General features: G+C 38.6%; 11 protein-coding genes across 15 annotated transcripts in view; 5 read left to right on the top strand and 6 right to left on the bottom strand.

Moving 5' to 3' along the window:
- Nucleotides 1-7,979, top strand: part of LOC135469353 (cytosolic purine 5'-nucleotidase-like) — a 25,839-nt gene extending 17,860 nt beyond the window's left edge. The window contains exons 14-18 of one of the 3 annotated variants that reach the window (XR_010444315.1): nt 190-412; nt 1,174-1,234; nt 1,645-1,702; nt 2,595-3,953; nt 5,331-5,359. Coding sequence is in view for 1 of the 3 variants with exons in the window: in XM_064747982.1 (XP_064604052.1) it covers nt 190-412; nt 1,174-1,234; nt 1,645-1,702; nt 3,835-3,953; nt 5,331-5,588 (719 nt within the window). In the remaining 2 variants the exon portion in view is untranslated. Of the gene's footprint in view, nt 1-189; nt 413-1,173; nt 1,235-1,644; nt 1,703-2,594; nt 3,954-5,330 lie in introns of those variants that run through there. The other 2 variants (XR_010444316.1, XM_064747982.1) reach the window with 2 other exon arrangements.
- A 2,916-nt stretch (nt 7,980-10,895) lies between these two features.
- On the top strand, nt 10,896-15,528 carry LOC135468603 (myotrophin-like). The gene is given in 5 exon segments (XM_064746945.1): nt 10,896-11,062; nt 13,548-13,664; nt 13,854-13,937; nt 14,476-14,517; nt 14,519-15,528. Coding segments are annotated over 5 exon segments (360 nt in total). The 5' UTR covers nt 10,896-10,990; the 3' UTR covers nt 14,564-15,528.
- A 3,539-nt stretch (nt 15,529-19,067) lies between these two features.
- On the bottom strand, nt 19,068-23,705 carry LOC135468510 (small ribosomal subunit protein uS9). The gene is made up of 6 exons (XM_064746798.1): nt 23,666-23,705; nt 23,524-23,572; nt 21,342-21,443; nt 20,657-20,753; nt 20,082-20,129; nt 19,068-19,260 (listed from the first exon to the last, which is right to left on the bottom strand). Exons 1-6 carry the CDS (start codon nt 23,683-23,685, stop codon nt 19,115-19,117), a joined length of 462 nt encoding a protein of 153 aa, XP_064602868.1. The 5' UTR covers nt 23,686-23,705; the 3' UTR covers nt 19,068-19,114.
- Nucleotides 23,706-30,474: 6,769 nt separating this feature from the next.
- Nucleotides 30,475-48,314, top strand: LOC135467887 (thymidylate synthase-like). Its single transcript, XM_064745799.1, has 8 exons — nt 30,475-30,751; nt 32,833-32,960; nt 35,079-35,255; nt 35,806-35,976; nt 36,302-36,402; nt 37,827-37,901; nt 43,253-43,324; nt 44,183-48,314. The coding sequence occupies exons 1-8, from the start codon at nt 30,699-30,701 to the stop codon at nt 44,318-44,320; spliced, it is 915 nt and encodes a 304-aa protein (XP_064601869.1). The 5' UTR covers nt 30,475-30,698; the 3' UTR covers nt 44,321-48,314.
- A 3,872-nt stretch (nt 48,315-52,186) lies between these two features.
- LOC135468590 (protein ILRUN-like) lies at nt 52,187-58,757 on the bottom strand. 2 transcript variants are annotated; one of them, XM_064746930.1, is made up of 5 exons: nt 58,485-58,757; nt 55,853-56,007; nt 54,964-55,161; nt 54,443-54,591; nt 52,187-52,369 (listed from the first exon to the last, which is right to left on the bottom strand). In XM_064746930.1, exons 1-5 carry the CDS (start codon nt 58,637-58,639, stop codon nt 52,298-52,300), a joined length of 729 nt encoding a protein of 242 aa, XP_064603000.1. In that variant the 5' UTR covers nt 58,640-58,757; the 3' UTR covers nt 52,187-52,297. The 2 variants fall into 2 exon arrangements, with proteins under 2 accessions (XP_064603000.1, XP_064602998.1); XM_064746928.1 differs by having other exon boundaries at nt 54,350-54,591.
- A 2,065-nt stretch (nt 58,758-60,822) lies between these two features.
- On the bottom strand, nt 60,823-72,089 carry LOC135467410 (adenosine deaminase 2-like). The gene is given in 11 exon segments (XM_064745184.1): nt 60,823-62,793; nt 63,584-63,786; nt 65,238-65,395; nt 67,560-67,746; nt 67,749-67,764; nt 68,850-68,980; nt 69,732-69,784; nt 69,787-69,941; nt 70,314-70,380; nt 71,258-71,404; nt 71,811-72,089. Coding segments are annotated over 11 exon segments (1,467 nt in total). The 5' UTR covers nt 72,019-72,089; the 3' UTR covers nt 60,823-62,651.
- Nucleotides 72,090-72,518: 429 nt separating this feature from the next.
- LOC135466412 (transmembrane protein 263-B-like) lies at nt 72,519-80,956 on the top strand. The gene is made up of 3 exons (XM_064743865.1): nt 72,519-72,777; nt 73,276-73,375; nt 75,027-80,956. The coding sequence occupies exons 1-3, from the start codon at nt 72,736-72,738 to the stop codon at nt 75,206-75,208; spliced, it is 324 nt and encodes a 107-aa protein (XP_064599935.1). The 5' UTR covers nt 72,519-72,735; the 3' UTR covers nt 75,209-80,956.
- Nucleotides 80,957-82,938: 1,982 nt separating this feature from the next.
- On the bottom strand, nt 82,939-85,473 carry LOC135469177 (uncharacterized). Its single transcript, XM_064747717.1, has 3 exons — nt 85,325-85,473; nt 84,334-84,385; nt 82,939-83,474 (listed from the first exon to the last, which is right to left on the bottom strand). The coding sequence occupies exons 1-3, from the start codon at nt 85,363-85,365 to the stop codon at nt 83,112-83,114; spliced, it is 456 nt and encodes a 151-aa protein (XP_064603787.1). The 5' UTR covers nt 85,366-85,473; the 3' UTR covers nt 82,939-83,111.
- A 3,089-nt stretch (nt 85,474-88,562) lies between these two features.
- LOC135469184 (uncharacterized) lies at nt 88,563-93,560 on the bottom strand. 2 transcript variants are annotated; one of them, XM_064747728.1, is made up of 4 exons: nt 93,505-93,560; nt 92,035-92,201; nt 90,289-90,678; nt 88,563-88,998 (listed from the first exon to the last, which is right to left on the bottom strand). In XM_064747728.1, exons 3-4 carry the CDS (start codon nt 90,658-90,660, stop codon nt 88,636-88,638), a joined length of 735 nt encoding a protein of 244 aa, XP_064603798.1. In that variant the 5' UTR covers nt 90,661-90,678; nt 92,035-92,201; nt 93,505-93,560; the 3' UTR covers nt 88,563-88,635. The 2 variants fall into 2 exon arrangements, with proteins under 2 accessions (XP_064603798.1, XP_064603797.1); XM_064747727.1 differs by having other exon boundaries at nt 90,286-90,678.
- A 214-nt stretch (nt 93,561-93,774) lies between these two features.
- On the top strand, nt 93,775-103,075 carry LOC135468795 (pyridoxal 5'-phosphate synthase subunit SNZERR-like). The gene is made up of 9 exons (XM_064747218.1): nt 93,775-94,039; nt 96,986-97,038; nt 97,568-97,630; nt 98,017-98,117; nt 98,352-98,432; nt 99,692-99,812; nt 100,347-100,493; nt 101,181-101,363; nt 102,049-103,075. Exons 2-9 carry the CDS (start codon nt 97,017-97,019, stop codon nt 102,336-102,338), a joined length of 1,008 nt encoding a protein of 335 aa, XP_064603288.1. The 5' UTR covers nt 93,775-94,039; nt 96,986-97,016; the 3' UTR covers nt 102,339-103,075.
- Nucleotides 103,076-105,089: 2,014 nt separating this feature from the next.
- On the bottom strand, nt 105,090-121,437 carry LOC135468007 (synembryn-A-like). The gene is made up of 14 exons (XM_064746002.1): nt 121,363-121,437; nt 119,833-120,061; nt 117,194-117,263; nt 116,526-116,601; nt 115,929-115,981; nt 115,308-115,488; nt 114,113-114,208; nt 113,440-113,610; nt 113,037-113,135; nt 112,403-112,467; nt 112,082-112,164; nt 111,527-111,674; nt 110,228-110,347; nt 105,090-109,772 (listed from the first exon to the last, which is right to left on the bottom strand). The coding sequence occupies exons 1-14, from the start codon at nt 121,435-121,437 to the stop codon at nt 109,640-109,642; spliced, it is 1,599 nt and encodes a 532-aa protein (XP_064602072.1). The 3' UTR covers nt 105,090-109,639.
- Nucleotides 121,438-121,896: the final 459 nt, after the last annotated feature.

Here is a 121,896-nt window from a genome sequence, read left to right on the forward strand (position 1 = left end):
TTTGTAAACACTCTTATATGCCCTTCTCTGTTTAGATACATGTATAGTGGTCTCCAGTGAACCACAAGATATCCGTTATAGATTTACAGTACTTTAATATATTTACTGACATATACTATGCGTAGTTGCTGTTGCTTTTTAAATACATTGATAATTTTTAATCCATTACCTATTTATCTCGTCATTTAGGGTCCTGTGATGTCCTGTCAGCCATGATGGGTGCTAAGGGTAGAGACGTCCTGTATATTGGAGATCACATATTTGGAGACATCCTCAAGTCCAAGAAGGAAAGGGGCTGGAGAACATTCCTGGTTATCCCAGAATTATCCCAAGAACTCATGGTCTGGACCAATAAAAAGGCTCTCTTTAGCAGGCTAGAAGCACTGCATTGCTCACTGGGAAATATTTACAAGTAAGTTTGCACGTATTTATATTCTCCTTTTAACAGAGCTGGTGGTTGTTGTATAGTTTAAACGTACATTTGTCATTCATTTGCTAAGATACAATAGGTAAGGGTTAAATACTGGCCTTGTATAGGGAATTTGTAGATTCCCAGACTCTCACTACTTGTGGGACCTTGGTAAAAGTGAGCAGTCAGCGGTGCTGAATGTATTGATTTGTGCAATCTGACATTAGTTGAAGATGAGGTGTCTTCCACATTAATGGTGTACATATCTGCACATCACACTTGGGAAAGTTTGTCAGTAATTTTCTGAAGTTCGTTGATGTACCGATCAGTTTCCTTGGTTATACCCATCTATTTTGTAAGGTGAAAGACTGATTTCGTAAATATATGTGCAGTGTTTACCCACAAAGGTGATAAAAATGAAGCTGATAATAGAGCTGCATGACTGGATGCTATCTATTGAGGAAAATTTGATGATAATTAACTACAAGACAATTAATACTTTTCTGTCCCTTCTCAGTTCTTCAAACTGAATATTGCCACAATCAAAATGCTCTTGGGTACAGCAAACAGTGATGGTGATGTTGAAATCTTTTGTAAGTCCACAAGCATTAGTGTGTCCATTTCAAATCGTTTCTTAGAATTTTTTATAACTGCAATTCCACACTGTGAGCCTGGTGCTTAATATGTTCATAGTAGAATATATTTTGTGTATTGGTTTTGATTCTGTTGTGATTTTAAGCAAATACTGGTTTTCTGTCTTGTAGGAACTTAGACAGCACTGTTGTAGAGAAACCAGACATCAGTAAAGTCAAGACTTCAATACAGGTGGGTCTTCTTGTTACATATTCAGCTATATATAGATGATTGTCACACTATGTAGTAATTTACCTGAATGTGGATGTGTAAAGCTATTACTTCAACTCTCTTGTAACGTAAGAGTAAAGAACATCTATTATTGTTCTGTACTATAAGTGAAAAATTCGAGAGAACACAAATCAAATAAATAAATGCATATATAAATAAATATATTTAACTTTTGTATTTTACCTGAAAATTTGGCCAAAGAAGTAAATTGAAATTTTCATTTTTCAGTAGGATACGATTATCTGACATCCTACCTTCTTTACAAATGTCAAAATAAATTTGTAAATTTTAAGTAAAATACATTATACTGACAGAGATAATTTTAGATGGAACTGTATTTATATATGTATATGAATTGTTTTTCTCATTAGGAAGCCATCTATGAGCTGGACATGTCGTATGGGAAACTGGGTAGTCTCTTCAGGACAGGTTAGTACTATTCATCACTGACTACATTACTTTACAATTTGAATTATATTATAAAACTTAAGGAAAGTATTTCATAAAATTGTTAAGCCAAAATAAGAACTTACTGCATCTTATTCACTATCTCTGTTCTTTAATTTTTTTTGTTGCCACATTTTACAATATTGTAATGATGCTGGGTAGCTTGTTAGAAAGCGAATGTTTGTCATATTTTTTTTGTCTTAGTTTGTATGAATCTACATCTGGTCAAACGGTGATAAATGGTTACTGAATTAGATCCTCAGTATATTATCTCTTTACATCTCCTCTGTACATGTATGTCAATACTTTGTTGTCTTTTCATTTAGTTGATGTAATTTTATGAAAATTTAGTAGAAAACATTTTGCACTGTTTAAAGGAATTCTTACTTAAAATACTTTCAAAATCTAGTGCAAATTGAAGTTTAAGTAGGATGGAATTAATGTAAATTTATTATATGTTACTTTTTATTTGTATGCAGAGTGAAAGATAAATTTATCAGAAAATAAATTAATATTTGTGTTGATTTGTTTACACGAATAAACCAAGGTTAACTATAAAACAAGGCACTACATGTGTTGCAGATTTATAGTTACTGTTTTAAAGTGTCTCCAATTGTGAATTTGGGTTATTTTACATTAAGTTAACCTGGTTAATAAAATATAGATGCACGGTAATTACCTTAATTTGCCAGTTGAAAATCATCAATAGCAGTGAGTTTAATCTGTAGCATCAGTGTAAAGTTTTACTTTTTATCTGATTTTGCAACTGTTTTTTTTATCAGATTGCAGAAACTACCAATAAATGTGGTAATTTTGTTCTGTGGTAGTTGGATGTGTTCTTTAGAAACTTGTCCAATGTACATGTAATTGTCAGACCTCACCATAATGGCTTAAGGCTGTTCGACCTGTCAGGGTTGTCATGACGACAAGCACCGCCCTGGTTTGGCCGTCAGTGGTGCTGCCGTCCTATTGGCTGAGAGAGATCTCATGATAGCCAGTCAGCTTCAGGTATTCTTCTACAACTCCATCTACCCTCTGTCTCCTTTGTGTGCTACTTTTTTTGTCGTTTATAAATGAGAGGAAAAATTTTTGAATGAAAGTCTGATTTTCAGCCCTATGTCAAGAAGTAACCTTGAAATGTACATGTAGTGACAGAAATTAGACACATTAAATGCTTAATCCACTTGATCATTAGTTGGTTGGGAGGGATTTTTGGGCAAACTACATACACATTTGACATGAGATTCAAATGATGATTATAAGGGCTGCATTTATACAACTTCATACATTTTTTGTGCTAATTACCCCACCTCACATGTTTAGTGCTGAATCAGAGGTTGACCGTACTTATGAAAATATAAAAACAATGTGTGGTCCAGAGTTAAATGGGGCTGCAGGTCATGTGAAGTGCTTTGAGGGAATGGTTAAAACACATTTTGGTTTTAAACAGAAGTGATCTTAATAGCAGAGGCCTTTTATCACAAAATGTCTTTAAGACGTTTAGCAGATCAGATTCAAACTAAACATTGCATGTCATCTTATATGGTTAGCGTCTTCTGCATGGGACTGGAATTTTTTTTGAGAGAACTGTTGATATCAGAGCTAAATTTTTTACCTGGACCTGTCTGTAACAGCAATTCTCAAAAACTGTACAAATGTGCTTTTTCTTTCTTCCTTTTTTGACTGAGTTAAATCACAAGACTAGTCTACTTAACTTATAGGTTGGCTTTTGTTGATTGGGAAAGACGTCTCCTTTCTACCAGTAATCTTCAGTTCTTTTTTTTTTCTTGTTTCTTGTGTTCCTGTTTTTTTAAGTAGTGTTGAGGATGTTTTGTATGATCAAGCCCTGCTGCTTGCATCTAATAGCACAGACCTGTGGCCCCTCACAATTGTTTCTCCCAGCATGCATCAGTGTTAACAGGAGACAGAACTTAACATGATTTCTGGATGTGCATTTGGGGTGTGTTTTAAGTCTTTACAGGGGCTGAGTTAATATTTCCTAACATTTGCATGCTGGCAAGTTAAATTTCTAAGGTCATTGAAAATTATTGATTTTTTTATATTTTTTTTTTTGCAAGCAAAGTCTTTAAATTTTTTGTTTAACTATTTTTCAGGATCTCGACAGACATTCTTTGCTTCTCAAGTGAGCCGTTATGCAGACATCTATTCGGGGACATTCCTTAACTTGTTACACTATCCTTTGAGCTACATGTTCAGGGCACCTGCTATGCTGGTGAGTGGTAAATAATGTTGTGGAATGCAATTGGTACTTTTGGCATGTGCAAATTGACTTTTGTAACAGCAAGTTTGATTGACATATTACTATTAAAATTAAGTTTCAAACCATATATTCCATACATTTATCATCACTTCTTGCCCAGTACATGTAACTTAGAAACTTCCTGACATAAGGCTGTAACCAGCTAAATCAGTGTATGGATTGGAACACGCAACCTCATTGGTTTCAAATCCCAACAGAGTCACCCTTTTATAGTTGATGTTGCAGCTTATAATTATAACAGGGCAACTATGTTGAGTCTTGAGTTATTGACCTTTGAGAGTTTCCCTTTGTTCTAGTTGTTAAAAGTGCAGGCTACTATCCCAACAGTTTACATACAGCTTTGTGGTCATATGATGTTTGTGCCATGCATGTTTAGGCTGTGAGCTATTTGTATTATCTACACATATATTGAGCGTGACCAGGGCACATACTGAGCAGCGAACCTTGCACAGCCAGAGCGCAAATAGAGTTCTGACAAAGCCGGCCAGACCGCGTGAAATGCGCACCCGATTTGCCATTGGGCGTGGGCTGTACTGTATGTCCATTTAGTTGTATTCGTGAGGGTTGGGATGGGTGTGGTTGCATGGGTAACAGCCAAAGTTACATATACTACTGTTAACACTGGGCTTGCATCAGATCATCTCATCTCATCTCCTAAGTTTACTGTTTCCATGATTTCAGAATGCACAGAATGCATACCAAGGGTGTTTCAGAATTATTCTTCACGTTAGAAGAATTGCATTTGTGAATGGGAGAGTCACAGACTTTGCAATCATAATACCTCCATGGTTGGCACTGGGTGAACCATGTACCAGTACCATATGTGGGAAGGTCTGGCAGCAACCTGCGGATGGTTGTGGGTTTCCTCTGGGCTCTGCTCGGTTTCCTTCCACCATAATGCTGGCTGCCGTAGTACAAGTGAAATAGTACAGCATAATAACACCAATCAAATAAATAAAATAAAATAAATGTACCAGTGGACTGTTTAAAGCATTTTGTCTGGTGTCTTCCAGTTGGCATCTCAGTGAGCCAGTGCTGCTTTTTATAACATATGGGACCTTTCTTAGATCATGTCTTAGATCATGGAGTGATGTAGACATTCATTAAATCTTGACTTCCTTCTCCAGCAGTACCTTGGAAGGTCTGGCAGCAACCTGTGGTTGGTCGTTGGCTACCGAGAGCTTTGTCTCATTTCCTCACGTTGTTTGTCGTGGTATGAAATCTTCTTGAGTACACCAATCAAAAAAAAAAAAACATATGATGGCTGTGATGTTCAGTCGGATACTGTAATTTATGGGTGCCTGAAAACATCCCCATTGACTGTTGTAGTTGCCTCACGAAGCCAGTGTGGACCGTACAGAGCAGTGGGACAGTGAGGAGGGTGCGGAGGGTGGGGAGTCCGGCCAGCGGATGGAGGTGAAGCGGGATTCCAGCTCCACAGAATCCTCGGTCCCACTTTGGGGGGGCCTTTCGTGCGACCCCAGTCATCAGCTACAGGACAACTTTGATGACTCAGACGAGGCTGATTCTGCCGATGCTGAACAGGAAGTCAGCATAGGACCAGGCAATGGCGACCTCTGTGTGTAACCGTGAAAATACGCTATGTTGCTGTGTAACATATGCTGTGTACATGTTGCCACGGATACAAGGGCTGGATGTGTAACTGTGACACTGAGTACTTGTACCTGCTGTTATAAAAGAAACAACTATTGTATTAGCCATGGATAGAAGTCAGATGTATTGTCCATGGTAAAATGGTGAGTAACCATAGCAACATGGGCTGGAGTCATAGTCTTGGAAAGAAAATTTGAAGAGGAGTTTGACATGTCGCCATAGTGGACTTAATGTTGAACTGCTGAGGCCCATTTGAGTGCCAATTTGAAAGCAGATTGTTTAAATGTATGTTAGGTTGAGATGTCTAAACATTTTTTGGGGGGGGGATGGGTATATCTCACACTCAAATGAAACATGTTCGTTTTGTTTTGTTTTTTTCTTTGCATACTGCTGCTTGTGTCATATGTAAACATTACTGATGCTGTATTAGATTATGGACTGATAAGAAGTTTAACTTATGTGTATTTCATGTTGATGAAACCTTTTTTCCACTCTTTGGTGTATTTTTAACATGGTAAAGGAATGAATAAGTGCCTAAAATAGTCTTTTTAACATTTTTATGCTTTAAAGTAAATTCTTAAAATGTCCTTGTAAATATTGTTAGACATATTCTATAGTCATTGTTTTGCATATATGACAGCATTTTAGAGGATTTTGTCTGCAATGTTTGGGGTATTTGTTACAAGATTTGACAACTTTTAAGTATATATAACAGTAGTCATCATGAATATAGGTAATAATACATGCTGCTACTATGTATTTTATGTAAGTAAATTATATGTGTATACCGAAGAGTAGCCACCTGTCTCGTTATCATAGCAGGGCAGAGAACTTAACATACTGTGTTATATTCATTTCAAGAAATTGTACATTGCATTATTTTATCATCTTTGATCCTTTATCATAGAAGACACAAAGACACCTAAACAGCACAGCTTTTGTTCTTTCTAGTGAAAAAAGACAGACAGACTTTGATCCCACCAGCTTGCCTGTAGCTTGATCAACATAAGACTTAAAGCTAGATTCCTTCCTCCATGGTGAAGCAGATCGAAATTCCCACTCACTTAATGAATGCAGCTTTTTGAAGAGGTTGTCATCTGGGAACCTGCATTGTTTTCTATGTACATGTAGGTTCAGTGTCTTTATGTTTCAGTGGATGGGTAGAGTGAACAAATGCCGTGTAGACTAAAACCATTACTCTGTAGGGTATCCAGATTGCCTCTGTTCCGTTTACCACATTGTGGTAAGCTTTTCCAGTAAGGTTGTCACCATGTAGTACCATTCAATACAAACACGTATATATAAAGCCACCACATATCATTTTGCATAGAGAATCACTTACATTTCAACTAGATGCATTTTCTAACATAGACAAGTCGCACACATTTCCTGCTGTGTCCGTATAGAAAAAAAACCCTGGAAAATATCCCATTCGGTAAGCTAAGAGAGATGTTTTAATCACTCATGATTTCTACATTGTATATACTCACAGTTGGTAAATATGTCTTTAAGTAACTTCAGTCCCCTGTGTATGTTCGTGTAAAAATGATTTTACGTGCACAATGGTGACTGTGCACATTATTGATAACTCCGGCTTGTTTGTTTTTTAAATGTAATATATATATGTATGTGAGGAAGAAGTTTATGTCAGTCTTAATAGTAGAATGTAGGTAAATTTTATATGGATGAAAAAAGTTTAATACCTATTACACTGTTACATTAGGAAAGCTCTGGTGCTAATATCTTGTATGGATTTATGCTTGCACACGACTATAGGTAATGTGATTTATTATGTCTTTTAGTGTTGACATGAACCGATGTGTGTGAGAAATCAAAACCCGTGATGAGCAAATCCTTTTCATTGAAACATTCTCACTTCTGTGAAACATAGTTCATTTCTTCACTTACCGTATGGTATATGGCTACATGTGTAGGCACCCAGATGACTTAAAATGGTAAAACGCTTACCATAGTTCCTACCAGTAATACAATATGTGTAAAATATGTCTAGTAAATTATATCGTGAAACCTATGCAATTATATGTACCCTTTTTCTTTTTTTATTACTTTTTTTTAAGAAACTGTTCCTATCAGATCAAATGTCTGCATTTATCTTTGTTTTGAAATTTTTCTCCATGGTTGTGTAATACATGTTTGTCCAAGCAAAAAGTTAACATGTGGCAAATTTTTGTTTTCATTTTTGTTTGTTCAGTGATTTTTTTTTTAAGTTTATTTTTGGTTGATTTTTTGACTTTCTGGCTATTATTGATGAAGGTGTCTTCTGTTTTGTATAAATGGTAATTTGGTTATCTTGGTGATCAGTTTATAGTTTATTATGCGCAGGTAACACACATTTTGCCTACAAGTTACAAATATTTGTTATATATATATATATATATATATATTGATGTGTATATGGCCTGTCAGGTGTCTCCCAAGGGAAAACTCGCATTTGTTCTTATTATTGGGAATTTGTGACATAGTAACTTTAAAAGCTATAGAAAGTAGTGATGCCAACAGTGCAATGACACGCCAACCTGTTGCATTTCAATAAGTCTGTTGGCTTGCTTCTTTATGTATTTGCTTTTTAGTTACATTTGCCCTGCTTCTTTATGTATTTGCCTTTTAGTTACATTTCAAGCACCAAACTTTTTTCTAGAGCTTTATAGATGTATATGTAGTTTGAAAAAGTAGTGGTATTCATACAAACATCATGATCTTGTTATATGTGAAATATACTAATATTACGTTGTTCGCATGGCATGCCCCGAACTATGGAAACATCCACTTCACGATCAGTAAGTCTATGTATACCATATAGATAGATTTTATACCTCTTGTGGTGTGTCTTCTTGGTGCACAGTGTGCTAAATTATTACTAGTTTGCTTCATGGGAATAATATGTTTTGGTGCAACGTTTAAGTAACTGTTATTTACAAATGGAATTCACATACTTTTGCTGGCTATTCTCAGAAATATCATCCCAGCTAGTAGATGAGTGGTTGGTCCTTAATATAGGCTACCGTATATGGAAGTATACATATCTATTAAAGTAGGTCTCTATACGTTTTGGTGCAGAATGTTTCAGGATGAAGTTTGTCCATAACCACATGATTTCTGGTGTATGTACCATTTATAGCCTGGCTCATATTCATGTCCTCCATATAAGAAGTCACTCCCTTCTGTTTCAACTTTTTTTTCCACCAAAGAGAAATATGCAATACTTTTTCAAATGTTTCTGCGTTACTTAAAAATGCTCACAAAGGTAGATTGCCTTGGCATTTGTGTCTATTTAGTGTATGTTAAGGGGTAGATTCATGTCTAAAGTCAATTTTAAACAAACATGCATGTAACCAATATAATAATTTAGTTTACCTTGTTTACAAGTTCTTTAAATATTGAGGGATCTTTCACAACTATGTGTATGTATATAATTTAATTAAATTATTACACCAAACTCCTGAAGCTTGAGTTACTGATGGTTTTATTATAATTTATCACATGACTGATGCATGTTGACCAGTGATATGGCGAGAAAAAGCTGCATTCTCTCAGTATTATGGATGAGAGTGGCAACATATACAAAGATTATCAAAGGGGATTGTGCCCAATTAACTTTTTAGGCATTTGATTGGGCTAGTACACTATTTGTACTGTTCAGGCATTGTTCAATGGATCCCACACATCACATTGCTTAGTCTGTTAAGCAATGCGGTATCAGCAGATTTTCCTCTCACAAAAGGTGGTGCTAGTGTGAATTAGGACCTGCACATTACAAGTCTTGCCCCATACAAAACACATTGCATTCTGCGGTTTCATCTGTGACTTATTTGGTGTACCCATCATGATGTCGTGCTGTTGACGCTGTAGTGGAATGTCCAGCATCACCTAAATGACGTAATAGATGTCCCACTTCAGACTTCTGCCAGTATACCATTGTGGCACTGTGACTTCATAGGCAAATTGGCAGTTTGCAAAGGTTTACAAACTCGGAAGTTTGTCTGCTCTGCTGGAAAAAAATACGTATTCCAGAAGGCCAAGTTAAGAGCACGTGGCCTCGGACCCCCATTAATTTTCCATACGCGACAATGTTAACGTCTAGCGCTGTAGCTCAGTCCCAAACATTCCGTGGCCAATAAGCTTTGGTGCATACCTGGCCCAGCCTGTGAGAAAGAAGCCATAAAAATCTTGACATAGGTTGACCGTCAAAATCTGGACCTTTCCATGCCGGCAGCTGGGAAGCGTGCCTAGCAACGCCAAGGGGACGTCACTCGCAGCCTCATCACTACCTCACACCTTGTGTCCTCTCACCCAGAATTTCAAACTTTCATCAATAAAGCTCATACCTCATCAAAGTTTAGACAGTTTCCAGCATTTTAATACCAAGCATGCACCTGTGCACCAAAAATGGACGCCTGGGAGCAAAAAAAGACTTTATACCCTACAATTCACAGAACTGCAATCGTCCCTACCGAAAAACGGAAGTTGTAATGGGGGTCTGTGTCCATGTCAAATGACAGTACAGAATAGTCTCCTTTGAGCTACACCTCTCACAGACTATAATCTCTTACGATTACATGTATACCGCATAATCATGGTATACAGTAACTATTATACATTATATTGCAGAAACAAAACAGTTTCAGCAGTTTATGATTAAAAGAATTTATTTTTAGTTCAAATTGCTGATATAGCTTTCGGCTTAAGTTTTGAATTTTTGTCCCAATGCATGCTTGCAAGGTGAAGCATACCTGTATCACTTAACTGACATCTACAGGCCTACATTGGACGCAGAAATGGACAGGGATTAAGGACATCCATGTCGTGCAGCAGACAACCACAGTATGTTGTGGACAGCACACTGATAACCAAGGAGTGCTAGCGAAGTCAATGCCTGAACATAGGGCTATAAAAATTTTTCTATATACATATGTGAACATACTGTAACTAAGTGTAAATGTAGTGAAGGGTCGTGGATGTCAAATTAGCTTAATTTGTCCCACTGACCCACAAAACGACAAACTGTTAGACTTGCTTCGCGGTAGCTTAGGTATCTTGCTTTGAAAAACATAATTTATTGAAACCATACATCCCTTGATTAAGATGAGTCACTGAAAGCGGCGCGGAAACCGACCGAATGGTGCTGCTTACACGAGAGTGCGATATCAAATGATGCTTAGTACGTCGATGTCAGAACTTATTTCATTGGCTCCCCACAAGAAAACATCCAATCACCATGTGCGTTCTTCAGCTAATGCAGACCGAAGAAACACCCACACTCTACTTCCGGTAAAATTGCTGGATCGCTGGCTTGTGAAAAAAAATATTTTGTACACATTATTATTGTGGATAACGAATACACACAGCTCACAAACATGGGGGATTCTTTTGTTTGGAGTTTGAAAAACGGTGAACTGGAACAAGTACGCAAAATCGTGGAGGCTAAGGTAAAGCTCATTTTGTGAAATGTGGAGTGTGTTGTTGTTGTCAGGGAAAATGTGACACATGTAGGTGACTTGGCATAGTATATGGTAGTAGTAATACTGCACGAGTGGGAGAATAATTTGATAAATTGCGCATATACATATAGTGTCATGTCCTACATTGGTTGAATGTCAGTATTCGACCTATGTCCATCTAGATGGACAATGAATGTTAGAATTTTAAAATAGCACATTGAGTCAGATTATCCAGATGGACTAGACTAGCTACCCCATCCCTTGTCCGAGATTGGTTCTGGTGTTACGTTTCGCAAGACTTTTGTTCTACCAAGGATGGCTCCGAACCAACATCAGAGCGCACTCCATTTAAACACCTGATGTAATTGCCATGGTAGTTTGTCATGTCATTTGGGAGGAAAAATTACCCATCAAACATGCCTCTGCAACCTGAAGTTTTCAAACACATATGTTCCTTATATTTTCATCTGCCAATTATCGCAAGCACAACATCGATGCATTATTTACATGGCCATTCGGGTCCGAGATTCCTTTGTGATACTCAGAGCACACTGCTGTACTAACAGCCTTGACATGTTTGACAAAAGCTGACAACTGCATCAGTTTTTTTCGGACCAGCTTAACAAAATTTTGCCAAACCAAACGTCAAAGCAATCTCGGACTACCCCATCGGCAGAGCTCGCAGCATACACATTACTGCATAAAAGTCAGATGATTGTGAATAGTTGAGATAACAGCAATGCTTCAACAGCTCCACCTAAGCCTTTGGAGTTAAAGTCAACAACAACATAACACAACTAAGGTGCATACTGTTACAACTCATCAAGCTAACAACCCAATATTCCGGAAGTCGTTCGAACTTACCTGATACGTCTGTCAGCAACCTGCGGATGGTTGTGGGTTTCCCCCGGGCTGTGCCCAGTTTCCACCTACCATAATGCTGGCCGCCGTCGTATAAGTGAAATATTCTTGAGTAAAACATCAATCAAATAAATCAATTAAATAACTTACCTGATACAACACAGACCACCAACTAGCCAAGTTTAAACATGGCCAATAATGTAACGTAAACACAGCAATGCAGTGGTCCAGTGCCATTAACGATCAATGATGGTTCAGCTCTTACTTCCACACTGGCCCATATCCATCCTTTCCATGGCTCTCTTTACAGTCTCCTGTTGTTGCTTCCACCCAGAATAGCCTGCAGTGGTAACATTCCAGAGCCATGGCATCTTCACACAACATGCTACAGGACTTTTGCATTCCTCAGTCCCTCGGCTCCCTATCACCAAGCCTGTCCACCACTGTTACCTGGCTGTAAACTGAAATGTTACCAAATTTTCCATGTGAAATTTAAACATCTCAAAATTGCATAAACTCTGATTGGATAACAACATAGACATTACAAATTAGAAAATTACTTGAAAGATAGAGACAAAAGTTCAAGAGACAGGGGTTTACGCAAGATCTGTAGCACCTTACCAGTGGTGACGTTTTCAGTGGAAGAAGCAATAGGAGACTGTAGACATGTTAGAGAGGCATGGAACAGTTAAGTATGGGCTGGTGCAAAGTTAAGCATTTACCGTTATGTGCTGTCAGTGGCAACTAAACCGTGGTGATGAAGTGGTATGTGATAATGCCATGAGCCATGTTTAAACTTGACTAGCTAGATTTAGCCAGAAGTTGAAATCAGGCCTTCTCTTTTGCAGTTTTCACCCATTTTCTCCATCTGTCCTGTGTTGATTTTGTCAGAATAGGGTGTCCCAAAGACACTGTGACACCCTCTGGGCTACAACTATGTGTCAGACTTGATTGAAGCAGTGGTGCCACTGTATGGTAGCAACAGTGGTGAATGGAACAAAGTCATTGAATGCTTCCTGCTTTAGTTGCATTGAGTGCATGACTAAAGTGGATGCAAGGTGTGAGCTGAGAATTTCATACATCATGGCAAATACCCTTATTCTTCAACCATTTCTGCCCATGTGAAAAAATATTTTGATACATTCTGAGTGAACTATGGGCTATACAGAAATAGTTCGCATAGTTTTATGAAGCTTGCAATTTACAGTAATACCAACTGATCACTAAAGCATCATTTTCATAGTATGTTGTATGCATAAATCGTACTGAATAAATTGCTTTGTTGAAAAGGTTGAAGATTTACAATATACATTTATATCAGTCAATCAAATCTTTATTGAAAAGTTCTAATTCAGAACATTTACACTCAGCTAGCAGTGGTGGATAAAAAGTGAAGTAAAATAGTGTGTGAATACTTGTGCAGTGGACATGTAGGACACACAGGGTGTGGGTACAAATTGCAAACCCAGCCATGGACAGGAAATTTGTAGAATTGCCCTGCTCTCATTTGCTGGGCCTTGGTGGTTATAACGGTTGTGCGCGACGCTTTGCGCTCTCTAAATTGAATGCCTCCTAGGTAAATTTTGTGTTGTCAAAAAATGTACTGTTGTAGGGACCAGAGGTCATCAAGAAGGAAATAGAAAATGGAAGGATGGCACTTCACTTTGCTGCTGACTATGGACAGACAGATGTGATGGAATATTTAATATCAAAAGGTGCTGATGTTAATGTGAGTATACTGCATGTATGTATCCCACTTTTCCAGCCATGTACTGGATAAAATCTTAATCAAGTTTTAATTAATAAAAATTATAACTATGCATAACATATTTTTTTTACAAGAATCCAGGAATTCAATTCTGAAAAATATTCGCTTAATCAAAGTTCAGAAATAATTGATCCATTGTTTCTTTTCCAGCAACAAGATAAGCATGGCATTAGCCCGTTGCTGGCTGCAATATGGGAAGGTCACACAAGTTGTGTTAAATTGCTCTTGGAAAAGGTGAAGTGTTGTTATCCTGTATTTTTTCTTCTATAATCCCTTTATCCAGTTTGGCACTGGGATATGTCATTTTGTTATGTCAAGTATATACACCAGTAAGGATTACATATTAGAGTTCAGTTCTGTAGATATTGTACATTATGGTCTGTTTTCAACAATGCGGCAGTTCTGTGTTGCTGTTGTATCTGGTCATGTAGGGTGAAAACCATCGTTAAAAGAACTCTTAGAGTGGAATTTTGCTGAAACTTGCTGAAAGTTATTAAAAATGATTCCAGTGAAACTTCATCCATGGGCAGATTTCCTGTATATCATAACAGAAGTTGATTGAAATCTGCCAGATGGGTGCACTTACCCAAGGTGATAGGTTGTGATTATATTTAAAATGATGTAGTGCAGTCACTATATCAGTCATCTTAAACCTGTTTAAATGTTGTGTGACCACTGTCTGGAACAACTCCTAATGTAAATGATAGGCCTGGCATGTTTGCTGTATTTGTGTGCATCACGCTCATTCACATCACTGCCTTCTTGTTTAAAGGGTGCCAAGAAAGACGGCAAGTCTCCAGATGGAAGCCGCTTATATAGAATGTGCTGAAACACAGGACATTAAGGACTTGCTCAAGTAACGTGTTTGAACAATGTTTTGATGGGGCACAGGAATAAACAAGGCCTTGTATGAGTGGGAGCTTAAGATGTCTAGTGGAAGAGGCCTGGAGTTCACATTGGATCACTGTATATCTTGCATCGCTGTGGTCACATCCCAGTATAATCAAGCTCAAGCATGGACTCCTCTATGTTTTTTTTCTTTCTTTCTCTTTAACTTTACGTTAATGTTTTACACATCTTTTGCATGACCACCATGTCTTGTAAGTTGTTCCGAACCTTTGTAATCAAGTCATGTTCTTGAACAAGAATCATTTTTTATTTTAGTATGTCTAATTTGGTGGCAGTTGCTAATGCTACTTGTGTTTTTAATGTACTCAAAGTTATGAATTTTGGGTCTGCTGATAATTACTTACATGCATAACCAGTTTCTGCCATGGTTTATAACAATTTTTTATAGTTTTTTATTTTTGTTCATATATGTTCTGTGGTATGACCAGAATATAACAGGGAACAAGAAAGAAATGTGAACTGTAGATGAGTAGTCAAAAAACTTAAATCAAAGTTTTGCTGTTTCATGTTCTGGGTGATGTCAGCAGCTATTGCTGAAGGTATATTCTGTCCATATTAAAACAGTTAAATGCTTTTCCTTTATGTAATCAAATGTATCAATACCATATCCTCTATATACCAAGCATTCATTTAAAATATTTGTGGTCTCAATGAGAAAATTCATTCAAAAGCCACTTTCACAAATTCATTTTTACATAAATTTTTTGTCCAGGTTAAAATGGTACAAAGCAAAACAACTTCTGAGGAAAGCTATGAAAATGGATTTGACAAGTTTCATGAAAGTTGGCCGAAAAGTACATGTATGTATAAATTAATATTATTACAGCACATGTTTAAGATGTATTTAATATACAAGGACCATGGCTCTGAAAGAGAACCATCAACCGTTGTGGGGTTTTTTTCTTGTGGAAGATATGATGTTTGTTATTTATAGTATGCCAGTACCCTAAATTAAACCCCACCATTTGCCAGCAGTTATTTCAGATTATTAACTTTCCATTAGCACAAGCCAAGAGCTTTCACAAAGTTTGTATGTCACCATGAATAAGTGCTAAATTAAGATATGAAAGATATTTGTGAAAGATATGAAAAGCTATGTATTCTAAATAGATACATAACAATCAGTGATCACAGTGCTGTGCACACAAATAACTTATCAGTGCTGTATTGGGAATACCCTGTATAATTTTAAAGATGAACCGAATTAATATTTATTTTAATAGCTTCCAATAGCAATCAGTGTTTCCAACTTACATATTTCTCTTATTATACATGCATTATATTAAAAGACATCTCACAACATATGCCTCTGCAGATGCAAGGCCCATGTGTCTTAACAGCAACTAGTCAGTATCAATGCTGATACAGTAGTAGTCATTGTGAACAAGGTTTCATTTGGAAAAACTCAGGCTTCGAGACATGTGCCTTCTTTGCTCTACTTTGTTGATGCGTATCCAGAAACTGTTCAGTGGTCAAATTATTTATTTGCCAGGGCAAGGCAAATAAATAATCTTAACTTTGTGTAGAAATTGTAATACAGTTCATAAAATCACTTTTCAAAGCAGTGAAACAAATAAACAATGTAATGATTGTGGTTTATCATTATAGTCTGCCTTCTATTGAGCCTGGCCTGTTGGTCAGATGCGCTTTGATGACAGTGTATATGGGGAAAGTGTTGATTATCTTACCATTGTATCTACAGTATATAAATTTAAATAAATGACACGCTTTTATATCAAATATTTTGAATTATCTCTTGATCTGGAGTCTCAACCAGTGAAAAAAGGAAGGAAGCCTCCTGTGTTACCTCGTGAACTGCAGTCTTCCGTTCCTATTACTTGTAAGCAGGAGACAAAGGTTCATGGCTGAGTCGTTGAGTTTCAGATTAAGGAGCAGGCCTGTGGCTTAGTGGTTAAGTTTCCTGCCTTTTAATCGCTAGGGCACATAAGGTGCAAGTTCAAACCTAGCAGGGACAGGAAATCGGATGTAGGAAAGTTCATTAGTAACTACGTGGCAAAGGTTTACAAGGGAATTGCAGGAACTACAAGGGAATTACAAGGAACTTCAGTTTTCTCCCACCATAGAACTGACCACTGTCATGTAAGTGAAAAATTCCGGAGTGTGGCATTTGGTCTACTGTCAAGTGTATTGTAATAGGATGAGACCATCTGGGCATGGCATTCTTTAGTATGCACTGTTTTGCTCAGTTTTGCAAATTTTGATGTGGGGTGGTACATGTATATAGAATATAAGAATGTAATTGAAAAAATATTATATGAATAAAAATAAACGAATCTTCTGAAATATGTTCTTGGGTGGGTTTGGATGTCAAAATATTGTAAGAATGACGCTGTCTTAGTGTTCCAGCACCATAGCGGTCAACGTCAGAATTAGCAATGGTCTGGTTTCAAGGAGAACACCATTTTGGTGTGACCCGAAAGACATTCTGGGTAACGTTCTGATTGGTTTTTATTTAGTTGGTTGTTTTACGCCATAACTCGAGAATATTTTACCTTATATTACGATGGCCAGTATTATTTTGAGTGGAAGTCCCAAGAAACATGTGACCATCCACACGTTGCTGGAAGGCCTTCTCTCGTACAACAGAAGAGGCAGCCCGCATGAGCTGGATTTGAAGTCACAGCGTATGCATTGGTGAGAGGTTTTCTAGGCCATTGTGATGCACTACCATGCTTACCACGATAAGTTTTAAAGCCATAAACAAATTCATCACCTACAGGATATTGATCGGCTGTAAATTCGGAGGGAGGGGGCCCGAGGGTTGCCTGAAGTGGATAACGTGCCATCTGAGCGCAATAAACTAGAAACCTCTTACCGGTGCGGTCGTTGCGAGTTCCAGTCCAGCTCGTGCTAGTTTCCTCTGCTGCCCGTATGTGAGAAGGTCTTCTAGCAAATTACGGATGGTCAAGGTTTTTCCTTCCACCATACAGCTGGCCACCATGGTATGAGTGAAAACATTCTTGAGTACGGTGGAAAGCACCAATCAAATATAGAATTAAGGTGGATAAAACTGGAGTGAACAGCATAATCATTCATCAGGGGTATCCTGTAAAGGCCCACCATAAAGCCTTTCTGTGGAATGTAGGTTTAGCGTAAAAAAAACAGCATGTTAAAGGTGGTGCTCCATTGCTTAATGTACTTGTACAATGGGGATCTGTCAAAAGCCAGTCAGCAGGACCATGCAAAATTTTATGACCTCAAAAAGGTAACAGTATGAGGTTACAATAGAAATTGATACATTAAAACGGTGTGGACGTTGTGCTACAATCCACTCTTTACATAACAATGGCTCAAGGTCCTACTTCACACCAGGGCAACCTCATTGGATTGAAAAATATGCCACCTCCCCATTTTTCATCCCGCAGCACTGCACTTCCTTGAATTCTCAGTTTTCAAGAATCGAATGAATGCTTGAAGAGAAAATCAAACCAGACAAAAATTCCTTCCATCAGTAAAATAAACCAGGCTACTTAAGGTTTTTGCATTCTTTAACCACAAACTAATCCATGACGGCAAATGTCTGTTGTAAGATCACTACACTAGTGCGAACAACTGCACATTGAAAATGATGGTACCATGTTCAAATCTAACTCTTGCTTATCCAGCAAGGTGTCTTTAATGGTTATCATCACTGTGTCAGTTAAATACAAGATCATAGGCTGGGCTGGTGCTAAATATTTCTTAAATGTGGGTTCTTCCTTCCTTGCTCTATGATTTATTTATTTGACTTGGTGTTTTACGCCCTACTCGAGAATATTTCACTTATATTTCGAGAAAGCAACAGTGGTCAGCATCACAGTGGGTGGAAACCCCATGACCATCTGCAGGTTTCTGACAGACCTTCCCACGTACGACCTTGGTCTATGAGATTATTGTTCAAATCCAGCTGTCACTTGATCAACAAGATGTCCTTGCATAAATTAAGTACAAGATCACAGTTTCAGCTGTTATTGTTACATAGGGACCAACCTGATGGTCAGGTTCAAATCCAGATATCGCGTGTTCCACAACATGCTGAGCTTCCCTCTTAACATAGATCTGAATTACACATGGAGCATTCCTGTGCACAGCCCAAAACACTGCTTGCTGAAAAACTAATTTTCTCCTGATTTTGTAAATATCCATAGTATCCCTTCACTGTGACACCAACTGCCAATTTTACTTGAAGTTTTCACTCTATGTTCTGATAACTAACCTACATGTAAATAGTGCATTTGGTGTAAGATATCCATGCACTGATGTGCACTGATGTGCACTGATGTACCCATAGTTTCACAGTACTCAGTCCCACGTCTTTTTTTTTTTAACTGGACACAGCATACATTGTGCTTCGTGGATTGATACAGATTTGAACAAATCACATTTTCCAACTGCTATCAATTTTAAAAGTGGCAGAAACAAATCACTCTAGCAACAAGACATAACAACCAGACCTTCTCTTCACTGTGGCATCCCAGATTTATTACCAAATAAAGTACAAATTAACGGTAAGATTTCTGGTAGCGTGCGCGGGCACCTGGTCCACCAAATTTCTTAGGCTCGCAGCGTCTGGGGTCTGCCACAAGCAGGGAACGGTCGTACTGTATCAAAATGTCCTTGATTTCCTTCTTAGACGCCTCATCCACATCTGCACAAACAGAAAAGAAGCCAAAGTCAAGAAAAAAGTTCCTTACAGGATATCGAAAGTTGAGCACAAGATTCAAACAAACTCCAATATGCTGATGCAAGTATTGCTCACACCCAAATCCATGATATAATGTTCAAGTGAAAGTAACTCCACATTTCTGGGCATTATTAAAGCATTTTTTTCATGATCTCAGCTCAACACACCACAAGTTTTGAGCTCCATATCACGTCAAGGGGTCATTATTTATTTATTTATTTGATTGGTGTTTTACGCCGTACTGAAGAATATTTCAATTATACGACCGCGGCCGGAATTATGGTGGGAGGAAACCGGGCAGAGCCCGGGGGAAACCCACGACCATCCACAGGTTGCTGGAGGACCTTCCCACTGACGTATCATGCCGAAAACACCAGACATGACAACTCATCATCACTGAAACTTATACTGATATTGAAACAGTCCAGTTTCCTTGCTCTAACCTCTCACTACTGAGCCACATGCTAAGCAGCAACAAGTCTTTGTTTTTATCTTTTAAAGTCTTTGGTATGACCCAAACCGGGATTGATTTGCCTAATTTGTTTCTTACTACATGTACAGTAACACTTGTTCCCAGTCTATGGGATAGGTTTTACTGGTAAGTAACACATTAGTACTTGGGGCAGCCACTATATCCAACTTCAGAGTAACTGTATATACACAAACAGCATGTATACATAAACATACATGTGTAAGATTAAACATGTAGGGTTTCATTCCTGACTTCAGGAACAAATAAGACATCAACGATGTTATAAAGACAGATTCAAATATTCTAGACTCACATTTCTGGTAATAGGCAACGAGAGCTTTGGAGATGGACTGTCTGATGGCTGGAAAACAAATGAGAAAAGTTTAGTGCATGTCTCACATCTCCGTGAACAGCATGCAGTGTACTACATTAAAACCAAGAATGACAAAGAACGACGAAACAGAATATTTTTTTATCTTCTAGAATTCTTCATTTTTCAGTTTATGGCACAGATTTCTAAGTGAAGCATTGTGTAAAGTGTAAGATTGATTCAGGTTGTGTCAGACTTGTAAAAAGGCTAAAAAAGCAAAGGTTTTTCAATGACCAATGCTTATCTAAGAATCATGTCATCAAGAAAGAAAGGAATTCATGTTAACATTGTTCATTAATTGGAAGTTAGACATCTGATTATACTGGCTTCAAGCTGTGCCTTATCACAGGAGGAAGTACAACTGATTTCATACTGGAGCAGAAAATATTCCAAAATACATCAGAACACATTTGGAATTGGAAAAAATGATTCTGGATCAATGCTACCCAGCCAAACTTTCAGCCTTTATATCTTTATAGGTGACAACAAAACTGGCAAAGATTATCCAGGTCGTTTACCATAAATCTGAGCCACATGTCCTCCTCCCTTCACACGGACCCTGATATCCACTCCAGCAAACCGTTCCTTCCCCAACAACAACAATGGTTCCTGAAGCTGAAATACATATCATGGGATGAACCATCAATTTGTTTTTAATACTGACATTTACATTGTAATATAAGAATTCACCATTTCATACAGCTATAAACTTAAAACATGAAATGTACAGCTTTCAGATTGCACCGATCTGTCATTCAAGAGGTTTCTGCTAAGACACGGATGAAACAGCTTGGATTTTGAAAACTACTAATCAACATATAATTGTGAGGAGTGCTAAGTAATGCATGTACATCATACTTAACTTGCTTTCAGCTTTCAGGACAATGCAGTGGTTTCTTTCATTTACATTTCATAAAAAGTAACAATCAAGTTTCATAAAATGTAACAATTTTGAGTGATTCAATAGCCAGATTTATGAGCCAGGACCACTAAAAATCAAAGGGAGACAAGTCTAGTGTTTTCTGAACAAATCTTTGAATTTAATACAATCCATACAAAGAATGACTGCTCAACTTTCTCACATGCAACGTCCTTCAGTTTTGCATACCATGCTGGCAGGAGAAAAAGAGGTTTTCAACAAACTCAGCACTACGCTGCCACAGCAGCACCATTAATGGTTTAATGAAGAACAAGAGAAATTACCTTTGCTCGCAAAATCTGGGGTTCCAGAAGATCCAGGGGTCTGCCATTGACTTTGATCAGTCCATTTCCTCTCTTACAATGGGCAACAGCCGTGGCTGTTTTCTGGAACATTGAAAAAAAAAAAAAAAAGACCTTGTCGAATAGATCTACCTTTCACAAATACAATTAACATGCAAAAAGTATAAATTCGTCAGGCATGCTTGACACACTCACTCACCACACAGGCTATAAAATGATTTAAAAAAAACGAAACTATGTCTTGAATCTTCACAGGACGTTTGAATGACATTCTTCTCTTAGGAGGAATCCATCTGATGTCATGAAGATTAGTTTAACTATTTACTGACAGCCAAAATTTAAACAATATTATCCATGAAACTGAATTGGTAGTGAAACAAACTTATCAGTCCAACTAGCTCTTTCAGACTCTTAAAAATGCATGACTTATGTTGACAGTTGTGGACACCGATGTATTTTCGGGAAGTTTTAAGAGTGAACACCTGACAAATTTGGAGGCGTTTACACCTAGCCCAAAGCTAGTCTAACAAATCAAATCAATGTCAGCCATGTTTGGAATTTTAACATCTAATAGGGCAATGGGCCACAGAAATTTTATCCCCGCTAACATTCTCTTTACAGCCCCTGTAATTTCAAACAAGGCAGATGTTGGTTCAACTTAAAAATTGAGAAGTTTTAAAAACCAGGATCACTGTTGAAAGATAGTTTACCGATGATGGCTTGGACATATTTACATTTAAGTGTTAAAAGGAATCGGTGTGTAACAAACATAAGGTAAGGTTCAATCATTTTTTTTTTTTTTGGCGAAACTGTCCTTGTGGATATAGGTCATATAGAGGCTGTGCATTACGTAAGAAAGTCCACCTTAGGTTTGGGCTATTTCACATTGTAATTCTCGTAACTGCGTTGCTCGAAATGAGAATTCCCTGAAAGTCTGACCTGCTTCTGGGTTTGGAATGTTACTGAGTTTTGGCGTAGAAATCCTCCACAAAACTATTTTATTTCCATTGTTGTCCGCACACAGAACTTCAGTATTCTTAATTCCACTTAGAAGGCATAAAAAGAACTCATATTTTTAGTGCTGGTAAGTTTTGGCGCTGTGAGCACAGACCTCATTGAGATCGGCTTCATCAATGCGTGGCAATTTGTTTAAGAGGCTGTGATAGACTCAGTGTTACCATAAATGGAAGTTGTCAGGACTAGGGTTACATTTATGTGTTGATTCCACATGCATTCTGACGTCACCTTTTTTTTCCACGGACACCTGTTTTACTGATTCTTCATTGGTTAAAATTAAATGGGGAGATGTTCAATTTGCATACAAAGAGAAACAGCGTAAATAATGTGTTTACTATTCTAGTTATCTGTTACCTGTCTATATCATTTACATGACATTGCTTTGCGATTTATACTTTTCTGAAAGGATTTATATAACTTGTGAAATGCTCTGGAATCACACTTCCATCAGACAGCATGTAGAGTCCGTAGCCGGTTGCTTATACCACTACACCACTTGACACCACTTGTGGTTTTTACATGCCTTTTAGACAGTTGAACATGGTCAAGGTTGAATGCGTATGTGCATGTGTCACATGCTTTTGTCATGTGAACTACACCTGGAAAAGGTCCCCACCATATCTGGCCAACCTCATTCAGCGAAGCATGAAGTAATGATGTAAAAAGTTACAGATAAATATAACCCTAGTCTTTAGCCAACAGCCCAATGAATGTCAGAATTTTGAAATGTCGCAGGAGTCCATCTAGATGGACTAAAAAGCCAGCAGTCAACCCTGCAGGAAATGGACACTCAAAGCAAGGAATTTTTAAGCTGGGATTGCAGAAACGTGGTAGAGTGACATCAGTTTCATTAAAGAATCCGCTTTCCAGAATGAATCTGTCAGAAGCGGTTCAAAACTTCGATGACTAACAAAGGTATCAACCATGTCTTTACACTTGCCCTGTGTGATTAGCCGCAACTAGGTCGTTTAAATACACATTGACATTACCACGGCAAAAGCACGGCCAATATTTATAAGATGCCATCCTCCACTTCTTTGAGTAGTTAACGGCATAGATAGCGTGTACTTGATACATCGCCATGTGTACATGTTGTTGTTGTAATATGACCAACCATGTGGGCTGTTCGAAGAGAACAAGTGTATACCTTTCGTCCATAGACTTGAACGGACTGTAATGGGCCTTTACCAGGGGCACTGCGGAATAAACAAAAAGCAAAATGAAATGAGGGGCTCAACAATACATAGTTTAATGGTAATCTTTATGTTTTTATTCGGCAACCAACTCACACTTTGGCAGTCTCCGCCATGTTGAATTGAAAAGGAAGGCGAACGGGGTGACCTTTGCGAAATTCACGGTGGTCTCAGCCAATCATCATCGTTCTTATGAAAACGCACTGTGTTCTTCACTCGCCGCTGTTCATTGGTTGGAGATGTTTCCGTGCCTGCACTTGCACATTAATGTCACCAGTGTAAACAAATCCACGTGCTGCATAGCGTTTATTACGATTGAGCAGTCAGTGTTTGAATATAAGTGCTGGAGCATATACTCATTCAGTACAACAAATCGAAGTTGATGTACAAATATTGTAATCTCCTACGGCTTAATTATCTGCGTGACTTTTTATGTATGCCTGTATTCTGTGTAGAACAAATAAACAGCAATAGCTTTGTAGAAATTCCATCTTCGTTAAATATAAAAAATAATATATACGTATAACCTTATGCTTTTATATCTCTCCGTTTATGCTAAAAGTGACTATATACATATATGCAAAGAGTCTGATTCGATAAAATGAAGACAGACATTTGGATCTTTTTACTAAAGGTAATGTCGAAATGTTTCCAACAAATTAGACAGCACGTGTGTATTGCGGCGTCACATCCAGTGAACAGGTGTCTGCTCAAGAACGTTTTCTGAATATCTACACTACGGGACATTAATTAAGGGCACTACTAAAGACACAAAAGGAGGAAAGGCAATTGATGTCCATCGTAAACCATAATTTACTGGACCCACTGACCTAACATAATACAACATGTATAATAGACCAGTGAGGTATAGTATGCTAGCTTGAATTCATTTCCCACTAACCTGAAAACCAATACTATAAAACATCTCCCTGTATAATATTTGATGTACATGTAGCTTCTTATCTTAAAAAAAAAGGACTAGAATTATATGTATTCAGCCTGGCTGGCATCCAATCTAAGTTCCCTCTAGATCGGATTACTTTTATAAAATATAAAAATTGTCAAAACAGAAATTGCCATGTGTTTATTTTGGTTTTCTCGAATTCAACAAACTGAGGCAAATATGTAGTGAACTCTTTATTGATGTTTTAGGTTGCCACAATATATAGCTGCAACACTGTCGATGTGGCGTTATGTGATATAATCGAGTCATCCCTTCACGCTGAAAAGCTGTACCACACATGGCAACTGACATATAATGTAACTAGAAGACGATTATACTTGTGATAATATGGTTTTCTAAACCTCATCTCAAGGAAATCAGTTTTGAAAAGCTTTGAATTTTTTATTTATATTCATAAAAATATGGAATAAAAAGAAGAATGGTTTACAAGTTATATAGTGATATTTCATATGCTAAACCTGATAACTATCCAATACAGACAAGGGCGGATTGTGTGACTTCCTCTGGAATTGAAGTGTGCCATGATCGGGGTGTACACTACAGAAGAGTTTTCCTCACTCTCAAACTATGCGAGATCTTGGTGATCGATGATCCTCGTCTAGCGTTCTTGAAAGACCATTTGCCTTCCACAAATGATATGGTATACATATATCTGTATCTTACACATGGAAATGTTTGTCGGTAACTTCACAGGTTGGTCAGTAACTTGTTAAAGGTCAGTGGTGTCCCTCCAGGCACTCGGTTTAATCCTCCACGTGTGATCTTGCATGAATGTCGTTGGGGAGACCACTTGCCTTTGACCAGCTATATGATATTAATGTCACGCGCCAATAATTCGCCAGTAACAAAAAGTTGGTCCTGATCTCCTTTCTTCTCCACACATATTTACACTACAGTCGATATAACACTAGTGAAAAATTCATGACACGTGGTGATATACGCATGCATGTTTCAAGGTTAAAGGCAAAGAAAACACTAAAATAAAGTATTTATCTGATGAAACAAAGGAACATACAAAAAAAAACATTCAACACTGTCCAGGAAAATACTCTGATTATTTTTTTACAATTTTTCCATGTTCATCTGTCTAAACTGACATACAACAAAATACATGCATTTAAAAGAAAGGATTCTATTGTGGTCTGTTGGCACCCAGAGGGTATTTGTGATATCGCAGCAATATTTTTGGGTTGAAATAGGTCGTTTCAATGTCCATTTGTTGAATGCATTCATAGCTTGAAACGAAGATGCACTTTAAGTGATGAAAAGCAGCAATCTATGTGTGTTAAGTGGCAAAAAGCTGAAGTGACATCACTGGTCCCAATATGGTCAGAAAAGGCCACAGCTGAATCCAAAATTTGAAATCCATTTTACTAGGTCGAAAAATATTCTAAAAAACAATATCAAGCTATTTTCCCGGGCACTATTTAATGGTCTTTCATCTGACATGAATTTCATGTTAGTGTGTTCTTTGCCTTTAACCTTTCAAGTGGTCTATTTAAAAGTGCGCGTCTGCACTGCATGCATGGTGGATCTACTAGTCATGACTTAGGCATGTTGCAGTATAATTGTGTTATGATCCTGCATGGCCTTTAGGTAGAACATATTTCGTGGATATATCTAGAATGTAGATATACCGTGGATACCTGTATATTTTAATGGACGCTTTAATTAACACCCTTGTTATTCCCCGTATAGTAATATATAGGCCTAACGGCAGGAGTGAAAAATACCGGTTTTTCAGTTCATTAGTGCAATCAATATTTAGTGGAATCACAGACAATTCTATTTTAATTTGAGGTTTCTCGGCATTGGGTGTTTGAGTGACATTTCTCCGTGGAGTTACCATGCGATTTTACATTTGGGAGGCTTTAAAATAACCACAGATGACAGAATCGTCCGAACCCTATTTATACCTAATATGTATAAATAAGGTAGTCAACTCCAATGCTTGAGACAGAAGTGTCAACTTTACATAACTGGACATAAAGCACGGAAAAATAGTCCAATCTCAACCAAACAACGTTTACTCGAAAGCTGACACATTAAGCTTTACATTGGTGTGTGAATAGGCAAACAAGCATGCTTTCACTTGGCTACACGAAGCCGGAAACCCGTAAGTTCGTAGGTTTTTGGTTTAGTCGAACCAATCCGGTAACACGAGAAGACCGTCAGGCGACATGCGCTCCTCTCACAGCGGTTATGACCCACATAACCGCTGCGAGGGGAGCGTACAGACGACATTTTCTGGCTTGATTTCTCAGCGATGAAAGCCGCTGGAGCCATCATATTTAGATTCCATCCACCATATGAAATGTTATTTTAATAAAACATTTTGAAATACCTTGATTGGTCAAAGAGAATGTAGCATTCTCTGTTTTTTTTTACTCCATAATCGCACAGCTGTCAGTTCAACTTGCCTCCATTTAAAGTGATTTGAAATTTTAACCATATTCTAAGATCGCTTGGTGATCCCGTGGCACGGTGATTGAAGTGATGAACTATCGCATGCTACCGTGGCCCATATACGAGATTATCCGTTTACCTTAACTTTTGTAGCTTTTTCTTAGGTTTCCTCTTGGGTGAAAACCATTTCACTTTAACGGTTTTCAAGTGGGTGAAAACTTTCACCCAAGCAGAAACGTTTTCACCCAGGTCATTAACATTTTCGCTGAAATTATTTGTATGATGTATGCTTGTTATATGTTTTCCCTGTGATTTCCCCCCATCCTGTAGGTGATGGCATCTGCATTTACTCAAGCGAGCAATGTCCAGCATAGATTACGAAGCCAATAGCACAGCAGGAATATGCATGGGGGAGGGTATAATATTCCTATAGTTCTGCTTTTACATTTCTGTCCAGCTTCAACTAAGTTTCTGTGAGTTAGGTGGCCTACGAACCCTTCCAAATCTACGTGTACCTGTAACCGGAGTGCGGTTTACCGGTCCTTTTCGTTTCACAGAGGGAACAACGCTGGCTTGCTTGTGACTATGATCTTTATTTCTTTCCTCTGATTTTACATTTGGACTGGGCTCATTCGTATGTGTGACAGTCGTACGCAAACCTGGAAAAATAACAGATACAAGCATAGAACGATGACAAGCAAATAAGCGACAGCTTAACTCAAACCGACCGCGTTTGGCGAGGCCTCAGCAATGTCATGGAAACTGTCGTACCCAAACCGCGCCTTGTACGTAGGGGCCTACAGATGTAGTTAAACCTTCCCTTCTCTCATAAAAACAGTGTTCAAATGGTTCAACTAATGGAAGGATCGTAGTCACTATAGTGCAAAGAAAAGCAAATAAGTAAAAAAAAAAAAAAAAAAGTTTTACACATCTAATACAAATGCATAAGAATTGTGAGCACGTACGTCAGCAATATGAAATAGCCTCTAACCCAGAAAGCTAAACACTGTCTATAAAGGACCATGCAATTTGTGCTAACTCGGTAGCGCCTTACCCTGTCACGTACCGGTTTAAGGCCATTAGGGTTTTTTCCACGAAAATAAAAACACGTGGAAATCTCACCATCGTGGAAACAGTACATACTGAGCGATATATTGAGCAGAAAAGTAAAAAATGAGAAAATCAGACCCGTGGAGCGCGTACTGTGAGGAGTGATACCCCTGACCAATCAACGCCACTCGCGCCCTTTTTCACACTTGCCGAGGACGGTGTGGATTCCACCAGACTGTAAGTTCAATGAAATGTCCTATGTTTTTACCTGTTTGCGATTTTATTTAACATTTTAAAACATCGTAAAATAATCAGACACGCAGATGCCTTCATAAAGTTTGGGTAATACCAAGGAAAATGTATACAAAGTTACAAACTCATCGTGTGAAAGCTCCATTAAAAAAAGGAAAACATTCTCGATCCCGCCAAATAAATCATGGCTTTCGGTCAGTGATGACAAGATGGCTCTTTGTCGCATGTATTGATTACGCCCTGCATCTTGAGTCATGGCATCCACAGGAAATTCTAGCAAAAGTGTTCTGGTGACATGAAAACTTGAAGTAAACACCTACATTTTTCATGTACCGGTAGTCGTCCATAGCCGATTAACTTATTCATAGTTTAGAGCACCCCGATTCCTCGCAAGGAACAGGGAGTGACAAATAACATAGAGCTAAATGGGCGAAATGTTGATTTTTGTCCATTGCTAAAGTTTAAAGTACTACAGAACATTGAAACTTGCACATTGCATATCTTGATTACTTTTCCAGGAAGAATTTCTTACCTGAAAGCTATATTTCTCATTTTTTATGCTAAAATCTCCTTTAGTGCCTTTCTCACCTGGGTTAAATTCGCATTGTTTTCACCTCCAGCACTCTAGTCTTGTGACCAAGGAGTGTGTTGATGATTGGTTCAGAGCAGCTATAACATCATTGCAAAACTATGAATAGCTAGTTGTCTTACTGTACCTTAATGTGCCTCCCCAGAGTAATAGGGCGAGTCAGCACTTCAGGAGTCCCGCAAACACGTGGACAAGACAGGGTGGGAGCTTTTACAGAACATGCTAGACTGAATACTCATCTCGCATGGCGGGGTTTGCCCGTGCCACGGTGCTGTTGGCAGCTGCCGTAAAATCACATTTTAGTAGCAATGGTTTGTGAAAGCCCCCACCCTATCTTGTCTCCAACTGCGTGAGCTCTGGAGATTCCTAAAAGGCCGAATATAGTCCTACATATTAATTGACGCTAACTTTCTCCTCGATGCCTGAGTGAGGCTGTAACTTGAATCCAAGTGTGTAACTGAAGTCCAGTGTTCTCATGTCAGCTGATGACTGTTCTATGGAATACTGTTTGTTTACTGAAAACAGTCGTTCATCTGGGCAATTACTTGTGTGTCTAAAAACAGATGGCCACAGTCCCCAATGATTTTCCATTTACTTACATGTTAATGTTTAACCTCACAGCACTGTCCTTAAATCTGCAAGCCCCGAAAGGTCAGGGCCTGATAATACTCGGGTCCTGAGACAACTCCAGTCAAATTCCTGATATGGGTTGACTGATAAAACTGACAAACAGCTGACAGACAGGCAGGCAGGGAGGCAGGCAAGCAGGCGAATGTTTGCAGTCTTAGTAGGCAAGCAAGCAATTCTGGAGATGCAGGTGGTAACATGAAAGAAGAAATGAATTGTGACAGGCCTTGGTTGAATCATAAAATGTTGGAGACTTTAAGCCATGTCTATATGTTTATATTTAGGCCACACCAATTTTAATTGTTGTTTTACGGGCGGAGTAAATCTTTTCTCAATGTCGGAGGAGGATATGAAAATAAAAGATGAAAATCATCTAATTGGTGGAAAATGTCTATCTCGACAATTTTTCATGTTGAAGACATATTTTCATGATCCGAAAGCCTTGAAAAACAGGAAAATCATAAAAAATCAAGATCGGACAAAATGAAAATAAAACAGTGGATTCCATTTTCATCCATTTCTTTATTTTTTAATGTCAGCTAGCCCATAAAACATAAAATAAAATTGGTGTCGCCTAATAAGACATTGCAAATAATCTGTCCCTTACATTATATACAAGCGAATGGGGTCTCCGTGGTTAGCGCGCTAGCGCAGCATAATGACACAGGAGCCTCTCACCAATGCATTTGCTGTGAGTTCAAGTCCAGCTCATGCTGGCTTCCTCTCCAGCTGTACGTGGGAAGGTCTGCCAGTAACCTGCAGATGGTCGTGGGTTTCCCCCGAGCTCTACCGGGTTTCCACCCACCATAATGCTGGCCGCCGTCATATAAGTGAAATATTCTTGAGTATGGCGTAAAACACCGGTCAAATAAATAAATAAATATATTCAAGCGCCTCTGTGGCTGAGGGACTTAACCCACCAACACGGTGCAGTAACCAAGGAGCCTCTCACCAATGCAGTCACAATGAGTTCAAGTCCAGCTCATGCTGGCTTCCTCTCCGGCCGTACATGGGAAGGTCTTGCAGTAGCGTGCACATGGTTGTGGATTTCCTCCCACCATAATGCTGGCGGCTGTCGTAAAAGGGAAATGTTCTTGAGTGAAAGACTTAAATAAAATAAATATATTTTGCACAAGTCACTATTTTATGTCTTTAAAATTTTGTAGGCTTAGCACCACTTACACCATCATCTGCCATCATCATCCTTCATCATCCATCATACCAGTACCGACACAGAAACCATGTCTCAGAATGGACATCAAGGAAGTGGGGACCAGAATGTTGATAACCCAAGGTATATATGTCTGTGAAGATCTAAACATATGTTACTTTCAGGAGGCCATCTTCCAAAAAATGCATGTTCTCTGTAACCCTACCATTTTTCGCTACTTATAGACGAAATAGGACCCTCCTCAAATATTTTTATTGAGCTTTTCTCTAGAAAACCTGACTTTAAATGAATTTTTATTGAAAAAGTTAAACAATACACCAACCAATAATTTTGTAGATACAGTAGGGTTACATGAAAGAAACTTTTTTAAGGATGGCCCAAGAAGTGCTACATGTACCTTAATATTTTCCAGGTGTGCAATACTTAGGTCAGTTTTGTTCTTTTATGGTTGTGCTCTTCACTTCAGGGTTCGCTTGGGGTTTAACATTGTACTTAACAGTTTTTCAGTCATATGATGACGAAGGAGTCCTTAGAGTGCATGTACATGTAATGTGCCTCCTTGTTGCTGTACGGATTTCCACCGCTCTTTTATCAAATGCTGCTTCACTGAGACGACTTACCAAAGACAAGTAAGCCGCCCCGCCTCAGCCATAATACTGATACGAGTCAACCACTCGTTGCACTATCCCCTTAATGCTGAACGCCAAGCCAACTTTCTACCACTTGCTTTTTTAAAGTCTTAGATGTGACCCGACCCGGGATTGACCCTGGATCTACCGCTCCCGAAGCGGACACTCCATCAGCTGTTCTATCTGGGCCGATACTACTCTTCACTTGAAATGTTCTAACTATATTAGTGTTTGTCTAGTATCAAGAAAAGCCTTGGTTAATTACATGTGCCAGAAAATGTTGAAAGGCGAATTGCTATGTCCAATCCTTAAATTGATTGTAAGAGGGGAGGAACAAAAGCCCACGCGGATGTACATGCAAGCCCCTCGGCCAGTATTAAGAGTATATGATAAATTACATACAAATTACATGTTTGTTTGACAAAACTTGAAACATTCTGCCTGAAATGACATTTCAGATTACATCACATAATCATGTTTGCAATCAATAGGACCCCTTCTTACTCATTCAAACTCCATGTCTTCTAACCGTATTTTGACAAGATCGATAAGCAGCTATATATCTTTCATGGATATACAGATACAGGATGCTCAACCTTCATTCCCAGTTTATCTGAAAACTAAAGAAGTCTGTAAGCCTATAAACATCTGCTGTTTTGCTCCTTGTGTTAGACTTTATTTCCTTTCTTAAAAACACAAATAGTTAATACTATATAAGTCGATTTTTTCTATCCCGCAAATATAATTTACATGCTATAGCATAACACCTCTGAAGTGAATGGTTGATTCCAAATACTTTTAGTAGTGATGGTTTTAACAAAAAGAAGCAAAATGTGCCTGTCTCGATCTTTCAGAGTGTAATGCTCAAAAACCTGTAGCCAGTTGAATATTTATTTTTCAATATTTTCTAATCTCTAAGTTTTTAATTTACACAATTACTATATAATGGTCCTGATTTAACATTAAGATCACTTATTCGTTTTCTTTATACATCCATTTAGGGTATATAAAATAGAAGAAAAAAAGATACATAGTAACCAATAAAAATAAATTTTTCTTTAGTCTTCTTAAGAGTATTTAAAAATAATAATTTTCCTATGAACTATATAATTTGATTTCTAAATTCTAAAATGTGCACACATTAATTTGCCATAAATTATACCGTACAAAATTCACTTAGCCCTCTGTGGATTGGAACCAATGTTAAGAGTGGTAAGTACTACATGTATTGATTTTTTATTTATTGATTGATTTGATTTGTGTTTTACGTCATGCTCAAGAATATTTCACTTACACAACAGCAGCCAGCATTACGGTGGGATGAAGCCTGGGGAAAACCCACAACCATGTCTGCATGTTGCTGGAAGACCACTACATGTATTGAGCGCAAGCTCTTGTGTATATGTACGTGTAAAGTGCAGTAACACGAGCGGCATGTTCCATTGTTGATAGCTGCATGTATGATAAATATCGTACATTACAAAAGTTTTCTGTGAAAAAGAAGACTTGATTCTATAATCCTTGTTATTTATACTTATATATAATATAATCCCTAAACCTGTTTTACATCCACAGACATGATGAATATAATTATTTGACTGCCATACAGCAAATCTTAGACCATGGACACCGGAAATCAAACCGCACTGGAACAGACACATTATCCTTGTTTGGGGTACACATGCGGTACAACCTCAGAAACAGTGAGTATCCTAGAACAGTGGCATGAGGGACAAAAACTGGGAAATCAACATACATTCTGGCTCACAGCCTGTCTGCCTCACTTTTCAACCCAACCCTATAAAAAAAAAAATACACCACAATGAATGTTTAATGCTTTCTTCACTGTTTTGAATCGATGTTAAAATATATCTTTTAATTTGTTCAAACAGATTATAACACACTGATTTTGTTTGTGAAATATTTCAATCTTGAGGGAAGAAGCGAGTGTCAGTATTGACAATTGGTGTCTGAAATTTTGTAATTTGCTTTCAAATGGAGTGAAAACATGCTCATGTATTAATTCCTCCAAATTTCGAATTTACCTAGGTTTTATCATAAAACTGAATAGGAATTCCCTTTTGTGATTTTGCGGATGCCCCAAGCTCTGTGATAAGATGAGCTCCCTCTTAGCACAGAAATTTGTACTTCTGTACTTCTGTTTGTATTTAATTGGCATTAAGAACCCTCTCCGGACGGCAGGGCCCGAGGACCCTGGCCTATAATTGACTGTGTTAGTTGTTCTGCTTTGTAGGACCCCACGACTTTCCCACCCAACTGCCTGTACGGGCCTGATTAATCTGGTCAATATATAATTGTGCTGAAATGTGCAGTGTGTTTCATCACAGCCTTGAGGATGGATATTTTTGTCTTTAAAGCATGCTCAAACGCATGCATGACTACATAGGATCCAGGAGTTTCTGGGGCCTTGGTGGCTGCATCAGCTTATAAATGCTGTTGTAGTAGACCCCTTTGTGTAAAACATCGGCTTATAGGTGCTGTTGTAATTGACCCCTTGGTGTAAAACATCAGCTTATAGATGCTATTACAATAGACCCCTTGGTGTAAAGCATCAGCTTATAGATACTGTTGTAACAGACTTCATGGTATAAAACATCAGCTTATAGATGCTATTGTAATAGACCCCGTGGTGTAAAACATCAGCGTATATATGCTATTGTAATAGACCCCGTGGTGTAAAACATCAGCATATAGATGATATTACTGTAATCGCCCCTTGGGGTAAAACGCAAACTGATAGATACTGTTGTAATAGCCACCACCCCATCTCCAATATAAGTCACCATCTGATAAATACCTTAGTACCTTAGCCCTTCCCCAGCCCCCCAAATGTAAGTCACTATCTGATAGGCACTGTTATATTAGCCCTCTGTCCACAAATGTAAGTAGGGGCCTCAGTGGCTCAGTCGGTTAGCGCGCTAGCGCAGCGTAATGACCCAGGAGTCTCTCACCAATGCGGTCGCTGTGAGTTCAAGTCCAGCTCATGCTGTCTTCCTCTCCGGCGGTAAGTGGGAAGGTCTGCCAGCAACCTGCGGATGGTCGTGGGTTTCCCCCGGGCTGTGCCCGGTTTCCACCCACCATAATGCTGGCCGCCGTCGTATAAGTGAAATATTCTTGAGTACGGCGTAAAACACCAATCAATCAAATCAAAACAAATGTAAGTCACCATCTGATAGATACTGTTGTAATAGCCCTCTTCCCCCTAATGTTAGTCACCATCTGTTACTGTTGTAGTACCCCCCCCCCCCCCCCCCCCAACACACACTTCAAAGCAAGTCACCATCTGATAGATACTGATGTATTAACCCTCTTCCCCCGTCGTGTTAATCACCCTCTGATATCAGCCTGTTGTAATAGCCCTCTTCCCCCTAATGTTAGTCACCATCTGTTACTGTTGTAGTACCGCCAAACACACACTTCAAAGCAAGTCACCATCTGATAGATACTGATGTATTAACCCTCTTCCCCCGTCGTGTTAATCACCCTCTGATATCAGCCTGTTGTAATAGCCCTTTTCCCCACTAGTGTAAGTCACCATTGGATAGATAATTAGTTGAGTTGTGAAAATCTTTGTCTGTCTTTGGGTACTGGCATGTGAGCAGAAATTTTGTGAAGCAAGGTTGTTTCCATGGATTGGGTTTCCATGGACTGGTACTCAAACCTTATTCATACTAGTTGAAGAAACCAAGCAACTGAAAGTGGGAAATAGTTCAGTTGTCCAGGTTAAGGTTGGATAGAAAACTTTTTTTTCCAGCCGCCTCACATTTCCATCTTTTCAAAATAATGTTCTTACCACATAGGTTTCCCGTTGCTGACCACAAAACGGGTGTTTTGGAAAGCTGTGGCTGAGGAGTTACTGTGGTTCATCCAAGGATGTACTGACTCCAGAAAGCTGAATGAGAAGGGGGTGAAGATCTGGGACGCCAATGGTGCCAAGGAGTTTCTGGCAAAACGAGGCTTGGGTCATAGAGAAGAAGGTAAGCAAAGTGTTACCAAAAAAATCTGTAACTTTATATATAAAGTCTAAAACTGAAAGTGAAAGAGAGAAAGATTTTGTTTGTGAGTTTGTCTGAAGTTTTATGATTTCATCTGGGATGAAATTGTGAACTTTTAAAAATTACAACCATTTTAGCCTTGGTCGGTTTACTTAGTTTTACCTTTTCTTCTAGCTTTTTACATGGAAGTGAAACTTAGATTACAGTTTTCCCACCTTAATTTTTATGTTATGAGTAGTGATAACTTTGCTGGGGATTTGCTGACATCTTGGCATCACAAAATATAACTTTTTCAGTCTAGGTAGAGAAATGCCCTCAACATATGCTTAAAACAACACTAGGGGAAGATGTGTAAAGGCTGAATAAATAGGGTTTTCTGTGAAAAGATGAAATTTTATGTTGGCTCAAAAAAATATGATATCTTTATGAAAAATAAACTGTGTACTTGGAAGTGTAGGTACCTAATAGAAAACATGTTTTGATTGTATCCCCCATCAAACTTGATTAAAGATGTTTCTGTTGTGATTGCCAGGTGACCTTGGCCCAGTGTACGGTTTCCAGTGGCGCCATTTTGGAGCCGAGTACAAAGATTTCAACACAGATTACACAGGACAAGGTGTGGACCAGTTACAGGACGTTATCAATAAGATCAAAAATGACCCAGATGACCGACGGATTATCATGAGCGCTTGGAATCCAGTTGGTGAGAAACAAATTTTTGTAATTTGGTAATATTTCTGAAAGAGTATTTCTAATCTGTGGATTTCTGCTGTTTATTGTACAGGGCATTGGGAACCCAGGAACCAAAGTGCTTAATGGAAAATATCTGAAGCGGCACTTCTACCCTGGCTCGTCTACCATTGTTCAGTCTTCGAGATACACTTATAATATGACAGTTGTGGTATGTACGGTGGTACCCCACTACGAGGCCAGGTTTAGAACCTTTGCCATGTTGGCGGTTATTGCAAGGTTTGAGTTTACATTCTAATACTTTGTGAGTAAGCAAACTTTTGTCATTTGTTCTCCAGATTTACCCAAAATGGCCCTACCTCCTTGTCACAGTTTCTGCCAATTCTATGTTGTGAACGGAGAGTTGTCATGTCAGATGTACCAGCGCTCAGGCGACATGGTGAGAAATAACAATGTTCTGAAGTCATTTATGTGTGTCCATGATTGTGAAAAAGGACGCAAGGGAAGAATAACTTTGTGACCAGTTTATGACGTTATCTTTACTTAATCTGCATGTGAAGACATACATAGACACGACGTATTAGGACCCAAATCAGCTCTGGGCTGCTGTTCTCATTGTTTGTGGGACGTAGGTGACAATTAGCAGATTACGATGGAAGATTGCTTTCATTTCTTATCGCACTGCCTTGCATCTTAACTTTGTTGAATGAAAACAATGATTTGGAGCATTATTTGTTGTATTGGGTACAGCCCTCAATTTTGGCGATATTTGACGTTGTCCGCAGTTCAACCATGACCCTAGGTTCAGGTTGCCCCTAAAGACTTTTGGTTGTCCTCCTTGCTACCCTTGCTATTCAGATAATTACATACGTGACACGATTAAAGATATCTAACGCTTTTCCGTTTGTATTCCTGACGCCTTGTTCCACAGGAGTTGTTCCTGGTCTAACATCAGTCTCGAATCCTTTTCCGCCTCCGCTGCTCTCTGGTGTGATCACTTTTCTGGTGCATCTTAAAACTTTCTATTCTGAGGGAGGAGCAGCCATTAACGAAGTTTCGATCTACACGTGAATAATGCATTGCAAAACATTAAATTTCTCTCTATGTCATACCGAAGCCAAGACTTAAACATTGTGAGTTTCTTTGTTTCTTGCTGCTAATTTTTCGACATCAGTCTTTTGTTTCTTTTTTGCCGGCTCTTCGACGTTATTGAGATATCGCCACATGTTCTGTGGAATTCGTGTTGGGTAGGATGACGATAAGTTGTGTCGGAATTCGTTCGAATCTTGAGATGCCATCAAAACTCCCAGTTTTGTGCGCGTAGCAGATGCGCAAAGGAGGCAAAGCTGTTTCGTTAGGTTCTTACGGAAGTGGTAATTAATTTTGCAGATTGTTTTTCAAAGGAAGGGCTTGAAAGACATACAAAACTTGATAGCACGTAAACACAGCTCTCATCGGCTCTGTGACCAATCGGTTGAGTCAGCTGGCCACATGCACAGCTGGCTTAGAGGCTTACACATGTGTCACCGCCTCCGTATAATAGGCTCGTGGGCCATTTAGATGCCATTTAGATTTAGTCATGTAAATTGCACGCAAGCTTCCTCTTAAATTCGCCAGGCTTTGGATAATTACCAGTCAAAGGTGCGGCAATGGATTTTGGGGGTTGCCTATCGAACTATCAAGTGTGGTGGTTTTGGTTGCCCGATGGATTTTTAGGTCGTCACGGACGACCTTAGAAATTGAGGGCTGGGGTATCTTCATAATTTTTTGTACATTGGGTACATGTAGATTTGGCATGGAGAATGAACTGTCGTAATCTTTTGAATACTCTCATGTTTGACTGTTTATTGATTTTGTTTGCAGGGGCTTGGAGTGCCTTTTAACATTGCCAGCTATTCGCTACTCACTTACATGATAGCCAAGGTAACTGGTTTGAAGGTGAGTGGCAAGCAGTTGTAATTTTCGCACTTTTCATTAACCTAAAAAATGCTTACGTTACTCATTGTGACAAGATTATTTTCAGTAAGATGTTGTCAGATCATTAAGATCAAACTAAGGAGACATAAGCTTTCTTATATGCTGTTTATTCATTCATTTATCTTGCCCTCAGTCAGATGACTTTGTAGTGAATTTGGGGTTCAGTGTCTCCTGTAGTGGGGATGCCCATGTGTGCGTTGTCCACTGTAGTGGGGATGAACACGCGTGCAATATCCACTGTAGTGGGGATGACCATGTGTACGCAGATCACTGTAGTGGGGGTGACCATGTGTACATAGACCGCTGTAGTGGGGATGCCCATGTGTATGTAGGCCACTGCAATGGCGATGCCCATGTGTATGTGGACCACTGTAGTGGGGGTGACCATGTGTACGTAGACCACTGTAGTGGGGATGCCCATGTGTACGTAGACCACTGTAGTGGGGATGAACACGTGTGCAGTATCCACTGTAGTGGGGGTGACCATGTGTACATAGACCACTGTAGTGGAGGTGACCATGTGTACGCAGACCACTGTAGTGGGGATGACCATGTGTACGTAGACCACTGTAGTGGGGATGACCATGTGCACGTAGACCACTGTAGTGGGGATGACCATGTGTACGTAGACCACTGTAGTGGGGATGCCCATGTGTACGCAGACCACTGTAGTGGGGATGACCATGTGTACATAGACCGCTGTAGTGGTGATGACCATGTGTACATAGACCGCTGTAGTGGGGATGCCCATGTGTATGTAAACCACTGTAGTGGGAATGCCCATGTGTGCAATATCCACTGTAGTGGGAATGCCCATGTGTACATAGACCGCTGTAGTGGGGATGACCATGTGTACATAGACCACTGTAGTGGTGATGACCATGTGTACGTAGACCGCTGTAGTTGGAATGCCCATGTGTGCAATGTCCACTGTAGCGGGGATGCTCATGTGTGCAATATACACTGTAGTGGGGATGACCATGTGTATGTAGACCACTGTAGTGGGGATGACCATGTGTATGTAGACCATTGTAGTGGGGATGACCATGTGTGCATAGACCACTGTAGTGGTGATGACCATGTGTACGCAGACCACTGTAGTGGGGATACCCATGTGTATGTAGACCACTGTAGGGGGATGACCATGTGTACATAGACCACTGTAGTGGTGATGACCATGTGTACATAGACCGCTGTAGTGGGGATGCCCATGTGTGTGTAGACCACTGTAGTGGTGATGACCATGTGTACGCAGACCACTGTAGTGGGGATACCCATGTGTATGTAGACCACTGTAGTGGGGATACCCATGTGTATGTAGACCACTGTAGCAGGGATGACCATGTGTATGTAGACCACTGTAGTGGTGATGACCATGTGTACGCAGAGCACTGTAGTGGGAATGCCCATGTGTGCAATATCCACTGTAGTGGGGATACCCATGTGTATGTAGACCACTGTAGTGGGGATACCCATGTGTATGTAGACCACTGTAGTGGGGATGCCCATGTGTATGTAGACCACTGTAGTGGGGATGCCCATGTGTACGTAGACCACTGTAGTGGTGATGACCATGTGTACGCAGACCACTGTAGTGGGGATACCCATGTGTACGTAGACCACTGTAGTGGGGATACCCATGTGTACGTAGACCACGGTAGTGGGGATGACCATGTGTATGTAGACCACTGTAGTGTGGATGCCCATGTGTATGTAGACCACTGTAGTAGGAATTCCCATGTGTGCAATATCCACTGTAGTGGTGATGACCATGTGTATGTAGACCAATGTATTGGGGATGCCCATGTGTATGTAGACCGCTGTAGTGGGGATGGCCATGTGTACGTAGACCACTGTAGTGGGGATGACCATGTGTACATAGACCACTGTAGTGGTGATGACCATGTGTACGCAGACCACTGTAGTGGGGATACCCATGTGTATGTAGACCACTGTAGTGGTGATGACCATGTGTACATAGACCCCTGTATTGGTGATGGCCATGTGTATGTAGACCACTGTAGTGTGGATGCCCATGTGTATGTAGACCACTGTAGTGGTGATGACCATGTGTATGTAGACCACTGTAGTGGGGATACCCATGTGTATGTAGACCACTGTAGTGGGGATGACCATGTGTATGTAGACCACTGTAGTGGGGATGACCATGTGTACATAGACCACTGTAGTGGTGATGACCATGTGTACGAAGACCACTGTAGTGGGGATACCCATGTGTACGTAGACCACTGTCGTGGGGATGAGCATGTGTATGTAGACTACTGTAGTGGGGATGCTCATGTGTAAGTAGACCACTGTAGTGGGGATGCCCCTGTGTATGTAGACCACTGTAGTGGGGGTGATCATGCGTGCAATATCCACTGTAGTGGTGATGACCATGTGTACGCAGACCACTGTAGTGTGCAGACATGATTTTTTTCCGCTTTTTCTTTGTTCAGTTTCGATTAATTTACCTGTTTTCCATTTTTTTTCTGTGTAGTAACATTTTGTTCCGATTTATTTCCTCAAAATAAAGTCGAAGATTCTGTCAATTTGCCGATGCATGGCTACCGAAATCTGGCATTGCCGGAGGTTATAATGTTATCTGAATGGAGTCTATTGTCCAGTCAGATCGTGTGTTTCATTAAGCCGAACTGTTTCAACCAATCGGGAACAAGATACCATTATTCGAAGGCAGAAGCAGAGCCAGCCCGGTCAAAAATGGCGGCAACGTCTCGGAGTATCGTGGATCGATCAGATAAAGATTTTGATGCGCGTACAGTGGACAAGGGGTTGAAAAACATCTGGAGGTGGGATTGGCTTGAACGGAAGGTCGAAGGGGAACACGTGGGAAAATTCATGAGGAAGATAACATCCGCCGGTTTGGCTTTCTGCGAGTTGTGCCACAAAGATGTGCATTATGGGGGTAGCGGATGGAAGGCGCTAGCACAGTTGTATTCTGTGCCATAACATGCCAATCTAAACATTTGACTGAAAATGCTGAAAATGACCTGTACACTGCTAACAATGTCTGAACCAGAAAAAATCTGTTACATGTATTAAATTTTGGCTTTGGTACAAAAATGCATTCTTCTCTCTGTCCAGAAGATTAGAGTTCTGTGGGGACAAAGCAGATGGGAAAATCTGTAAGTCAGAAAACAGTGTTGGTTTTCTTCATATTTTACAGGATTCTAGTTTGATTTTAATAGCCAAAAACGTCCCAGAATCCATTTTCAGCCACGCAGATTTTTCTAGCTTCCGGGGCCTAGGCGGCCCCTGGACCCCGGCCTTTTTGGGCTATGATAGTAAATTTCAGCTATTTTCTTGGTTCACCACAATCATGTCTGAGTGTGGATGACCATGTGTACATAGACCACTGTAGTGGGGATGACCATGTGTACGTAGACCATTGTAGTGGGGATGACCATGTGTACATAGACCGCTGTAGTGGGGATGACCATGTGTACATAGACCGCTGTAGTGGGGATGACCATGTGTATGTAGACCACTGTAGTGGGGATGCCCATGTGTATGTAGACCACTGTAGTGGGAATGCCCATGTGTGCAATATCCACTGTAGTGGGGATGCCCATGTGTATGTAGACCACTGTAGTGGGAATGCCCATGTGTGCAATATCCACTGTAGTGGGGATGACCTTGTGTACGCAGACCACTGTAGTGGGAATGCCCATGTGTATGTAGACCATTGTAGTGGGGATGCCCATGTGTACATAGACCGCTGTAGTGGGGATGACCATGTGTACATAGACCGCTGTAGTGGGGATGACCATGTGTGTGTAGACCACTGTAGTGGGAATGCCCATGTGTGCAATATTCACTGTAGTGGGGATGACCATGTGTACGTAGACCACTGTAGTGGGAATGCCCATGTGTGCAATATCCACTGTAGTGGGAATGCCCATGTGTACATAGACCACTGTAGTGGTGATGACCATGTGTACGTAGACCGCTGTAGTGGGAATGCCCATGTGTACATAGACCGCTGTAGTGGGGATGACCATGTGTACATAGACCACTGTAGTGGGGAAGACCATGTGTACATAGATCGCTGTAGTGGGGATGACCATGTGTACGCAGACCACTGTAGTGGGGATGACCATGTGTACATAGACTGCTGTAGTGGGGATGACCATGTGTACATAGACCGCTGTAGTGGGGATGCCCATGTGTATGTAGACCACAGTAGTGGGAATGCCCATGTGTGCAATATCCACTGTAGTGGGAATGCCCATGTGTATGTAGACCACTGTTGTGGGAATGCCCATGTGTGCAATATCCACTGTAGTGGGGATGACCATGTGTACGTAGACCACTGTAGTGGGGATGCCCATGTGTATGTAGACCACTGTAGTGGGGATGACCATGTGTACATAGACCGCTGTAGTGGGGATGACCATGTGTACATAGATCGCTGTAGTGGGGATGACCATGTGTATGTAGACCACTGTAGTGGGGATGCCCATGTGTATGTAGACCACTGTAGTGGGAATGCCCATGTGGGCAATATCCACTGTAGTGGGGATGACCATGTGTACATAAACCACTGTAGTGGTGATGCCCATGTGTATGTAGACCACTGTAGTGGGGATGACCATGTGTACATAGACCACTGTAGTGGGGATGACCATGTGTACATAGACCACTGTAGTGGGGATGACCATGTGTACATAGACCACTGTAGTGAGGATGCCAATGTGTAGGTAGACCACTGTAGTGGGGATGACCATGTGTACATAGACCGCTGTAGTGGGGATGACCATGCGTACGCAGACCACTGTAGTGGGGATGACCATGTGTACATAGGCCGCTGTAGTGGGGATGACCATGTGTACATAGACCGCTGTAGTGTGGATGAACATGTGTACGCAGACCACTGTAGTGGGGATGACCATGTGTACGTAGACCAATGTAGTGTGGATGACCATGTGTATGTAGACCACTGTAGTGGGGATGCTCATGTGTATGTAGACCACTGTAGTGGGAATGCCCATGAGTGCAATATCCACTGTAGTGGTGATGACCATGTGTAAATAGACCACTGTAGTGTGGGTGACCATGTGTACATAGAACACTGTAGTGGTGATGACCATGTGTACATAGACCGCTGTAGTGGGGAATGACCATGTGCACGCAGACCACTGTAGTGGGGATGCCCATGTGTATGTCGACCACTGTAGTGGGGATGCCCATGTGTGCAATATCCACTGTAGTGGAGATGCCCATGCGTATTTAATCCTCAGCATTGAATTTGAGGATGCCTATGTGTAGAGTTGTGTTTATCTTGTTTACAGCCCGGTGACTTTGTACACTGTATTGGGGATGCTCATGTATATGTGAACCATATCAAGCCTCTTAAAGTACAGGTAAGTGGACCTAAGAATTCCAGATCATTTATTGTTTATGTGAAGTAGGTCGCAAAAATGGGAAAATGCTGTAGAATATGTCAACATCTTCAATACTGTTTTCAAAAGATCGATGGATGAATATATGAGGCAAAAACTCACAGCTCTGTATTTCGGTTCATCATTTTGATTCATTTCTGTGTCACTATTGTGTACACTTTGGCTTTTCTTGTCCCAGAAAAAGGGACTTTTGATCCCAGCAGTTGGAGGATATACATGTACCAGTTTACAGCAGTTATGATCCTAGACACAAATTGTGAAGCAACATAGTAGAGATAGTTAATTATATAGTATACAAGAAGACAGATTTCTTCTCTCTGTAATTACTCCAGATGTTCATCTGTAAATGTTTATACCCCGTGCAACAAAGTCCTGGTCAGGGAGAGGGATGACTGGAATCACCCTGTTGTTCATCCACATGATTTCTTCCAAAGTACTGCACTGATTTCTGTGAAAATGTGCATACATTTTCCCCTTGGCCTGAATTTCTAAATGTTTTACATGTATTTTCCACCCTGACCATCAGTTTTCCCAAAATGATCACGTCAGCCTTTAATTTGCAAATTATTCAGCCTATGAACATTTTCATAAACTGATCTTTTGCTTAAAATGTGTTCCAACTATTAGGGGCCTATACAATGCCGTGAGACATGAAAGTAGACCAGAATTAGAACATCAGAAGCCTTTGAAACATTGCATTTGAATTGGTGGGATTGGGAGGTGTGGGTTATTTCTGACATTCACATTTGCGTTAAATTTGGTTAAAAAAAAATTTATGTTTGCATACTTTGCAATGTTTTATGTAAAATATTGTTCCAGCTGAAGAGGACACCACGGCCGTTCCCAACGCTCACTATCACCAGGGATGTCCAGAACATTGATGACTTTACCATGGAAGACTTCAAACTAGAAGGATACAACCCCCATCCCAAGATACCAATGGATATGGCCGTGTGATGTCATTCAAAATGAATGTTTTTGATGACCAATAATTATGCATATATCTCACAACTGCTGGAATCTTATGTTATCGCAACCTGCCTGTTATGAAAGGGTGGTAGAACATACATGAATAGGATCTCTGAAACAAAGATAATGTTTGTAAGCCAAATGAAGAAAATTATGGCAACAAAAATTTTCCACTTTAGGGTATTTGTTACACCTGTTATTTACCCCTCGATTTTATGCATGTTTTCCGTCTATGTTCGGATTTCTTTGGAAATTTCTTACGTTATTTTTGATTTTGCTTGGAGTACAAAGAACACCCTGAAATGCGAACTGTGGTCGCCATAGTGACGAACCCAAACGCATTTAACTGATCAGTTAGTGCCGTTTTGATTTTCTTATTTCAAGCAAACAAGGCATTCATTCATACATATTTTCCCTACATTCATACACGGTTTGTTGTGCCAGTTTTAGTTTTTCCAAAAAGAGAGGGATGGTTTCAGCCGTCAGCTTCTTCAAATTTCCACGTGGTGTTTCAACAAGAATGGACATGGACAGGGAAGCGATCCAACTTTTCCCCAAATGATGAGATAGAAATGCTCTGAGCTGTCACTGTTAGACTTCTCTATTATTCAAACAGTCGTATACTTTTGGCTGAAACAGGTATACTGAGTGACATGTCTTCCATGGCTTGTAAATTTACATAAAGTGATCACTATTCACTTATACTGCTGCACATGGTTTGATGTCAGCTGGCTGTTAGCTGTGTGGCGATTTTGCTAGAGACAGTATATTATTTCATATAATTGCATGGGAGGTTAGGGGTTAATTTTCTGCCTTGTCCATAACGTAGACACAGGTTTTACCGGTAGAATGTAAATTTTTATGGGTTAGACATATCCTTAAATTAAATTAGAATTTTTGTGGAATATTTTGAAATATATATATATTTTTTGTAACATATGGAGACAGGATATTTTGTGGACTCATGAGAGCAAGTTGTTTTTGGCGCCTTAATATAACTTTTGAAGGACACAGTTTCCGTGGACCCCTGTCCCTTCCAACGTAAGAATTTTAACACTTGATGACTTAATTAGAACACCATATTTCACGTATAATACACTGACATGTTGAAGGAGTTTCTCTCCAAGCTTGGTGATCAGATATTGTTTGACTAGGTTGCAAACAACAGTTTTTTTTTTTTTAGCGACCTTAAGTTTGGCGAAACATCCGCCATTGTTAATATTTTGAAGTGACAAATTCGAGTATAGTTTCCATTACTTTTGGACATATTCTTGCTGTAACAAACCACGTACGGCATCTTTCCAGTTAAAACAACATTAGTACTCACTGACTGTGGCATGATTTTGGCATAAAACGTCCTTTGTACCAAGTTTAAGACACAATCATTTTTTTTTTTTTTGTGGTTGTTGTTGTTGCTTCGCCGCGCACGATCGTCGTTCACGGTGAACTGCCGCTAGACGAGGTTGTCTACTTTACGACATCCTTTAGTGTTAAACTCATATTGAAGAGTTTCAAAAGGGGCATTAACTTGTATTTGCGAAAGTAAATAGTTTCACTCCACAGGCTCATCTTCTTTCTACCTACAAGTTATTGTTCATCTTTCCATTATTAAGAGAAAAAAAATGTGCCATGACATTAGATACGCATGTACATGTATAGTATTTCTATACACAGATGTTGTTACTTTGGTATTAGCCAATCAGTGCTCTGAGTACCATCCTTGGTACTCATGAATATTTATGAGCGTAGACTGTAAATACTGGGAAAATTCCCACTTTTAGTCACAGATGATCTCGGACCACCATCGTGTTAACATCTAAATTTCCACCTAGTTAGCTTTCTAAGGCAGGTATTTTACATGTATATAAGCAGTGTAAAGTGGTAGCTAGATAAGTTGTCAGCACTGAAGTGGGATTTCAGCTTTAGAGCATACCTGGAGACAGTGGGACTGCTAGACCCAAATTGTGACACGTGTTCCCAGGCTGTGGGACTGACTTTCCCAGGCTGTGAGACTGATATTCCCAACCATGATTGAGACAGTATATCTTAATAGTTTGTAACTGGGATTTTCTGGACCAAAATTTTATAATTCCCAAGTATGAGCTGAAACATTTATACTGGGAGAATTTGTGCCTAAGTGCCCCTGAGCAATAGTGGGACTGGGATTCCCAGTTTCGGCACAGTGAGACACTGAGTCCCAGAATTTGAAACTTGTTTTCCCAAGTTATTACTGGACCAATTCTGGAACTGTTACTCCCAGAGAAGACCTGAAAGTATTATTTACGGATAATGTCCCCACACATGGCTGACATATTGTCTATATGACACCAGTAGGACATACCACTATCACAGCAGTACTAGGTTTAATACCTCCCTGAGATATCCCTAACACAGTTATCTGAACCATCTGAAGTACAGATGTTGTGCTTGTACACAGTACTGGCACTTTTACCTATATATATATATCAACATACTCCTGTCACTCTATTTTAATAAAACTGTTGCTGCTGTTTGTTGAACCTTAAAAATCGGACTTTTCTTGGTTATTCGAAGTTCAGAGCTAACTAGTGGTTTTCCCAAACATACTACTGAATGACACGGACTGACCGAGCTGACATTCAAAAGAATCCATAGTAGCGAACGTCTCCAGCAGTATACAGATATTGTTCCAGAGTTCGACACTGGGTGCTTCACGCTACCAATATTGTGCTTTCCCCTGTAGTAAATGGTGTGATTTGGAACTGGGATATCTGTATCGTTAAGAAGATATATATATAACAACAAATCGCTACAGCTGTAAATACATGTATATATACTGTAGGCAAGGTGATAAGTGCTCAGACACTACATTACTTTGCTGGGCCGGCTTAGTGTTCCCAGACCCCAACCCAAACCCACACCTCCTACCCCAAACCCCATCCTATTTGGTCTGTCCCCCCACAGAGTTCTTTCTAACAGTGGTCATCACTGACGCCACCCGGGGCAAGTTACTTAACTGCCAGACTGACCGCTGAGGCCTTAAGAAAACTGAACTTTAAAGCCATTTTTACCTCCCAGTATGATTTATTTATTTATTTGATTGGTGTTTTACGCCGTACTCAAGAATATTTCACTTATACGACGGCGGCCAGCATTATGGTGGGTGGAAACCGGGCACAGCCCAGGGGAAACCCATGACCATCCGCAGGTTGCTGGCAGACCTTCCCACTTACGGCCGGAGAGGACCTCCCAATATGAAGGCAGAAATTTTTTTATGTACTCGGTGGTACTCATCTTATTACACATCCTAAGCACGTTACACATTAGGCAATTCCACAAGGTTACATGAAATATATGTCAGATACATGTTTATCCGTTAACGCTTCATAGCTCAGTATTTTTATATACACTGTTGTGACACCAAATGATTTCGTTAGGTAGTGAGATTCATATATAGCATTTCATAACCTGCAGTTTTTACATTTACCCGCCTAGGCGTTACATTGAACTATGTTGTACTCAAGGTAATGCGATAGGACAGAAACATTGGTTAACTTTGTGACATGTTTTGTTATACTCATTACAAGTATCCTCTCTTCTTACAGGATAGCAAACATGTTTTGCTATACTTATTACAAGTATCCTCTCTTCTTACAGGATAACTGAGAAGACAACGCCTTATTTATAAAGAATGCTGCATTTTTAACCCAGATTACAATCTCATTTGATTTCAGACTTCATAAGTACATATTTAACCTATTTAGTATAAAACTGGATATTTCAGTTTTATCTTGGTTGAATCACCATCTTGGATTATGTGAGTATTTTGTTTTAAAATATGGCCTCCTGTTGTGAATTTATAGCATTGAAAAGTAATGAAGCTGAAATATGGCAGCATACCAATGCACGTGTATATATATGCCAAGAAACAGTGCTTTTTACTTGTGGAAAAAAATGTCCAATGGCCTAATGTCTCCACTGCAGATACCCAACTCTGTGCAAAACCCACAAATCCAATAAACATAAGAAAAAAAAGTTATTTTAAAAAATGAATTTGCATTATTTGGTTTGTTTTTCGTACTTCCCTTAAAATAAAACCTCCTCGCATAAAGCATTGCCCTCACGCCATGCCAGCAGGAGGTGAATTGAATGCCACTGAACAATCTCCATGGTCAAAGGCTGGGCAACTTCTGCGAAAAGCTATATGACAGTGTTGCCAGCCAAGGCCCAGCAGTGAATCCACAAAGCCTGTTCTGACTTGAATTAAAATTAGAAATATGAGTTTAGAGGTCATTTGGGCTAAGGAAATAAAAATGTTTACCACCGCGAAAAATGTAATCATAAGACAAATGTGTCAAAATTTCAAATTTCTTTACCAAAAGTTAACTTTTGTGACAAGGTTTGATTGAAGTTGGAAATGACTTTTTCACAGCTATAAGCAAGAACGTTTTGCGATTGAGTACTAATTTGTCACATATAGATACAGGAATCAACTAGATGTTTACAACTCATCTGTTCGTCTGTCAAAAATCAGTTTTCAAGAGGGTTCATAATATTGAATTGAAACTTGGTTTGTAGCTTCTACCTAATAAGTTTCAGATAAAGTTTGAGTTTCAGGCCATTTCATCCAATTTCAACAAATTAATAGCTATTTTTGTCCTTTGGACTTTCACAGTTGTCCAGACTTCTGTTAAACAGAGTTGGTTATTCAGAACTGAATCTTGATAATGGGACAAGTTACAGACCAAGTTGGAGTTTCGGCCATTTGTATATTTGCAACAAAATTATGGTCATTTTGGTCCTGTTATGACATAGCCTAACTGGTAGCTACATTTCCATCTGCCTTCATTTAAACTTGGAGGAGTATCTGAACCAAACCATTCCCTCCATACTCCAGAATTTCTCGCATATATGAAGGTGGCTGATATATGATGGAGTGGAAGAAGGGATTGCACTTGGTGGATACCAGCAACTTTTGGCTAGTTCTACTGGTGCAATTTCCCTGTGTAGCATAGGTCACGTGGGACGGATGGGAGGAAGACAAGTGGTTTCCACCTAACTTCATGCATGCACCATCGCTCACTTACTCCCAGCAAGGCCCTTGAAAACAATGCAAGCTTTGAATCCTGAGTTCTCTGTCCGAGCATGGTTTTGAACCCACATTTCATGTGACCTAGCCATTGGAAGGCAACCCACTTGACCACCATCTGCTCTTCACTTTACTTCAACAAAGTTACAAACCGTGGTGTCTTAGAGAATAAACCTGCAGACAGAAATGTACAAAGTACAATTCATACCTTTATATGCATGTCCCTTTATTCACATTTGTAGAATTGCAATGCATGATGTCTATTTTCATAATTACAGATATACAGATCAGATTATTCTGAAAACAAATTGTTTAATAAGTTTAATCAAAGTAAATGACAAATGAATAAATTTCTGTTTAGTGACATCAAATCCAAAAATTCATTGTGAACTTTCTTAAAGAGTTACACTTCTTGAAAAATATTTTCCTTCTACTACAATTTTGTTAAACAATTCAAATGCCCTTTCTATAGCAGCAGCTTTGTGTTTTCATCTGAATGTAAATAAGATAACAAAGTAAGAAGTACTCTTATTACAAGATCTAATCATCGTCTCCTATAAATGGTGCTGCGGACAAATTGTAAAAATTCCCCAATATCGAGCTCAGGCACAGTACTATCGTACATAGCCCTTCATTTCGCTCTTCTTTAACATGAAGATCAATTTATAATCACAATGACTTAGCTGTCATGATAACAGTTCCACTAGCAACTAGTTCTTGTTGAGTGGTGAACAAATATTTAAAATGACACTGGACAACATATCACTCAAAATTATCATTTATCCGATAACTGGCATTATCATCCATACATTCTCATGACTTATGAACACCATGCAGCCATGTGCGAATCATAAAACAACCTTACAACCACATGGTTAATCTGAGATCGTAAAATATAGAAACAAAACAATGAACCTATGTTGAAGTTGCATAGATAATTTGTGGTCAATAATACATCCACCTACACACGATACCTTGTGATGAGTAAATCAGTGAGCCTTTTTGATTGAATACTCCATAAACCTGATGTTTATTCATGACACAGATGTTTGAGATAAATTACTGATAACAGCAGGCAGATACACATGCATAATGAACATTATGGGTAATACAGTTGCCTAAAAGCTTCAAATGGATTGTTTAGTACACCACAGCAGTCGGATATGATAGTACACCAATAATGAGGTCAGGACCTAGCAATAGTAGTACACACATAATGAGGTCAGAACCTAGCAACAGTACATGAATAATGATCTCTGGATCTAGAAATAGTACACCAATAATGAGGTCAGGGCCTAACAACAGTACACCAATAATGAGGTCAGGACCTAGCCATAGTACACCAATAATGAGGTCAGGACCTAACAACAGGACACCAATAATGAGGCCAGAGACCTAGCCATTGTACACAAATAATGACATCAGGACCTAGCCATAGTTCACCAATAATGAGGTCTGGACCTGGTCAGAGAACATCAATAATGAGGATGTCAGACTTAGTGCTTTTAAATTAAAAAACACTAAATTATATAAGGCTTGAATTTGAAACATGATCAAGAGAAATACATGTATTGGTAAAAATGAAACAGCAAATGCTCATAAGAGTAGATAAGTCTCTTTTCTTTTCAAACCTATACTATGAACCAATAATGTCACTTTATACTATGAACCACCTTCATAAGCTTCTTAAAAATCTTTAATTTGTTACTAACATACAAAAGTTTTAGACCAATTGCTGAGATAAATACTCATCAATTCATGGATTCAGTTCAGTCTCACAATTGTACGTACATGCTATGTACACTTCCATAGTCAACCTTTACAGTTTAATACAAACATCTGATGCCCTTCAATGGCTGAATAAATGTTTAATAAACCTGGCCTCTAGCTGCCACCAACTCAATCAGATTGTCTTATTCTAAAAGAAGTCCACTCCACGTCAAGGTGTTACAGAATCAGAACAAGTCTGGTTTTTGCGAAATAAATGAACATTTACAGCAATAATTAGAAGTGAATTCAAAAACAAAGACAACATTCTTTAAATGAAAATCAACAATCAAAGATGCCTGTTTGGCAAAGTAAAAAACAAATACAATGTACACTAGTCTAAGAATTTCATTTAAATATTCTCTACAATTAAGCCACAGTTTGTATGAAATAATCTCAAAATAGTCTTACAGGATCAAAGCAAAGCAAAATCTGATTAAAGCAAAAACCTTGATTATACATAAGCCTGGTTATGTAAAAGTCTCTCTTTTTTTTTTTTCTATCGTGCAAAAATTTTGGCTTTATACGCTCACCAACAAGCCTTATGTGCAGGGTATATGTAATAAAATTAAAACATATATCCATGCTTTCAAGTCATCTGGAATGTTGATGTAATAAAATGCCTTACATTTTTGCAAAATTTCACAGTGTTATATATATGCCTATGTATATAAAAAGTAGCGTTCAACTCTGTCAAAAGTATATATACAATATTTTATGACGAAATTTTTTAGGGAAAACAAAATCAATGACCAAAACCAAATTTAATACCATGATAAATTTCTGTGCACTTTTATGTCAAATTCCTTCCCAGACAGAATCAAATGTTTAGTACGTTACAATCCAATAACATTTTGCATATAAAATCATTTAATTCTAAAAACAAACTAAAATAAATAGCCATCACAAAAAAGCAGCTTCTGGAGTCCAGTAATTTAAAACAAGTACATGTTCACATGTAAAAGAATATACATGTCTTTAAAATATATATATATATATATGTGTGTGTGTGTGTGTGTGTGTATGAATCAATGTTGATGGTTAGGAGATGAAGAGATGAGCAGTTACCTGCCCCTGTCATACTTATAATACAGTCACTCATCCACACTGGTGTGATCGCAGGGAGTATGCTAGGACATCTCGCTCTCTTCAGACTGATCTGTCATCTCTGTACACGGATCGTACTCTATCACCTGAGGACCCTGAGGACAGAGAAGAGGCAAACATCCTAACTTTAGCCAAAGGCTTCACAACAGGGAAGAAAGAATCTGACAGTAATTTCATAATACATGGGCCATTTTATGTCATCTCAGGCAGAAATGAAAATGATTTGATTAATTATTATTTATTTGTTTGGTGTTTAAGGTCGTACTCAAGAATATTTCACTTATCCAACGATGGTCAGCATTATGATGGGAAGGCACCGTGCAGAGCCTTGAGGAATTGAAATCTTGTGCTTCCAAGAAAGAGAATTGCAAAGCGATATGATAGTGAAGTAAACATGAAGTCAGCCACTAAAGCTGAATTAATTAATGAAGTAGTATTCCAGAAATGTTCTAAAAATATTTTTAAAATTCTACACTGCTTATCAACAAAATAAATAGCAAACAATCGTCAGTGCTAGCCACTCATTTGGTGACGCCATTTTGGCATCTTAAAGCCAAGTCACCAAGGAGCTCTCCTGTACTATCGGTATTAAACAATGTGACAATAAGAAAATACACACAAAACGGCTGATGCCCAACCAAGAGTATCAGTTCTGTTCTGTGATCAAAGAGCCGATGTTTCCTTTAGTTTGGCACTGCATCAGGGCGATGTTTGTGGACACAAATGTCATGTTTTACCAGTCCTGCTCGTCCTGGTCCTGCATCGGTGTAAGTATTTGGCCTAGCTGGCTGTACTGACTTCAGGGAATTTAACGAACGTAGCACGCCCATCTAATTGATAACAGACCCTTTCATTCAGATTTTGGGAAGATATTTTGTAATAAATCTGACTTTGCTTAGGAAAAATAATGCAGTCACAATATTTTTCTTCAAGCAACTCTTCCAACCCTCAAGGTGGTTTTCTTGCCAGCTCACCCTAAGGAGTTACTGCAGTATCCTGCCCAACATGTATGCATTGTGACACGCGCAGCCTTTCTCAGTTCCCGTCTTATAAATGTGTGGTCCACAATGTACCAGTTTAACACTTAAACTAATTGCAAAATCCAATATATTGCATCGATATATCTGTCTATCCACTATAAGAGTCCACACTGATAATCGAGAGCTAATAGGTTTTTGGACGTGACAGCCAATTATCACCCACACTTTCAGTGCTAGTGACTGGCCAAGTTCATAAGGGCTTCTACAACATGGCTACTCGGGGTGAATTGTTTGTCAGTGCCATATCCCCACTGCTGAACTTCATCTTCTCAGCTTTCAAAACTTTATAGAATTTTTTTACATATATTTCTATGATAACTGTGTCCTATACCATTTTTTTTTATGAATATATAGTGACTTCATGTTCACTTTAAAGAATGACATGAATTCCCCATAATAATAAATTTACAAGATCTTAATAACCATAATGATTTACCAACCTGCTAAGTATTCATGCAGCGCCCAATATTTCACTTATATGAGGGCGGCCAGGTTTATGGGTAGCACAATTCTAGGGCTACTTACCTATTCTTAAGTATGACAGAAAGCTAATTCACAATGAACCACATATATCACATATATACCACTACATTAAAATTACTTTCTGATTTTGCATTTATTTCTACAAAAAAAAAAAAAATTATTTTGTTGTTTGTCTGACATGCAAGTAATCGAATGAGATCTTGCTTCCCCTATACTTTATAGTTTGAGGGAGTAGGGCCAAAACCCTAAGATACTGGCCCTAGAATTGCTGGTTTATGGTGACGGAGAGGGGTGGGCTAATATTTATTTATCTATTTATTTGACTTGTGTTTTACGCCATACTCAAGAACATATCACTTATACGATGGCGGACAGCATTATGGTGGGAGGAAACCGGGCACAGCCCGGGAGAATCCTACGACCATCCGCAGGTTGCTGTAAGAGCTTCCCACTCACGGCCGGAGAGGAAGCCAGCATGAGCTGGACTCCTAGCGGCTGCATTGGTGAGAGACTCTTGGGTCATTATGCTGTGCTAGCGTGCTAACCAATTACCTGTAACCCAGACCTATTGAAGCTCAGGTTAGGAGTGGAGGGCGTACGTGTCACCATCAATTCGTTACCACAGCCAACTCTCATTTCACTCACACTCTGGTTTAAATCTGATGGGGACGCAAATGGATTGGTGGTGGGTTCCGTACGACACTGGGAACTGAGTTCTCCTCCGATCCTAGAGAGCTGCTGCGTCACCCCCATAAGCCCATTCTCCTCCACAGTAATTATCACCCATATGACTTCTGCAATACAGAAAATGTCACATGTACACCTCCACACTGAACTGTAAACTTGCATAAAGTGAATTCAGAAAGTTACAGCAAAATCATGGAGTATTACACCATGTGAGAAGTAGATCTATTCATGTGAAGTCCAATTTTTTCGTTCGCACTAAAGATCTTCTCTCAGTTCAAAAACATTACAGGTATAATTTCAAACATTAAATATAACAAATCCATGGGCATGAGTTTATGACAAATCAACAATATCTCCAGAAAACCTTGTGGAGCACAACTCCCTGATAGAAATTAACAGGGTTTTAAAAACATACTACTGAGACCCTATTAAAGAATTAAAGAACAACAGTAAAAACAAAAACTTCAACTGTATTCTACCTCCAAAAAACATGCCAATAGCTGTGCTCATCCTCCACTGGCCCTGATAGACCCCAGTACCACAGGGACTCGTCATTTCCACACTAATATCTGTGGACTGGCCCGGCTGTAAGGCCTCCACCATCACACGGTCTCTAGTCCCTAACTGATCTCCGTTGCAGAACTTTAAACAGCAGCCCGGGGGCCAACTCTCTGCACCTATAATATACAACGGACTGGTTTGTCTGACTGAGATACAGCTGTAAAAGACTACAGAAAATATGAAAAATGTGAATCAAAACAAATTTAATATTCCATAATAAATCCCTTTAAAGTTAAGTTAAAATTCATAGAAATTGGTAAAATTTATCTACATTTATGTTCTGACATAAACATAGTTGGGTTTGAAACTGTTTTGTATTTATATTGTATATGCAAAAATTCCAGTTGCTATCAGCACAATTGGTAAAGCCATTAGGGACAATTGCCTGCATAAAACAAGTTGATCCAAGTGATGTACTCTTTCTCCATTTGCTGCAATATGTCACTTTTCCTGTACAGTTGTGTTCATAAAGTGAAGTGGTACTTGTAGACTAGTGTACATGTACATCAACATTAAAAGAAAAGAATGTGTTTGTGTTTTTTTTTTTTTTCGCACTGCTTGAACTTGTTCAGGCAGAAAATGTGGTCATTACAACCATTCCTTATATAGCCCAGGACATAATTTTACCCAAAAAGGAACAGCAAAAACCTTCATATTAACATGTTAAATGTAGTATCACTGTAAGACTATCCTAAAGTACGGTTCATAAAATCCAGTGTACAATGTATAATAAAGAGCTGAGCCATAAGTTGAGTTTCAATACTTTCAAGGTTAAAAGATATGCGACAGAGTGGTAGTAAATCTCACCTGAATTTTGTACCCGCCATGTTTTTATAAAGCGTGTGTTTGGGGGGATAGACTCTCCATCTCCTATCGTCACATCTTTTATAAAGGTCATGAGGGGTATTCTAACATTAGGCTGCTCAAAGTCATAATATGAGCACACAGCAGCCTGCAAATTCCTGCAAATGAGAACATAACACTGTCTGAAGTATTTATTTATTGATATTTCACCTACAGTTTGGTATGTAAAAGACGCACTTTCAAAAGCACTTCTAGGCTTTTAAAAGCTACTTCTGATGCCAACACTTAAGTTTTTATGATAAGAGTGAGTGAGTGAGTGCTTGGGGTTTAACGTCGTACTTAACAATTTTTCACTCATATGACGACGAAGGAATCCTTAGGGTGCATGTACGTATAATGTGCCTCCTTGCTGCAGGACGGATTTCCACCGCTCTTTTATTTAGTGCTGCTTCACTGAGACGACTTACTGAAGGCAAGTAAGCCACCCAGCCCGACCCATTATACTGATACGGGTCAACCAGTCGTTGCACTATCCCCTTCATGCTGAACGCCAAGCGAGGAAGTTACAACTTCCTCTTTTAAAGTCTTAGGTGTGACTCGATCAAGGATTGATCCTGGATCTACCGGTCCTGAAGCGGACGCTCTACCAACTGTGCTATCCGGGCCAGTCTTCTGATAAGAAATTATCAAACTTTACCAAATTAACCAAAAACTCACAAACTGCCCTATAAGGTGGTTGAATCAGTAAAAATCAATCAAAATATTTCATCCAAATGCTAAATTTTAATCAGTCATCAGATTCACAGCAGGAGTGGCACCACCATTCTCAATGTACACAAAAAAACTCTCGACTCTGTTTATTTAACTGTTGTCTTATCCGAGAATTTTTCAATTAAACAACGGTGTTTTAGGGGTAGAAAAAACTTGAGCCTGGCAATTTACTGACAAACTGTCCCACGTTTGACACACATGTATGTACACTGTACTGAAGACAAATTGTCACCAATGCCCTCAACAAACAGTGAGACGACTTAAAATATGCATACAATGGAATGTCATAATCCATCATCTGCAGCGAAAAAGGTTTCACATGTAATATGATTTATTTATTTCATTAGAACTTTACTCTATACATATTTCACTAAGTACAATATTGCAACCAGATGTACATTCAGACAATACAGCTGTGTTTGAAAAGCTAAAAAATAACCCATACACAGGCTACAAATGTTGTCCAATTTCAAAGTACATCTACTATGATTTATTTATTTATCTGATTGGTGTTTTATGCCGCACTCAAGAATATTTCACTTATTCGACTATGGCCATGATTATGGTGGGAGGAAACCGGGCACAGTCCGGGGGAAACAACGCAGGTTGATGGCAGACCTTATCACTTACGGCCGGAGAGGAAGCCAGCATGAGCTGGACTTGAACTCACAGCAATCGCATTGGTGAGAGACTCCTGGGTCATTATGCTGTGCTAATGTGCTAACCAAATGAGCCACAGAGGCCTCACATCTACAATGAGATTTACTGGTTGTGTGTTACAATTTGCCCAACAATTAAAGCGTCTTAAAGCAGCATTAAAAAGTTTTCACAATCAACAGAAATCTATTCTGGATGACTTGCCATGTGTCTGACCTAAGAGCTACATGTATAAAACTAGTATAAAATACATGACTGAAATATTTCCCTTTTTTGGAGGGAGGGGGGGGGGGGCAGAAATTGTCACAAAAATACAGCAGCAGAAAGATTGGTGATGAAAAATAAAACGTATTCAAACACCAGAGAAACTGCATTACCGTTATCAAGAGTTTTATTTACTTAATTTTTTTTTTTTAACTTAAACAGTTGGATTTGACGTAAATGCACTAGCTATTATGTGCCCATTATTTAAATTATACAGGGAATTGTACAGTTCCTGGGCTTGTGCTGTTTTGGTCCGGTGGTAGAGGATACATCTGTTATATTGTAACCCTGCTTTTCACATTAAACAGCTGAATAAGTAGGTCAACGACAAACAAAGGTAGCACCATAAACTTCACAGCTTTCCACAGGATTTGTAACAAGTATCTAGCAATAGAGGCATCAATCTAACAGTTACATTACAGGCTATACATTTCTTCTGATTTAATGGTGTCTCAGCAACTTGGTGACATGTGTAAAGAAAAATTCATTCAAGGTAAAGTCTAATGACTCATTTATTTCTAGTGTTGATGTCATCATTCTTGAAAACAGGGTATAACGCAAATAATGTGGACAGAATACTTGGATATTTTTTAGTAGAGACTCCTACACCAGCATGTGATTTGGTCAAACACTAATATTCAGGAGTGTATATTAAAAGGTACAACCACGGTGTATTACAGATATATGTTTCGCCTGGAAGTCTGACATATTATACCGTTTTATTCATGCTATTCAGCCCTATTTACAATTGTTAGCGTATTTTACGATGATACGTTCACGTTTTGTCAGAAAGTCACTTGTTCAAAGGGGAGCAACTCTTGTACTTTGTGTCATCTAAGACGACTTAAATCATCATTGCTCTCGCCTTCGTATTAAAAAATCTGACAGATTCACGAGACTGACAAGCCTACAACCATCTCGTGATATATTCTGACACTCTTACCAGTTGTTCATATCCAGGAAAAACGCACATCCTGTGGGATTCAACTGATTGCCTAGCAGTTTTTGGAACTCCGAAATGAGAACCTCCCTGTCAGTGGTTCCCATCGAACTAAACTGCTGCAATAACTTTGCGTCAATATCGCTATCTACGTCCATTTTTGCCCTAACACAAATCTAAGGTTCCATGTGTGCTTCGGTGGGAGGATTTCTTCTAACCTAAACCCCAAAACTTAATTATTTACTACTACTCAGCCCAACGTCAACACAGACCCATCGACTGTTGACAGCATGTAAAATTTGTGACGTCACAATCAAACACTGCGCATGAGTACTAGTGAGAGCTGCTGGGAAATTTATGCTAATTAGCCATGTGGTTGATCAGTGGACATTTTTTTTGTCCTTTTCACTTTGACAGCATTATGACAGCGATTTTTACCTACAGTAATTGTGAGGTTTATTCTGTGATATAGACGTTTTTAAAGCTAGACACCGTACATTCAAAGAAAGATAAAACAGAGTCATGATAAAAATTTTTTTTAATAAATCATGTTTTCACGCTCGTCATCGTTTTACACCGCACGCCCTATACGTTTGTCACGTCTTAGGTCAAGTTGTGGTTTATTTGTAGGGTATGAGAGGGTTTGACAGCTGTTTTACTCCTTCCCTTGAGTTGTGATTTACGTGTTGGGTATCATTTCATATGATGATTTGTTGATAATCGGGCGTTAATATAACTACTCTTCCCAGACCGTTACACACCTTAGGCGTATTGAATGCAGTGCATGATACAATTTCTGTGAACTGCATAAATTAGGCCTACAGCAAGCACACAAATCACTCGTATGGCGCAATAATTTTGCTAGCGAAATGTTTTTGATGATACATGTACATGTACCCTAATTCTTCTAATTTTTGGGACACCTGGTCTGCTTTTTTTAGCCAAAATACATGTAATTATGTCAGGAATATATATATATATTTTTTTCACATGGTTAGTCCATTTAATGAACAACGTATTCATAGAGATCTCTACTTTTCAAAAAAAACTAGGAGAGAAATGTAATTCTTTGCTTTCAGCACAACTAATATCTGTCCTAAAAATGAGAAGAATTAAGTAGTATAAGTACCATTCAAGCCAGCACAGGATAGAGATGGAAAAACTGATGGGCTAGACATAGGACCAACAAGGGGATACAGAAATAATTTCACAATTTGTTCGAACGGAATTGTGAAACAAAAGCATTACGAAGTTTGCACTTGCAAACGAAGAGAGTAGCATTTGAACCGTCCTTGTATCTTCATGAAACCTTTTGTAGGACTGAAAATGGGTTTTACATAGAGTCTTACGTTGTCTGTCTGTTTCTGTTGTTCCCAAAGTTTAGGAGTTTTTGGCCAAAACCTAACGCATATATGTGACATAATGTGACTTTGGCTGCACCTATGAATGTTTATCATACTTTAAGCTCTCAAACTCATTTTAAACCCCTTCCAATTGCTTAGTAACTCACAAACCATCTGACTTTATTAAGTCGCAGGCGAATCAGGGCAGCTGGATTTGAACATGCAACCTCACTGGTCTTAGGTCTGATAATAACAACGTGCAGTCATCAGGCTTAATCATCTGAGCCCGCAAGGGCCCTCTCATTAACCTTAAGTGTTTCAAATCTGTTTACTTGTATGCATATGTGTTTTTACACCATTTTCTTGAATATTTCACTTATATGCAAGTACTTGATTTTATGGAGGAAAACTATTACACCAGGACATAAAACTTTAAGCATACATACATATACATGTATTTTATACCAGGTATCTGACAAACCTCCTGACATAATTAAGCTGCAGCCAACCCTGGATTCAAAGAAGCCTCAAGTGTAAATTGATCACCAGTACAACCCATCAGTCCTCTTGGCCAGCAAGAGCACTTTGGTATATATGTTATCTAACCAGCATCTCTGAGCACTTTGCAGTATAACTCACTAATTAATGTATGTATATATCCTTAAGGTTTAACGTCGTACTCAACAATTTTTCAGTCATATGTATGACAAAGAGGAGTCATTAGGTTTGTGTATGTATTGTGTCTTCTTGCCCTTTCAGGATGCTGCAGCCAGTAAAGTATACCGACACCGGGCCAAACACGCATGTTTCCTTGTTCTGATCTCTCAGAAGTCCACAACCGTTTCTAATGTTTGATCCCAGGGTCTTCCGAATTCAAGGCTCTGACATTAGGCCACCAAACCGGTCAACAGTTAATGAACAGAACACAAAGAATAACATGTAGACATAAGCAATATATGTACATAGATACTCTTTTAATGAATACCTGAAAAACACTGTAAAAACATACATATATATATACAATATAACTGTATACAGAAGATAACAAGCATATGTACATGCAGACAAGGTCGATCTATAAATATAAATCACATCTTATACACCTATCATGTGATTACATGACGGGGACACAATAACCAGCAACAATGAGATGAAAATCAGCCACAATAAAGCTAGAATGAACTAAAATGACTTGCTGATATTTAATCGCATGTTATTGGGGTATTCAGTTCAGAGTCCTGCAGACACAACAGCTGCTCTTCTTTATAAATAAACATGGCACAATTAAATATCAATATCTGTGTACAGGTATATTAAAATTAAAAAGGGAAACTTTTTCATAAAACAAAATTAAACCCTGCTCATTATTATTTTCAAAAAACAACAAATTCTAGTTGTAAGTATATCACTTACCACATGTCTGAAGACGAATTTGCATCAGACCAAAACAGAACAGGTTCAGCTGTATCAATACTTTAAGAAAGATTCTGTGTTACTGAAGTACATGTAATATTGTAAGAAATGCCTTTTACAATATACATATATACATACAGTTATAAAGATTGACCGTACCAGAGGTAAATACTAAGTCATGTAGTTTAATAGCACACACTTTTATGATATGTGACTGAACAAATCTTGAGGTATTTTACATCTTTACCAGTGGCAATTCCAAAACTGAAATTTCCACAACCTCTGAAATAAAATCAATAAAAAGTTAGCCTTTTAAACTCTGGTACTGAATAAAACCGGTAACATAAAATGGGACTTTTAATAGAATACACCAAACACAATGGGCCTCCCTATAAATGAAATAAACAGATGAAAAAAAATTTTCAGTAACAAAAATACAAGGTTCATAAAAATACACAACATGTATTTATTTATGGGTCATGGGTGCTTCTGCTGGGTTTGCACACTGATCACTTTGCCATGGAGCCCCCCTTCCCCCCAGCAAAATAACAATATACTATTAACTCCATTTGGCTGCTTTAGCCCTTTTACATGAAGGTGACTATAAACATATTGTTGAGTTTTTTTAATTAACCTATTTAACTTACGTACCCTAAAAATTAGCCATGTGTCAAAGGCCTTATAATGACTTGGTGTGGAAACTTATCTCATTTTCAGCTGAACATCATCCTACATTCCAAATCTGAAAAACCCTTTCTGAGATCAGCAGAGCTCTCAGAAACAGACAAAATGAATGGCTTAGTCATGGAAATGTACTGTAAGAGGTTGTGATGTCCTGTGGAGATGCCTGACCAAATATATTGCTTTTCCATCACTGATTTATTCAGCCATAACTGAGTGGAAATGAAATGCTGTGGAGAACATGTAATTCCAGAAAAAAAGGCTTTTAAGCCAAAAAGGCGTCTTGTTTCATAAACTACAGGGATGCACATATTCCTAATATGAGCTACATACTTGTAGTGGCACATGCTTCAGATGCATACAAAGAAAATGTTTTGTATGTATTTACAAATTTAAGTATATATATTATATCAACTAGTTTTCAAGTTACATCATCATGACAACAGGGTTACCTCCCAGTGCAAAATAGGACTACTGGCCCCTCCTTTTACCAAGGCAGTATTCAAGATAGATAAAGCAACCAGAAAATACGATATCAGTATTTTCACAATGTTTAGTGCCCAACTACCACAAGGACATTATTCAGAAGATTAACCTAATCCTGTTTAATTCGTTTTCTATATTCTGTATACCATCCCATGTGATGTGACACTAGCTGTTGTTGCAGTGATATATCTTGAATCTTGAAACACCTGTTATGCTGGGAATACTATTAATATTATTAATTAAAGCATTACAGAATATTATTAATATTATTCTTATTTTGATACAAATCATACATGTATGTGTGCAGCACATCATCAAGAAATTTCTCCCATTTATACCCCCACAGTTTTACAGCCAGTTTCTTCTCTGGAGCTGACATTGCACTGTACCTGGAAACAAAAACAAACAGCTGTTAAGTCTGGGGTAGATATATCTTGTAAACATGCTTTGTAATAAATAATTGAACACTTCATTTCCAGAGTGAAAGAATGACTTGAACATAAATCTGTTCTTCTCAGTACTCCCAAACTGATTACAATGCATTTAGATCAAAGGTGCTTTTGAAAGATAAAGTGCATTGCTTTAAGCGGTGGCAAAACTGTAGTCTACAGTTATACATGTACTTATTTATTTGATTGTTGCTGAAGTCCATAATCGAGAAATATTCACTTATATGCTAACAGTTAGTTTTCTATGTCGAGCACAGTAGAGTACCCAGGTCAAACCACCAATACCTATCAAGTTATTGACAATTATGTGACACTGTGTTAATGTATGTATACAAGCTGACTGTGACAGCCCAAGGTTCCCTTCTTCAAAACTCTCCGTATCTTTAAGTACATTAGCCACAGTGTACCAGATCTGCCCAAATATAAGGGTGCGTCAGATCTTGCTCATATCACGAATACGAGTTGCTTAGCCTCTCTATTGTGTTCACACGAGCTAACCAGCCTAAAAAGAATTCCAATTTGACAAAGACCAAAGGTCAGTCGCATGAATAAAAATTTAATCAGGTCTGGGTGACCATGGGATCCAGATATTAAATTTCGTTTCAAATGATCCAGAAGCTTACGAGATACTGTGTAATACATGTAGTAAATATGCAAACAAAGGTTTCCAAACCTCTATCAGAAAGGTGTCAGCCACAAGCCGTAAATTTTGCACAGGTGATAATCTTACCTAAGTGAGTTGATTGCCAACTGTTTAAGAAGTCTAAGATCAGATGTCATCCCAGAGAATCCCATAAAAGCCTGGTAGAAATCATAGGAGAGGCCCTTAGATCCCCACACGGACCCATCATCAGAGCTGATGACAACTGGCAGATCATTGGCCAGGTAAGCTGCAGCTGGGTGGTTCCTGAGGTCATCTACCAGCTTCAACACCTGGTAAAAAGAAAAAAAAAAGAATATTACATTGAGACACTGTTGTCAAACATTCAGTTTCATAAAATGCCTGTATTACAGCATTACCTAAAGCCAGGGAGAGAAATACGTCTGAAGGGAAAAACTTTTCTCCACGAGTCGGAGCTACACCAGGCAGATTTTGCTGTCAGCAGTGGTCAGAAAGGTGTTGCAAATGAAGCGTACAGGTAACACTAACAATATGTCATCATTCTGGAAATCTTTGAATGAAGACTTGGAAATTAAACAACCATCTATCCCTGGCTTTGATAGACCTGCCATGCTACGTGACTGATTCCAATTTGACGATGTTGACCTATGCATATAAAAGCTTATGTCAAAATGTATTATGTCATAAGCATTTAGTGGTGTCCATTAACTAGATTCAGTTTAAGTGTCCGCAAGTTGACCATGACTGGCGACAATGGTCTTTTTTTCTTATGAATTGGTTGAGTGCGGCCAGAATAAAGAGACAGTATGTGAAATACACACTCAATCAATCACAATGCTCAATCAATCAAGCAACAGAATTTCCCTATAGTACCAATTATCTATGAAAGTTCAATTTTCTGTAGTACAATTTGTTGAGTCTGGTACTTTGTTGCTTGAAAAGGATGGTACCTGCTAAATAGGTTAGCCCATGACTGACTCGGACAACACAACATTATATCTTAGCTTTGCCTCCATGCACTGTTGTGTAATCTTCAGTCAGTCATTTGAAAACATACACATATACTTTCCATTTTGGATAAGTCTGAACTTATAAATGGGGTCAGGTGAGTGCAGATTCCAGCACTTAGAAACAATTTGCAACACAATGAACAACATAAGTTGCCACAAAGCATCAAAATATCATCAGGTTGCAACAAAGCAACAGTGGGTGCTAAATTTAGAAGTAGACACCCCATCCCCCATATCCTGCAGTAGATTTATACTCTGTCATTTATGTTCAAGGCAAGTTGGCCTTGCACAAATGCAAATGACATTTATTAATTCATGTTCTAGTACTGTACTCACTTGTGATGTAATCATGCACTGCCTAATCTGGATATGTAATACTGGTACACAATTCATTAAATACTTGAGTCTGGAAATCCTTGGGTTCTCAGGAATAAATGAGGTAAAAGTGACCTCAACTGAATGAACAGTTGTGGAGAATATAGAAGGACAGACAAACAGAGATTTCTTCCTTTATAATTAGACTATTATATAGGACAGCGTTTATTGAAAATAATTCGTAAAAGTAAGTGTCGATCTGATGAAAGGTTGTGGATAAAATTGAAGGACAGATAGAACAAATATACATGTACTGAGACTCATGTTACCGTAATGTTTCTTAATATTTAGTTACTCACTTTCTTTATCTTAATACTACCATATGGTAAGCCACTGATTTGTTGGACAATACTACATGGCATGTTACATTTCCCCACCTGGTTTGATATAGGGTTGACTTCTATAGCAATTTCCCTGTCCTTCACAGCTTTCATTACCCAGGGATGTTTGACAATAGCAAAACCATGACCAATCCGGGTTGTGTTCAACAAGATAGCATCAATAAGGTTCTTATCAACAGATGTACCTTGCCAATCTGAAATATACCAAAGACCGCAACATGAATACGAGGAGAGATATCTCAAAACAAAACAAAAAAAAAGAATCATTTAGTCTTTCAGGACAGTAGTGTGTTAATTTTTTTACTCGTAATGTTGAGAAGTATCTGTTAACCCAATACATAAATGAATGAAAATTCTCGCTTCCTTTCCAGACTCATTCATTTGCCATTCCTCCACAAATTTAACCCTTTCCAACCAAGGCAAGCCTGGTGAATGTGTTATTCATGATGTTTATCAGAGGCCAATTCAGAAAAGTGGCATACGACATTTTTTTATCGTACATTTGTCGTATGATATGATCGTATGTCACTATTTAACACCGCATACTATTCTTCTATATGTGCAATTTCATACATGTACGACAGCTTTGTGAAACTGGCCCCAGATATCACTTTTAACCATATATGGCATATTTAGTTCTGTTCTGCAAGGCTTCTAATACATATATCAGGTGGGCATAAAAAAAATGGGCTGTACTTTGATGCTGCATTGCTCCATTATCCTTTGTTCAAACTCTTCAAACTTTAGACATTCAAATGGCATGATTGTGTTAATATACTGACCAATTTTCAAGGTCATAGCTTGTATAGTCTGTACACATGGTTAAAATGAAAACATAGCCTCAAAAACGCACATTCCAGTGACCCACACTGCATCACCTGTCAGGTGTCGTGAGTAGAGCGTGCGCTGCACCTGTGTGACACGCGTCAATCAACAGTCGTCTGGAAAAATTGTCTGGCTCTAGCGTCAGAGAAACCCTTCTGCCAGAAAGGCACAAGTTTTGCTGAATCTAGATGCTTTTCTCTGCGGCAGACAAGGAATTGATCGCAGCATGTTTTAATGAAAGAGTTGGAGAGGGGCAAAAATTGTGAAAGAATTCCCAGTGAAAAACTGGAATAAAAGTTCTGTTAATAAGGTGACCAGAATGTTAGAAAGGACAAGTTCTCTAGAAAGGAAGTCAGGCAGTGGATGACCAAAAACTGTTAGCTCTGAAGATAATCTTCAGTATGTGGAAGAGGCGCTTTGTTCCCAGGAAGACAATCCCGGCACTCACAAATCGCAGAGACAGATTGCAAGGACCTTGGAGTATCTCAGACCTCTGTGAGAAATATGACAAAAGAACTGGGATTAAAATCGTACAAGCGAATACGAACTTCAAGAAGGGATGAAATGGTTCGACAGAAAAGAAAAACATGCCCTGATGATAAGTTTTCAATGGAGAAGGTGAAGAAAATTGGCTTCACCGATGAAAAAGACTTTCCATTTGAGATTGCATGCAATAGACAGAACAATCGCATTTATGGCAAACGAAAGTGGGACATTCATGTTAAGAGGCTGTACCATGAAGCAAGTTGGTTTACAAAGAAGTTGATGGTTTCTGGCAGAGTTTGTTGGCGCAGGAAAACCTGCATACATTTTACTGATACTGAAAAGACTAAGGTGAATTCCGAATATTACATGAAACTTCTCGATGGTGGCCTTCTCCCTCATTTTTGCCGGTTGTACGTAGAAAATGACTTTGTCTCCCAGCAAGACAGTGCGCCATCCCATGCCAGCCATGCAACACAGCAGCATCTTGAGGTAGTGTCTCCTTCATTCATAACTAAGGACGAGCGGCCACTACAGAGCCCCGACTGCAATCCCATCGACTACTCTGTGTGGAATTCTCTGAGCGAGAAGGTTTATGAGGGTCGCACAGAAACATTCACAGGGCATGAACTAAAAGCACACATCAAGGACTGCTGGAAAAAAATTACTCTTCAGGAAATTCGGGACTCAATCAGTTCATGGAAGAAACGTTTGCGTGCTGCCTACTAAAAAGATGGAGGACCAATTGATCACCTTTTCAAGTAAAAGAAGTTAGAACATCATTTTCAAATGTCCGGAACATGTGTTTTTGACTCTATTTTGAGTTTGGTCCCATGAACAGAAATCTTAAAGCATGAAATTGAAATTTAGGCTGTATACTTAGACATAATGGCTTTTGATTTTTAAAAGCTGACGTAAGAGGGCTTCAGAGATATTGAGTGTCAAAGTTTGGCCCATTTTTTTATGCCTACCCAATATATAAAAATATATATATATATAAACAAAAAAAAAAGAAGAAAGAAAATTTTCTGTGAAAACTGTGAGACTTACTTGTTTCTCCTGCATGAAAGAAGTAAGGTATTGGTAACTTCTGTTCTGTGGTCTGGTTCAACAGTTCATCAATGAAATACAACAAAGCATGGCCTTTGTCTTCCTGTCCAACTAAATCATACCCAACCAAGAAATCAGGAAACATTTTCGAGAAGAGTAAGGCCCCTCCTTTGTACTGTTGGCAATTTCCGTTCTGGGGTTTCTTCTGCAAACAGTGAAGAGTAAATGCCTGAATGACTTGGTACAGGAGATCTGAGCTATTAATCCAGTGCTGGCAGTTTTTCTCTCTTAGGCTATCTGAGTATCTGATTTAAACAGAAATTTGTTGTGCCTACCAGTTCATTACAGGTCAATGTTTATTAATTCCTTTGATCTGAGTTTTAAGTCACGCTTCTGAATATCTCTCTGAAAAGCAGTGAGGTCTACATGGCTGGCAGAAATGCAAGCATTTTAACAGTGAGGTCTATATGGCTGGACAAAATCCAAGCATTTTCACAGTGAGGTATATATGGCTGGCCAAAATGCAAGAATTTTAACAGTAAGGTATATATCGTTGGCTGAAATGCAAGCATTTTAACAGTGAGGTATATATGGCTCCCTGAAATACAAACAATTCAATAGTAAGGTATATATAGTTGGCCAAAATGCAAGCATTTTAACAGTGAGGTATATATGGCTCCCTGAAATACAAGCATTTCAATAGTGAGGCATATATGACTGGCCAAGATGCAAGCATTATAACAGTGAGGTATATATGGCTGGCCGAAATGCAAGCATTTTAAGAGTGAGGTATGTATGGCTGGCCGAAATGCAGGCATTTTAATAGTGAGGTATATGTAGTTGGCTGAAATGCAAGCATCTTAACAGTGAGGTATATATGGCTCCCTGAAATACAAGCATTGCAATAGTGAGGCACATATGGCTGTCCAAAATGCAAGCATTGTAACAGTGAGGTATATATGGCTGGCCGAAATGCAAGCATTTTAAGAGCAACATGTACAAAACTAGATTTGAAAATGCTGTCTAACACAGACAAGGTCACTTAATATGGAGAAAAAAAAGGTGTTTCAAGCTACACCTTCATAATAGTATATATAAAAGAAGACCTTTACCAATGCAGCAGACAACAGCTGTCTGCATATGATGAAATATGCAACTGCTACAATAAAAAGTGCATATGCCACATCATCCCTAAATATGCACATATATATAGAGAATTTATGCAGAATTTTGATCTAATGCACTGGGTATGAAGAGTATGCCCATGGATTTTATGACCAGTTTACAAACCTAATTCCACTGTATATTAACTTTAGCCCTGAGAAGTTTCCTTGCTGATCCTGTACAAACTGGTGGGACACATTTCTATACATCTCCAGTGTCCATAAGGGCGAGTTTACAGATCCATCCAGCTCATATGTCTGAAACAGACAAACAGGGAAAGAAATTAACCTAGGCCATGTAGGTCAATAAACATTACATAACCATTACATACCGGTATTGTGAAATTACCACAAACTTGTATGAGAGCAAGGAAAAAATATGTCTTGACAACACATAAAAGAAGACATTTTCTTTATCTTATTGCTGTTTGATGGCTCAAGAAAACTCAAGAAATTTTCACTTGTACAACTGCAGTCAGGTTTATGGGTGTAGGAAATCTGAGTGTCTGATTTATCAATTTCCTCTGATTTGACTTTTAAATGACAATCCTGAATATCTTTGAAAAGCAGTGAGGTATATATGGCTGGCCGAAATGCAAGCATTTTAACAGTGAGGTATATGGCTGGCCGAAATGCAAGCATTTAAACAGTGAGGTATATATGGCTAGCCGAAATGCAAGCATTTTAACATTGAGGTATATATGGCTGGCTGAAATGCAAGCATTTTAATAGCTGGACAAATAGGTTGGAAAGTGTAACACTTTCATAAAGCTTGCAACTAATTGTACTTATATTTTTAGCCAACCAGGAATCTGTGGTGAATTGGTCATTTTCACTGAAAAGGCATATATTCTACTAGTAAAAAAAAAAGGTAAACAAAAATTTAAAAAAATAAAGTCGAACATGTACTTCAAACCTGTTGTTTTGTGACGAAGACTAAATAAGGGTTACCTATACATATTAGCCTGAATACACTCACATAATCATGCACGTAAAGCCTCTGAATTACCTGTATCAGTAATGTACGTAACTCCATGTACTGTACATTGTCTTGACTGAATCTTTAAGTGACTGGTACACGTAATCTTTCATCACAGGTGCGAATGAAACCAGGCCAGTTATACAATGCAGGGCTCCTTCAAACGCAGCCCAGACATCATTTTCAAAGGGGTAGGCTCTCACAGGGTCATCAACTATCAGAGACATGTTGTTGTAAAGCCTGATTTTAACATAAGAGTCTAATGTTATTTAATAACATCTAACAGAAATAAACGATAAATGTTGAATTTTGCTGAAGATTTTGCATGAATATAATTGTTGATTTGATTTTATCAGTTTAATATTATATTCAAAAATATTTCACTTTAATAAAAGCAACAGCAGCCAGATTTATGGGTGGAGGAAGAATTTCCGTGTATTTTTATGTGCTTTTCTGTACATTTTGAAAAAATACTAAAACATTAAATTTACATGAAAAAATGTGCAGCAAATTCAATCAACGTAGTGGCCTGTTCATGTTAGTGACAAGAGTGTTCAATCACTACATCTTCTACCTGTTTAATACTACTTAATCTAAACAATACTAGCTTACCATTGGTCAAACAATGTGCAGTTACCAAATCTATTCCTACTGTCACTGACCAGTGTCCAAAAACAATCTGCAGCAAAAACAACCAAAGTTAGCTTCCAAAAAGAATTGTTTAATTTGTTTATTTGAAATCTTTTCTAAGGAATATATTTCCCTTATGTAAAGTGGTCTTGTTTATGGGTGGAGAAAACTGGACAGTCCCTAGGAGAAAACTGGACAGGCCATAGGAGAAAACTGGACAGACCCTAGGAGAAAAATGGGGAGTCTCTTGGAGTAAACTGGACAGACCCTAGGAGAAAACTGGACCCTAGGAGAAAACTGGTAGTCTCTTGGAGTAAAACTGGACAGACCCTAGGAGAAAACTGGACAGACCCTAGGAGAAAACTGGACAGACCCTAGGAGAAAACGGGACAGTCCCTAGGACAAAATAAATGCGCCTCACCAGGTACAAAACTCATAACTTAATGAGCAGCCAAACTAGCGTGAACAAGATTTGAACCTGCAATCTCACTGGCCAAGGGCTAGTGGATTGCCAAAAAAAGCCATTAGTTCATGAGACCACTGAAGGCCTTCAGTATATACATTCTTGCATGTTTATGCATTTAAGGAAAGGAATTCTTTTGTGTTTTATCTAGGTTTGCTGAAAAATGTAAGAATTTATGTCTGGGTATCACTTTTCTGAATTAATCACTCATGATAAATGTATCAGGCATAATTTATATTTCACAACTACCACTTTATTTCATGAATATATTCCATTGAAAATTTTGGAAAATGATGTCAATGATGAGCTCTGCAGTTTAGGGAGATCAGTTTGGTGCCACACATGCAGACTTTTCTTCCCACAGCAAAGTATTTCATTCATGTATATTCCTTTTCAGCAAACAAAGATGGAAAAAAAATCACTGTTTTCTTACACATTAACAAAACAAGCAAGTTACACTTACTTTCATCTTCTGGAACTTTGGCAGAAAACTTAAACTGTATCCTAAAACCTTCCCTATAGCACATGTAGCAATTATCCCGATATGTCACATTCTTCACAACCCAATCAAGAGACAGCGCACTAATGTCATGCACATGGAGGACACCTCCTGCAACAAATAGGCACTAAATCAATCATCGTGAATAAATTGAAAATTACAGTTCTTGCTTTCCTAGATAGTATTGTATTAGTCTTGTGTCATATATAACTACCAACTCACCTGTGGTTGCTGTTAATTCAAACCCAGCTCATGCCGTTTCCTCCCACCATAACGCTGGCCTCCGTTGTATAAGTGAAATAAGTGAAATATTCTTGAGTATGGCATAAAACAACAATCAGATAAGTAAATAAATCAAGTATGATTGCATGTATAGAGGCAAATCTAATGTACATGCACATGGAGACAGCTCAAGTTACAGGACCAGGAAACATTTCACATAATAAAATGACGCATGCTTTGTATGTTAACATGCCTTTCACTGACTTCCATCCATAACTCATAAAAATATATATACCTTTCGGCATCTTCTTTATGATTTGGAAGACATCACTTTTCTCTATGAGAGATTTAGCTTGGAAGAAATGCAGGCCAGGAGGAAATGGTATTCCATTGTACAAGGAATTGTTTATTTCCGCCCTCTTCTTTGTCATGAGAATTTCGTTGACCATCTCTTCCTTACTATTTAGTACGATGCTGCCCCCAACGGCCATTTTCTTCTCCATGCTTAAAATCTGTTGTCTTTCTTGAAAATATCTGTCCGAACTTATCTGTTGTCGGCCATCGCTGGATTTTAGCACGACAATACAAAAATGCAAAATAAAAAGAAATGCTCTGTAACGACAGCCAGATAACAGCGGCAAGTTCATTTTGCAAAGCCCAACGCTGACAGTTCAGTAAGGTTCAGTTTTTCCGATTTCTTCCGCTGGCAGTTAATATGTACAGCTTTCTGCACGTGAACCATCTGTGTCTAAAGTATCCTAAAAGTGTATGAAGGCAAAATCAATTTCGCTTTTGCTTTTACTATCACATGAGCCCGCCCCTTACCACAACCGAGTCAGAACAGCTGGGCAAGAACTTCCGGTGTAAACAGAAGCCATGCTACAGTACACACTTCTCAATTGGTCGAAAAATGTACACGTCAAGCAGTTGCGCCAATCGTGATCATTGTTGCAACGTCAACAACATGCACTGACAGCATATATAAACAACGTGGCATACGTAAGCCAGTAGTGTTCAAAAAAGCTTGGTTAAATTTTAGAATTATTTGATATTTAGACGATAGAAGACGTGGCAAACTGAGTCTCTATTATTGTCTGAAGTGGATTTCTGTTTGTGTGTTGATTTCATTTTTGCTTTGAGCCCAATCTCCGACACACATCTCTCTGAACAGTTCGAGCCAGAGGCTCGACATTGACCATTGTCCATCTCTTTTATCCAAAATGACTAGTTGGTATCAGAGTGTTAAATCATATATTGTTAAGGTAAGTTTTTTTTAAAAACCTTATGATACTTAAATATGTGTTTTAAGTGTATTTTTGTAGATTAAAACGTGTTTGAAAACGGTATAAAATAGATGAAAAAGTTGTGTTAGGCCTATAATTCCAGTCTTTGTAAATCCATGGAGGTATAAATGTAAAGACAAGTAATATGTACAGATCATAGATGGTTAACTTTAAATTAGCTGATTCCTTTGATATGGTTAAATACTAATAGTTCATACTTTGAAATAAAACAGAATCATGTCTTATTCAAGCATTCATTTAGTGATGTTGTTGCTGAGTGAAACAAACTTCAACCCACTTTGGTTAATAGCCGAATTGGCATTTGAAGAGTTTTGCGAGCTAACACAGGTTTGGAGGAGGCAAGGTTCATAAACTAAAACAACCAGGTGTTATTTAAACGGAGCGGTTATCTCGCCTTAAACTGTATGAGCACTCACGATCCCTGAAAAATTCTTAGGTATGTGTCTTGATTCACAGCCACCTCCTCCACCTAAAGAGGAAATGTCAGAGGCAGACGATGTCAAAGAAAATGACGCCCCAGAAATATCTGCTAACAAGAAAACAGATGAAGCACATGGTATGTATGGTTGAACAGGTGATATTTGACTTATGGTTTAGTGAATGTGCTGTAAATGCAAGGAAGATGAAGTTTGATTATGTTTAAATTATTGATTTATGTTCAACGTTGTGTTTAAAAGTTTATTAGACAATTGCTGGTTTCATATGTGGAAAAACCAGAGTGTCCAGAGTAAACCACCGACCTTAGTCATGAATCTGACAATCCTCTTTACTAATAATGCTGCAGCAGAAACAGCAAGAGCTGGATTTGAACATGCAGGTTCATAGGTTAAGGAGAGGGGAGCTCCGTGGCCGAGCAGGGTAGCACACCAGAGCTGCGCAATGACCAATGAGCCTATCCCCAATGCAGTCGCTGTGAGTTCAAGTCCAGCTTATACCATACATGGGTTTCCCCTGGGTTACTCCCACTATAATGCTGCCCGCTGCCGTGTAAGTGAAATATTCTTGAGTATGACATAAAAAACCAATCAAATAAATAAATAAATAGATCATAGATTATGGGCTTGACTGTCGCAATGAACCATCATTTCAACCATCTGCAGACAAAAATTAGTAAACATGGCTTTAACTCTGCTCTCCTCAGAAGAATGATAATCCAAAGTCATATTTTGCTCCTGTCTACATACAGACTAAAAGAGGGACAACTCAGCTATTGGACAGAATTAGCCAGCTGTAAATTTTGATGAATGTTAAATGACATCAGTAACATTTGATCATGTTTACACCCTTGGAGATGAAGTTGGAGGGGATGTGGTGTGTGTTGTGCTTGGGTGTCTGTGTGTGAGGGGGATATATACTGGAATCACCCTGTTTGACTGTCAACTTGATTTTGTCCATGAATCTCCTAAAATACTGCTAGAAGTCTTTGGATCTGATTTTCTCAGCACATCTCCTACAAACATGGTGTTGTGTTCAAATCCTGTCACTGCTACCTCGTTTGCAACCTTACATCTGGGTATTTGTCCAGTACCTGGTGAGGGGCCATGCCAAGGCTTGCCAGATTTCTTTTACCCCAAAATGTTTACTGAGGGGCCTTGAGGCAATAAATGGTTCATGTTGCTCAGATCTTTCATGTGGTCTTTCATGAAGGATGCTTGAGACCACGAACCTTCCATTAGTATGACATGTCACATGTGGGAGAGTTTGCCAGTAACTTCAGACTCGCCAATGTGTTTGTGGTTTACTCAGGGCGCTCTAGTTTACACCACACACAATTTACCTGGGGCCTCTCTGGCTCAGTTGGTTAGAACGCTAGCGCAGCATAATGACCCACGAGCCTCTCACCATTATGGTTGCTGTGAGCTTAAGTCCAGCTCATGCTGGCTTCCTCTTCGGCCATAAGTGGGAAGGTCTACCAGCAACCTGCGGATGATCATGGGTTTTCCGCGGGCTTTACCCAGTTTCCTCACACTATAATGCTGGACACCATCGTATAAGTGAAATATTCTTGAGTAGGGCATAAAACACCAATCAAATAAAATAAATAAGTATAATTAACCGCCAGCATATAGATGAAAACTTCTTAAGTGCTGGTATGGCTTTAAGGCATTTTGAATGAAAACTTTGGCCCAATGGTGCTTGGTAATTCTTGAATCCAGTTTGATGTGAAAACAATGGTGTGATGGTATCCTGTTTTTTCCTTACTTCAGATCCAAGTCAACAGCCTGGAATACTGTGGCGTATGTCTAGTGGGGTGTATAACACAGCAAGCGGAGCTGTTGGGATGGGTGTTGGAGGGGTAAAGTGGGCAGCAGGAAAGGGTTATGATGTTGTGAGCAAGGTACCAGTCCCATCAGTGCCAAGGTTACGCAGGAAAGACAAAAATGAATAACAAAAAATCACCTAAATCAAATACAGTTTCCCATGAGAGTTGTGACTTATCATGAAATCAGTTTGCCAAAAATTTCATGAGATTTCTATCTTCAGAAATTACGAGACTGGTAACTTAAACCCCTAGTGCCAGATTCCATTGTTGTAAATGTCACTCTAGTGCCAGATTGTTGTTATATCTGACACTCCCAGCGCCAGACAATTGTTGTAACTGACACTGTGGATGCGTTTTCTTCACTTCCTGGTGGCCACTGGATGGGGTTGTGATCTCTGGTGTGTCGATGTGTTGTCCACTGGAGAAGATTCGTGGCAGCAGTCTGGTGTTGGTGAAGTTGGTAGTGTGTTTTGTAGTGTCCTAACTCGGGCGACTTGATGTGATTTCTGGAACGTCGGAATGGTATACTGTGCCCTCCAGTGGCCACTGAATCTGCAACCAGTGGCAGTCGGATTAAAATATGGATTACACTGTTTAGTTCCAGACAGGTGTTGCAACTGACACTTGTGATGGCAGACTGTTGTAACTGACACACCTAGTGCCAGACCATGGTTGTATCTAACACACCTAGTGCCAACCATTGCTGTAACTGACACACCTAGTGGCAGACCGTTGTTGTAACTGACACACCTAGTGGCAGACCATTGTTGTAACTGACACACCTAGTGGCAGACCGTTGTTGTAACTGACACTTTTGATGGCAGACTGTTGTTGTAACTGACACACCTAGTGGCAGACCATTGTTGTAACTGACACACCTAGTGGCAGACCGTTGTTGTAACTGACACTTTTGATGGCAGACTGTTGTTGTAACTGACACACCTAGTGCCAGACTGCTGTTGGTATGGTGATTTTCATTCAACAAGAATATTTGTCTCATGAAAAATGGAAGCTAAATATGACTTTTTGGAAGAAGATTTATGTGTGGAAAATTTTGTAGGGATACTAATAACATATTTTTGTGTCTTTTTTTTTTTCATTTACTCATCAATTTCTTGTCAGTGCAGAAGATCTGTAGAAGTAGTATTTTGCCAGAAAGTATTTTGTGCTACATGTACTAAGATATCATTCAATTAATGGAATTGTAAACTTTTAATGAATGACAGAAAGTCAGAAAAATTAAGTTCCACCATGTATTTTAAAATTTTACACATGTGTATGGTATGTTATACACTCTGAATGATTTTGAATGGACCATTTTTTGGTAGTAATACTTTTGTATCTCAACTGAAATAGCAATAGTGATAGAAATGTCGGTGCCTAATGATATCTGAATTACTGGTAGTGCAATTTTATTGTTATTTTGTGAATGCTAACATTGATCAGATCTCCAGGCAAGAGTATTTTCATTCTCAACCTACATGCCCTGGCCAAAGATGGTCACTAGGTCAGCTGTGGCATGCTACCTGAAACTGGATCTTTATTAAAGTTGTGTGATTGTCATATGGAAGAGTGCAGAGTACATTTAGATGTCTTTGCAAAAAGATGTTTGAAACTGGGAGGACATGTTAATAAAGTTAAAGTTAATTAACCCCAGTTTTTGTGATAATTCTGTTTTAAAAAAAAAAAAAACGCCACAAAACTTGCTTACTGTAATTATGAGGATCATATGACAGTTGCTCTTGGTTATACTAGTTACAAGTGTTTGTTGTTGTTCCTAAAATGTATGACTGAATTCTACATTGTTGATGTCTGTGTACATACATGTATGTTTGTGAAAAGATGAAAAGCAAACTATAAAAAGTATATGCTTTGTTATATTTTAGTATGGTACCATAGACATATTGACATTAGTGTTGTACGGTTCATACTAACATTATTAGTAGGCTAATTTGTATTTACCAAAGGTTTAATTTTTCATTTATGCGCATGCAATGTTCTGTTTCAGTATTTCTGGAATAGTTTGGCTTATTTTATTTTAACATGCTACAAACAGATTCTGTCAGCTTTGACAGATCTGTAAATGTGTGACCGACAGAAAACTTTTTGTTTTGCGAGCTTTGTAGTGCAGACAGAAACAACCCTACATATCCACCATGTGTCATGCAGTTGCATATCAAAATGCGTAGTAGATTTTGAAATACATGTACTCCTTGTTTCATCCCCCCTACCGCCACCTATTTCCCAGAAAGGCATTTATGTATATGGACTTAATTTTTGACTGATGCAAAAATCTACAGCAATTGTCATCGTGCACCCTAGCCCCCCACCCCTCCCCCTCCCAAAAAGCCATTTATACATATAGATTAATTTTTTGAATGATGTAAACGTCTGCTGTCAGCTTGCAGTATTTTTTTGAATGTAAACTACTTATATTTATGGCAAATTTCTTTTTGTTGGTACAGAAATGGTTATTGAACTTGCACTGTTTGGTGCATGTACCTGTTTATGCTTATACATGTAGGTTGTAAATACCTAAAAAAAATGTTGTTTTTATGTCATTTTGGTGTTTTATTTTTATGCTTTAGCAAAGCTGTCTAGTCAGTGGTTTATTGAATTTGTTGCTATAGCTGATAAGGTTTTTGTTTGAGCACAACTACTATGATTTTTCCTTGCCAACTTATTGAAGCACTATGTATCCAGCAATTTTGAAGTGAATCCTAAACATGTCAACGCATCCAAAGGTTTTAAAAAGGGCAAATAGAGGGTTGTTCAACCATCCACTTTATCCAACTTCAGTTCCGTCATTTAGTTAATTTACAGTTTTAGCTCTTTCTTCATACCAAGATGAAAACGCAGAGACATTCCTGCATTCAGGTTGGCATGATGTCTTATTGTAGGATCTGACCTGAGACAAATTTCAAAATACAAAAAAATAGACCATTTACATATGATGTGTAAAATAAGTTGTTGATACCCGAGCAGTAAATTGGTTATAATTTAGGAAGGCAATCCAGATCATTTTGGTAAATCGAACTGTAACTCTTGTTTTAAAAGGCAAAGGCTTTGGAGCTGATGTAGGCGTAATTTTTTAAAGTGAAGTGCCAGTTGGTTTTGCCTGTAACGACAGTGAAAACCATTCGGCTTGCATAGACCCTTACATAGTGTGGTCTGTACTTGAGAATCACGAGATCTTCTGCATTAAGACAGCTCAAATCTATGCACCTCACTAGGATATATGTCGTACCTCAAGTTTTTCGTGTCATAGTTTGCCTGGAACTGTCGAGCACAAGTTTAAGTTTTGTACATTCTTGTTCATTTAATAGATAACATGTTGACTGGCATCAGTGTTTTACTGTGTTCAAGTGTAGGTTACAGATAAGTACAGTGTATAAGGAAGTTTACATTACTTGTATATATGTTTACAAAATATGTCAAATGCAGATACAGTTCAGAACAGTCATGGGAAATTTGGTGATATAAAATACTAAAAGATATTAAAGAACATGTGCTGTATATTTGGGAATGTCTGACCATTTTGAGAATACATCTACTTAAATTTTCCATAGGAAGTAGGACACACTCATTCTTGATGTGAATCATTCAGTTGGGGTATTCAGTGGTAAATGCAAGTCTCCAATCTTGAAATCAATTTTTTTGTGGTCAGACAAATTGTGGTTTTTGCAAAGAATACAAGTCTACACAGATATATTCTTTCGAGCTTGTTAATGTACACCTATATAAACATGATTTGTATAGAATGCAAAACACATTCTGGAATTTTGCAGAGAAAACAATTCTGTGTTAACATGTGGAATTCTCTAGTGAAAGTACTTCACATAAATATATCTCAGGTTGGAATTATTTTGTGGGTATAGGCCAGCATGAATATATTGTGGAATTGTGCAAGAAAACGGACCCTTTTAAGCATATTGTGGAATTCTGTGTGGAATGCATGCCTTTATAAGCATGTTATGGAATTCTATATGGAATGCATGCCTTTATAAACGTATTGTGGAATTCTGTAAGGAATGCAGGCCTGTATAAGCATGTGGTGGAATTCTGTATGGAATGCAGGGCTACTTACATGTAAGCATGTGGAGTTGTGTAGGGAATGCAGATTATATAGTTAAGCTTGGAATTCTGTAAGCATGCATACATATTGTTGATTTCTGTAGTGAATGCAAGTACAGTAATGACACACTGAAGTATACTTGTGGAGAAATGCTGATGCATTCATCTTGTTGATGTTCTGTTAGACAAAGTATTGTCTTGAAAATGCTACTGTTTTATAAAATTGGGCTTCAACTACCACTTTTTCACACAGGAAACATTATCAAACTTGTTACTCAGATCTGCGAGGAATCGTTGCCATTTCATATTGATTTCGTTGAATATGGGAGACCTGTTTTTCACAAAAGCTATGCAATGCATGTGCCAGGGTACGGTATTACCAGAGTTTTGTCAATACTTTCAGTGTTGATTTACATGTTGGTGACTTGCTCAAATTAGCCTTTAGCTTCGCTATTAGATGATCATATCTTTTTGATACTGATCACAAACATTGCTGCTGCTGCTGCTTCATTTTAGAAGAATTTATTGAACCCATGAAATGGTCTTGCTGTATCAGAAAGTTTTCATGTACATGTGATGTTCCAAGTGCAGAGAAATTGTAGAGGCATTTATACGAGATGTATTATTTGACATGTACAAGATTTAGAATTATGGCTTATGTTTGTTTATCAGTATTGAGTGTCTGCATTTCACACTTTACAGAACCAGAGTTTATCTTTAGCTTGTATGATCATGTTTTGAAACATACGATGTGCATGTATTATTGTTACAGTAACCGTGTATTATGGTGGGTTTGCTAAAAGTTTAGATTTGGCCTTACACAATTGGCTTTTCTCACAGGTTAGATTTGGCCTTACACAATTGGCTCTTCTCACAGGTTACATTTCTTTCATATGAAGACGATAATATTTAAGCTGGCCTTGCCTTAGTAATTATTATATTTTATTTGACTTTTTTTTATTGAAAGGTTGAATTTAAGAAATGTTTCATCCAAAGAAATGAAAAAGTCTGACCATACACAATTGTTGTCAACACTGAGAAGGTCTGACGATATTAAACTAAATGAATGAGTTTATTTACAGAACATTCACAATATATTGATCTACCATGGATTTCTTGTTTGTCCATTTAGTAACTTATTGTTTACCATGATTGCCGTGAGTATGTACCTGTAACTCAGGCCTAACATTCTGATTTTTGTGAATGTCTTTGGGAATTGGTAAAGCAAAATTAACATGGTGCAATTTATCTGAATGTTTATTACATTTATTTGTTGATTTGTATTTTATAGAAGTAACTGATCTGGATGCTTGTTATTTTACGAGTACAAAAGCCTTATTTTATAAGTAAGGTCATTCATACCAGCACAGCTGTATGGTCATATTTGTAGGCATTGTTGTTCACACTAGTTCATCCATACCAGTGTATTGTCACCAATCTCTTCAACCCAGTACAGCTGTATTTTTCAGTTTTCTTGATACTAGTGTCCCACAAGATTAAACAACAGTGAAAATAAATGAACACCATATCAGTCTGTTACAGGGAACACACTTTATCCCAGTACTAGCTTTTTACAAGCAATGTGTTCCTTTTGTTCACTAGCATATCAGCTTGTTACAAGCAATATGTGCCACTCCTGTGTTCGCCTGTTGCAAGCGGTATTATTATTCTATTCATGACCACATCAGCCGGTTACAAGCAACACCGTTGGCTTCATCCCAGTATTAGTCTCAAATTGTCCCATGTTTTCCCCAGCTATTCAGTTTCTCCTTTAGTCAAACCTGTGCAGTTGGATATGCTTCAGTATTGCAATATTACTTTTGTTTAAAATGTATTGTTCAAAATGTATTCTGTCAATAAAATTGTTATTATATCAACAGGTAGTATTGTGGCATGTTTATGATGTCTTTGTGCATATTTGCAAGTTCCACATACTGGTAACTTCCAGGAGATGCTTTACCCGTTGCTGTACTTGAACTTGCATTTTTACACTCAAGACAAAAAGATGTCATAAATTTATTGAGTGTCTGGAAGATACATTGAAGCTGTGGGTGCGAATCCAGCTATTACTGGTTTTGGTCACAGCTTTATGTCAGGAGCTTTCCAGTTACAATACAGGCCAAGGACGGTAGTTTACTGGTGCCACTTCAGTTTCTTTCACCCATGAAACCGATTGCCGTCATATAAGTAAAATATTCCTATAAGTGCGGCTCTAGAAAAAACAAATCCACACTAAAAGCTGAATCCTCGCGGGGATTTTGTTATATTTAAAGAATGGTAAATGTAGAGAATGGGAACAGTACATCGCTTAAAATGTTATGGAATTGTTCAAGCAACCAACCTTACTGTGCAATCAGATGGAGAGAAGGATGATTAGTAAAACGTCAAATAATTATTCGCCAAATTTACATGGCAAGGTAATTAGCCGGTGAAAAATTCCATGACGTTATCAACTGATGCCTTAATATGCTCTTCCAAGAAGATACAAAATGGTGCACATGCAGTGGTCTCTAAGGTGATCATCTGTTTTGCCTCACCTAAAGCCCTCCCGTTGGTGTTGAATGCCGAGGAGAATAGACAACTGCTATATTCTTGGGCACCAATTGCAGTAAAACAGTTACCAAACTCAATTAAAATTTTAATTATGTTTGGTTTAGGCAGCTCAAACTGTCCACCATTCCCCTCCGGTTTGTGAGTTCTGACAACACTACACACGAGGTGTGAATTTCTGCACGTAAACAGAATGCTTTTATGCTGCAATCCTGTTGGTTTTGAATCTTAATGATTTGAAATCGATTCCACATACCATGAAGTAATGCAGTATACAAATTTTGACTTGAACATATTTAAAAATGTTTTAGTTCTTTAGTTATTTATTTACTTATTTGATTGGTGTTTTACGCCATACTCATGAATATTTCACTTATACAACAGCGGCCAGCATTATGGTGGAAGGAAACCCATGACCATCCGAATGTTGCTGAAGGACCTTCCCACGTACGTAGTTCTTTAGTGGTTTGTGTTAAGCGTCGTTTGGGAAATTGGCCTTGCATTATTGACCTGGAATGCCGATTTAAATGACAGCTGGTATACAAATGTTTCGAGGCATAGATTCATAAACCACCTAAAATGAGCAGCCACAAAGTGCTTCGTGATTCACACTAGAGCAACAATGTGAATTCCTGTACGCAGCATGTGGCAGATACCTGTCGATCACCACATCAAAGGTGCCAGTTCACCCCAAGCCTTGAACAAGGAATTTAATTGTGGAATTCCAGATTATAATCATAAAGTCACACATATATCTTTTCCTCTGCACTATGAAGTACATGTATGTAATTTTCATAACAAATGTGCAAATGTTACTTTGCCCATAAATAAAATTGTATTTATTTATTTATTTGATTGATGTTTTACACTGTACTCAAGAATATTTCACTTATACAACGACGGCCAGCATCATGGTGGGAGGAAACTAGGCAGAGCCCAGGAGAAACCCACTATCATCCGCAGACCTTCCCACTTACAGCCCGAGAGGAAGCCAGCATGAGCTGGACTTGAACTCACAGTGGCCACATTGGTGAGAGGTTCCTGGGTTATTACGACGTGCTAGCACACTAACCAACGGAGCCACATTTTTACTCCATGTCAGTCCTATCTAAGACTAATGACTCTTGGATAATTACAACATATAAACACATGATTACATAAAAGAATCTTCACAGAATCACAGTTCCAATTAATTTACACCAAACAAATTGTTCATTGTCAAAGAAAAATTAATTAATTAATTTCATCTTTATTTTCGTATTTTTTTTTCACAATTCTACTTTCATGCATCATGACATACTTTCTTTCGCGACAGCTATATGTAGTCTTCATGCACATTCATCCTCAGAAGTCTATGCAAGGTCAACAGTCCGTATGGTTTGCACCTCACCCATGTATAACATCATTAGTTTTGGGGCACACCTACATGTATGTCCCGTGTACAATGCAAGACAGCTGCTTCCTCTGGGCAAGGGTGAGTAAAGGTGTAATTACGGAATCTCATCTGGTCAAGAGGTGTGTAGTCACATTGCTGAAGAACCGCTATATCTGACGGGGTCCACCTACCCCCACCTGGTGCAGAACTCGGCCTCTCCCTCTTCATCTCAGCTGGCGACTGATAAGTTATAGGGGTCTGTAGGTTAACTCTGTACCGTGGCTGCTCCCAGGGCCATGGAGGTCGGGTTAGGGGGACGGATTCTGCGCTACCAGGATCCTCTGATAACCATTCCGGGTGGACCACAAAACATGGCTTGGCTTGAAATGTATTCTGTGAAATGTAGCCAACAAGTTAAAAATATCAGAAAGCCTTAATTGGCAAGTTTATACCTATAGTTTTAGCATCGTCACTTTCAAATGAAGAGCAAAGCTAGCGGGACCAGCTTAGCAGCCTCAATTTGGGCTCTCTATAGGTGGGAGTCATAACATACACCCCAACAAATGCACTTGATTTTTTTTTTTTTTTTTTTGGATTGGTGTTTTACACCGTACTCAAGAATATATCACTTATACGACGGCGGCCAGCATTATAGTGGGTGGAAACCCACGACCATCTGCAGGTGGCTGGCAGACCTTCCCACGTCCGGCCGGCGAGGAAGCGAGGATGAGCTGGACTTGAACTCACAGCGATCACATTGGTGAGAGACTCCTGGGTCATTACGCTACGCTAGCGCGCTAACCAACTGAGCCACGGAGGCCCCCACATGCATTTGTTTGAAGTGTATAAAAGAACGCCAGCAGCACTGTGGTGAGTATAACCTCTGAGGGGAATCTTCATGGGTGATGATAGGTATGTGGTTACCACGACAACTGCATAAATGGACACATGTGTCCAAAAAAAATGTGTGTGTGAAGATATCCATCAAAATGTAAAATTCTACGCAGACAAGAGTTGGAGATACAGCCCAGTCACGAAATCATATCTATTTATATAGTATATACACGTATAATGAAAACGACGTCGCAACACATCATCATCTGTGTAAAATAAAATAAAATAAAAACTCTCTGTGGAAAACAATTGGAGATATAGCCCAGACACTTAATGCTGATGGAAAGATGGACAAAATCGCTATAACATAATACGCTCTGGCTCATGGTGAGGGTGTATAAAAAGCAAAAATACTTACAGAGAAAACCCCATCCTGATGATGAAAGTCAAGGTGGGCAGGTCTGGAAGATCTGCGAAATAAAACACATGGTATGTCAAATGGAAATGTACAGAGATTCTGTAAGAGGGGTTGGAATTTCGAGGTCACGTGACCACCCTTTCATGTCTAAAACAAAATGGACGCCCAATGTTAAAGCATTGGGCAAAAGATCACTTTTTGCTACTTCGCTAGCGACCAGTAAGGCCTAGTTGTGCAAAACAACATCCCGAAAGCTCTGCAGAAATATACAGACAGTCTGGAAAGCTTAAAATTACACAAATCTAACAGCTGACAGCGATTCAAAAATAGGCATTTTCCTAGCAAATGTGTAGGATAAAACATACATAGAAAAGGCCCCCAAGCATATACCAGATTAACTCCTGACACAACTTCTTGTAATAATTGACAATTTTCATTATTGTATACTTCCACTCTTAATGCACTACATGACAGGTCACATATACTTGGGACCTTAATCCCAGCATAAACTAACAACCGTCCCATTGTCTGAATACAGTGTGACGGGGTGGAGCTTCGTATGATCATGAAGTTGCAATTGGGCAACACTATAACATACCAGGATGAATGTGATACAATAATATGATATAATAAAAAAGATGATATAAATGTCATATGCCCTCAGCGACAAGTGATACAGTATCAAGCATATCATACACTTTATTGAGGCGACGATGGCGACCACGTCATTTAAATGCAAATTCCAATTATGATGTCTGAGCTATCTCGGACTAATTACTTTATATAGTGAATATTAGTCCACGACAAAGAGCAAGTGCTCACATGCATGAACATGTACAAAATGTAGATCATATTTTTTTATCACAATTCAAAGAAAATTCTAGGTTTCAGGTTGATCAATCCTTGATTCCTCAAGGCTCAGTGGCAAGGAATACAGCCTCACTCGCTGGATATTATTTCTGTATATATACGAAGTAACGAACACACCAACCTCCACACACTGCGACGTGGCTTTAAGCCATAATTATTCATTCCACACAGTGTACATCCATACGTTTATCGTGACATTTCTCATCTCTGTTGGTGTGTGTGTTTACCCGTGGCTGTGCTTCTTGTCAAGATGCGCCATGCACGTGCCGCCCGATAGCAACGCTGTTGTCATGTGATGGACAATGTACTAGTCAATAACTTTTTTTGCCCTCATTTTCAAAAGAGTTCTATAGCACAAATGACACAATTTTTCAGCAACAATACAAAGAAAAACTTCTCGTAAAGTCGTGAAGTAGTAAGTAACACTTCACCTGCCAGAGGTTAATGGTTGCAAATATTTACACTGAACCTCATCTTCTCATCGTGTCACCCGTGACGTAGGCTTCGACCGCACAGCGACAAAGCCTGTGTGAAAGCACGGGAAGCATTTGCTGATGTTATTGTCATTGCTGTGCCGCATGAATTCACATAACATGTTAGATAATGCTCTTCATTGTGATAAATTCTGTATACAAGTGTTGTGTGCGTACATGACCTGATATGTCGTTAATATTTTCACAATATCGACGATCTTCTCGTCGAATTGTCAGACTCAAATAAAACGCCAGTAGACCAAGGCCTACATGTATAGTTTAAAATAGCTTATGTTATGCACTCACTCTTTGGCGTTTTCCGGGGACTCAGTGTCCACCATTTCTTTGCCCTCGGACATGCTGCAAGCTCGCTGTGTCGCTGTAAAGAATGTAATTTAACCTTTGAATTTTCGCCCAGTGACAGGCTGCATTGGTATGAGCTATAAGGTATTTGACCGGATATAGTTCTCCAGTTGTCAAGACTATAGGTTAGCCAGGCAACTGTCTATACAGGCGACACGTGAACAACACTCGCACCGAAACGGTAATCCTGCGTCTAGGCAAAGAGCAGCAATGAAAGCCGATTACCTGAACGATTAGTCAGGTAATCTGTTACCTGTAGCCTACAATGGGTTAAAGGCCATAAAACCGATAAAGAGGGAACATTACACGCTGTACTTGACGCAAGAATCACAGCAATTGGGTGGTCGGGTGTCGCTCTGTTGCTAGAAAGTTTGCATATATATTGCAAAAAGTTAATGGGTTAGTGACGCTGTAGGCCTGTTCCTGCTCTAGTTCGGTATTAGTATTTCCCCAGTTTACAATTTTAAATGAGTTTGTCATTCAATACTTCCCTAGTATAGGTTAGAAGTAGCCCGTCGAGGCTATAGCTCGTCATTTGCCTATGTCGCACAGCAGGAACATTTCACTATAATGCTAATATAATCAGTGATATTTATATTGGCTCAGTTACAGGTCCAAGGTTCGTGACAATTTTATTAACCAACTATTGATGTTTATATGAATAAATAAAATATGATCATAAATTTTCGGTATCCCCGATATTTACCTTCCCCGATTGTCAGATGATCACGCGATTCCATGTCACACATGGGCATTCACCCACTTTGTCCTGAACCACACTGAGGCCCTTTTCTCGGCATTATGTCGATGACATCGATAATTACTTACTAATTATGTTTACAACTCTATTCTGTCCTAATGTTTGGTGTACACTGAATCCACAAGTTACCCGGGTTTTGAAGATGTCAAATCTTGCGCCGACAAACCATTTTATACCGACTTCCTTCGCATGTTTCATACACGAACATCGGGCAAGGTAGGCCCTACGTGCTGGCTGTTTGAAATACAAGTCCAGTGAGAAGAAAAGACACTGATCCGACTGGAGGTTTCGTGGAGGTTGTAATGGGTATATCCTCCCATAAATTTGAAAATGGAATTATTTCTATTATTTGCTTGTAAATCCAGAGAGGGTTATTTTCCATAAAAAATGGAATTAAGCGGTATATGAAACGCAGAGCATAGTCTTGGTTAATTACCTTGAAGGTAGATTGCCTTTTCATTATACCCTATACTTGGTCCGTGTGTATACGGATTCAGATGTATAAATCGCCTATAGACTCACAGGTCTTCCTCTCAAGTTTAGTTCAAGCTTGCTTAACATATGTGGACAGGAGACTGTGTGCAAACACATATATACAGTTATAGATTAAAGGATTCCAAAAATGTCTTGTAGTGTTACAGTTACAGATTGAAGGATTCCAAATATGTCTTCTGGCGTTGCAGTTATAGATTGAAGGTTTCCAAAAATGTCTTGTGGCGTTAAACAACAACAATGGAATGAAAAATGTCTTGCTCGAACTCAATATTGATATTTAGACCAAGAAATATACGTAAAAACAGTTCGGCACAAAACGACACTGCAGTCATTTAAATGGAATCCTTTGACTTACATCTGAGATGTATTCTGTACTTGGAACACACAAGTACTGTGGGCGCTTAACGCTCTAGCGCCATGACCCTAGAGCCTTTCACCAATGCGTGGGTTACACAAACCCTTGAAAGGGAAAACGTTCATAACCTTATAAAAACGTATATTAGATCACACTAGACGTGAGTTCAATCTCATTCCCAGACAGCGGATTTTCGAGATTCCCCTGCTTCGATTGTTTTCGGGACCGTAATTGGTAGTGGCAATGATCAAGCGATCAACGGTGCTCGCTTATGTGAATTAAGCATGAGGTTTGCTGGAGACCACATGACTATCGACAATATGGCATAATTGTCTCGCCTGAAGAGAAAGTCCCTCTCTGTCGCTGGTAGAAGTGTAAGATGAATTGATCTTCTCAAGTGAGAATACGGTGATGTATTGGATAAGCTACTTCACATGTGCTGATGCCATTGATTAAGGATTGTAGTAACGTAACAGAACATGCTAATCGCAGAACCCGCTCTTGCTGCTGGTGAATCTGATACGTTTAAGACAATATAACTAACATAACTGAACAGAGATGATAAACGTCATCATGCAGATGGAATGTTGAAATGGGTGTCCAAGTTAATGAGACACTCGCTCTCCACCGTTAAACTTGGTCGACGTCATATAAGTTATAAATTTCCAACTATGGCGTTAAACATCAGTCACATAAATAAGTGAAATGTGTGAAAGGGGGTTTTTACATATTTAAATGCATGCATAAAGAACACCGGTCGTGTACAAACTTCCTGCCTAAAAGCCACATGCGAAGTAGGTGGATTCGAACCGGTGTTTCATTGGACATAGGCCTGACATATAGCAGCCCGCCATTTCTTAACCCGTCATCAAGTGATGAGTTAACAACACGACACAGTGGTTATTCGCCGTATCTTTTTTTTTTCAGAGGCATAACATCTTTATTGTATGTATATGTTTCGTGTTTAATAAGTGACACTAAAAATGTCACCTCTTACTGGAAACTTTAAGGTTCAAGACTGTTTTTAGGAAATACAGATGCCACGTGGGGTCTTCGGTGAGTTCAGGATGGAAGGCCGTAGCCATTAGGTTATTCTGTCTCACGGCTACAGCTAAGTCTGACGTTTGACGAGAGGGACAGTCAAGGGTGGCGAGCACGCTCACTGCGGGGTCCATGATCTTAACAACAGCTGGGGCCCGAATGAAAACCCCCGAGAAAGTCTCTTGAGTGACACCGGTCTTGTTCCGTTGTCGTAAGTCCGGGACCTCAGCTAGCTTCACGTCGGCCTCGAAGCTGTGTACCTGGCGTCCGAAGAAGTTACGGTCTACCACAATATCCAGACCTCCGATCTGCAATATACATGGAACGCTGGGATTTTACTTCTTAATACCGAGTAAATGACGTGGCCTAATATATAAAAAGTACGGAAAACTGTCTTCTTAGCGCGTAAGAATGGCTGTTAACTATAGTTTTCTAAGGTCCCAGCAGTCAGCCCAGAAATTAACATGCCTGCTGTGGTGAGGTCAACGGTGACAACTGTCAAAACATCTTTGATAGGGAGAGCCCAATGTGGGGGAGCTAAACCGGATGTCCAGCGTTCCCAGTATGATCATCGATGGCGTCATTTCCCAATATTTCCCACAACTGACAGAGAATATGCACACAATAGAGCGGTTATAAAGAGATATGAAATATGCCTCAAAAATCAAGAAAAAAAATGCTCATTTTTTGGGCATATCATTCTTCATTTTCCTTAAGAAAATTATATTTTGTTATAGTTATATTACTGTTTTCTGTACCCTTGTAATGGTGCGTTATTTATACATAATACGCAGTTTTCGAGTTACGCCATTACGACAACAGAATGACGTCTCCGTGCAAAAAGACGCCGCCACTTTACGGCACAGTAGGGCTACTTGCCTATCTTTTAACATGGCAGTGATCGTGTTTAGATCAAAGTATCGACAGAACATCATGTTTTGTGCAATATTGGGGGAACGCTAATTCACCCCTGAACACAATTCAGAAGATCAGTGTAATCCTTTCAATTACTTCTCTATATTCCCCATGTTAAAATTAACAGATTGGCCCTACCATGCCGTAAAGTGACGACGTCATATCATAAAGGGGCGTCACTCTGTCGTCGTAACGTCATATCTCGAAACATGCATAATGGTTCATTGATGGTCATATTTCTTTGTGAATAATACATAGTTGTTTCTTTCGTTACACGCTGATAGAAGGATCTGGTCACTTCGACCAAACAAACTTTGGCATAGACGCATCACACCAAATAATGGGGCGACCAGACATTAAAGGGTCGAAATGACTGAGGGTCAGATTTTATTTAGTCGCCAGAACAGAGTCAAAGAAGCCATTACATTTGGTTGAAGCAAATACAACTAATGAGGTCGCATTTTCTGTGGTCGCATTTTCTTTGGTCACTATAGGGTCATGTCAAACATTACAAATAAAATTGTGCTGGTTGTTTTGGACCCTAAGATATCTGGTCATATCTATAAATATATGTATCTATAATAGTGCACCGTAAGTTTATTATTACACTAGATGAAACAGCTGTTTTGTTTTCAGCAATATATTAAATTGGTAAATTAATCGCTTTTACAAATACACACTACCTGTGGCTGACCGCCATCTTTCTGATGCTCAGATCGTTCGGCAAGTAAGATCATCCCGGCGCAGGTTCCCCAGGTCACGTGATTTTCATTCCGTATCCAGGATCTCAGCCTGTCCTCCATTTTATTTCTTCTCAGGAACATGCTAATGACAGTGCTTTCCCCGCCAGGAATGATCAGACCATCTATATCGTCTCTGATGTCGTCCACACTTCTTACATCTACTATTTCCAGATCTACTGGCTTTACTAGAAGAGCGTTTGCTTTTAATAATGCAGCTTTGTGTTCTGAAAATGCACCTTGGACCCCGAGGATACCGATCCTGCGCATGGCATCTGACGGGATCGTCATTTGGGAATGTGGTGCTGCTGGCATCGCGGAGTGAACACAGGTCTGCATGAGGAGGCAAAAATGGAAATGGTTATACTTAAACTTTAAAAAACTTTCAAGTATTTTTTGTGAGGTGAAAACAGACCAAGATTATGAGCGTTATATAGGTGCCGTTCAGTTACATGTGTTATTTCATAAAAAAAAATTTCAATATTACAGAAATAGAGAATCATGCACAGCTATAGCGCCTTGTCCCATAAGTGATCGTAACCTATTAATCTAATGTAGGCCTAGGCCCTATACCACGGTTACATTTTTCTTTACTTTGTATCTCCCTGTTAGAAATACATTCAACTTAGCCTACAATTGTTTACTCGAACGACATCAATAAGTAATTCCAACTTAACAAGTCTTAAGTCGTAAAACTTAAGTGGTAAGTCGAAAGTTTTACCAAGTAACTACGATTAAATGGCCATATATCATACGTTTTAACTTTAGAACTTTAGACTTGAGTTGCGACTTACTTTCTTTGATCACAGAATTGGGAGCTAGGGCCCCGAAAAACTCAGGTGCCCCTATCGAAGTATACAGGTAAAGAAGTATCGAGCTAAACGAAGTATAGCGGTAAATGTCAAGAAATGGCAATTTCGTAGGCAAGTGATATTGTGTGTTTATTATTGTTTATACGGTTTGCGTATTCGTAAAGGTACATAGACTACCTCTAAGGACAAGTATGGGATATTTTCTTACGCCCACTCAGCGCTTCACAGAGTCACGAACACTGTCGAAACAAGATACGTGTATTCTGGGCTCATGTTCTCGTGTTTCAGTTTCAGGATGTCTTATATATTCATCTAGGTCAATTCACATGGTGTTCATTTAATCCATTTACGAACAACCTGCCATTGATAAATGCAGCCATTTCTCTTCATCGTTCTCCTTAGTCTTTACATGCAAGCATGCACCTTCTCAGAAGACGAAATGTCGCGTTTAAGCTATATCCCCTATGTGTGTCTCTGAGACAAGACGAAAAGTATCCCAGTATGTATGAGATTGACCCTATTCGTTGTGACGACGACTCGACAACATTTTTCGAGGCCATCTTGTTTCTCCATGTATGTAATGGGTTTTTCTTGAAGAGTTGCGCCGTAAAAGTGTAGAAAGAGTCTCCAAGGTGACCACTAACACTATAGAACCCTGTAAACCAAAATAGTGCTCACTACTAATCGGCATTGAAACTTTGTCGGCAGTTGTCGGTTGTCGTTGTGGTTTATATGTGATATTTATTACCGGGGATTGTGGTTGCATCTCTTGTGAATCTAAATGACCGAGGAGTAAAATAAGTGTTGCATCTAAGGTTGTATTTTTGATAGTTGCTGATAAGATGTGTACTGTGTAAGCTACGATATGTTAGCTTACCAGGCTCAGAAATCTCCTCCGCTGTTCCTTGAGCGGAGATCACGTACACTTGGCTTCCACAAAGCTACAGCTACAGGCGAAACACAAAACGGTGACTTAGCCAAGTGCTTCGGTTACCAGAGCGATAGTTTACTCCTGTTTTCTTCACACATTAAAGTGACCACTGTCTTAAAAGTAAAATATAAATGCGTTTGTCGTCAAATATCAAACAGTTAAATCATATCAAATCAAACCAAGAAATGGCCCTAACAAATTCACACTAAACATATTTCAAGTCCATTATATTGTCGGCGTTTTGGGTTATTTGTGTGTTCACATATGGAACACATTGTACTTTATTTATTCATTTACTTGATAAGGGCTTCATGCCGCACTCAAGAATATTTCACTTATACGCGGCGGTTAGCGTTTTGGTGGGAGGAAACCGGACAGAACTTGGGGGAGATCCACGACGATTTTGTGTACTTTGTATATATCAAGAGTAGCTTAGACATTTGACCTTTGATAGTAAGCTGCCTACGTACAGCGGCTATTGACATCGTCAGGGCAGCATATTTTGATTAAAACATCCGATAAATCCTTGACATTTGCAGACATGCAGTGAATACAATGCATCCTGTGTGTTCTAACACTCATATCAAAACACGATAGCTGTTGACACATGTATGAGTAAAGCTGTTCAATGTATCTAGCAAGTCAAATTACCCATCGTGATCATGCCTGAGATCGATGCTTGATTGCCTCAAGTATGTCACAATAAAGCTGAATCATGAAGGGGGTTATACTTTATATCGTACTTTTATCTGAATTTCCACTTCCATTTAACCTTGATCTGTACAATATAACGTTACCAACACATTTGGTGACCCAAATCTTTAGGACAGCTGTTGAATTAATCCGGATTTGGACAAATCATAATATCACATTTGATGAGAACGGAAGGAAATATAAGTTTTACAACTTTTATTATTTATGACCACTGTGACTGTTTTTTGATGTAAGAAGGAAGCAGTGCTTTACGTACTGATGGCCACGTTGGTGAAATTTCCACACTGTTTTGTTAGTATATGGTGAGGGCAATTTGAAGTTTCCGTGAAATGTTCTAATTTGGGTGCATCACATTGTCATGTATAACATGTCATGGACATGACAGATTAGAGTATATGTCACAGGAGTCTTTAAGAAGGAATGGCTAAATGATTGAATTACAAAATCACCAAGGAACATACACTTCTACTATATGTGGGAAATGTTATCAAATGGTGATTTGAAAGCCGTTAGCGGTTTTGATCAGTGTCAGAACTTACGAAAACACCATTTTAATAAGCATATAATATTGTTCACTACTGTTGCATGGTTCAGTATAAAGATTATCGAGGTTAAGCAAGTAAGTGACTAAAGTAGCAGGCTTACAGTCCATTAAATCACACAAAGAGAAACATTATATACAATAATGTTTGTTGTCCTTACCTTCAGAAAAAAAACACCCGGCCAAGGTGTACACGGTAGTCATAAACTGAGGAATGGGCACCCAAATTGCTGTTCAGTCTCCTAGATGAAGATCTATAAATCCGACCGCATTGTTTTTGTATCAGATTACAACTGGAGATGACCTCACGTCGACTGACACGTGACAGGTGGCTGTCATCCAAACAAGACTTACCAAATATGTACCGGGATGTAAGTAACAGGCCTTATTTACACAAGTCTGCTGTCCCTGCTCCCCGTCAGAGGTCTGTGCACATGGACTGACCATCGGACCTGTGGGTGGGATTATATTGTTATCTGTATGGGTCTATAACAACGGTTTGCAGTGGACATAACGCAGAGATAAATCTGTTTCCCGGGCCACCTGTCCTGGGTAAATACAAAGGACGACCCCCCTCTGGGCGTATCATAAAATTGTCTTACGAAACAGTCCATTCAGGCTGCTATATAAACCCTTGGTCCGCTGAGATTTCATCAGATTGAAAACTTGATTGATACACGTCCGCTGACAACCAACGTAAGTATCATTTGTCTTTCTTCAGTGACCGTATATATATTTATATATGTACATCGCCTATATACCCGTAGTTAACATACACATCAGTTCATGCGTGCAAATGAAGAACTGAAACCACTTAAGGGCTTCAACTGTATTATCGTTTAATTGTGTTTGTGTATTAAAACATCAAAAAACAACATTAGAACCAAAAAGCATTTTTCTGCAGGATGTGTTAAAATTAGATGTATATGTAACATATAATTAAAGGGCGCGTCTATAACTGTTATTCAGCGGATTCCGATTGCATTATACGAACACTTTAACTATATTCATTCACCATTGTACAGCGCTCACTTTTTGCCACAAATCACTGGTGGGCAATGCATATGTATATGTGATAAATACCGGCGTGGCGTGACACAAGAGTTAAAATATGCGTGATGTATGCACGTATATGTACTGATGTACACAACGAAGCATTACTGGCATACTAAAACACCTGGTCAATGAAGTCGCATGTTCGAATCCCGCTCCGGGTGATTCCGATGCGGCTTTATGTGAAGGCGTTTGTCACTTCCACCATCCAACATAAAATAACTAAACGAATCAAATCCTTGAAAATTCAGTTAAATATATCTGTTTTGATTTACTGTGAGCCTATTCAAAGAGACTAGCTATGTATATCCAAGCTTGTGCTTGTGGCGAAGTTTTATTTTTCGGGTGAAAATTGGAATGATTTGTTAATGTGAGTTATATATAGGTCATGGGCCGGGGCATGGATTTGCACAAAATATATCCCAGAATATTTGGACAATATGACTGGAATAAAATAAAGCATCAGCTGAGACAGGGTCGTCTGCTTAGGGGTCATGGATATATGCGGTTATTCAAAAAGCGTTGAAAATGGTAGCTTTCACCTGCCTAACACACCGTTAGCCTTGATTAGGGACTTGATCAAAGGCTGCTAATTACATTTGCCCCACTTTTGAGCAGATGTCTATAGTATAAAGACTATAGTCATTAATTATATAACAATTAGCGAAACACCTGTCTGCGAAGTGTGTCACGCGACCAGCTGACGGACCCACTGGCGGACCACCGGGAATACACATCAACATTCATACAATATTCCAGTGTTTCAAAAACGTGCATGATTTTCTTTAATTCTCTGAAATGCTTCACCACAGCAACATATCACGTATTGAATATCTGACATGGACTGTATATGTGGGTCTATGGTTGATTTTGTCCGCCTAAATCTGTCAACCCGTGAGATTTCACGTATAGCTGTAGAATGTAGAAGATAATATGAGAATACGTGAAGCATATATATATATATATATATATACGTACACGCCTTTACAACTAAGGGATAGTTTCAGTTTTTACATTGTGATTGATCGTTTGAACAGATGTTCAGAACCTCTCCTGAGGATGTATAAAATGGCCAATTGTAATGTGTGGACAGTTTCAGTCAAAACCCAGCTGAGGTACACAATTTTGATTAACGATAGCTTTAACAACTATTATTATATCAGGGTTCACGATTTGGATACTGAGTAAATTTACACACCAAGAGCATTCATTGTGTGTTTCCGACATCACTGAAGACTGTCGACTGATAATCTTGATATGACTCTGTCATAATGCACATTGTACTTTCTTAGACTTCTTCAAACTGACGTGGAACACCCAAGCATTCTGCATGATTGATGACTGGCAGGCCTATACAGGAATGTCTGTTAAGATACCAAGCCTTATGGATATAATTCATATTAAACTTTATATAGTTTCCGATACTATACTTGCTCTAATATAAATATAGGAGCTTAAGGCGCTTTGTCTGACTGGTGTTTTACGCCGTGTACTCAAGAATATTTCACTTACAAGACGGCGACCAGCATTATGATTGGCGGAAACCGGGCAGAGCCCAGAGGAAGCCCACGACCATCCGCAGATTGCTGCCAGACCTTCTCACCTCGGATCGGAGAGGAAAACAGCATGAGCAATGGTTTTGTACAAGGAAATTTTGTCACAGATCTATTAGATCGCTTCATTGTCTGTATGCGATGTATAGGCATCTCCATGCAGCATACACTCGATCCTCCCCATTACACTTGTATCATTTTCCCAAGATGTAACCGGATACTTACTCCCCCGGGCTATGTTTGGTTTGTGTTGCTGAGAGGATCACGTTTCATATATATATATATATATATATATATATATATATATATATATATATATATATATATATATATACGTGAAGCATATAATATATCAGAATGTGTAGTACAATAGATCTATGCCACATGCATTGTGTAGAATGTAAAATAATGTGAATATAAATGGATGTCTTTGAGCTAGAAAAAATATAGTAATTAATTATATTGCTTATGATATCCTTTTTGTCTCTTAAAAGGCAAATGTATGCATGTTTATGTAGATCGAAATGTAAAAAAGATGTCTACAGCAGGTACACAGTGTGGTTAACATTTAAGATGTCACTATATGTACACAAATATGGTGTTCATGTGCAAATTTGTTTTAATTATACCGATAAAGTACCAGTAATGCACAGCTTGTGTATTTCTTGGTTTTACAGATCTTCATGTAACTGTACGAGAAGACGTTTCACGTTTGTAGAGAGTGTACAAGATGACGATTGATAAGACTTAATTAAATGTATAGGCACCGTCGAACCAAGGTTCAAAATGTAAGCCATATACAACAGTAATAGGAATTTTCTAGTTGACTTTGATATCCAGACTGTTGTAGGTCTTGCTCGTCGGATTAAGTATCAGATAAGAGGTGGGATATACAGGCTTAATATATATTAAACCCATATTTTAGTATATCTCCAGTTATGTGTATAAAACAGCCCAAAACTACAGATTAGATCTGTACACGGTTTTGTTGAAGTTTAGAGGATGAAAGCTACTATACTTCTCACGTTTGTTTCAGATTCTACTTAGACCTTATATTATCCATCAAGATGACAGAAAGCTCCGTAAATGGTATGAAGGACATTTATTCCAGCATGCATTTTGTTATATCCTACCCTTTCTAGTTAATGTATTAAATTACACAGCGCTGTAAACTAGTACGCCCCTCTACCACAGTTTGCTTAATTCAGAAAAAAAGTAATTAATGTCTTGTTGTGTACTTAACTCATCAAACTGATTAACTTTATTGAGAGACTAAAATATGATCTTTACAAATTGTCCAGAGCGGATATACCTATTCGTTGTAAACAGTACCAATGTTTTTTGATATGTCATTTATTTAATTCTTTTAAGATATCAAACAAAGCTGGAACAACATAAAAATCTTGAATCCAACACTTCCCCGAATTCAAGCCAGGTATGGAGGCCCTGTGCTGAATCACATGCTGTTATTTCTCTGCCACGTGGATTCTGGCGGGAAATGTTCTTTGTTCAAATTGGTCGTCATTCTTTTTTTCTGTTTCAGTTATATTCAATACGTTCTAAAATTATTCATTCTCTAGACCACATATTTTCATTATTACCTATTTTATTCTAACAGGTGTCAGCTATGACGTCACAAACTTGGCGCTGAAGGAACCAAAGCCGATCACCCATCAAACAGGTATATTACAGCATGTTCATTTGTACTTCCGCGTGTTTTCATGCTTTATAGATATTAACCATAGCCCATCAGAAGGCATATCTATACACAACAATGTGCCTACAGTAATATTGTGTATTAAATTTGCTTGTAATTTTTTCTTGAAAAATATAGAAGTATCCCACTATTTCCACACATTTCTTCAAGGCAGCATGCGCCGTTCATGAAAATACTTGAACTATATAAATAGTACGGATTCTTAAAATGTGATATTAAAAACCCTTCTTGCCTTATTATTCACTTTCATTTTTTGAAGCAAAAATAAAGATTACCAAAAGTATTTCCTTTTACTATTAAACCTTCTGCATGCACTCACTCCATGTATAACTGACCTACTTTGACTTCAGGTACGTTCAAAGTGAAGGCCGGTCTTGCGCAGATGGCTAAGGGAGGTATCATTATGGACGTAACGACGGCGGCGGAAGCACGCATAGCTGAGGAGGCTGGGGTGAGTGGGCAACTTTCCCACTCCACATTTTTCCAATCAAAAATAGGATCTGAAACATTTGCTTCCACACTTGCGTTTGAATGCAATTCAAAAAAAGAGCTACATGCATTTGTCAAGGAATGTCAAAGTTCTGATAAGTTTGCAATAAATATGAAATTGGTTTTGCAATTTTTACAGTTGAATGAATGCATTAAAATGACACTTTATCTAGCATGTATCCTCTTCTTTATTCAGGCATGTGCAGTAATGGCCTTAGAACGTGTTCCTGCTGATATTAGGCGCCAAGGGGGCGTGGCCAGAATGACAGATCCAAAGGTGAGCAACACTTTTATTTCTTTATACTGTCATTGTTTTCCTGCGAATTGTCAGTGTGGTGCTTTTTTGGCGACACGGGCTCTACTTTCAAAAACATAATCTGTTGAATTTAACGAAACGTCTGTTGTCTGGGTGATACCAAAATGTATTCTGCTATTGCAGCAGATTACTCCGTTAAATACAGCACACGCAGGGGCGTAGCGCGGATCTTCAGGGGGAGGTTGGGGGGGGGGGGGGGGGCGAATTTGACATTTGACAAGAGCGGAACGACTATCACAGTCTATTAGGCGAGGGTCCATTGGCCTCCTAGGCCCCGGAAGCTCCGGGATATTAGATTGCCGGAGAGTGGATCTGGGTGATTTCGAAGTGTTCCGAATGCAGATTTGGTCAATGTGTACACATTCATTTTCACATTAAAAAAAAACAACCCAAAAAGCAACTCAAGTTCAGCTTAGGTGGGGTTGAAAACAGGCTGTCCCAGAATATACAGTATTTATTGTCATGGGTTCCAGAGTTACAAATAGAACAATTAAAACTGCGTCATTTGTCTTGTCTAGGCGGAAATGGCTACTGCTGTCCGCACGGTACGATTCAAGAGAGGTAATTCTGTAAAACACGCCGTCTTCCACTGGGAACAATATGGAATGGTTCACATAACAGAACATGTGTAAATAGGCCTATATACTATTTAGTAAATTGGTACGAAATTGAAATATTGGCCTACATAGGCTACAGCAAATATTTGTGGAATAAATGTTAATAGCTAGGTAAGAAATATAGGCTAAAATATTTTTTTCGTGGACTTGGGCGGAATATTTTTGCCTCACGGTGGGGGGGGGGGCGCACTTCCCCCCACCCCTCTCCCAGCATTCAATATTAACTTAACAGAATATTATGGCGAACATGACAGAATATTGTGCTATAATAACAGAATACATTCTAGCATCACTCAGACAACAACCTTTCAGTTAAAATTAACAGTGTAATTTTTGGAGGGTAGCTTAAATGGTCAAATTGTGTTCTGTTGTAACACTTGAGTAATACGTCATCAGTTTGTCCACAAAACGTCATCGCAGATCATTGAACAAAGGACTACAAAGTTTTGTCCTGAATTAGCTCATGCAAGAAAGGTTCTTCATTAAGAGGCTAAAATTCTCAGTCTGAATTGAATGAAAAGAAGGCCCTCTCTGATTAAGTTGTACATAACAGAAAAGTTGAGAAATGGTGATCTTTACGAAATCGTCTTGTTTTCATTTAAGAAAATCAAAGCAATCATGGAGGCAGTGACAATTCCTGTGATGGCCAAAACCCGGATCGGTCATTTTGCCGAGGCTCAGATTCTCGAATCTCTAGGTGTGGACATGGTGGACGAGTCGGAAGGTAATGGCAGTTGGCTCCCAGGACGATGACAAACAACTTTTGGAGAAAGCAGATTAGAATATAGAAATTACACAAAAGGTTAAGAAGATCATAAAGGGGAGATGGTTTAGGTGCAATGTGAAATTAAATGTCTTCAACGTATACAGAGAACTGTGAGCTTAGCATGGCCAACACAAATTACGTTGAAATGAATGAGAAGGATGTCATGAAGTTTTAAAAAAACTAAAACAATCTCTTACAAAGCTACTGACTTGTACTTTTTTGAAAAATTAAACCTTCCGAAAAAGCATGCACTAGTATAAATACATAAATGCTTGAACAAATCCCAAAGCCTTATAATTTGCTTATAATTTTTTCTTTAAAAAGATAGAAGTATCCCACTGTTTCCACACATTTCTTCAAAACAGCATGCGCCATTCATGAAAATACTTAGTACCAATTCTTAAAATGTGATATTAAAAATCCTTCTAGCCTCACTATTATTATAAGTCTAGCCTCACTATTATTCAGTCGATTTATTTTTTTTTCGTACAGTTTTAACTCCAGCCGACGAAGAGAATCACATCGACAAGCATCAGTTTACAGTCCCATTTGTGTGTGGAGCCCGGGATTTGGGTGAGGCGTTAAGGAGGGTGTCTGAGGGAGCTGCCATGATCCGGACCAAGGGAGAGGCAGGCACGGGTTAGTACACACAAAGTTTACAATTCTGTTGTTTCTTTCTGATAAATTTCAGTACCTCATTGTGTACATGAATGTCGCTTTGAATTCTGTTTATTCATTTTATTTATGAATAAACAACTTTGAATTTGGAATGTAAGCGTTATACGCTCGAAATATAACGTTTACAGCGATCATTCGTAAACGGCACATTCTGATTATTCACTCAATCAGGTCGAGCCAAATTAGTTTGGCAATCAGAATCTGGAAACTTTGTACTTATAGCTTTGTTTTCAACATTTTGGGATTATGTCCCATGCCATTTTCGCCGGTAGGCTGTCTGGTCATATCTGATACACGTCTTCTGCATGAAGACCGTAGTACATTTAAATACATATATATGATTGACGGCATTTAGATGGCCCTACTACAAATATGCACCGTCGTGCATAATACATAAACGAAAATAAAAAGTGAAAACAAGGTAAAACAACAAACAAACAGTAATTATTATTTGAGCCAATAACCCAATAAATAACTAGGTATTTTCCATGCCGCTGGTATGCCATTACCAAAAAATAAGATAATTTTAGATCGGTTTTGGATACCATCAATCTGGATGAAGGAATGTATCAATCAAGTGTATTTCCCTCAGTCTATCAAGCTGTCACTGACTGACTGACTGACTGACTTTCTTTTTCCTCACACCAGGTGATGTAGCCGAGGCTGTCCGTCACGCCCGGACCATCAACAAGCAGATCCGGATTGCACAATCCTTGGACAGCACGGAACTGTATGCTTATGCCAAAAACCTACAGGTTCCTATTGAGCTACTGAGAAAAACGGCGGAGTTGGGCAGATTACCCGTCGTCAACTTCGCCGCTGGAGGCATAGGTGCGTCTGATTTAGCAGTCTGAAAGAGAAGTATATAAAGTAATATAAAGTATATCAACTATACAACGATGTCCGCGCTCGCTGTGGTCAGATCTGTTTGCCATACACCATACAAAAACTTGTTGCTTACCAGTTCTAAGCTCGGGAGACTTATGCCGGTATTCTGTTTTTCAAGTAAGGTCTTGCCTTGGTATTTTCGGAAATCAAGTACTCTGTTCTTCAGTCAAATTTTTGCTTTCATATTTCTGGAAGTGAAGTACTCTGTTCTTCAGTTAAGATCTTGCTTTCGTATTTTCGGAAGTCAAGTACTCTGTTATCCAATTACCAACTGCTTTCGTATTTCTGGAAGTAAGGTATTCTGTTCTTCAATTAAGGTCTTGTTTTCGCATCTTCGAGAGTCAAGTGCTCTGTTTTTCAGTTAAGGTCATGCTTTCGTATTGTTAGAAATCAAGTCGGTTCCTCATTTGACTTCCAGCATTTGTGCTTTGAATAACGATTGATATTGGGATGTTGGTGTACTAAACGTTTTGGCATACAGCATTGGGGACAACACCGTCCCCAGTCGTATTTATTGCCTTTGAGAAGAATATTCAGAAACGAAGTACTTATGTGTGAAGTTTTCGTCCTCTGCTATATCATCTTTGTGAATTTAAAACGCGTTCATTGATATTTCTCTTTTGAACAGCAACACCAGCTGACGTGTCCCTATTGATGCAGCTTGGAGTCGATGGCGTCTTTGTGGGATCGGGAATTTTCAAAAGTTCCAATCCACCAGAGAGAGCTTTGGCCATGGCACAGGCCGTGACCCATTACAAAGATCCCAAAAAGTTGTCAGACCTGAGCGAGGACCTTGGCGAGGCCATGTTTGGGGTTCCACACGACAAAAGGGTGTCACAGAACAAGCAGACTGGTGGCGACATGACTAAGATCTGGAACGCTACGCTCGGGGATGGTTCTAAAGCAACAACGTCGTAATGCGCCGACCTCGACTTGGACTATTATGCGCTAATGAAAGGTTCCCACATGGTTAACATGGGACACTTCCATCAAATACTGCTGAACAAGCAATTCATTGCAGTGTAAAAGAGTTATGATTGGCGAATACCAAAGAGTTGTTTTGGAAACGTTCGTTATTTCACAGTATATTATGTACGATTTGGAATAGTGTCCAAACCTCTGTTTGTTCACATACATGGTAAGAATCTTAAGAATTCTTTAATATATTGTAATAAATGGGATTCATAATACTCTATCAGTATTTGAGGAAGGTTTTCAAGTATGTCTTCCTGCTTATATAACGTCAAACAATTTGGTTCCATGCACTCACATAAAAAACGGGTTAAAGCAAATGCATATACCCATTGCACACACGTCTGGCGTGATACTTTCAGGAACTAAGAGGCGACATAGTTGTTGATAAATACGATCGTTACAAGATGGCTTTAATCTTTGAGAAACGATAGAACTGTGTACTGAACAAGTTAATGAAAAGACACTATGCCATTTGAAAGTTTCGTTATATACAAACCCTGTATTTTGAATAAGCGTGAACAGGCTATTGTACATCATACTTGTGTGCAGGCACAATAGTTTCATTATTCTTAATTTTGTTGTAAATTCCGATATATTACATGCCTAAATCGGGAAGTATAATGCCGATTATATATATTGTATATACACATATTTAATATGAAATAAATGATATCGAACTATTTGCTTGTTACACTTTGAATTCTTTGTTTCTGAATAATGTTAGAAAAAGATCGTATAAAGTTCATGATAAATAACACTACGTGACATGATCAAGGTTAAGAGAATGAATTAACGAGTAAAATCACGGGAGTCTTAAACAAGAAAATGGTATGTATGAATTGTCATGGACCATGCACTTTTCTTAAACGCCTTTTGTAATGTGATGCTGTCTGACAACACTATAGCTATCAATTCCCCACGCATCAATTTCGAGAAAGTTGATCCAACCCTCTCAAATATTGTTGTTTACTTTTAAATCCACCATACCATATGGACGAGCGTTCATAAAAGATCCGTTTTAAAAAGCTGTGTGATGGATATCCTTTTTCCAGGTTTAATTCTTTATATGTGAATTATAAAACCTACATATTCAGTACATGTATAATACAAGTAAAATTTTGCCTCAGCAAATGATACTATATATGATACTATATATGTATATATTATACAGCACAACTTCACTGAATTATAAAGACTAAGTGAACTGTGAAATTTATTCGAATGCATGTAAAGATCATCTTCGCCAGCCAAGTGATCCGATGCTTTACTCAATTAAGGGGTCACAAATTGGCACGAAAAGATTAAGGTTAAGGAAAATTTAATTTGTAACTATAGATAAAAACAAAACTTTTGAACAAGGTACCAGACATTGGTTTGTAGATTGTGATAGCACTATATATAGGCGTTCGCTGATTATAAGAGACACGCAATTTTGTGTATATGAGTACTTCAAAGCCTATAAATATATACTGGTATATTTTTTTATTCAACGGCTATAAACTTCACCAAATGATCTGTACATGCAGAAGAACTATATACCGATTTTTCTGGTCACGATCGTACACCCGATGTTTGGATAATGAAGAAAGCTTCTGAATTCACCAAACAAATAGGGGACCTTGCTGTTGGTATCTATATACGTATTTTAAAAAGGGTTTTTGCGACATTTATGCTTATTTGAGAAACAAAATGGTGTTCAAAATAGTCGCATCTTGGGCAGCCAGGTAAAACGTCGACACATTCGCTTTCGGGTTGATTATTTTCAAATCAAAGATAGACAGAATTTCACCAAAACATGTGGAAACTGGTCAAAAACTCGAAATGGTATTAGCTGCATGTCAAACGCTTTTTGACTTTGAGCAAATCGGCATAAAAGTTTTGCAGAATTTCTTTCAGGCAGGAAAGTCAAGTTAATCCAAATTTACCCGATATACAAATTAAATATACGAGATCCGCTAGTCTTCCCAGCTTTTAATAGATGTAAGAAATACAGATACCGCAGAAGAAAAGCTTGCAGACGTTTTCACATCTCTGTGGTGGTCAGTTATATGGGTGGAGGAAACCGGCGGCGTAAACCACCGACCTTTGGCACACAACATTGGTTGATTTATTTATTTGATTGGTGTTTTACGCCGTACTCATTTCACTCATGCAACAGCGGTCAGCATTATAGTGCCCGGAAACCGGGTAAAATCCTCTGGAAACCCACGATCATCCACACTGCTGAAAGGCACAGGTGTCCAATGAACGTTAGAGGTCACAAGGATCGTCGACCGCTTACTGCCACCATGGATGTAATCACTCAGTCCAAATGAACACCAAGAAGGAATGTACAAATGCCCTGACCTTGGTTTGGTTTGAACCCGTACTTCGTGTGTCCTAGTGATGGAAAGACACACCTTATAACCCCTCGGCCATCAGCCATTCCCAGTTTGGAACTGGGACAACAGATCTAAAAACTACCCTTTATACAACACGTCAATGGTCAGGTTTCTATGTGAAGCAAACCCTGTGCCTCTCCAGACAAGTACCATTTTCATATTTGGGGATCTTCATTGAGGTTTTAGTCTTGAGGAAATATTCTAGTGCACGGTGTAAACACCAACCAACCAAATAAATAAATCATTGGTAATTTTCTCCCGCCAATGCTTTTGAGCCAAGAACAAGAAACAGAAAGCAGGTATTCAAGTCTGTTCGGGATATTACAACATTTATTGTCCATAATGGCCCATGGTAAACATAAATAAATAAATTGCGTATTGACAGGTATTGGTCATTTATATATGTCTGGCTATTTGTTTCCAGGTACACGTTAAGCCATGACTCAGCTTGGACGTTCTCAGACCTAACACACCGCGGGGACAATCACTGACGATAAACAGTATACATGTACCAACACGTGTACTTTTGTATAAACAAACAGGAATTTTGAAAGTATAGGCTTGCAAAATGGCAGATCTGGCCCTATATATGGGTTTAGTACTTGACACTTTGCTCTCGCATGTAAACATGAATTTTTATAATTTGGATTAATGCAACTGTTGAAACGCTCAGACCAGTGTTACTGTTGCACGCGGACATCGATTTTGGTGAAGGATTGTAATACTCGCTGGGGGATACATTCTGCCAATCTCTAGAGGCAGACGTGTAAAACCTGTCGCAGTATTACATGTACAATACTGATGAGAGCTTTGTAAAGATTCGGTCCTCGTTTTGGAACTTTTTGAGACGCTCAGCTCACGAATACTTCATGATACCCTTGCAACACTGCCATTTCAACCTCAAGGTTTGCTGCCAAACGTTTCTATCAGTATTAACTGAAAGCTGGTTCAACCTTATCTTTCATTCCCCGACCAATGTGTTGAAAAGGAAAGCTTAAAGCAATTTTTGTCGGACACCACGTCATGGCAAACGCATTTACAATATTAACCAATTGCAGAAATCGACAAAAAGCTTAATTTTCATTGTCTGGGCAACGCAGATTTAGAACATCATATACTAACCCTACAAGATAGAGAATTCAAGGATACCATGGGAGTGTGTGTGTGTGTGTGTTTTTTTTTTATCTTGGAGTGTAGGTGATATTCTATTTACAAAGATGTGGGATAAAATTTAACCTCCAGCCACATTGGCGAATATCATGCTGATCAATAGGTGTTCTTTGATTTCATAAAGCACTTATTCTGTAAGGAAATAACTGGTAAAAATTTGGTGGCTTTTTTTTCTGAACTCCAGTCTGTAGACTGTACAGAGAGTTTGATAGTTTTAACTGCATCTGTTTCAATTAGAAAATCAAATTCATAAATCTGGAAAAGCAAGCCTATGTGTACATATCTCACTCCATACAATATATGTGGCATGCTTAACGTAAACAAATCAAGTTTTGGTGCAAAACTTGATGGTCGTAAATTAACAAAATCTATGTATACTTATAACATATCATATGTACATATCAACTGGGACCTCTGTTAGGGTCGATTCTGATGCAAGCAACTATGAATGTACCTACCCTATATATCCAACTAACATAAATTTATTGGTCTACAACAGTGCACAAAAAAAAAACAAAAACAGGGTTACAACTCAGTAATAAATTAACATGTCATTAATATACGCACATCATCAAATTCATAATTTTTTGAGCATCATTTTGATTATTTTGACATTCGCCCATCGGCTCCCAGAACAATTTGCCGATTCACGTTAAACTCTCACATATCATACATCAAAACACAGCCTTTTCCTTATTTTCTCTGACTAGACCAAAACCATCTTCACCCAGACAATAAACAATGATCATGAAATGTTAGACATACATGTAGTCTGTCACCTGAAGCCTTGCTGTTCTCAAGTGATGATAAGCATGGAAGAAGTGGTAGAGGTTTCAAAACGAAACGACTGTTCAGCATGGTAATTAAATGAGAGATAGTTCATATATGCAGATATGCTTGTAGCCTGCAACAAAATAATAAATGATGCACTTCGATAAGGTTAGGAATCATATTATATTATCTTACATGGAAATGTCTCTTTACCAAACTTACAACAGTGAGAACAATACTCCTGGAAAACTAACTTGTAAATAATGGGTTCTAAAGATAGGTGCTAACATACCTATTGCTCCATAGTCTTAACCTGTATTTAATGGGTTCTAAAGACTGGTGCTGACATACCTTTTGCTCCTTTCTCTTAAAATTTATTTAATGGGTTCTAAAGATTGGTGCTGACATACCTTTTAATCCGTAGTCTTAACTTGAAAGCATCAGGATCAGATTTATAATACGCTTTTAAGCTGAATTTTTGTTTTGAAATAGTCTTAAAATCTTGTAATGTTTCAATTTTTGGTTTAATTTGAGATATACATACAATGTCTTATTTCTTCTATCTATTACTTTGATAAACTTTGTCCTATCCAACGTTCATATACTACAGCTTTCTGAAGTGTTCACAATATAACACAGGATCCCCTTGCATGAAGCCCTCTTAATGTTGAGCGATTCGTGCAAGTGGGCCTTTGTCTCCAAATGGCATGCAACTATTCTGTATCTCTTCTTCATACTTCACTGATGATAAAAACAGCCTTTCTCATATAAACAGATTGACAGCAAGCTACAAATAGCACCACTCAATTGATTGATCCAAATTTCAGCTTATGGGTACCTGACTGGTTGAATACCTGATCCAGCACTGATCCATGTTTAGGGCCGATGCCTGAATATGTACACAGGTAGATTGTGTTCCAGTTTAGCTTTAGTGTACTACATGTATGAACAGAAGGAAAATCTGACCAGTGAGGTCAAAAGTAAAAGTCATGTACTTCTCCTTCTGTTAAGAAACAAAATCTTCACTAAACGTACCTGTCTCCAGTATGTATGGGCAGTACTAGGAAAAGTATAGTGTGCATAAACACATTGGTACTGTTACAAAAGCTGTGGTACATGTACTCCTCTTTGATACATCTGGACAAACAGCAGAGCTTACAAATGCTGGTCACAGATGTAGAAGTATTTACAGTTAGTTTCATTTCTCTAGATGTTATGACAAGAACAAGCAGTAATATATTTATGCCTCACTAGACAGTTTACTTTATAATATGCTACTGTTTTAATACATAAATATAACACAAATAATAACAAACAGAAACAGACCCATAGTGCCACTTAACAAACACAAGTAGCATTTGCAACTTAATAGACATTACTGCATTTGCTGTGCATTTACATACTGACATAACTTTACCCGTCTGAAAATCCAACAGTTACTGACAATATTTGTGTCACATGAACAATTCTAATATTTTGAAATGGGATGGGTACCAGAATCTCCACATGACATGAACAGCCATGACAGGTTGCTTTAAATGTGCAAGTGACAGATTTTATTATGCTTATTACAGTTCATATATATTTCTGCTGAATTTTTTTTTACCAAAAGCAACAACAAAAAAAAAAGGAAAAAAATTTTACTTCTTAATTTTGATCTGTATCCCCCGACATCCTGGCTTAAGTATGTCATTGTTTTATTAAGAGTTATCGCCCTTGGTTCATGGTGGCATAAACGGTCACAAAGTTATCTTTCTCTTTTCTAAAGTTTCTCCTTCACATTTTATATATCTTCAAGAATAACTTGCATGAAACTGTCTACAAACATGACTGCCACAAACTGCGCAAGAAAACATGGTGTTTAAGCTGAAACACTGGGTGGGGGGAGTGGGGGGGAGGGGGTGGTGGTTTGGAAATGTTGTCAACTCACAGGATATTCACACAAAATATCTTAAAGCTTTAAAACTTTAAACATATCTGATTGCTTGACAAATTACTGAAACAACTTGCCTCATTATAACACAGACAAATTACTGCAACAACTTGCCTTATTATAACACAGGCATTAAAAGCATTTTAAAAATTTCATGCAATAAATATATCTGTGATAAAAATGTTTGGCCTGCCATATTTTCAATACTGAGAAAATGGCCAAATAATTATTGACAGACAATTTTTTTTACACTTTAAAAGGTTTAAAAATGGATAAAACTGTAATGTTTGAATTACTTGCTGTCCACCTATTGCTGTAGTTTATGTCAAAAAATGTCCTTTTTTAAAAACATACAGACAAAATTTGAACATAGCTGTTCAGAGGAAATCAACAGCATTCCTCCCATTCACATTTGATCTGAAAAAAAAGGTCTTGCTGTGAAAATTTTGAGGTGCTGCTTTCAGATATAGAACAGACAAATACAAAAGTTGTGAACAAAGTCTGCAGGATAAAAACCCATTTTCTGAAAACAGCCAGGTAACAGAGAGACGACGGCTTAAAGGAGAATGGAGGTAGGAGAAGGATTGATTCAACAAATAATCACCTGTTCAAAGCCATCAATAGGTTATTAACATTCTTATGCCAACTCGCATTAAAAGCTGCCAGAAGCTGCAAACAAAGCTATGAAGTTATTTACATGTGCCAATCTGTCACCTGTATTTCTTCACATTCATGTGTACATGAGCATGAGTCTCCGCAAATGTGTGAGCTCAACTCTCACCTGTTCTGCATTATAGTACAGGTGAGCTGAGACAACAGGTAAGAGGGCCCTGTCAAGCCCAGTAAAGTGGGTAGACAAACACATACAGGTAGATACAGTACAGACTTGGCCGGGTCACATCTGGTCCTTCCCACTAAAAGGACAGCTGGACTGTGGGTCTCAGTTATAAGAGACAGTGTGGAGTCACCCTGTACACCCCGTTCTGGGATCAGTCAGAATCTGAGTCCCCAGTGCCCCGGGCCTGCGGGGGAAGATTAATTCCTTCTGTTAACTCCAGCATGTGCTCCACGGGTACGGGCCGGCCATCCTCTCCAATACGGCTTGGCTGCACAAGACCTCCCCTGTGAAGATGACCAAATGTCCAGTATTTACCAGTGAATGGACCCTAGTATATATTTATTTAAACTAAATTGCCTAAAACTTCACCCAAGGCTAAGTTGCCTGATTCTGAGAGCTCTTACAAATGTATTTACAAACGTGTTTTGATGTTTGTTTTGATGATAGCCTACATGAAAAATTGAAAAGTCTCAGCACCAAAATATTTTTGGACATTTATTTGTCTCTAAAAATGCACTATTTGGGACAAATTTTAGGTCATTTACAATATTTGATTTATTTGACTTCATGGCAGACTAAAGAATGTTTCAGTGAGTTTTGTGGATGTAAACCAGGGCAAACCACTAACTGTTCGCATGGGATGGCCACTGACTGCTTCAATGGCCATGGAAATAAACGAAAACACAAAGCACTAAACTTTTGATGAGGCTAACACTAGAATGTGAGAGGGACGTCATACCTCTGGAGTTTGTCCATTAGACCTACTAATTTCATGGCCTCGTACTCTTTCTGCTCCTCCGTCATACCTTCACAGGGATTTGACTTCTCACCCTCGAGTTTACCCGTTACAGGGTTGATCCTGAAGAATGTACAATATAAAAACATGTAGGCACACAAATTTAGACAAACACATGTGTATACACCAAAAGCCCAACACAACTGCAGAGTTGTTACAGCTAAACATGTGATGTGTTTAAAATGCTTATGTTCAGGTTTATTTATTTAATTGGAATTTTAATCTGTACTCAATCCTGCCAGTACTATTGTGGGAGGAAACCAGACTCAAAACCCATGACCATCTGCAGGTTGTTGGCAGACCTTTCTACTGACGATGGTAGAGGCTTATCTCAGGGGTTAATCTGTAGGGTTAATATCTAATTTAACAGTACAAAATTGTTACTGCATCTATTTCTTTCTGGTAAGCTGATTTGAGGCTCATTTCCAAAATATATGTCTGTAAGAAAGAAGTTGATTGTTCTGATGTGGAGAGTAGGTATATTTATTTATTTATTTGATTGGTGTTTTACGCCGTACTCAAGAATATGAGTACTTCTACGACGGCGGCCAGCATTATGGTAGGAGGAAACCGGGCGGAGCCCAGGGGAAACCACGACCATCTGCAGGTTGCTGCAAGACCTTCCTACGTACGGCCAGAGAGGAAGCCAGCATGAGCTGGACTTGAACTCACAGCGACCGCATTGGTGAGAGGCTCCTGGGTCATTACCTTGTGCTAGCGCGCTAACCAACTGAGCCACGGAGGCCCCGAGAGTAGGTATAACAAAAAACGTGAAGTGTTAAATTCAAGTCAGTACCCGCAGCTTCTAGTTAGAAATCTGAGAAGGTTTCATTTGTTTTTTCTTTTTTGTCTACATAAATGTCTATATGCGACTCAGCTTCGACATGGTGCTCAAAGATTATCATTTCACTTACATTTTCGCAAAACACTTTCAACACTTTAATATATACTTTCCTAGACAAGATTACAGAGAGACAGCTAAGGATGTCAATAGTATATAAGACTTGCAAGTTTTCATTTTTATACAAGTTTATTTCAGTTTTCAAGATCAGAACTTCTCTAATATCACCAGCTGATATGCCTCAACAATATTTTTGATATTTTATCGATATGAATAGTCCAATTTAATTTATCATACAAAATACTCCAAGAAATTTATATTCACCGATTTTTTAGTTTCTCTCAATTTTTTTTTCTTTGCGATTTTTTTACAAACGTGAGTTTATAAAGAATGCTACATACTGTTCCTTAAGCTGTGAATATTCTTCTGTCTCAGAGTCTTCTGAATCACTGGAGTAGTTGCCGTCCCCTCGACCTCCCAGCATCAGTCCACGGTTGGCTAACAGCCCGGCAGCATTCCCATAGCCTGTATACTTCACCATTCTGTCCACTGTCAAGGGAGACAACTGACACTTTAAAGGGAGGTAATAAAAGACCTACAACCTTCGACATAGAAACTGTGGATTTACGTGATGTCATTGAACAATTTGTATACTGCCACATTGTATGTTTGCACGTGTACAATTTTACATACCTTACGGATATTATACCGCCCACATACATTAATTTTATTTACCAACTGATTTCTATTTAACATCCAACTGAAGAATTTACTTCTGGCAACTGCTAAGTTGCCCTTAGGTATGTGAATTTCTACAACATACACAGTCATGGTAATCAAAGGCTTAATTAGCTAAGTGCACTTCATAAAATCATGACTAATCTCATAAAATTCTGCACCAAACAGAGTAAAGTACCTAGCTGCTGATCACAAGCCTACAGAGTTATCTTACTTACCACTTTCTTTACAAAGAATGAAGAGGAAATCAGCACAGAGGTCTTTAACTTCGCTGACAGCTGAAGTTAACAATTTACACAGCCTGAAAAATAAATTGAATATTTAACATTACCCATTTGTAAGGCCCGTTAACCATTATGTGATAGTCTCAACAGACAGTCATTCATACATGAGAATTATATCTTCTGGAACAGTGACATACTTGACACCAGATTTAGGAACAATTTTCCCTTACCTGTGACATATGTCCAAATCAAAAAAAAAAAAAAAGTTGTAAACTTATGAAAGCCTATCTAGTTTCTTATGACAACAGTGATTACCTGTTTCTAAGTGAATCTCCCTCTTGTGGAAGATGTTTGACTTCATCACGCAATGGAGGCAGCACCTGCCAACAGAACATAGATGTCTTTTTAGTAGTTATTACTCAAATTCACCCCACACACAGCTCTTGATGCATTTCACCTAAATGTTTGATATGTAAAAATGAACTTCCACAAGCATGTAAAAGGTCACAATATGATTGTTTTTGTGCTAAAACAATGCTTTTCTGATAAGAAATCAATCAAACTCATCTCAAAAGTTACACTTTATTATCAAAGGCGGATGAATCAATCAGACTGAAGCCAAACGTGCCACTTTGAAAATGCTCAACTTTAGGTGAAAGACAGACAGATTTTCTTGACACACAGCCAGTATAAAAAAAAACAGATAAAAAGAAAAATACAGGGTAAGTTGGACATGAACACTTGAGGTCGATGCTTAGACCAGGTAGCGTTTAGCAAAGCTCCTAAATTCCAAATGGACCACCAGTAGTGTGCAGGATAAGAACAACTGTTATTTTACAAAGGGTATCTTTGAAACAATAACACTGTTCAATGCCTCAAGTTGCAGATCACAATAACTAGATTAAGTAGTTAATTTCTTCCACATGTTATTATGTCAAACTGAACTTACCTTTGTCCTACAGAACTTGCGAATACTTCTATTGCTGCGGCATGTCTCACAGAGACAGTGTAAGATAGGGATTAAACTCTCCTTTAGACTCTTTGTAGGCTGAAAATTACAACAGTTATCACAGTAAAGTACAGGTAGCAAATGCTGTCACAGTTCATGGATTGCAGGCTGACAATTTTCTTTATAACTTTAAGAGTGAGAGTGCAGACATGTCAAGATAAGCTGGGTTCTAATTCAAACTATTCTTAATAAAAACCCTAAAAACAGGCCTTGTAACATTTACATCACAGTGAAGGCCAGTCTAGTGATATCACTTACATCTGTTACAAACATTCTCATGAGTAAGGTCTGAAACACTATTTTCACCAGAAACACTGCTTGTGACCATGCAGCTGTCTCTCACCTTGTCCAGCCGTTTGTAAAGGAAGTCCAGAAGTGCCAGGATGGCCTCCATGTTTTTCCCGTCGTATTCCACATCTTTATTCTCCATTCCTCCCACAGCCCCTTCGTTGAGAGGCGTCAGCAACTCCTCGTAGCAATCTCGTGGCATATGGTTAACAGGTTCACTGTGTGACTACAACATTGAGTTGCAGAGGTTAAAACACTCTTATCTGCATCCGTCACATACACTTTCTAATGTGTCAAACACTACAAAATACTTATCCTGGATTTCTTGTCATGGTGATGGCAAGAACAGGAAATTTTTTTTTCTTGAACAGTACAATGCATAGTACATGTGTGTTTGTACAGCACAAGAGTGTGGCTTTAGGCCATGTTGGGAACAATTCAGGCATATTGTGGTGATGCGTGACAAGGCAATGACTTCATCAGGCATCAATGACAGCCTACTGATTTATTTACGTGTTTGATTAGTGTTTAAAACTGTACTCAAGAATTGTTTTCCTTTGACCTTTAACAATATAAATAATTTTGTTTTTGGAAATTACATCATCTCCAAGTGTAATAACCCAGACAAACTTCATTTACGAAAAAAAAATTTCAAGAAACTTGATTCACTGATAGTTTCACGAAAGTGGGCTGTTGACCAGCAGAGCTGAGTAACCATTACGACCTACCCTCTGTAGCTCCTCCCTCTTGTCTTTGGTGGCTGTCTGACAGATCAGCAGGTCATGGAGGACACTGACTAACCTCATGAAATGTGCCTCTTCTTCCTACAATACAGAAGTTATCACATCACAGACCCACTCAGTAGTGGAGTTGTAAGTTTGAACTCTGTTGTCATGAAAGGTAAAACAGTCCAACTGTATCATGTGATATGTGAAAAATGTTAGGCAAACTTTGTTGACATTAATTTACTGAACACAGTTCCAGAGGCACAAATGACACCTCCTTACTTTCGGAGCTTCTCAAATTCACAAACGTTCAGCTCTTCAATTCTTTCAATCTTTTGTCATCTCTAAATTACACTTTGTGAAATATTTGCCTAACATATTTTATAGGCCATTTGATACAGTGGAACCTTTTTCACTTTTAGCGATAAAAGAATTCAAACTCAAAACTCCTATTCACACAGACATGTAAGATGTTAGAATGTAGAAAGACAAAAGCAGCCACAGGTATGCAAACCACAGAGCAATCTCAATGAAAGTCAAATCTACATATCAGCTGCACCCTATGCCAACTTGTTTTTCTAAAACCAGATCTACATTGACACTCACTTTTGAAACGATGTTCCTCACTGCTACCATTAAGGTTTGACATTTATTTTCAAAGACGTGTGAGTGGACAAGACGTCATTTCAGATCTATACGCAGTAAATGAGGTGTCAGCAGGAAGAGACCACCAGATACTTTATTTCACCTGAAGTTTGGTATATTAAAAATGCACCATAAAGGCCTAATAGTGATACTTTTGTTGCCATCACTTTTTTCCTGATAAGAAACTGCTTATAAAATATCTTAAGTTGTCCTATAAGAAAGATAAATCAATCAGAATGAAGCAAAATGTGCCACTTGAAAAAGTTAAGCTTTAGGTGAAATACAAGTATACTGACAACTCTGAGATTCCACTTTAGAGAATCTAAGGATGTATGTATTTTATCCACAAGCAGCACTACTTGCTCTGCCTGATATACATGTATATACAGCAACAAAATAAAGGAGCCTTTTTACATGAGCAGTAATTACCATAAAAAAATGTGTCAGCATGGTTGTTGCTGAAGTGGATTTACCTCAAATACCATCACTTACATCGAATACTGATTTAAACCCTGTGACAAAGCTTAAAAGTCCAACCCCTCTATCAAAGTACCTCATCTAAGGCATTTTTATCCACAGATACTGTCAAATTGAAGAGAATCTTGAGGATTTCGCAGCACAACTCCACCTCCTGGTCAGTCAATGGTGACCCTTTCTCCTCCGCATCTCTCAGACTCAGATCGATCACTTCCACCAAGTATGTGATGCCGTGCATGTCGTGGCGGATTTTTGGTCTACAATGCCAAGAGAACATTGCTTACAAATATGGGTATCATTGAAAAGTAAACAAGTACATATGTATTTGAATGTTGTTCAATGCCACACTTTCGCTTACACCATAGCCGTCCTTTTTAGAGGTGGAGGAAACCAGAGTGCCTGGCATAAACCACCAACGTCTGGCAAGTTACTGATGAACTTTCCCACGTGTGACACACAGATATGCACACTATAAAGGTGGAAGAGGTGGTCATCTTCAACAAACGTTAGACAGCTTAAATAGTTGTCATACGAGAGATATCGACGGCTTATTGTTCCCATGGCAAACAGTGAGAGTTAAGGAGTATACAACTTCCCCATAAATAAACCCATACCTCTTGTTTTCTTGCGGCTGAAAGTTAAATGCCTTTAAATTTACCAACACACACACACACTCAATAGTATAACGTTCACCTACCTAGTATCTTGACATAAGGCTGTGAGCAGAAATAACATTTTCATGTCAAAGAACTGAAAAAGAAAGCAAACAAGAGCCATATTTATTTATTACAAATTAGCTCTTCATTTATAGGATCATGATCCCAAAATTGCCCCCGATTTAGGACAACTTGTTCATAAGGTGCATGCATGGTGAAGGTCGGAAGTATACTCTGGTTTCTGTCATCTGTCAATATTATCTTCATATATTAACTGAGTGCCAAATTCCGCAGCACGGCATTCATTAATACACTGACAAGTGTATTCATCAAGGGTAAGGGTATTTATCAGTTATTTGAATTTTTGTCAATGCTGTTCGAAAGATTACATTCGTTACAGCTTCACCGGTTGCTTTTAGTACATGGGAGAGAGGAAATCAAGGCATAAAGTCCGTAAAGAAAAATAGTGAATTATTCCAATGATTTAGAACAATGATTTCACTTAGTTTAAAAATGTTTTGAAAGAGACAACTACCTTGTTCAAAGGTTCTATGCTTTTACAATGTAACCTGGCCTTTAAAATTGAGCTAAATTATATCTGACAACACACACTAGATATAAAACCATTCATACAATACCTTTATATCAAACTTGAGCTCTGGATCTTTGTATGTCTTAAGTCTTTGGACGATTCCTTCTACACAGCCATTTTTACTGAAAAACAAAATTATGTAAGCCTGTAACAACTGAAAATTTCAAATTTTGAAAATTAATGAAGTAATAATTATGGCTTAATGTCACTTCAGCAGTACTGCAGCCATATCGTGGCGTAGACAAAATGCAATTAGCGTGCATGCACAAGCATAAGCACACAAACATAAGTCAAGACTTAACAGACATCTTGTACTGAAAACAAACAAACTTTTAGCATCAAACTTTTTGAAAAAAAAAAAAAAAAATTATAAACAGATTTTCATGCTAATTCCTCAACGTTTTCGCATGTGAAATTATCGCAACTTTTTAAATTTGATTTTTGGAGACAAAACTACATTGGTGGGGTTGGCAAATTACAGGACTTCACAAAAAGTATAAATCTGTCAGTCAACACAGGGTAATGCCTTCAGAATATACTTGAATAAACACCTTGAAAACACTGCAAAAAGGATGAAGAATTACAGCAATCAAACAATTGTGATTGCCATTGGGAACTGATCAGCTTCAACTCATTCTACATTATATGCAGTTCTAATGGAGAATTGACAGGATTTTTATGTAAGATTTTACAGTTACAACATCTGCTACATACCTGCACATTTTCTGTGCTTTTGGACTGTTGAAGATGAGATTACACAGGCATTTTTGTGCCTCCACGATGACTGAAATCACAACCAACATAAGTTCATCAACTGGCATAAGCTCAATTCTGTGAGAGGATTCCAAGAGTAACACCTAAACACCTTCATGTACTTATGGAGTACTTCCCACTCATTTCAGAGTCATGAAGAGACAATCCCAATTTCGTCTTAGTTCAAAATGTGCAACAAACTTGTTTACACCTTCCATATTGCTAGAATTTAACACAAGAAGAAAACTAGAAGGATACTGATGGATTTTAATGAACTTAACACAGTAATTGTTTAATGCTACTGTGAACAATTACTTAGAAAAGGCCGAAAAACCTAGCTACAATTTATTTATTTATTTGATTGGCTTTTTACGCCGTACTCAACTTATACAACGGCAGTTAATATTATGGTGGGAGGAACCGACCATGACCATTCGCAGGTTGCTGAAACTTTTCCACGTACGGCCGGAGAGGAAGCCAGCATGAGACTTAGCTACAAGGTCATATATGTAGCTATTATGAATGAATATGCCTACTGTCCCCAGTTCTGTCAGCTCTGTACTCAAGTTTGATTTATTTAATTATCTGATTGGTATTTTATGCTGTACTCAAGAATATTTCACTTGTACGATGACAGCCAACGACATCGTGGGAAGAAGTGCGGTATCCAAGTTTGAGCAATGAGAATACTATATATGGAGTGAGACAGCAGACAGGTTTCCATTAATACAAATGTTGTTATGGTTGAAAAAAAAATACTGATAAAGAATTGAAGACAACACTTTATCAAAGAATATTTTAATCTGAATTCCATGGGCTGAAGCTCTATAAATATATTGCAAGCAAAACAAAATCACTGAAAAATTATGAAATTGAAGTCAAGAAAACTTAAGATCTTTGACTGATGCTTGTTTGGCATTCAATAGGATCTTTCCAAGGACAGTAATTCAAAGATGAACACAGCGTTTATTTTGAGGTAAAAACAGTCTAGAAAAGCAATGGTATTTCAGCTTAATCCTCATGAAACTGTAAGGTAAGTTCTTGAGATACATATACACAGACAGCCAAATTACACAAGCCATGAAAATTTTTAAAGGACACTGACAGCCATATCAGGTCAAATGCATTGAAAGGTCATATCATATGAAACTACTTTGAATGTGAAATGGTACACCTGTCTTGAAATGTTGCAAAGACAAATATGTGTAACTTGATCCATGAAAGGTCAAAATGGCAAGGACAGCTAAAATGGAGCTACCAGAATGATGAAAAACAACAGTGGTATTCATCATGGTTCCTTCAAACCAATGTAAGGTTTGAAGTCCACTGATTGGTGCACTCTAAGTTACATGTCATTGATTTTGTATATATAGTTAAATTTAAATATATGTATCCCAATAGTTATTTTGATAGAAACCATGAAAGTTTCTTGCTGGTGGCCACATGATCATTAATAGTTAGATATCAACCAGCATCATTACTGGTATATTTACTAAACATCATGTCTTATGGAATTTCATGTCACGTTTTAGGACTTGTGAAATGTATCGTGTTCTGTAATCTTGATTAACATTCATACATTTCCTACAAAAATAAGAGAACAATATTAGTTGTCATGGTCGGGCCTCTGTGGCTCAATTGGTTAGCATGCTAGCGCAGCGTAATGACTGACGAGTCTCTCATCAATGTGGTTGCTGTGGGTTCAAGTCCAGCTCAGGTTCACTTCCTCTCCAGCTGTACCTGGGAAGGTCTTCCAGCAACCTGCGGAAGGTCGTGGGTTTCCCATGGGCTGTGCCCGGTTTCCTCTCCCCATAATGCTGGTCGCCGTCATATAAGTGAAATATTCTTGAGTAAGGCAAATAACACCAATTTAATAAATAAATAAATAAATAAATAAATAGTTATCATGGCTGGTTGAGGAGGATACAAAGTATCTGTGCTGAGCGCAGAGCATGGAACTGATTTCAGAGACTGAGTGATGCTGCACCGAAGTATAAATCCAATTTCACACGCTCCCTGGTGTTAGCAAACAAGGTTTTGCCATACTGAGAGGGTAGAACTGCCCACAAGAGTCTTGATCGGAAGAGAACTGACCAATGACATAGAAGAGAAACTACTTTTAAAGATAAAAAAATTACTTTCTCAGCCTGTTAACTAAGGTGTACAAATGGCTGTAAAGATAAATCTGTCAGCTCTCAACAGTCATCAATAAAGTAGACTAGGTCAGTGCTGTAGGTTATTAACGATGTCAAGGCAAGTTTAAGTTTAAGAATAGTGGAGGGCGGGACCAAATCTGTGCTTCTGCACAAGCAAGAGATTTGCATGCCAACATTACTTTCAGAAATTCCCATCATAAGTAAGATGGAAAATATGGCCCAAAAATGCAAAAATCGGTGTTCGACATTTTTACTCCTTCCTGCATTACTATCATTAGCTTCAATAGTACCATCATTGTTTCCCAGTTATATTTTGCAAATCCTTTTAAAAACGAAACTAGGAACATTTAAATATCAAACCAACCTCATAAATTTCCCAGCTTTCCCCAGTGCTGATCATGTATGATTGAATGCACTGTTGTAGTTGTTGTTGTTGTAACTCACCTTCAGCATCACCATCCTGGTTATTACTGACAATGTCCTCATCTTCCTCCTCCTCGGACAGGTCCTTGAGCCCTGCGTGTAACATGAGCAATGACAGCGTCTCCTCTGTCAGAAGACATTCCAGCTGGTCTTTGTCCCGACTCAGGATGCGCAGCGTCTCCAGACACGGTCGGTAACACTTTGTGGACGCCGGTGATTTGAGCCATGACAACAGGCCATCCACACATTTCTGCAAAACGGGTCATGGCAGGTTACACTAAAGTCCATTAACACCAACCTTCCCCTCTCCTCCACTCAAAAATGTACTTATTTATTTGATTGGTCTACAACCTCAACAATATTTCACTTATACATCAACAGCTGCCAGCACTACAGTGAGAGGAAACCAGGCAGAGCCTGGGGGGAACCCATGACCATCCACATGCTGGAGAGGAGGCCATCATGAGCTGGACTGCAGGTTAATGCAGTAGTCCATCAGGTTGTGTTCAGAGCACTGTATGGCAACATTTTACAAGAAGTTATTGCACAAGGTGCGCAAATATGAAAAAGTTATGGCAGAGGGGAATTATGGAAGACAAGGAAATTAAAACAAAAAAGGGTGATAACATTTTTTCAAAGAAACTATCCAACAGTCAGGAAAATTGTCATATTTTCCTTTCATCATGACTTAGCAAAACCATTGACAAAAAAACCTTCGCTGAAATAGCAAAATATCCAATATGCAAGCTTATCAGTGGATCAACCAAGTTTATTTTGACATAGTTTTCCCCTTATAAACAACACCGAGAAATCAAAGTACAAGTGACAGTGATTTTTTAAGCCTGATTAAAATGCATACAATTAGAGCTGTTTTCGGTAAATCTACATGTGAAGTAAACACTTCATATCTTATAATGCTTTCATGATTCACTGGCCAATTTCATTTGAAAATAAATTTAATGTTCATGAATATCTCTCTATGCATACAGGGATGTTTCACAGGGTCATTGTATACTCAAACAATAAATAATACAGAAATATTCAATTCTAATGCACAGTACTTCCGTACACTTCTAACTATAGACTTTCTTTAAAACTGTACATGTACAGTACATAACTTCAACAGTCTTTTCAAGATTTATTGAACGAATCTGATTTATTGAAAGTGTTTTTTGCCAACAATGTAGTGGGCGTTTCTCTCAAAGGCTTTACTCTAAAAACAAGCATAATACTGTGTACGAAAATTGCAGTTGCAGTCAGTTATATATATATATATATATAAATATATATATATATATATGTATATATGTATGTAGTTGCACTGAAGTAAGGAGAAAGTTGTTCAGTGATAGCTGCACTTAAAGTGTACATGTTGCAGAGGAATAAGCTGGTCAGAGAAAGAATCATATATGTTGTCAGAGGACAGAAGAAAATATAAACAGCAAGAGAGAAAGAAAAAATAAACAAAGGAAGGAAACAAAAAGTCAGTAGAAAATGGCGGGATAATAAAATTTTTTTTTAATTTTTGTATTGATACCATGATCAACATACCTGTCTTAAGTCCGAGTTGACATTTGGAAATTTAATAGTTTGAGCATTCTGCAACACAAAAGAAAACAAAATCATAAAGTCAGTCAATTAACTGTTCACTACAAAAGTCTTCAAGAACAATGATATGTGCAAATGTACATCTAATGGTACAAGGTGTGTGCTATATTTTCCTCAAGCAACCCAAAACTTACTTGTATCAAGATAAATGCATATCTGCCAGCAACTGTAATTTTCGCGTGCACACGCTAAGTTGAGTACACCATCAATGTATTTTGTATGCTGATATCATCTATTACTGTCATCGCAATAAAGCCAAGGATGATGGGTGGGCTTATAGCAGTACTGATAGTAATGATGTGTGCTTACTGATAGGCACTACAGCCTTGCATCATGGGAATCCCTCCACATGGCAGGTGGAAGGAAGCAATATTGGGGAGTAAACCCAATTCCAGAAGTAGCTCGCTATAATACTGGCAGCCAACACGAAAATGGGATAGAGCAGTGTACAGCTCCATTTCCCACTCCGCAGGCGAG

The sequence above is a fragment of the Liolophura sinensis genome, chromosome 6 (assembly GCF_032854445.1).
Source record: "Liolophura sinensis isolate JHLJ2023 chromosome 6, CUHK_Ljap_v2, whole genome shotgun sequence".
NCBI classification, from domain to species: domain Eukaryota; kingdom Metazoa; phylum Mollusca; class Polyplacophora; order Chitonida; family Chitonidae; genus Liolophura; species Liolophura sinensis.

What these genes read in the sequence shown, in the direction of transcription:
- LOC135468510 (XM_064746798.1), bottom strand. Translation starts at nt 23,685, where the DNA reads ATGGCGGAGACTGCCAAAGT. An exon ending in TTCAAGTCTATGGACGAAAG is followed by an intron (nt 21,444 to 23,523) that starts GTATACACTTGT and finishes TCAATGTTCCAG; the next exon opens with AAAACAGCCACGGCTGTTGC. An exon ending in ACATGTGGCTCAGATTTATG is followed by an intron (nt 20,130 to 20,656) that starts GTAAACGACCTG and finishes TTTGTTTTCCAG; the next exon opens with CCATCAGACAGTCCATCTCC.
- LOC135467887 (XM_064745799.1), top strand. Translation starts at nt 30,699, where the DNA reads ATGTCTCAGAATGGACATCAAGGAAGTGGGGACCAGAATGTTGATAAC. An exon ending in CAGAATGTTGATAACCCAAG is followed by an intron (nt 30,752 to 32,832) that starts GTATATATGTCT and finishes TTACATCCACAG; the next exon opens with ACATGATGAATATAATTATT. An exon ending in ACCAGCGCTCAGGCGACATG is followed by an intron (nt 36,403 to 37,826) that starts GTGAGAAATAAC and finishes TTTTGTTTGCAG; the next exon opens with GGGCTTGGAGTGCCTTTTAA.
- LOC135468590 (XM_064746928.1), bottom strand. Translation starts at nt 58,639, where the DNA reads ATGGACGTAGATAGCGATATTGACGCAAAGTTATTGCAGCAGTTTAGT. An exon ending in TATTGGCATGTTTTTTGGAG is followed by an intron (nt 54,592 to 54,963) that starts GTAGAATACAGT and finishes TCTGTATTGCAG; the next exon opens with AAGTCATATGGGTGATAATT. An exon ending in TCAATAGGTCTGGGTTACAG is followed by an intron (nt 52,370 to 54,349) that starts GTAATTGGTTAG and finishes CTCTGTCCTCAG; the next exon opens with GGTCCTCAGGTGATAGAGTA.
- LOC135466412 (XM_064743865.1), top strand. Translation starts at nt 72,736, where the DNA reads ATGACTAGTTGGTATCAGAGTGTTAAATCATATATTGTTAAG. An exon ending in TTAAATCATATATTGTTAAG is followed by an intron (nt 72,778 to 73,275) that starts GTAAGTTTTTTT and finishes CTTGATTCACAG; the next exon opens with CCACCTCCTCCACCTAAAGA. An exon ending in GAAAACAGATGAAGCACATG is followed by an intron (nt 73,376 to 75,026) that starts GTATGTATGGTT and finishes TCCTTACTTCAG; the next exon opens with ATCCAAGTCAACAGCCTGGA.
- LOC135469177 (XM_064747717.1), bottom strand. Translation starts at nt 85,365, where the DNA reads ATGAATAATTATGGCTTAAAGCCACGTCGCAGTGTGTGGAG. An exon ending in CCACGTCGCAGTGTGTGGAG is followed by an intron (nt 84,386 to 85,324) that starts GTTGGTGTGTTC and finishes TTTATTTCGCAG; the next exon opens with ATCTTCCAGACCTGCCCACC. An exon ending in ATCAGGATGGGGTTTTCTCT is followed by an intron (nt 83,475 to 84,333) that starts GTAAGTATTTTT and finishes TACATTTCACAG; the next exon opens with AATACATTTCAAGCCAAGCC.
- LOC135469184 (XM_064747727.1), bottom strand. Translation starts at nt 90,660, where the DNA reads ATGCCAGCAGCACCACATTCCCAAATGACGATCCCGTCAGATGCCATG. An exon ending in ATGGCGGTCAGCCACAGGTA is followed by an intron (nt 88,999 to 90,285) that starts GTGTGTATTTGT and finishes TGTATATTGCAG; the next exon opens with ATCGGAGGTCTGGATATTGT.
- LOC135468795 (XM_064747218.1), top strand. Translation starts at nt 97,017, where the DNA reads ATGACAGAAAGCTCCGTAAATG. An exon ending in CCAGAATGACAGATCCAAAG is followed by an intron (nt 98,433 to 99,691) that starts GTGAGCAACACT and finishes TTTTCATTTAAG; the next exon opens with AAAATCAAAGCAATCATGGA. An exon ending in CTTCGCCGCTGGAGGCATAG is followed by an intron (nt 101,364 to 102,048) that starts GTGCGTCTGATT and finishes TCTTTTGAACAG; the next exon opens with CAACACCAGCTGACGTGTCC.
- LOC135468007 (XM_064746002.1), bottom strand. Translation starts at nt 121,437, where the DNA reads ATGATTTTGTTTTCTTTTGTGTTGCAGAATGCTCAAACTATTAAATTT. An exon ending in AGAGGGAGGAGCTACAGAGG is followed by an intron (nt 113,611 to 114,112) that starts GTAGGTCGTAAT and finishes TCAATGTTGTAG; the next exon opens with TCACACAGTGAACCTGTTAA. An exon ending in GGAGATTCACTTAGAAACAG is followed by an intron (nt 112,165 to 112,402) that starts GTAATCACTGTT and finishes TTTATTTTTCAG; the next exon opens with GCTGTGTAAATTGTTAACTT.